The following is a 143,623-nucleotide window of genomic DNA, read 5'->3' on the forward strand; positions in this document are numbered from 1 at the left end:
CCTTGGGGGAAAGGTGGACAAAAATAAAATATTTAACAAGTAGGTTTATGTGACATACATGCAAATACTGTAAACAGTGCCAAGCTATTTTGCACCCTTGGCACAGCTAAGGGCTTCCTCCAACCACTCCAAATTGCTAATATCAGTTTTCAAAAACAGATGTCTGGTATAAATGATCAAATTCTTCAAAATATAAAATAAAAATCAAATATTACCAGAAATTTGTAAGATATACCAAAAACTAATCTGAATAAAACTGTGCCCCTCAAAGGTCAGTATTCTGCACCCCTCTGAAGTCTGTACCCTAGGCAGTCGGCCTAATGACAGCACCAGCCCTGACTGTAAGCCATACATTCTGGGCTTCATTTGTGTTCACACCCCCTGCAGACTAAATCTCTGCTGCACAAGAAGTTAACTGAAAGTAAGGTAAAGGTACCCCTGCCCGTACGGGCCAGTCTTGCCAGACTCTAGGGTTGTGCGCTCACCTCACTCTATAGGCTGGGAGCAGACACTTCCGGGTCACGTGGCCAGCGTGACAAGCTGCATCTGGCGAGCCAGCGCAGCACACGGAACACTGTTTACCTTCCCGCTGGTAAGCGGTCGCTATTTATCTACTTGCACCCGGGGGTGCTTTCGAACGGCTAGGTTGGCAGGCGCTGGGACCGAACGACGGGAGCGCACCCCGCTGCGGGGATTCGAACCGCTGACCATGCGATTGGCAAGTCCTAGGCGCTGAGGTTTTACCCACAGCGCCACCCGCGTCCCTTCTAACTGAAAGTAGACTTCCATAAGATTGCACCTCTGTGCATTGCAACCTCTGCCATCCTATCTTGCTACTACAGAATTATACAGCTTTCTTTTGCTCAAATATATTCGGCTCACTGACTCACACACACAGCTTGCAATCCAGCTCACAGATTAGATACAATCACAGTTTACAAGTGTAATTGGCGTCATAGGACACAGAATATCCCTTCTTGCTGGTGTTAAACTTTAGCCACCAATTTAAGCTACTACGTATCTTCAAGTTGATATGGTACTGTGTTTATCTGTATCTATCAGACTTACATACTGTACTACCTTTTGTCCAAAATCTCAGGGGGGTTGCAAGCATAAAGACAAGTGAAAATCATACAAAATGTAAAAGTTAAACACGTCTGTTTATTCAATGGGTTAGCTTAAAAGGGTTGTACAAACAGATATTCGGCTGGCCCTTAAAGTTATGCAGTGTTGGCACCAGTTTAACCTTCAGAGAGAGGCATTTCCATAACTGAAATGCTATTGGGATGACAGGCATAGGATCACTCTTTACTTAACTATGTGGCTTAAAAAAAACAATGAATGTTTGCACTATTACACAAGTTCGATGCTGCCTGTTTTAGATTCTGCCGGGAGGTTTTCAAACATCCATGCTGTATGGTTATAAACAGAAGCTCTGTGTCTTTTTAAGATGCAGAAATCAATAAATGAATATTTCCCTCTGTATAGTGATGCAGTGATGGAGAGAACGTTTCTTCTATTGACAGATGCCCATCATACTACTAACTGAAGGCACAGAGCCTTTGCTCAGAAAAAAAGAGGGCTGGCAAGCTTATATCCCACGAGGGAAGTGAAGGCAGGTACCCCCAAATATCATAGGGTATGGCTGTGATCTTCTGCACATGGATTTAACTTAGCAGTCCCATTTGTCTCAATTGCAAAAGAAAATGTGATCGCAATTCTCGGTGTGTAATGCAGCATGGGAAAAACCAGCAGAAAAGAAAAGTAATTACATTTGAAGTAATTACATTCAATTGATGAAACAGAAGAATAGTAGTTACCATCAATCAGATGACTTACTTGGGGGAAATTGTGAATAAAGTCCAAACTAGTATCTGAGTTTTGTCAGGCTTGATCTGATGTATCTTGAGACAACCCTGTACAAATAAAATGTTTCTTGTGCAGTCCTTCCACGACTATGAGTGACGTAAATGTTCAGATAATGCTGCAGCATCTTGAGTCATCCATGTTCACATATCATAGCTTATTTAGATGGCAGCTTACCCACTAAGCTGCAAGTGAGAATAATCCTAGGTAACTATTGTAGGTAAGGCTGGGAGTGGGGAATGTTTTCAACACTGACCAAATGGTGAAATGCCCTCCTGTAGCTGTTCTGGCATCTTTGGGAGGGTGGGGAATGCTGCCAACTCACTTGCAGGTGAAATTAGCTGGGAAATTGGTTTCTGGATACAGTAAAGCTGTGCTTCCTCCTTCCACTGTTGGAGGCAGTATATCTCTGAATATCAGTTACTGGAAACCACAGGAGGGGCGAATGCTATGGCACTCAGGTCCTGCTATGGGCTTCCCATTGATTTCTAGCTGGACACTGTGTGAACAGAATGCTGGGCTGGAGGGACACAGATCCTGATCTGGTCCTGGTCTGATCCACTGTTCTCATGTTATGTGCTGTTACAGAGATAAGGCAAAAATGGGATTGATTTATTTTTTAAGTGCAAGGTTGATGTGAATGATTTTGGGGCTAGGTAGGGAGTGTCAATGTTGTTATTGGGAGTACAGTGGTACCTCAGGTTACATACACTTCAGGTTACATACGCTTCAGGTTACAGACTCCGCTAACCCAGAAATAGTACCTCGGGTTAATAACTTTGTTTCAGGATGAGAACAGAAATCGTGCTTCAGTGGTGCGGCAGCAGCAGGAGGCCCTATTAGCTAAAGTGGTGCTTCAGGTTAAGAACCGTTTCAGGTTAAAAACGGACCTCCGGAACGAATTAAGTACTTAACCCGAGGTACCACTGTATTGTTTTGTTTATTGTTTGTAATTTTTTTATTACTGTTAAGCGGTTTGGATTCCCCTCCCCCATACGTTGTATGGAATATATGATCCTCCCCTCCCCCCCATGGTTGAATATGTTGTGTGTGTGTGTGTGTGTGTGTGTGTGTGTGTGTGTGTGTGTGTGTGTGTATTCAGTGTAAGTTGCTTGGAGACTCTTTGGGTGACAAGCATCTAATAAGTTTAATAAATAAATATGTACTGAGCAGGGAATGTGTGCATTCAAATTATATCAGCTGTACATAAGATGGTACATCTGTAGAGATCCTAAGTCTCCATATCTCTCTCTTCCAGCAAAACTAATCCCTGTACTTCTCAGTGCTTGGGGAAGTGAGGCATGATTAACAATACAGTACTAAGTATACGTGTGTAATATTTGGGGAATTTTTGCTCCTGCTCGTATAGTGCCATTTGGACAAAAAAGGTTTGTTTCCAACAAGGTGTCCTCTGGCAGATTAAAGTTTAGGCATTAACAGCCTCACCATTGTATTGATGCTCTAGTTCTCCTTCTGTATGCACGTCACTGATAAGCCTGATCAATAGAAACTCTTGAGTCTCTTATGAGCATTCCACTTTTAACCATTCATTTCAGCCTACGGAATTATGCTGTGCAAATTAGCTTGACTAAAGTGATAATTGTCTGTTCTATTACTGCTCATGACACAATGCCAGTCATGAGAAGTGCAAACTGAACAAGCCAGCACCAATACATTTTGTTGCCTGAGGCAAAGGACAAGCTGGTGCCTCCCCACCAATCCATGTATGAAAACTGGAATCTTACATCAACTCTGGCAGTGGGATAAATGCCCTCCACAGCAGGCTAGCTTAGAGGATACAGGACAGGACAGAATACAGGAGAAGGCTCATACAGCTCTGTCTTCAAACACCTCGCCACTACTCCCTGACACACACCCTCCTCCATGTTTGCTACTTGATTTGGCTGCCTTCCGGTAGGGCAGGCCTGAAAGCTCACTTTGGACTCTGGTGGAGACAACCAAGGGAGGAGACAGAAGAGGGAATGGAGAGGCAAAAGTAACAGAAGTATTGCATTAATATGGAGGAGTGAAGGTCAAAGGTAAGGACGAAATGGGAACTATGAAAAATAGCATGGTGCAAAGTCACTGAGAGCTTTAAAGATAAGGGATGCACGCATTTGTGCTGAATTCATAAATGGGCAAGGATTTAACAATATATGTAATGAGCCACATAAATAGACTTTTTAAAGCAACTACTCTGTATTTAAAAATACTGCCAGTCTTAATGTGCTACCACTAGATATTTCATACAATGACATAACTGTAGTATGACAACCAGTTAGGATATGCACTGCAACAGCCTAACATAAAAGCATTGACATAAGAAGCTGAGATGATTCCTTATGCTAATCTGAACAATCATTTCTATGATATGAAATTCTATTAACGGCACATATGACAATAGCTTACAACAAACATTTTGGGGAAACTTGCTTTCCAGCGCTATCAGAAACTGAAGTTGGGGCAGAATTTCATGACCCACTTAAAAGCTGGATAAGAGCTGATGTCACAAATGTTACACCTGCGTACACAGGTCTGCTCTGACTTCTTAGGCTTTCCAACATGGGCCTATTTCAGGACTCATTTTGTGCCATGAATCTAATGCATATTCTAATATGCTCAGAACTGAATCTATATTGCTTTTTCCTAAGAAATACTAAGTACCGTAATTGTTACTGATGTTCAAACATTGACTCAGTAAAACTAGCACTTAACTGTTTCACATCAGGAATTTCTGAAGGCTTGCCATATATAAAAAATGCTTTATTGATTTTTTTTTAAGGAAAGAAAATACATCTCCTTGCCTCACCTGCCATTTAAACTAATCAAGATTTTGATTTGATAGTCAGGCCTCTTAATTATCACTGTTAATTACTTCATGACTCATGACTGAATCCCAAAGCAACTCCCATTTCTGAACATTTTAATTGTAATGTTGAATAACTGCTTGTGTGCTTGCACTCTTAATGGTGCTACTTGATAGTTCTGCTCCTTTTCAGTTTTACTGCTTGATTGTCATCTATATGATACCATGCACTTATATTGTGATTACTCATATCTGCCTCTTGTTTTCCACCACTGCAACCTTTACTGCCAAATATCCAGTACAGTACTTCGTTTAAGATGCTTCCTAGACTGAGCAACCTAAATCATGCTTACTGGTACTGCTACCTCTCAGCCTACTCCTATGGACCCCTGTGCCCATAGCTGTCAACTTTCCCCCTTTTTAAAGGGAAATTCCCTTATTCCGAATAGGATTCCTCGCAAGAAAAGGGAACAGCTATGCCTGTGCCAATAAGCAAAAATCAGATGTAAGAATTGTAGCATTAATGCTACTTTTAAACCAATGTGCTGCAGTGACAGAGCAGTGTCCTACAGTATTGGTAACCTCAGCTATTAGTATTTGTGGTGTAACAGAAGTAAGCTTGTTGTTACATGAAGATGGCATAGCCAGGGGTGTGGCTGTCAGAAAAGTGGGACAGGATCAAGGACAACTCACACGTGACATTAAAAGTCACTGAGACACAACAGAGGCAACACTTCAGAGGTCAACACCTAGAAACACCCCCCCCCCCAGTAATCTAGCTGATTGTGGGTAAAAGCCTCAACTGGCCCTGTTTTTGCAAATGCCTTCAAAGCAGCAAAATCTATCTGACTTTTCCTTTTAAAGCCCTGAAGGGCTACTGGTTTACTAGCTAGTTGGGATATATCACCAATGGATGGACATTCTGTTGGCATTATTTCAGGACAAAGGAGAACTTTAACAAGATACTGCAATATATTCTCATCCCCTCACAGGAGTGTTGCTGTTTGGGGCCCCAGCCAGCCAAGCCCACTGACAGAAGCCATTCCATTTTCCCTCCACCACCCAAGTCAGTAATTTTTCTTCTCTAACCCAAACTCCACATTCTGTAGCTACTGAACATGGTCAGTCCCCAGCCCTCATTGGGTTGGTTCTTTTTCTTTTATTTTTGCAGGGTGCCCTCTTAGGGTTTGGTGTTTTATTTTTGTTTTATATTTCTGAAACTACAGTGCTATTCTTACCCCCCCCCCTCTTGTTTCTCAAGAGGCTGTGCTTGGCTCATTTTCTCACCACCTGAATATGCTAACAAGAGGGAGTGATAGAGGATTTGGGGAGGGAACTGTTTGATCTTGCCTTCAGCTCATGCCTTCCCTGTCCTTTATCCCTCTGCTTCAGCCTACTTCCCTGGATTCCAATCTTACCTCAAGCCTAGCTAACCGTGATGATTACCTTTCCTCTGAAAACTAATGCGTACATTAGCATTAGCAATTCAAGCCCATCCCAATCTGGTTTTCACAGTCTGGCTATGGCACTGACTGTGTTTATGACCCAGACTGATTATCTCCACCTAGAGTCTGATAAGAGGCACTGCACCCTCTTAATCCTCTTCCATCTTTACTGTGACCTTTGATACAGTTTACCATGAGATGTTGACGATGCGATGCTCTGATTTGGCAAGGAGGACCTATAGTTTGGTGATGGGTCATTGCTCATCAGGTGGTTCCCTGTGACATTCTCCAGAATGTCATTGTCTCTGCCCACGGAATGAGGCACGTGTCTCCCGGTACCTCATTATAGGGCAGGGAGGGAAAACTGGATCCTACCAGCAAGCCACATCTTTATCTACTCCACCCCATGTCCCACAGGCCAAGTTTGACAGGTGGGTGGGGCCCTCTACCTGTCAGTCACCTGAAGTCACAATGACTTGTTTTTGTCCACATGGTTTGAAATTGAATTGTATGGCTCAGGGCACAATGCTTTGCAAGCTTCAGTGATTACCGTACTTTGTATATTGAGCATGCAAAGTGCAGAGCTTTGCAGGCACTAAGGATCAGGTGATCTTGGGTGTTTGCAAAGCCCTGTGCACAGCACTTTTGCACGCCTCAACGATCAGCTGGTCATCAACACTTTCCAAACAAGGTGTGTGCAGCTTTGTGGGTGCCACTAATCAGCTGGTGGTTGGTGTCTGCAACCTCCCACCCTTTCGGCTCAGTTGTAGGGGGCAGGAGGGTGTAGCTTGGTCAAAACAGGCTCCCAGGCAAATGAGGAGGGCAGGCCATTATGAGGCCCACTGTTGTTCTAGGGCCAGCCTTGATAGTGATGACTTTCCAAACTTTGGGTGATTTAGCACTGATCAGTAAGAAACCCATATCAGTGTGCTTGCTTATTTATCGAAGATAAAACAGTTTAAGCATAAAAAGTGGCTTTTGAGGTTTAGCATGCCCTTCCAAAAATATAGAGTAAAAAATAATAATAAGACCTTATGCAGGCCACCCACTCACATTGCCCAGATCAGCATGTAGTTATAGGGAGAAGGCTGAAGATGGGGGGTGACCTTATACGGAGATGTGGGGCAGAGCTTTAAGGATCCAGCTTAGCTGGTGGGGAGGAGAGTGAGAGAAATAATCAGAAAGGGGACGAGTTCACATTCAACCCACTGGCTTTCTTGCTTTCATCATAACTGAGAGAGAGCAAGATTAGGGGACTAAGGAAGTTGGAAAGAAGTCATAGACCTATGGGGTGCTCTGTGGTCAGAATCAAGAATCAGAGCATTACAGCACAAGATAAGAAGGGGGCATTTTGTGGCAAGTCTAGCTAAGAGAGGCCCACAAAGATGTGCAGTTCCTCTGGTGATACAGTGGGTAAAGCAGGGTTGGGGGAGGGGCAGAGAGGGTGTAATGAAGACTAGGAATCCACTAATGCAGCTGTCGTTCCTCACAGTGGAAATCACTGCATCCCTGCCTTGCAAAAATATATAGTTGCAACGGCACTGGGCAAGGGCTCTGGTAAAGATGTTTATTATAAATGGTGTGTGTGAACATTGCTGATAAACGATAATGCCTTTAATTTTCTTTTTCTTCTAGACACCATATATGTGACAGAGAAAGCTGATAAAAAGCATAGGTGTGCTGACCCCTAAGGCAGCATAGATTTTGCCTGTATGTAGGCTGCTTCAGGAGCCTTTTTAGTTGAAGAGTGGGGGGACAGGTACTCTAAATATTTGTTTTGTTTGTTAGGAAGCTATCTCACACCTTTCTGCTATATTGTGTCACAAACACCCAGCACCTAATAGCCAGTTGGCACCTAACGCAGAAAGTCCTTAGTGCGGCATGCCCAAGTATGCTGTGTTATGTATCACAGTTCATATGGACTTGGGCTGCTGTCACTAGCATGAAGGCCTGGGAACCAGAAGCCAAGATCACACTGGAGCATCCCACAGCTGCGACCATCCCACAGGACCACCCTGGGGGGTGGGGGTAGATAGGTGCTGTTGCCCCTCTGCAATATGTGCTCATCGTCTCTGCCATTCATTTAAAGCTGTGGGTGTTTGACCTGTGCACCTCTTCTCATGGTTAGCAGAGAGGAAGCCTCTCCCATATTACTCACTACAGTTATTTCCAGGGTTGCCTGGGTTTTACACTGCCCCACCCACCAAGGCTGAGAGACGTCATCCATTTCATGGCCTTGCCACTGGAGGTCCTTGCAGCTTATAGTCCTGCTAGTTCTCCTTCTTCTCTCTCATTATTGCTAGCAGGACAGCAAACTCACACACTGGGATGCCGTAGGGTGAAGGGAGAGAGAGAGAAACTACTCTCTAGCCACTTTCTCCACACCACTCTACCCAGCAGTGGGTTGAGCCAGATAAAGCCCAGAAGGTCAGTTTCATGGAAGCAGACAGAGCAAAATAAAAACATCTATGGTTGGTGGCAACCATGATGTGAACATGAAGGAGGAGCTTGTTTTGCGTGCTTCCCTGCCCTCTCAGTCCATGTCTTTATTGCCTCCTCGTGGTGAGAGCTGGTACTCAGCAGAAGAGAATGAACTAATTTAGAAAATACAAAATAAGAAAACAAAATACATAGTAAAATAAAAACAAGAACAAACCAATAACCCCCCTGGCAAAGGCACATTTAAAAGGCCATACATAGATTTGTTTAAGCAGCCAAAAAACCCATCGGGATGATGGATTGAATCCTGATACTGTACTTTCAGAGAAGAAGCGCAGGAAAGCCTTGCAGCTAGGGGGATGTGTAAATACTTTTATTGCTCTTTGGGGAAGAGGGTGGTTAAAAGGCGTTGGGAATTGGAATGATTGACTGGGGTGGGTGACAGTTTCATGTTTCTGCATGCCATCCACTCCTCTTTCATGACGTTTTGATGATGATGTGCGTGGTGTATTATGGGAAATCTGGGAAAGTTTCAAAAGTCTGTGCAGCTCCATGCTCTTGGTTCTTTCTCTTTTTGCATTTGAACCTTTGTTGCAACAAATAATGACCAGGTCTACTGACTGCTGATTGGCTTCTGTAACTTGGCTGGAGACTCCTTCTTTGCTGACTGGAAGGACCCGTGGGGAGTGGCACCCCGACGAGCTGGGTTGCGGAGTAAGTCCTGTACCCCCATTATAGGGAAATGTTTTCACCTTGCGCCTAAAGATATGTAAGGAAGGCACCAGGCAGGCCTATTTGGGGAGTGCATTCCACAAATAAGGACCCACTACAGAAAAGGCCCATTCTCATATTGTCACCTTCTGGACTTCTTGTGGAGAAGGCACCCAAATAAGGGCCTCAGATGATGATTGCAGGGTCCAGATTGGTTCATATGAGGAGAGGCAACCCTTGAGGAATTGTGGTCCTGGGCCATTTAAGGGGTGATGAACATTATTTTCAGACAAAGCACTATATTGCCTCATGGGGAACCTTCCATGGGTCCCTCTCATGACCTCATAGTTACTAGATCCAAACATGGAACATAATATATTTTGCTGGGTTGTACAACAAGCTGTATGAAAAATCCATACAGAACTCCCCTTTATTTTATATATGGTTCTATAACATAATATTAAAAAGTGAGGGAGTTGGTAGAATATAGAAAGGATTATCCAGGTGTAGGAAACATATTGATTAGGACCAGGCTGCTTCAGTACTCAAGGGTCAACAAATCTTCTGTTGGTTTTTGTTCTAATTATCTTTTCTCAGGCCTTCTGTTTCATGCCCTGTGAACCTGATACTACTGATTCATTTTAATGTAATGTTCCTATGGAAACATGCTGTTGCCTTTCTGTTTCCTTAGTAAATGCTTGCATAGTGAGTGTCCCAAGCATTGGACTATAAAGATCTGCGGTATTTTTAGATGCTGAACTCACATTTCAGTGAACATGGCGTATCTCTATGTGGCAACAGTTCACAAACAACACTGCTAGAATGTGATGTTTGTGGGTGTAAGAAGGATATTACTGAGGTGAATTATTATTATTATTATTATTATTATTATTATTATTATTATTATTATTTATTTTATTGTTTATACCCCATGAATCTGGCTGGTTTGCCCCAGCCACTCTGGGTGGATTTGCAGAAGCATACACCTTTCAACAAATTATTGGAATGTATTTCATGTTTTATGTACATCTACAAGTGTTTCTCTTGTGCAATAAATCTCAATCTTTAGTGACTATGAAGCCTGCCTCTATGTGTGAAGTGGGTAAGTAAACATTGGCGAAGGAGTAGTGAATCATTCAACTGTCTTTGCTGTACTATTCCCAATCCAGTTGGTGTTGTTATAGTAATCTGCCAACATGACTCCCAAGGATATTCCTTTTATAGCTCAGAGGCACCTCTGTCATTCCCTTTAACAGAAAACTTAGTCAATGCCCACTGGGCCCAACATCAGCACCCAGCATACCCAAGAAGCTATTGGGATACACCTGCCACAGCACCTTGCTTCGACTCCCATAACTACCCCACCTCAGCATTGTGGTGTTTCACACCACTGCAACCACTGTGCACCTTGCTGGTGGCCCTGAAGATCCTGGATAACTTGTCATCTGCTCTACTCCCATGGCCCTGCTATTAATAAGCCCAGGCAACGTGTCGGTCCTCTGGTCAGAAGGCACTGCAGGAACAGTGGGCTCTTTAGGATTGCTGGTGATGATGAGTTTCTCTGGGAGCCCTGTTCCTCCCAGAAGACCTCAGGCTCAGGATGGTAGATGCCAGCAGAAATGGAGTCCAATGGGACTTCCAAGAAATGAGAGGATAGCATGTTCACAGAAGTGTTTTGTTTTTTTAGAAACCAATAACAACCAAGAGTGGGCACCCCCCCCAAAAAAAAGCTGCCCAGTGAGGACTGATCATGCTCAGTGGTCACTGTGAGCTGCAGAATGTTGAGTGTCCGTTGGGGGCAGGGGAAACCGAAGGTGGTAGGGGGAGAGGGACTTGGCCTGTTTGCATGCCTTACAGATTATAGCTGCCAGGCAGTCTTGCAAAAATGTCACTGTCAAATGGCAGACTAAACTGATGGAATATGGCAAGACTGAGGGGGAAGATCAGAAACTAGGAAGACCAAGTATTTTTAAAATATTGGAATACTTTTTTATATATGTAAAAGACCACTACAGCCAGCTGAAATCATTGGCAGGAGTACAGTGACACTTGTAAAGTGAAATGAACTTTGGTTACTATGATTGCATAATAGATTGATAACGGTAAAAAGATTCAGGGGGAAAGGAATAAATCTTTAGAAATGGAAACCATGGAGGGAGGGGAAGAGATATGAAGGTTCAAAGGAACCTTTTTTATTTTTATGTTTTGGAATGGATATGGTCAGTGGGTTTTTTCTTTAAAAATGTTTAGGGGTACTCTCATTTTGACTAAAGAAAATCACCATTTTATACAGTAGTTCAAATCAGGAAAAATAAATACAGTATATGGGCAAAAGTACAAAGATTCACAAAATGTTTAGGGGTATGCGTACCCCTGCATACCCCCCAGAATAAACCCCACTGGATATGGTTATTGTGTATAACTTTATGTAAAAATAATTTTATTTTATTTTATTTTTAAAAAGAGAATTCTAGTCAGCCTTATGGTATTGTGAGTCATACCAGTTGGGTATGGTTTAGTAATTCCGTTCATGTTCAATAAAAAGCGGTGTACAAGGGGAAAAACCACACCCACCAAAACCTGAGGGATAAAAGTTCAAAAAAGAACCCACAACTTCACAACCAGATTCTTTTCTGGTGCTGTTTCAGATTTTTCATAAAAGTTGAACTATCTGTGTTAGGAGAAAATATGTGACTGGAAGGAGGGGTCGGCATAGGAGACTTTCAAAAAGATAATGATGTTGTGTGGAGCCCTGTGAAAACCCCCATAATGAACCATAAAGATGTCACTCTGCTTGGAAGCACCCCTGGATTATTGACAATAAAATAAGATGCCACTGAACTTATAACCAGGCCTTTAAAACAGAGAAGTTTTATGGACCATATAAATAAAATACAAATTTCCTACAAATATTTGGAAACTTGTTCTGGTGGAAAGTGGCTTACATACAACTTTCAATTCCACAGACAGTTGGGATGTTCTGAGAACTGTGTAACATTATCTGCCGACGATTTGAATGTGGCCTCTGAGAAACATGATATTCCTGAGTGCAGGAGACTACAAACGCCACCCGAGAATAGCACTATGAGCAATATGTTACATGACATGCTATGGCTGCGTGCAATGACATCAGGATTGATTGAGACAAATAGTAGCTATGGTTTATATTCAGGTCACATCTATTTTAACGCTCAGGCATCTATCAGTGGTTTTCAGGCCATGTCACAACATACAAGGCCAGGACATCTGGACATAAGCCAGGATATAAAGGCAGGCAGGTGTGAAGTGTATTCCTGCACTATTTTACTTTTTCACAAGGTAAATAAAAGGAACAGGAGAAGGAGTTAATAATACCCATATGCTCTAATTCTGTAAGTGGGAATAAGTGCCATTTAGCTCAGTTGTGACTGACCTTCAAGCCGATATGTCTAGGATCACACTGTTAATCAGATACAGTACTTTGTTTTGTAACCCATTCAGTCCTACTCAGAGTAGACACACGGAAATGAATAGACCAACATTACTTATATCCATGATTTCCATTGGCTACAACAATAATGCTGGGAACTCTTTCTGATAATGAAATATAATTGAACAGAAAGGATGACTTATTAATGAGAGAAGGATACGCGCTGGGAAAGAAAGGGGCTCTTTCTCTGGTTTATAAATTTATATCCCAGTCATATAGAAGGCAGAGTTTTCACAATAGAGCCTGGGAACCTCTCTGATGCAACATAGTAATAATAATAATAATAATAATAATAATAATAATAATAATAATAATTTATTATTTATACCCCGCCCATCTGGCTGGGCCTCCCCAGCCACTCTGGGCGGCTTCCATAAAAACCAAAAATACAGTAAAATATCACATGTTAAAAACTTCCCTGAACAGGGCTGCCTTAAGATGTCTTCTGAATGTCAGGTAGTTGTTTATCGCTTTGACATCTGCTGGAAGGGCGTTCCACAGGGCGGGCGCCACTACCGAGAAGGCCCTCTGCCTGGTTCCCTGTAGCTTTGCTTCTCGCAATGAGGGAACCGCCAGAAGGCCCTCGGTGCTGGACCTCAGCGTCTGGGCAGAATGATGGGGGTGGAGACGCTCCTTCAGGTATACAGGACCGAGGCCGTTTAGGGCTTTAAAGGTCAGCACCAACACTTTGAATTGTGCTCAGAAACGTACTGGGAGCCAATGTAGGTCTTTCAAGACCGGTGTTATATGGTCCCGGCGGCCATATAACATAATCAGATATAGATAGCTGGGCATCTGATGAGGCCCATGGCTGACACCCAGAGCCACCTCTTCCTTGCTGTTTCTGCCTATTCACTGCTGTCTCCAAGGCTTTAGTGGGGCTGAGCCAAGCAGTGATATCAACAAGTAGGACTAGCACCTTCCTGTGCCCTGCCCTCTCCTTCTGGGCAGTGGTATGGATTGGGCCCAGAGGGAGACAGTAATGACAATGGCAAGAAGGGGGGACAGACTCAGGGATGGGAGGCAGCTGAGGACAGCTTGCCCAAGGCTGCCGCCTCAAAACTGTGGAGCTGCTACTGGTGGTGCAAAGGATGGCACTCACGTTATGCTGGCATTAGCCCTGACATAACAGCCGCTGGGATGTTGGATCGTAACAGGATTAGCCTGCCATAGCCATGTTCTTCTGATGGAGAGGTTCCTTGCCATATATAACTATCAATATATATTTTTTTCTAGCAGGGAGAGCTTCACTGAGGTGTCAAGTGACATGCAAAACAGGTGTGAGGAGACAGTTGTAGGCTATTATATCAGCATGAAAGATCTTGTGATGCATGTGGGCTGCTGTATCCCATCCCGTTCATGTTCTGGCAAGGGATCTCTTCAAAAGGAAAGTGAAAAAAGACAGAAATACACATGACGTCAATGTTAGCTTTCACAGTGACTTTGGTTTATTCTATCCTGTAAACCACAGACTTTCCCATTATCATTATGTTTATACTCCACCTTTCCTCCCAGGGGCTCAGGGTGGAGCACACAGTTCACTCCCTTCTCCGTTTTATCCTCACAACAACCTTGTGAGGTAGATTAGGCTGAGAGAGTGTGACTGCCCCAAGGTCACCTAGTGTCACGAGAACAATTCTGTTCCTTTAATACCCAATCAACTGCTGAAGATATTTAGCATGTAAGTCATATGACCTCAATAATGATACTTATCCTTTTTATTTCACTTACCCTAAGTGCTCACATGCAACCTCTACAGCAGCTTTATAAGGTGTTTGGTTCATTTCGCCAATACAGTATAACAGGAGGCGAGAATGAGGGAGATAACACTTGTCTAAGTGCCTAGAAAGCATGAGTCTGACCAGATTTCCATTTGCCTTGATGCTTTCCCTGGAAAACCCACTGGTTACCACTGAATCAGAGCTAATGTTTGCTCTGATTCAGCAGTAAACAGCAGGTTTTCCCTGGCGGGAAGTGGCAGGGCAAGCCGATGTGTGGATGAGCCCTAAGGCTACCTATGACATTAAATCAGGGGCTTTCAGCTCACCATTGTGCTTTTACCCAATTACCAAGCATTGCATTAGAATGCAGTCTCAGGGCCCTTAGGGACTGCTTTATTGCAAGTGTCTTTAACACAATAGCACAGCATTAATAATAGATTTATTTTGCTTTCTTTTTTGTTCTGTGATGCTTCTCCAATGCTTACCACACCATTGCTATCCGGTTATAACCAGTGCTTTTTATTTTCTAGGAAAAACAGTGCCGGTGCTCAACAGAGGTTCATGGTGATCTGCCTTCCACCACCGCCATCCCTTTTCACAGGGGTGCATCACGGAGCCCCTCAAAATGTCCGCCACCTGATGAGCCAGACAGCCAGACACCTGTCCTGTCCCTTCCCCTCATAGCGGCTAAGCCACACTGTACCTGCACTGCCGCCCAGCCATGCATGCGCACGCTCACAAGATTGTTTTTTTGGGGAAGGCGCCAGTACTGTGTCCCACTGAGTAACCACCAGAAAAAGGACTATAACACAACAAAAGCAGCAACCCCTTCTACACACAAAAACACCATAAGATTTGTGGCATGAAAAGTTATATGATTTCAGCAGGAAGTTACAAGCTATTCACTGATGGGAAATGAAGCAGTATTACTGCTGCAAAGCCTCTGCAGATGCAAACGGTATTGAAATCAGGAACAAATTGTTGTGAATGTGAGGCATCTGATCATATCCTGCATTTTAATCAAGGCTTATATTTTGATCAGATTCCTGTATTCTAAAAATGAGCTTAAATTCACAAATGTTTCTTTCGAGGCAGGAAACCAGCAGGCAGCTGGCAAGCTCTTGGGCAGAGGGCTTTATTGCGGTCATAAAAAGGCTGAGAGCAAAAGGTCACTGACCCTACATATTACAGAATATAATTAAGCTGTAATAAAAGCTGCTAAAATAAGAGTTGGTAAATAGTAGGACTTATCGTGCCTCCCAGAGCCACATCTTCCTAAGGTTAAAAGGGCAAGAGCTAATAACAGCAGCCGTTTCAGCAGGGAAAGGGGGGCTACTCTCTGAAGTGGCTTTTGGAAAGTGTTTTTAAGTTTCTTCTCTTTGAAAAGACTTTTCCTTTTCTACTAAAAATCTATATATGTTCTGTATTAAATATATTGGCTTAAATGTAATTATGCAAAGGATTTAGAAAGTAAGAAATGTTAGATTCTTATGTTAGATTCTTATTTCATAGAATCATAGAGTTGGAAGAGACCACAAGGGCCATCGAGTCCAACCCCCTGCCAAGCAGGAAACACCATCAGAGCACTCCTGACATATGGTTGTCAAGCCTCTGTTTAAAGACCTCCAAAGAAGGAGCTCTTTCATAGATGGTGTGTGAAAAGGTGAACAAAAGATCTGTTCAGATAAAATTAGAACCATTAGCCATCTGGTTTGCAGTGAATAGGGCAGCAGGGGGCAAAGGTTATCTGGTAATTAAGGTGCCTTGTCGAGGTTAATGGCTACTTGTTTGCCATTTATAAATAGAAGAAAATATAGCTCTCTGTCTCCCATAAAAGGTAATAGGAAATGGGTGTATCTTTTATGATTGGTTCTAGCAAACAGCCAATAGGAATTTCAACCAGGCTGATTGGACAGAGGCAGCCAAAGGAGGAGCAAGGGGGCTGGGCTGAGGAAATATAAGTGCTGGCCATAATGGCAGGAGGGCAGGCCAGAGCTTTGGTAACCATATACCACTGTGCCTCTTATTTATTTGTCCGACAAATAAATTATTATTTTAATTTCTCTATTGCTGCATTGAATATTTCATTCCAGCTAAGCGTTAACCACAAGCAGGGTGCTACAAATGAACAATAAAAAAGACGTTGAGGGGCACTCAAGCTCTTCTGACTGCAACCCTTCCACCTGGCTGCTGATAAAGAGTTAGGGCTGGGGGTTCACTCGATTGGCACAACTCAGAGACCAGCTTCCACTCAACTGTTATCCTCCATGAACTATTTCCATTCAACCTGGTCATTATAAGAACTATGTAAGTTTAAGAATTAATACTTACTCAGTTTGCATAACTTTTCTCTTCGAACCTCATTCCTTTTCCCTTTCGTGTCTCTCTTACTAGACTGTAAGTCTGAAGAAAGGGGTTGCCTTGGTTTTTTAATCACAGTACAGCACTAAGTAAATTTTAGTCACTTCATAAATAAGATACCATAATAATCATAATATTTACTTACTGCAGAAATCCTGATCCTCCCCACCTCCCTACGCAGGGTCATGAGAATGTACCAAATCCACTTTATTTATGCAGCCTCAATTTGGTGGAATGCAAAATACTGACAGTCTGGCAGCTGCCTATGACACTCAGGGACAAAATATTTTGGTTTTAAGCCCTGTAAAAATGTGGCTTTCTCACAACAAAGGCATGACTAAAAGATCTTTGAATCCCATGCTGCAGTTGAGGAATTATTCTCTCCCCATCTTCCAGTTTCAGTGGAAAGCAGACCAAATTCTCTTTGATAAAGCAAAGTGAATGTCAAAAGTTAAGCCCACAGCAGGTCCTGAAGTTTTGATCTAATAGATGTCAGGCAAAGATTCAGCTGGCGCACCGCTACCCACACCTGGCCGAGGGGAAGAACTACAGGGAAGTAAATTAGCCCACCCAGACCCAGTGATTTGTCAGTTTTTTTATTTATCAGCAAGGCCTAGCACTTTATTTCTTGCCATTACTAGTTGCCTCTGCTCCTCTCCTCTTGTTCTCAAGAAAGCAAGTTCAGGCATAAGGCTCTAACCTACATCTTCTGACCCACAGATGCATCTTCTCTGTAATCTCATTTTCACCCTTGACCATATCTTTGACTTCCTTCTTATCTAAAGGTCCAATCTACTGCCTAGTCTTACTACTAATGTATTTTTTTTAAAAAAAAAACATGTTGCTGCTCTTTATGTTTTTAGCAATGTGACCAGTTTCTGCTTGCATTTCTTTTGCTGAAGTGTGTTCTTTTTTCCCATTTGGACTTGGGAGTCCTATATCACCACCCACAGCAATTTTGTGGAGCAGTGTGGCCCTGTTGGGATTTCTGTTTTTTTGGACTCTTATGCCCTTTTTGCACCACCACCTTCAGAATGCCCTTCCTATGTCCCATTGCTTCTTTCCATTTTACTATGTTTTATTCCATTTTACTACGCTTCCTACTGTATATTTATGCTCTCCTCTTAACACCCAACACTCCAGCTTGCCCACCTAGGCTTGGAGACTGCTGGCATTAGCATATAAACATAGGTTATCTCTCCAAATGTCTTCCACACATTTAACCTTACGGTGCTTTGGGTATCATACGAAGATGAAACCTCCTTCATGTGACACCTGCCATGCTTCTCCAGGTTAAGATTATCTTGGTCCTAGTGTATATGGCCTAGATCATAACAGCTAGATCATAATACATCCTTCTCCTACTGCTGAATTGTTGGATAACTGCTCCGTGTAGTGTGGGTTCTGCTCCCTTTGACACAGTAATGTTGCTAGGCAGACATCTAAATGATGACTGCCTTTTATTCAGACCCAGGGACCTGCTCACACCATGAAATCATAATCTGTAGCCCTCCCTGCTTGTTAGTGGTAAAGTGGGTGACAACCAGAGAAGGATGTTTTCAACTGAGTTTCCTTCCATGGGGTGCCTTTCCAGAGACTTGTCTGGCACCATCTTTGCTTTCTTTTAGGTACAGCACAGAACCTAGTTTACCCTCCCAGGCTTTCAAGATATTTTAGGCATTTTAAAATATTGCTGATTGTGCTGCTTTATCTGCTGGCTGTTTTTATTGGGTGGTTGTTTTTTGCTTTTGTTATATTAACACTGTCATTGTGGAAGAATGTTTCTTAAATGAATTTCCATGGTAGGGTTCAGATCTGAATCATTTGCCGTACAAGTGCTCTCCTTAGTGTGTTACTAGCATGTTTAAGGTGCCGTTTCAATCTTGCAACAGTTGCTTCATTTAAGCACCCTGACAAAAGACTCCTTCTCTTTGAATGAATATTTTTCCTCCAACAATAACTGCCAACACTTGCTACATGTTATATAGGTTGTGGGGGGGAACCTCCCTAAACCATAGAAATTAATACAGTGGTACCTCGGGTTAAGTACTTAATTCGTTCCGGAGGTCTGTTCTTAACCTGAAACTGTTCTTAACCTGAAGCACCACTTTAGCTTATGGGGCCTCCCGCTGTTGCCGGAGCCCGATTTCTGTTCTTATCCTGAAGCAAAGTTCTTAACCTGAAGCACTATTTCTGGGTTAGGGGAGTCTGTAACCTGAAGCGTATGTAACCCGAGGTACCACTGTACAACCATACCTTGGAAGTCGAACGGAATCCGTTCCGGAAGTTCATTTGACTTCCAAAACCAAAGCACGGCTTCTGATTGGCTGCAGGAAGCTCCTGCAGCCTATTGGAAGCCACGGAAGCCATGCCAGACATTTGGCTTCCAAAAATCGTTCGAAAATCAGAACACTCACTTCCGGGTTTCAATCATTCAGAAGCCAGTTGGTTTGGGAGCCAAGGCGTTTGAGATCCAAGGTACAACTGTAAATAGTAGGATTCTGACTAATTGGGACATGAAGAGAGAAATACAAGCTGGAGAGGAATTCCTACTCTAGCCTATGCCAAACAACCTGGCTAAGCAAGGGCCATTAAGAAACAATAGAGGGTCATTGAGGGCCACTGGCAATGCAAGAAAACTGTCCTTCCCTGCTGCCCTAAGGTGTGAACAGAGACAGGAGATTTGGAAGGTTGCCAGCATAACTGGACATGATGTCAGTGGAAGAGTTTGGGGCCTTTATGTAAATATGGCTTGCAACCATATCGCAAGAAGGGGCCATGAGAATTCAGTGGTGAGGAAAATAAAGTATTTGTATGCTCAGATGGATTCTTCTTCCAGTGCCAAGGCTGGCACGGAAAACTCACTCTTGTGTGTATTTTATAAGTTTTGATGCCAAGTCCTGGCCCAGATTCTACCCCTCCCCCCAAATCAGTTTTGAAATGAGCACTTTGGAAAGTGTAGGTACTGGGGAGATCCTTGCGGATAACTGCACTGCTGCAAGAGAAGCCCAGAGACAGATATGAAGGGATTCCAGCACACTTGTGAGGCAAAGGCTAGCAGTGGAAAATATTTTTTAGCCTTGGGACCACATTCTTCTGTTCAATCTTCTGAGCACTGAATGTCAGTAGTGGGCGTGGCCAGGGCCAAAAGTGGGTGGAGCAAGAAATGTGTAGGAGGAAGCTAGTTTCCATACATCCCCCTTTCTAAGCCTCCATCCAGACAAACAAGAAACTTTCCAGCCAGGCCCCAAACACCTGGGAGTGCAAAGCAGGGTTAGTGAAGGGTGTGGCCTGGGTCAGATAAAGAGGCTGGAGGCCCTATTCCTCCCTCCCTCTCCAGTAGACAAACTGTGAGTGTTTTATGCTGAAGGGATGGCGCCGTCTGGGAGAAGCACATTCGGAGTCTGAGTGCTGGCGAGTTCGGAGGAAGGTGCGAACTATGCTCCAATCAGCGACCAGTCAATGGATTGGTTGGTTGTAAGTTGCCTTGGGTTGCCCTGGGCAAGATAACACGACTAACAAATAAAATAAAATAAAATACCGACTAATAAGCTGCCATGTATTGAGTTAGATAGACCACTGGGTCCATCTAGTTCAGTCCTGTCTACACTGAACTCCTCTGGTTTCAGGCAGAGGCGACACCAGGGATCGAACTCGGCGCAAACGAACCTTTTGCATACAAACCCCAAGCCCCCACCACTGAGCTACGGTGTCCCGGCGCGCCCGACCCCGCGCAGCCAGTGACGATCGGAGCGTGCGCAAGAGCTGCTTGGGGGAGGGGCTTTCGGAGTGTCCCACCCCTTCCCGCCTGCCTTATCCTGGCTCCCTCCCACAGCAGCCGCTAGGGGGGCGGAGCCACAGAGCTTATAGACTACGTACGTGCGTGCGTTGCGTGTGAGAGCAGGACTGCGCGCGCACCGCGGGAACCCGCAGAAATGGGAATCTCGCGAGACGCTTTCCCGCCTCCCCTTCCTCTGGACGGGACAGGATCTTTCGAGATCTCTCTCTCTCTTTCTCTCCCCGGCTGCCTCTTGTAGCGCCCGCCCTCCTGCCCTCCCTTCCCCCTCCTCGCGAGGAGGCAGCCACAGCCGCGCGCGCCGCTGCCGCCGCCACTCATTTAAAACTGCCCGAGCGGCCGCTCTGTGAAGCGAACCGAGAGGCGGAGAAGGAAGACGGGACCTGCCCCTGTCCCTGGCCTGCCTAGCCGGCCTTCGCGGCGAGCTTCCTCCCTTCCTTCGGGGGCCCCTCAGGCCGCCTTGCTCCGTCTCCGCCGCCGCCTTCGCCCCCTTTCGCCGCCTTCGCCCCCCTCAGGCTCAGCATGTCGGTGGTGGGCATCGACGTGGGCTTCCAGAGCTGCTATGTGGCCGTGGCCCGAGCGGGAGGCATCGAGACCATCGCCAACGAGTACAGCGACCGCTGCACCCCGTGAGTAACGGCGGGCAGGGAGGGCGGGCGAGTGTCGGGGGGACGGACGACGACGACGAATGGGGAGAAGGGCTTCCTGGGGGCGGGGGGGAGAGGCTCCGGGGAGGGAAGCAGCGCAGTTGCGGCTAACTTGTCACGCCGGATCATCCCAAGGAGCCAAGTATGCGGGGCCTGGAGGAAAGGGCCGGCTCTCATCCAGATTCCCCCTTGCCTTCCCCTCCCCGCCCTCCTTTGTTGAGGTGGGAGAGTCTTTGCACAGGGTCTTTGCGACACCTTTTTACCCCCTCAAAAAAATGGGAAGAAAGCGGAGGCTGAAGGTTTAGTCTATGAGTAAGACGAGCCCCTGCGCCGAGGAGGAGGAAGTGCCTTTCTCTTCCCCACCCCTCTCCTTCCCCACGTGCGTGCGCTCGGGGGAAAGATGGTGCATTAATGGTTGGAGGCGACCAGCCGGGGGAAGCTGCGCTACCGCTTTGCGCAGAGGGGGCCAACCGGGAGGAAGCGGGATCTCGTGCTCTGCGTTCATGGGGTTGCAAAATGCAGCCCATGTGGAAGCGTCATTCGTTGTTTGTTTCGGGAATATAGTTCTGTGTTGCTCCCATACTGTCCTTTGCTATTCTTGTGTGTCTGCTTTAAATGCCTGAAACAATCTGTGAGTTGATAATTGACCTCCTTTCGGATTTGTAAATTTACACCATAAGGATGGCTTTCTCAAATGGTATGTATATCTCTGCATGGTGCTGATTTGTGGGTCCTTCTGGTGTCAGCTGTGACAGCAGAAGTAAAAATTTCTGCCTATGTATTTGGGTGAAGAGCTGAGAGGCTTGTGTTAAAAACCACAAGTAAAGCTCTCCGCAAAAAGGTGAGGCAGCAAAACACATGCATTATTGGGCAATAAAATTGCAAATGTTGTTGAAGCCAGCACTTCTCAGCTGGTATGAATTCTGAGGTTGCTTGTTTGGTTGCCTTCTCTTGTTGTATTTTTGGGATAGTTTTCTTATGCACCACACACAGTATGACATTTGTATTGTGCTTTTTTATTGAAAACTCACCAAAGTGTCACATAGTTGTGGCAAGCTTGATTTTCAGAGTGGTCCCAATAAAGGCGTGTCCCATTATGGTATTTTAATCGACCAATATGGCTACCTTTCTTTTTATTGTCTGGTGAGCTTTGATATCTCACCACCAACCATGGTCAAGAATGCCTGTGTTCCTTTGGGAGGAAGGGTAAGATATAAATTGATGCAGAATTCAGTAACCAGGTTGTTCACTGGGGCAAGACAGTTTGAGCATATTACACCAATCATGCCCTGACTTTACTGGCTGCCAGTGAGTTTCTGGGCCCAATTCAAAATGCTGGTTTTGACCTATAGAACCATAAATGGCTCAGGACAACAATACCTCAAAGACTGCCTCTCCCCATATGAATGGGTCTGGATCCAGTGGTCATCTGGGGCATTCTTCGTTTGCCTCCCCCATGAGAAGTCCATTGGGCTCCCCTTTTGAGGAATGCTCTGCCAGGGGAAGTTTTCCTGGTGCCTTCATTATACAACTTTAGGTGCCAGGCAAGAACATTCTTCTTCAACCAGGCCTTTTGCTGACATCCTATATCCTTTTAAAGGTGTGAAGGGGAAGGCATTGCTGGCAGCATTCGAAATGCCCATTGTTCTAGGTGCATTTTGCGACAAGGAATTTCATTAATGTGAGAAGTTTCTGAGCTCTGGGTGCAGTACTGCGCCTAAGATTTCAGATTAAAACTGCCACTGCTGGAACAAAAGAAGGACCTTTTTCTGCCTCCCCACTTCCAGCTACTCTCTGAGGACTAGAGAAGGGACCCTCATAAGAATATTAGGGAGGTAGGCAGGGGAAGTATGGTTTTGGTTTTTGCAGTTTTCAGATGAGGACTAGACCATGTGAAAAATGAATATAAGATTTTAGTTGCAGTTCATTCATTATTAGCTTTGTATTCTTGTTATATAAAAAGTGCCCCTAGACATTCTGTTGTGGCACCCATAACCTAGGTTAAGTTGCCATTTAGCTTTCATATCTCAGTTTCTAACACTGGTTGCTGGTTTGTTTTGTTTTTATGTATTTTATGTTTTTAAACAGGTCAGTATTAACCCTATATTGCAGATATTATTTGTGAGTGAGTTAGTGAGAATTGACTTGCCTACCTAGTAAGCCTGCAACTGAGGTGAATTTTGAAATTGTGACCGTGACTCACATCAGCTCTTGGTACCAACGTTTTAGAACTTGCTAAAAAATGGTTTTTTTTATCCCATGGGAGGCCAGTTGTACATGGAAACTAAACTTTCAGAATGTCAAATAGATTGTCTTAACTACAGTACTTAGTGAACTAGGAACAGGTATACAGGCAACTCCCTGTTGGCGCGGGGATTATGTTCCGAGTCACTACGTGTGTCAGCCAGTGTTTGAAATTAGCCAGGTAGCTCTCGGCCACTTGCTACCAAGTGAAGATGCCTGGGTGCTACGATGGCACATGACCTGACATCTCCACCATCTGGAGGTGCATGCCTAGGGATCATTGGAACTTGACAGTTTTCACACACTCATACCACATCCTGTAAAATTCTATCAGTTATAGTTATCTGCACAATCATAATAAATTTCAGGAACCAAAATGCTTTTTCTGTGCAGCCTGAGAGGGAGTAGTGAACAACATTATAGGTACAGTAATTTTTGTAGCTTGTCTTCACTTACCCCACCCCACTACCCTGCTCACAGTTGTGAAGAACATTCATACATTATAAATGGTCAGTGTCATCATTAAGAAAAAGAGGTAGGAATAAGCCAATATTTATGTGTACTGTCCCTGGATAAAGTGACTTTTCAAGTTTTAAAAGTTCTTAACCTAGCTCAAGGTTGTCATCTCAACTAGCCAGATGTTTAACTGATAATCAGTCAGTCCATCATTTGAAAATGCCCCCAAATGGCAACTAGACATTCCATTTTGGCAACTGTAACTTGGTTTAAGGAGCCATTCAGCCCCTAGCTTTTATATCTATATATCTGAGTTTTTAACGCTGCACCTGAGCCTCAAGTGACAGCAAAGGATGCAGGAGTACCCCAAGCTACGTACCCACTCCTTCAAGAGCAGGTGACCTCAAATCAGTCTGGTCTAGGGAACCACCTGCTAACAGTGCCTCAGTCTTACTGGGATTGAGCTTCAGTTTGTTGGTCTCATTGTAGTGGAAATGATGTATCAAGGAACCTAAGAACTTTAAAAGTCTTGTATTCATTTACTTATTTCTGAGACTTTTATCCTATCATTCAGTGTCTGATATTTATTCTGAGGGTGGCATACAAAATAAATACAAGTAAGTTGCTATTAAGCCTTTCTAAAACTGGTTTTTGCAATTAAATTTGCACTTTCTGGTAATCTTTTGAATTCCTAACACTTAAATTGTGGTGAGGAATGGCCTAAATTTCAAGCAAAACAAGGAGAAAGACAATCCAAGTGCAATTTGCTTGAAACAAACTATTCTTAAAGTAGGGAAGAAATGTTAACATCTGATAAGTTGTGATTTATGAACAGTTGAGAGCAATATAGTGTTACCTTAGTTTCTGGGTGATGTCAATGCTTTTTATGGTTTCTGTTTTTATTGCCTTTTATAGTGCACTTGAGGGCACTGCTAATGTTGCATAGTTTATTTGAGTTTGCTACCAAGATGGAGATTGCTGTCTGCCTGGAATTGCTGCTACCAAAATGATGGCACTACGGCGCTATTTTCAAGAGCTAATTTGTGTTTAGGCACAATTTTATTCTAGGATCTCCTTTTGTGAGATACTGTATCCGTCTCAGTACACTGCTTAAAGGGGTTTGGATGTGTCTCATTGTGTCCACATCATACTCTCTGACCACAGTTTGCATGGTGGTCTCTGCAATTAGGGCTGTTGTTGTGTGTTACTAGACCCTTAGTAGGCTAGTAAAAAAATGCTGTTTTTTATGGGCTTTTTGATTTGTGCACGACCGCCTATATGCGCAGTGCCAGGAAATAATTAAATGATTTGATTCAAACCTTAAAATGGTGGAAGAGAGCTGGAGAGTTCTCATGGTGCATGAGGAGATCCCTTCCCGGAGCCCAAAGAGGACATCAGTGAGGACAGAGGAAGCCCCCAAAAGGAGGCACAGTGGGGCTTTGTTTACAGCCTCCCCTCCTAACTGCTGATGTGTGGGGTCGTGCAGCAGCATGGCCTCCCGCTGGCCCCGGAGCTTCAATTCCAGTTGTGGATATTTTTGGATACAGTGCAGTGGTGCCCCGCAAGACGAAAAACTCGCTAGGCGAAAGGGTTTTCCGTTTTTGCGTTGCTTCGCTAGACGAATTTCCCTATGGGCTTGCTTCGCAAGACGAAAACGTCTTGCGCTTTTTTAAAAAAAGCCGCTTGAAGGGGTGCAGTTGCGACGGACCGTGCTTCGCAAGACGAAAAACATCGCAAGACGAAAAGACTCGCGGAACGAATTCTTTTCATCTTGCGAGGCACCACTGTATTTTTGGTATGGATTGAAGAGAGACAGGGTTTTTAAAGGGTGTTTAGAGGGTGCTCCCCACACAATTTCACTTATGTGTTTGGGGGCCTGGAATATAACCTCCACTAAGTGGGGTGTCGTCTGTATTTGTCTAGAAGGAACCTTTACTCAACCTGTCCAGATGCAAGACTGGTGCATGTTTAATGTCATCATGGCCTTTGCTGTTAGTCTGACATTGTAGGTTTACCCTGAGAAACAGGTTGGTAGAGGAACTCATCTCTTTTGTAAATACTAGCATTAGTTTGTAAAACTTGCCATGTACAGGAAAGTATACATTTTGAATATGTTAGTAAATATATAGTGATGAAGTAAAAATGGTTAGAAACATATTAACTAAAGTAATGTCATCAATATCAGAAAAAAATTGCATGGGCTCAAAATGCATGTTTACAGAACAGACCTTCTGTTTTACATCTAAAGGTTTTTTTCAACAATTATTGAGTCATGCAAGTTATAAATAAAAAGTGCTTTGTTTGCCTGGAACACGTGGGCAGTTCTGGCAAGTGAGGTGTATTCATAGCAATAAGTTGCATGGTTGTCATTAAAACTGATGACAAAACACCCTGACAGTTGTGCATAGGTTAGTTCTAAGGGGACATAAAATCTAATCTCATCAGATAGTGATTTATCCATGACAATTGAGTTATTGTCAGCTCTTCCACCCACAGCCCACCTCCTACTGATCTAGTACAGAACACTGGATTTGTGTGTCCTGCTGTATGCATTAAGCCAGATATAATTTGGGACAGGCCCATGAAATCCCAAGCCACTCCAGATATAGTGGGCTTGGCATGTATGTTGAAGTCCTCCAAGGCCAAAAGCCCCCAAGGCTTGGCCAGGGAGACTCTTATGCAGCAACATAGGTGGTATCCTTAACAGAATCTCAGTCCTGTTAACATATCCTTGCCTGACACATCCACTGCCATATTCTGTTTTGTATTACCTGTATAATTACTGTACATGTCCTTGTAATGGCTTGATATTCATTTCCCTTTGAAATGAATTCCCAATTCAGTGGACCTAACTACAGTGGTGCCCCGCAAGACGAATGCCTTGCAAGACGGAAAACTCGCTAGACGAAAGAGTTTTCCGTTTTGGAGGTGCTTCGCAAAACGAATTTCCTATGGGCTTGCTTCGCAAGACGACAATGTCTTGCGAGTTCCTGCTGGTTTTTTTGCCCCCCCTTTTTCTAAGCCGCTAAGCCTCTTATCAGCTGATCCGATAAGCTGATAAGCCGCTAATAGCGCTAATCCGCTAATCCGTCAATGGGCTTGCATCGCAAGACGAAAAAACCGCTAGACGAAGAGAATCACAGAACGGATTCTTTTCGTCTTGCGAGGCACCACTGTAACTTGATTTTGACTTTAAGAGCCAATCACTAAAATAGCATAAAAAGCAATATAAATAAGTATGGTATCATTGTTCAAGAATATGCAGATATTGTTCTAAATGTTTACCCATGAAAAGTGTTGCACCCTGAGAATCACTCAATTGAACGATATAAATAAATGTCCTTTATTTTGAATATTTGTATCATAATAAAGCTGTATCTAGTTTAAGGAGGGGTGAGTGGATTTACTACTTCTGTAGCATCGAACATAGTATTATATTAAAATGCAGTGTGCCAGTATCAAGCATATGTGTAAAATCAGGGTTTTATTGCCTTATTCTGATTGATATATTTTAGAGGGCCATTAATCTGTGTACTTGATAGTTTAGAAACAACAGGCAGCACAGTCTTGCTATTTTGCAAAGTTATTTTTCAGTATTCTTGCGATTTCAATTTTTGAAATAGTCGAATGAAGCAACTTCTTTCTACACAGGAACCAATAGTGCTGATATTAACTTGGCTTCACCAGATGGGGCTTTTCTGCCCCTGTTACTTCAGCACTCCCCCAATCTTCAGGAATAGATTTTTGGGTAACCCTTGGGAATGGTGTGGGGGAATCCACCCTTGTGCAAACAGAAGGGGAACTTAGGATCCAAACTGATGATGCAATGAATAATCGTTATAATATGCTTGCTTTAGCAGTAAAAGTTAATCCCTGAGATAAAGGAGACAATAACAGCTTAGAAGAAAGTTGTGGGTGGATTGTGTTAATATTTTAATTCAGAATAAAGGCATTCATAACAAGTAGATGTCAAGGAAATAAACAACTATCTGATTTTTAGAAGACATCTGAAGGCAGCCCTGTATCGGGTTTTTATTTTGATGTTGTAGTATGTTTCGAAATATGCTGTGAGCTGCCCAGGGTGGCTGAGGAAACACAGCCAGATGGGTAGGGTATAAATAATAAAAATATTATTAGTGGCTGTATTCCATAGAAGTGATCTATTGGTGGCAATTTTAACTTTACCTAGCTGATAGAAAACCTCTTACAAAAGATCTAGTATTAAAGCAGATATTTGTAAATGGATCCCTTTGATTATAATGTTTTCACATCAGGATAAATTGATTTCAACCTGTGTCTTATAACTGAACATGTTCTTCTCATTGTAGGTCATGTATCTCCTTTGGACCCAAGAATCGTTCAATTGGAGCTGCAGCTAAAAGCCAAGTAAGGATTATTATTTTTTTTATTTGGCAACAATTAATAGAAACACCAATATAATAACTAGGATAGTAGTAAAAAAACCCACACACACAAAAATACTGAAAGCAGAATTTCATAATGCAGTTTTATTAAATATTTTCTGCTAGCTGTATTTTAATGTGTGTGTATGCTGTATGCACTCTGTACTGTATAGCTGTGTTGCATATCATGATAAACTGGCTGGGGCTGATGGAAGTTGGAGCCTAAAATACCTGGAGGACACCAGGTGGGTGAAGACTGTTTTACAAGATAAATTAAAGAATGTGCCTGCTCTTGTTAGGGCAGTGCTAGGGGCCAGAGTTGCTCTGGGGCTTAAGGAGTTATTGAGCCCTTTCCCCACTGAGAAACACTAGTTGTGGCACTAACTTTTGGCAGATGATTTGGGCTGCTTTCTGAGCTAAAGCAGGAGAATGAGATCTCTGTGCTCACCAGTGCTGGAGCATAGTGCCCAGTTCTGTAATCAAACTGTACTAGAGAATTCAAATAGAATAAATCTCATTATTTTACTGATAGAAAGCTAATTGTAAATGTAAATTTCCTGAGGAGCATGTTAATAGAATTATCAGGAATATGCACAGCTGTCAACTTTTCCCTTTTCTTGCGAGGAATCCTATTCAGAATAAGGGAATTTCCCTTTAAAAAAGGGAAACGTTGACAGCTATGAATGTGTAATGGTAGTATCTTTTATATGCCACTTCCAGTAGATTTTCAAATGGTTATTGCTGGCTTCTGATTGCTTTTGTGATATCTCCCCCCCCCAAATGTACTTGTTGCTTTATATATAACACGGAAGAACAAATTAGCTATAAAGTATGATTCAACAGGAAGTATTAGAAATCTTCTATGTTACAAGATGAAACTAAACTTTTTTGGTTTTTTTTATAGGTAATTTCAAATGCAAAGAATACTGTACAAGGTTTTAAAAGATTTCATGGCCGTGCATTTTCGGATCCCTTTGTTCAAGATGAAAAAGCAAAGCTTGCTTATGAACTTGTCCAGCTTCCCTCACACTCAGCTGGCATCAAGGTGAGTTGGTATGTATGTGTGCATTCAAACACACATACAAATATGCACATTATAGTGCCCCCTCCCCGCGGTGATGTTTGATAGAAGTAAAAACAGTAGAATCCTTTTGGAAAATATCAAAAAACAGATATGGATGTGGTTAACTTCCTTTAGATGTTATTCTGGTCAACACTAGAAATGCTTAGGGCTTTCTGGAATGTTGCAACATTAAAATGTGTTTGCTTTGTTTTATATTTCCACTAAGGTTATGTATATGGAAGAAGAACGAAATTTCACCATAGAGCAGATGACAGGAATGCTGCTTACTAAACTAAAAGAAACTGCAGAGAACGCGCTTAAGAAACCTGTAGTTGACTGTGTTGTATCTGTAAGTAGACAATATTTGCCTTAGTTTCTCTATGGATCTTTTGTAAATGGAAAGAGTATAATGGAATTTCAATCAAATTGAATGGGCACTTTGTCCCTCTGAATTTGGTTAACATGAAAATCTCCTGACTAGATTTTAATTCCTGTTATTTTAGGAATCTTTAGTTTTCTCTAAGTTGCAACCAGATTTCTTTGTGCTACTTAAAAGTACAATTAGGCAAATATTTGATCTAGCAAACCATTGTTTAAGTTATCACATCTCGTCTAACATTATTGATAAGAGTTCATCTGAGACGGTCATCAATGTTGGACAAGATGACTCATCTTCATTACGTAATAGTAGGGGAAGGAGAGGTGCCATTTACAAGTTTACAATTTGTCTGCAGATATGGCAGGGGCAGTTGAATTGCAGCTGGAGCTTCTGGGAAAGGCAAAGGAATAAAAATGCATTTTGTCCTTTCAAAGCTATGTGGAGGTCTGCAGGCTCTCTGCTTTTCTGGTGTTAGGAGCAAGGGCAGAGCCAAAGCTAGCCTTTAATTTTCTAATTTAGAGCTGGAAGGGGGATGTTATGCTATGGAATTCACATACCCCACGTTTAAGTTTGGAATTTCAGAAGTGCAGCATGTAGTCAAGTACAAAACTTACATGGAAGGAGGGTCCTTGTCCAAATGTTTGGCTTCCAAGAGCTGCCAAACTCTGTGAACCTCTGCTTAATATTGCAGCTTCCATCAATATTATTCTGGAAACCAGCCTGTGTGATTTCACCCTGTAGTAAAGAAGTGGGTTTGTTTGGGGTTTTTTAAAGTTAAGAATTGGTATGTTAATGTTCAAAGAGATGACTAGTGTTTTACTAATGAAAACGTATTATTATTTATTAAATTTGTATACTGTTCTTCATCTGAAGATCACAGGACAGTTAATAACATAAAAATACAAACAGAACAGAAAATACAGAATAAAACAAAGAAACCAATAACCCCCTCCCACAAACACATTATAATGTGTTACTGTAAACTGCAGTTTAGTTTAAAAATATGTACCCCAGAATTTGAAAAACTTTTTGTTAGACTTTGTTTTGGAAAATTAGTTTCTGTAAAAATATGCTTTTGTCTCTCTTTCAGGTTCCTTGTTTCTATACAGATGCAGAGCGGAGATCTGTGATGGATGCTACACAAATTGCTGGACTCAACTGCTTGCGATTAATTAATGAAACTACAGCAGGTGACTACTTAATTGTAATAAATACAGTGTGATGGCTGTTCCCATAAAGCTGAAATCATTCAGGTTCTTTTGTATTAGGTTTGAAGGGTTCACCTGCTTTATTGTTGGTGTTGAAGGGTGAAATCATTTCCAGGCACTGGCTGAAAACTTTAATTTTTTACTTGGGGCTGGCTCACACATGAATGAACACCACTTGCTTACTCGACTTTTTATGGCTATTTCTGTAGAAGGGCTTTGAGTTGGCACTGGGTGAAATGAAAGTTCTGTCTGGTAATAAAGCTTTGATGGCTTATTCATACATGGTCATCACTTGATGACAGTCAATGCAAGGTGAGCATTCGTATGTGAACTTGTTCTCTGGATGCCCCAGAAGCATGTAAGACATGCTTAGATTAAAAGGTTTGAGGAAAACAAATGCTTCTGTTTTGTAGTTTTATTTGGAACTTTGCAAAGCAATTAATATTAAGACTTGTTTGATAAAAATAAAGAAGCATCCAGAATCCCAAGAAAATCTTTATGGAAGCATCTAATGAGTTTATAGGGTAAGGATGGGGAACCTGTTTCCCTCCAGATGTTTCTGGACTACAACTCCCCATCATCCATGACGATTGACCATACTTGCTGGGGTTTATGGGAGTTATAGTACAACAGTATCTGGAGGGCCACGCGTTCTCCACCTCTGTTATACAGTATAGCATTTGTGCTTTGATAGCTTAGCTTTCTAATAATTTGCAGCCATATAAAGTTTTATTTTATTGTTGCAGCTACATAATTGGGAAAAATCATTTCGTTTAAAAATAATGTATCTAGCTAGGAATGAAAATGTATTTCACTCATAGTGAACTGAACTCTCTCTAGTTGCTCTGGCATATGGGATCTATAAACAAGATCTGCCTTCATTAGAAGAGAAGCCAAGAAACGTCGTGTTTGTTGACATAGGCCATTCGGCATATCAAGTTTCAGTATGTGCATTCAACAAGGGAAAATTAAAGGTAAGTAAAGCTATGCACTTATTTTAATAATGGAATATATTGATTTTCTGGTATACAAAATGTTAGAGTCAAGAAGCATTGCTATGTCAAAATAACAAACTGGGTCATTAAATACATGTAATGTTCTAGTAGTTGCTGCTCTGTCATCACTTCTGCAAAAGAACACAAAGGTGTGATGGATCAGGCCAGTATTCCATCTAGTCCAGTATCTTTTTCTCATAGTGTTCAAGCAGATACCTATGGAAAGCACAACAGCACTTTCCCCTCCTGCAGTTTCCAACAACTGGGATTCAGAAACATATGGTCTCCAGCAGTGGCATGTATTCTACTTAAAAGAAAACTCATGAAAGGTGTTAAGTTTTTTTGTGGGGTTTTTTGGTAGATAATGCATTCTCCACAGATTAAGTCAGTCCAGTTTTTTCACTGCGCCTCTTACGGTATCTCATCTTTCTTGTAAAGATGTCTGGATTGACTCCAGTGTCAGAAATGCACTGTTTGCACAGGCAGTCATAAAGTACTCCTCTTAAAAGCGGCAGTGAGAGAGGGTTCAGCAGCTGGTGTTCAAGCTAAACTTTCTTCTCCCTGCCCGCAGTTATTACCAGAGCACTACTCAATAACCGTATTGTAATCCAGCGGTTTTCAACCTTTTTGAGTCCACAGCTCCCTTGACCAACTACATTGTTTCTGTGGCACCCCTGTGGGGCTCACGAGCCCAGTTATGTCACCCCTTGCTTGCAGAGTTGGAAGCTTCGCACCCTTTTTTCAAACACCTTCCCTTGTGGCGTCTTCCCTCAGCACCCCGACCATCATTCAAAGCACCCCAGGGTGCCACGGCACACTGGTTGAAAACCACTGATCTAAACCATTTGTGAGGGTCACCTGAGAAGTGGTGGATAAATAACAAATATGTAATGTCCCATTGCTGTTCAAACCTGTCATATTCTTATTCCAAAAAAAATTTCATCAAAAAATATGTAACACACTTTGCACACAACAATGTGTAGGCAACTGCTTCATTGCCTTGTCAGAACAACTCAGTAGCGGTTCATATATAGAAGGCTATATATTCCTTCAGGGGTTCACCCATAAAAAAAATAACAGCTGATTGGATGCCTAACTTCTGTGCCTTCAGTGACTCACACATTTAGTTTAGCTATCATTTCAAAGAATGTTGGTTTTGAAAGGTCTCTGAGTCTGGGTGAAACTTGGATGCCTTCCCTGAAGGGGTTCTATGAAATAATGGTAGCCACATTAAATGTATGAATGGCAACTTAGAGTTGTATGCAGTGAAGCCATCATTTTTTGAACAAGGGCTTCCACTTGCACAACGAAACTTCTTCATCACTTCTCCTCCCGTGCCCTCAAAATCTGTTCTGGGGGTTCCCCCAACTAACTGAACCAGATTTGGTGGGGAGGAGAGGGAGGGGAAATTCCATTGTGAAATTGGAAGTCCTTGTGTGAGTGGGTTGACTTGGCTGAATATGACTTTGTGGTTGGCCAGGTTGCATGCTGACACAGACGACATGGAAGTGGATAGGCTGGTGTAAAGCTTTCAATGTGCTGGTAATTTTCTCTCACACCTGAGCGTCCTGTTAGTGGTCTGTAAATAGTAGGGATGTTGTATAACTGTTTACAACGTTCTGTGTTACAATAAGCAATAACAATCATTGTGATAATTTCTAAACCAGGCACTGATTTGAGTGAAATGCCAGTTTGAGCTAATCAAATCATTAGTGATTTAGAATATTGAAAAGTAATCGTATTTAACTGAGATACTTTATGCCTTCTCTTCTAAAGGTTCTTGCAACAGCATTTGACACAGTACTTGGTGGCAGGAAATTTGATGAAGTATTAGTAAATTATTTTTGTGAAGAATTTGGGAAAAAATATAAACTAGACATAAAGTCCAAAATTCGTGCACTGTTGAGATTATCTCAGGAATGTGAGAAACTGAAGAAGTTGATGAGTGCAAATGCTTCTGATCTGCCACTGAACATAGAATGCTTCATGAACGATATCGATGTCTCTGGAACTATGAACAGGTAACTTATTTTAATTCAGTGTATTCATTTTTTTAATCATATGAATTCTGAATGTCTCTGAATGTCTTTCATAGCTAAACCCAATGAAATTGCTACTAGCCAGATGGGCAGGGTATAAATACATTATTATTATTAGTAGTAGTAGTAGTCGTAGTAGTATTTATTTATTTACATATAGCAAGATGTGACCCCCCCCCCCCGGCCCAACAATGTACTTGGGGATATCACTAATTCAGTGCTTAGATTACCTAAAGCAATAGAAACTCATTCCATATTACAGATTTAAGATAATAGAAAGAGGAATGTTGGCCAGAACCTGTTTTCATCATGGTCGAATATGTTGGATGCAGCTCTCTAACCCTTTACTAGAACTGGGGCTGAAGCCTGGAATAGGTGAAGTAGTAATAATCTCAAAAGAGGAGGTGGTTGCTGAATGCAGACTTAGAGAGATTTTTTTTTCAAGAATAACAAAATTTATAATTGACAAGTGCAAATATGAAAGAAAATCTGTGTAAAACGAGCTTAACACTACAGAATTTTCTGTAAAGTATATGCTGGGTATGATGATAAATGTTAAAGGTGTGGATCACCAAAGGGAGATATGAACCACATTTTGTGGTTGTGGCCAGTGATAGACACTTTTGGGGGAGGAACTGATGAATCTCACACATGAACCTGTGATATACACTTGGACCTTTTGACAATTTGCTTCCATTATTTAGGTAATAATCTTAAGCAGAAGAGTTAGTTTGGAGCTAAATGATTAATTAGTATAAATTGATTCATGTGGTGTGTGTGTGTGTGTGTGTGTGTGTATATATATATATATATATGTATATATGTGTATATATATATATATATATATATATATATATATATAGTGAATTATATATTTGTAGTGTTACAATTTAGTAGAATCCTGTACAATAAAAATAAATATAAATATAGGATAATAAAATAAAATAAAAATAAAATAAATATAGGATAATATCCAATGCTGGTAATAGTAAGAAAGAGTGTTATTGGAATCAATAGATTTAAGTAACTTAAGATAATTGATTTCAGTAAGTGGGTGTACTTGAATATGTCATACCATACTGTCCCAAATATAAGCCGCACTTTCCCCCCAAATTCCGACCGTGAGAAGTTAAAGTGCAGCTTATATTTGCAACCTTGCGGTACGCAACCAGGAGTGTGACCCCCCCCCCAATGCAGCCAGGAGCAGCGAGGAAGGGACTGGCTTATATTTGGGGTTTCTTTTTCTTTTTCTTTTCTCCCCTCCAATTTTAAAGGCGCGGCTTATATTTGGGCCAGTACAGTAATCAATCACCAATAACTGTAAAATTCTTAACATTGCTGCTACTTCTAAATACACGTGGTGTCTGTACCCCTTTAAGTGCAACTTTGTAAATTTTGGAGAGGCAGGATTTAAGAGGCTGCAGGAAACAACTATATTTTATTTTCTGCTTTGTTTTAAAGTATATTTTCATATTTTAACTCACCCACAGGAGCAAATTCTTAGAGATGTGTGATGACCTCTTGGCTAGAGTTGAACCACCACTTCGCAGTGTTTTGGAGCAAGCTAGTAAGTGCCACTTTAGCTCAAAGATTAAAATAAACAGGAAAGGATTACACAAAGTAGTATAATATATGGAGGATTGGTACATTGAGTGTTCTATAATAAAAGCAGTAATCTTTGTTTTAGATGTCTTGTTAGCTTTTTGCTAGGCTGGCTTTGTATCCTCAAGGTAATGTTGTGGTTAACTCATTTTAGAAAACTAATAATACATATATTAAGTTTTTTTTTTGTTTATAAGATTCTTTTATGTTAGAACAAGAGTTAAACTTAATATAGACCAATTGTTCTTCCTCTGAACTGTTGGAACAATAACTCTCTTAGCCATGAAGTCCACTTTCATTGGCAACTGCTGCCCAGTTTACAGTATGTGAACAGAGACTTTCTTGGTGCTAATGAGTGGATCTAGCTGGGGTGTTTCAGAGGTGTTCATCTTCCACTAGGGAACCTATTTTCTTTGGAGAGACAGTAAAGTAAAGTTAACTTGATTTGTGTGTATCAAGTATACCTGCAATTCCAAAATGCACTTGTAACTCACATTTCATCTGGTCAGATTCTTCCAGCTCAAATGAGTTCAGACTTTGAATGTCTCAAATTTTTTGAATGTCTCAAGTGTCTTTTCTCTTTACAGAGTTAAAGAAGGAGGATATCTATGCAGTAGAAATAGTAGGAGGGTCTACAAGAATACCTGCTATAAAAGAGCGTGTCAGTAAATTTTTTGGTAAAGAGGTCAGTACAACTCTGAATGCTGATGAAGCTGTCACCCGAGGCGCTGCCCTGCAGGTAGGAGCAACTGTTGGAATATTGTAGACCTTTATTCAGTGTTGCTTTGATCCTAGTTTCTTGAATGTTGAGACCTCTGGGTATAGGGCGGTATATAAATAATAGTAATAATAATAATAATTAATGTTGGAAGAAATATTCATTTAATTGAAATGTAATACATTTATTTCCTACCTCATCAAGTGTGTTGTGTTGTGCGTGTGGTTTGTTTTTAAAGGATGTGCTGCTCAGGACACACTACATGCTTTTTTGCAGCTGAAATCAGGCAACTTTTTTGGATTTTCTTAAAATCCAATGTATCTCAACAGTTAGACTACGTTTTTGGGAATGCAATACAAATAGAATCTACTTGAAAGTTATTTTGAAATCCTAGCTTAAAGAGGTCCACTGAACCACAATAGCAGATAGACATTGTCAAATCAAATTATATGGGGGGGGGGGTTAATAAACCATCAGTGCTTTTATATTACAGCTGACCTGTGCTTTAATATTGCACAACTTATTTTAATGTTTTTTCCCCTTTGCAGTGTGCTATTCTATCCCCAGCTTTTAAAGTGAGAGAGTTTTCTATCACAGATTTAGTGCCATATCCTATATCTTTGAAATGGAATTCCCCAGCAGAAGAAGGACTAAGGTAAATATTTAACACTTTAAAGTGCTTCTGAAAGACTAGCTACTACTGTCATACCTAATTTTATACTATATTATGTAGATGTGCATATGGAATATTTGAATACAAAAACTTCAATCTCAGTTGTTTGGCTTATAATGAAACCTGCAATAAATTTATTATAAATTGCTATGATTGTTGTAGGATATAACACATACGTTTTCTGGGTCCACTAAACATAACTGCCCCTGTCTGAAATGGCAGGGTAGCATGTTCTTAAATAGATTATATAAAGATGTACACTCAAAATAACCTCCCTTCCTATAGTGATTGTGAAGTCTTCCCAAAGAATCATGCTGCACCATTTTCCAAGGTCCTGACATTCTACAGAAAAGAACCTTTCACGCTGGAAGCTTACTATAGTTGTCCTAAGGAATTGCCTTACCCAAATCCTGCCATAGGTATGTATGCATAAGAAAGTAATGTTGACTTTGTAATATCACTGGAGTGAGAACCTAATTGCCAGTTTCCCTCTAATTAATTCTGTTGGTGAGATTCTTTTAATATTACTGCAGCTTCCATTGTGCTTAGGATTTGAATGTGTAAAAACGGGGTAAAACGGGGTAAAACGGTGTAAATATTAATTTGGTGTAAAGATGCCTACTAAATGGAAAGGTAAAAGCTATGTAAAGATGAGTTTTGGAACCAGTTTTGTACTCTGTTGGGGATGGGTAGGTGTTGAGTGCATGCCAAAATCAAGCTTCTCACTCAAATCACAAAATGTTTTGCTACTATTAAAATAGAACCACATGCTTGCTGTTAAGAACCACCTTAAAATTACTGAATTTGCTTATAATAAACTTACTGTCTTATTTTCCTGTTTAGCTCAATTTTTAGTTCAGAAGGTAATTCCCCAGAAGGATGGAACCAGTTCAAAAGTTAAAGTTAAAGTCCGAGTAAACATCCATGGCATTTTCAGTGTTTCAAGTGCATCACTTGTAGAAGTTCATAAATCCGAAGAAAGTGAAGAGCCTATGGAAACAGATCAGCATGCAAAAGAGGAAGAGGTAACTTCTGTTTATTGTCATATGCCCTTGTTAGCCTAGCTTTTAGCAGTACAGTCGTACCTCCGCTTATGTATCCCTCCGCTTACATAAACTTTGGGATACGTAAGCGGCAACCCCAGATTTTTGCCGCACGCGCAGAAGCAGTCCCTCCAGTTGCGGAAACCTCGGGATCCAACCAGAGCTCCAGAACGGATCCTGTCCGCATCTGGAGGTACCACTGTCTCTTACCACTGATACGTGTTGTCCAGAATAATGAACTTTGCAAACACAGGATTTGAAACATTCCTTTAACAAGGAACGCTGAAGTTGCTGACAATTAACTTTGACTGCGTCTTCACATGTTCAGTGAAATAGACTATGCAGCTGTCCCAACAACATAAATGCATTTAGGTAAATATATAGGAAACTAGAATGTACCCACAGGGATGAGGAACCTGTGGCCCTCCAGATGTTGCTGGACTGCAGCTCTAATCATCTCGTAACCATTGGCGCTGATGGGAATTGGAGTCCAGTAAAGGCCCATGTTCTCCCCATCCCTGATGTACATTTAAAAAAAAAAAACAAACAAACCCTCAAGTTACTTGTAAATAGTCTTTAAAAGCCAGAAGAACATATTGTCAAACGTATTGTGCTCTTGCTGAACATTACTGTTAGGGGTATGTGCTGTCTCTGAACTTTAAAGTGCTTAGAGAATTTGCTGAGAGAGGACTTTGACAAGAGAGAGAGCCTTTGCAGTATGAGAAGTGAGTTCCTCCCTTTGCTCTGAAATGGAGAGCTTTTCTGCCTTCCTTTAGTAGTGGAAGTGTAGAAAGAAATGCACTACAAGGACATGAAAGAAATTCAGTTGGCTTTCTGTCAGTCACATTTAGTAAGATCTGTTTCCTTGATCTATATTCAAAGCTTTATTCACTAATTTCAGAAGATGCAAGTAGACCAGGAAGAACAACAGAAGGAGCAACAGAAGACTGAGGAACACCAGCAACAAGCACAAGCTGAAAACAAGACTGAGGCTGAAGAAATGGAGGTAAAAATTGTGTGTTAAACTAAAATGTGTTGACCAATAACCTCCCTATCTTTGTGAGAAAGTTAGAACATATGCTAGACTAAACAGGCATTTTCTCTGTTTACATATTACTTCAATTATAAAAATACTTAACAGGACACAGGTAGCCAGAGGGACTTGAATAACAGTGATTTGTTTTAGTGTTGAGTTCTTAGTGAGAATGCTGGTGCCCAACATAAAAAAGCTTCAATAAAAAGAACTTGAAACAAATGTCTAGAAGCCACAATTGATTTGTCACGGTTTCTTTTTCTGTTTTGAATTCTGTTTTAATGCAGACAACTCAAACTGGATCAAAAGAGAAGAAAACAGATCAACCTCCTCAGGCTAAAAAAGCTAAAGTAAAGACTACGACCGTTGACCTTCCTATTGAGAATCAGTTGGTGTGGCAGATAGGAAAGGATATGTTGAACTTATTTATTGAGAATGAGGTAAGCACTAATGTCAGTGGAGAAAAGTTTTTTACAAATTACTGGTGGTTGATGCTGAGGTGAGGGGATCATGTAATAAATCACAAGGGCACAAAGTAACCTTATTTAAATTGAAATGAAAATGTAATAAGTATGTTTCTGACAGGGCAAAATGATCATGCAAGATAAACTGGAGAAGGAACGGAATGATGCCAAGAATGCTGTAGAGGAATACGTTTATGAAATGAGAGACAAACTCTGTGGCGTGTATGAGAAATTTGTTAGTGAAGAGGTAAGTGCTTCTAAAAACAAGTGCCATGAAAGTAGGATCTGACCTGTTCATCCAGTATCAACATTGGTGGCTTACACAGTCCACTAATCAGAGAACTTTCTCTATAAATCATTGATGGGCAACCTCTGCCATATTGGCTTAGTTTTCCCCAGCATAGGTCCTAATTTGGCCTATGAGATGGTTCCACCAAGTTATGCCTACCTGCTACATACAGGATGTTATGTGAGCTGAAGATTCATGTCACTTTAGTTAAGCTGAAATGCATTGTTCGTTAAAAAAAAGTACCCACAATTTGCTTTATTTACATTTTTTTCCTAGGATCGTAATAGTTTCACTCTCAAGTTGGAAGACACAGAAAACTGGCTATATGAAGAGGGTGAAGACCAGTCAAAACAGGTTTACATTGATAAATTGACAGAATTGAAAGTAAGTGGGACTTCAGAAACTGTCGACTTAGCTGAAACCTGACACACAAGGGTCTATCTGCAATACATGAATGCTGCTTGTGCATTGTAATTACCGTGGGAAAACATTCTGGCGGCTGGGGTGGAGAGTGAACTAGCTGTGCTAGGATTATACAGGCTCATCCAGGTTGGCCAGATTGTATACAGCATCCCTCCCAACATTTTAGGAGGGCAGTTCAGGGTACCCCTTCCTCGCCTGCTCCCACTCCACCTACCTTTCTCCAGTCATCATCCTCCACAGCACCCATCCTGTGCCATGTTGGCAGAAGCAGTGCAGGCCTGGCCGACCTTTCGGCAGGCCACACCCAGCCTGCACTGCATCTCTTGATACGACGCAGATCCAAGCACCCATCTTGGGATTGGGAACAGAAGCCAGGGCGGCTTCTGCCAATCCGTCATGTGCCAAATAAATCGGGACACTTGAGGGGTCTGATACAGTAAACCTGCAACTTACACACATTTAACTTGTGTGCATTCAGCTTTGTGTGCATGGTGAAAGACACAAGGTTGGATTCAGTGAGTGGAGTTCTGGGGAAAATGACATTAGCGATCCCACCCACAATTGAACCCAATGTGTTTTGTCTATATGCAATTTTTGCTTTAGGCACGATCTGTAGAACATAATCCCTGGGTAAGTTGCAGGCTTACTGTATAATTGTTAACTTTAACATGTAAATTATACACTTGTAAAGCAATCACAACAAGCATCTTGAATCACCAGCTTTCCTTACAAGATATTATATTTTGAGCTTTTTTTTCTATGTTGTTACTACAGTTCTCTGCAGTCAAGACATAAGCTGCTTTTAAAATTAATATGCTGTGTCTGTCTTCAGTCCATGTGTAACTCATCTTACAATTGTGGTTCAGATCAATAACTGTCTTGGTAAACTTCTCTTCAGGCTGTGGGACAGCCTATTCAGGTACGATTTCAAGAATCTGAAGAAAGACCAAAAGCCTTTGAAGAACTTGGAAAACAAATCCAACTCTACATGAAAGCTGTTCTTGCTTTTAAAGCTAAGGTATCTTTATCTTTTATATGACGTTAGTATTTCAAAATTGTCTTAAATATTTTCAGTAGTGAACTTTAAGGCAGAAATCCTTTTTCCTTTTCAGGGCCGTATACGATAAATTTTCAGGTGATGGCTATGCTTGGAAATTGTAGTCTCTTCCTCTAGCAAACAAGCAGATTTTACTGCTTATCCTCCCTCTTAACTTGATTTGTTTTAATCAGTACAGCATGATATAGTACTCTTTGTTTAGTAGACCACCAGGATTCATTCATTCAGATTATTTTGTCAGACTGAGGCTAAAGTTTTTTTTATGATTTACCAAAAGGAGGAAGTGTAGAATAGCATTACTCTACAAAGTCACATTTCACTACTTAAAATTTTAGGATGAACAGTACGACCACTTAGATCCTGCTGAAGTGGCCAAAGTGGAGAAGAGTGCAAATGATGCAATGGAATGGATGAACAACAAACTCAATCTTCAGAACAAGCGAAGCCTGTCTTTGGACCCTGTTATCACAGCTAAGGAAATTGAAGCAAAAACAAAAGTAAGTAATAATTTTGAAACTGCAGGGGAATGATGAAGTTAAGAACCTAGGGAGCTGCCGCCTTCTATGAAATCAGATCATTGGTCCCATTTAGCTCAGAACTGTCTGTACACAGATTCTCTCAAGCATTTTGGACAGCAGTATTTCCCAACTTTACCTGGAGAAGCTGGGGCATTTGATATGCAAAGCAGGTTCTTTACCACTGAGCTACAGTCACTCTCCATAAATTGAGTTAAACTAGTGTTGCACAGTGCCTTTAATTAGTATATTGATATTCTTGAATTTTCTACAACTGAGAGAATTGCAGAAATTATTGTACATTCTGATTCAGTTGGTCCATTCACATATATTTTTTCAACTGTTTTCTTAACCTTATGTTATGGTTCATTTATCGACCACTTTTTGTCCCAAAGGCCTCCAAAGCGGTGAACAATGTATTAATCCATATCCTGCCCACTGCAAACATACAGCTGCTCCAGCTTCTCCCCTAGGAGCAAGCCAACACACAACTATGTTATTATTTAACAAATTCATAAACTGCTTCAGAGCATGAAGTCATCAGTGTAAAAGATAAAAATGGAATAAAGCACAAAACCACAAGCTCTAAAAGCATTAAAAAGTATAACGATCTAAAAACAAAAAAACTATCTCTGCAGACATACAATTAATAATCTGTAAAAGAAACCACTCACCCACATGGCTCCTTCACACTTCTCCCACCCCAAAGGAGGCACCCAAAGCTGGTGGTGACCAGCTGCCAATTGTGACCTCCAAAAACTAGGTTTCCCTGCCTTCCCGCTCCCCACCCCAAAATGTATTGCTGTGGAAAGTTGTTAGGTGTCACCGGCAATTTGCTGGCAAAACCTTCCAGCCACTTCAGGCTGTTTTCCCCCAGGTACTATAGAAAGAAGCTAGGGAAGCTAATGTTGGTCTCTAGCTGCCAGCCATGGTCCTGCTACTGCTACATTTTGGAGAGCAACCTTAACATAACTTTACTTAATTTCCTGGTGTGATGTGTTCTGGTTCTTTCATTTTAGGAACTGATCAGTATGTGTAATCCTATAATCAACAAACCTAAACCCAAGGTGGAACTTCCAAAAGAGGATCAAAAGCCAGCAGAACAGAATGGTCCAGTAGAAGGCCAGGGGGATGGCTTCGGAGCGTCACAGACTACAGAACAGAGTACTGATTCAACAGCCCAAACATCTACAGAAAAGAAACTTCCTGAAATGGACATTGATTGAATCGCAGTTCCTTGTTTATATTAGAAACTACAATAAAGCTTTAAGTTTGTCAACTTTATTATGTTCTGAGTATAAACGGGGAGCCAAGTGAGAGCTGCAGCTTCTCACACAACTCTTTTTAGATCAGATTGGTCAGTATAAAGCATCTTGACTCTTGGGTAGCTTAATTAAACGGTCAGATAGGTTCTTTCTTTTGCCACGACTTTAAAAGCCCACCAGTAACCACTTAGATTTGCAGTCACAGGTGATCATTTTAAAAGCGTGAGGATAACAGGAAGATAATTTTGTTCTAATCTGCCACTAGGTTTCTATTGTGAATTGCAGCAGCTGCATTTATAAGTATTGATAGACAAGTTCCAGAAGTGTTTGCAGTTCTGGTTTTATTGCACAAGAGTAATATAGCAAAATACAAGTTTGTGATCTGTCTACAATTACAGAGGCAATAATGGCATGTTTCCTAGCTGGAAGTATAATTCATTTCACATTGTGCCATTGATAAGTTATGTGAGGTATATGGCGCCATGGATCAGATTACATGTTTGTGCTAAATTCAAAGAATTGAAAAGGCTGGAGTGTTTTTTCCAGTTCATGTCCGCACTCCATTATTGATGTCCTGGGCATTGTATCAGATTGTTTATCTGATATGCAGAGTAGCAAATATATACCTAAACCTGCTATTAGATATGCAAAAATGTATACTCATGGTAAAGTCGCCCCAGCTATATGAAATGCTGTATAAATTTCTGTCTCTAGTTGAAGTAGTTGCTTATGCGGGGGGAAAGAGGATACTGCTTGCTGTCCACACTTCTGGATAATTCTGATTGTTAACCCTGAAGAGGATATTTGCTTCCTTCATTTTGGAAGTGCTTAGCTTTATCTTCTGGGCAAAACAAGAAGTCTGACAGTTTCTCTCATGTGCTCCTCTACACTTTGGCTGTTTTGCTTCTAGTATTGATAATTGTCATATAAACTTGTATGTGTTGAAATAGGAATGGATACATCCATACACATTGCAAGAAATAAATGCACTGGATTGTACTGGATTTTTTAAAACCCATTTATTGGTGAAAGACACAGCTTGGATTCAGAAATCTGCCAACAAAAGGGGGTGAGCGGAAGCCCACTTTTCTGTTCCCCTGAAGTTCGGAGAATCCTGATAAGTGGTGTAAGGGGGTATTGCAGAAAAGTGAGCAGGTGCAGGGTCCTTTGGTCCTCTAGGAGGGGGAGATAATTTTGGGAAGCTGTAGGGACTGGCAACAGGAGGCAGGGGAAGGAATGTCAGCTTCTGCTTGCTTCCCTCTATTGCCAAATCTCTCTTTTTTTAATCTCAAGAAATCTATGAGTTGAGTCCAGTCTTTTTGCAAATAGCTTCTTGTAAAGCAAGAAAACACTACCACACAACTGAGGTGGATTGTTTTAAGAAAGTAACGTTCTTTCATCAGTTAAGTCATACCTTAAAATCACACATGGATCAAACAATCGGTTCCGTTAGTTTAGACTAAACTGGTACTCTGCTACAGCAAAGTATTATGTGCTAGTATCAAAGTGGTTCTTTAACATGCAGAAGTCCATTTTTTACCTCTGGAAATATCCAACTTTTAGTTAAAACAAAAATCATTGATTATGGGCTAAGAGAAGACTCCAGAGATCACCTTGAGTCTAAATGACAACTCAAAATATTATTGCTGTTTTTTTCTACCTGTTCATCAACTGCTGCCTGTAATTGACTGGGCAACCCTTCTACTGAAATAAAAGCTTTAGGTCTATGATGCCCCATTGTTTTGTCAGCTTTTATTTCATCGGGGGGGGGGGAATAGTGCAAGTTTCCTTAAATCTGAAAAAAAATTGCTTTTCACTGTGCATGAAATGATGAAATCATACTGCTGTACATCTATACAAATATTTAATCTTACCATATTTATGTATGGGCTTGTATGTAATGTTAGAGCTAAATAGGGTGTGTTCTTCCCAAGTGTTTCAGAAATTTGGAAAGGGTGAGAGGTAGAACCAAACTGGAATGAAGGGGAATATTTAATGTGGGGAAAGACAGCATATGCAAGGGAAGAAAAAGGTGAGAGTATAAACATACAAGGTGCTGGTAAAAGGAATGGGAAGTCATGGGGAATAGCTGATATACAAGGTTGCAGCAATAGAATAAAGCATCTTAAAGTGTAAAGGTTTGCTTAGGAACAGTATGCTGCTTTCAGCAAGTTGCTTAAGGCAAAAGGAGCAAAAAAAGGGGGGTTTCCTCTTTATTTCAGAAATGTTTTTAGGTGCAGGGTTAATATTTGTTCATCAGTGATCCAAAGCAGTCATTCCAATAAAATTCTGGTGGTGAGAATCCTGAGGGCATGAGGTTTACAGTAACCCAATGGCAAAAGTTTCCTGCAGTCAGCTGCTTCTCCTATGGAGAAATAGTACTAACTGAAATTACATCTATTTTCACAGATCCTTTTGCAATGAAGTCCAACTCATTCTTCCCACCTTTTCAGTAGTATTCATTTCATTACAACTACTGTATGCATCTGGTGTTTTGATACCCTTATAATCATCTGTGGAGAAAAATGTTACTCCTGAACAACAAAAACTATGATGCAGTTGTATCCTGCACTAGATAACCTGACCAATATTATACGTCCCATTTTGCATAGAGAGAAACAGGACAGATGTGTGAATGTTGTACCATGTTTTATACTAGCCTTCTAAAGATGTGTGTGCGTTGAGGCTGATACATGCCTAATGCTCTGAGTACACCTATTACATTATAAGCAGACTATTCCCACTGAAATTAATAGACCTGTTAGTCATGTCCATTAATATCATTGAATATTCTCTGAGTATGGCTAATGGACAGAAGCCACTGAAATCAGTGGACCATTTCAATAGATCTATAATATCAGCATATCTTTCCAAGGACAGTCTCAGAATTACAGAAGCTGTCCCTGTTTCTGATGTGATCCCAGAATGTCGGTGTTTTCCTTTTTCCTCCTTCACATCTCGGGAGAACAATTAAAAGTGTTTAGGTGCAAAACTAGGTCCTGTTTATCCTGAAAATAAAATCCCTGTACCAAATTAAATTGTGAAGCTGGCATACAAAGCCCTTCTAATAATTTTGAAGGAAAAGGTTACCAATCCACTTTAAATTCTTTCATTGCAATGCTTCAGCAGCCAGCCATTTCTCTGGAAACACGGAGTATTTATTCCTTTACTGTAAATGGAGTCTTACACTGTCTTTACTCAGAAATAAGTGCCACTGTTTTCAATGGAGCTTATTCACAGGTAACTGGGTCAAGACCAGGCAGCCTTACACTGCACTCTGAAGCATATTTACTTAGAACTAAGTCACACTAAGTTCAATCAGATTTACTTTCTGGCCAGTCTCACAGTTTCTATTATTACTATTAATAATAATTACAGTATATCTCACCTACTCCCCTGTCAGGGACTCAAGGCAGCTTACTGCTAAAACTTTAACATCTTCCACAAATGAATGGAATGAAACAAACACGGATCCCTTCCCTCGCACATTTTTTTCTTTACAACAACCCGGTGAGGTAGGTGAGGCAGAGCCACCAATATAAATGTGTATATGACGTCTTATGTGGTGCAGGTGATCAAACGCACGAGAAGCTTCCTGATGGAGAATAGGTAAAGGGACCCCTGACCATTAGATCCAGTCGTGACCGACTTGGGTTGTGGCGCTCATCTCGCTTTATTGGCCAAGGGAGCCGGCGTACAGCTTCCGGGTCATGTGGCCAGCATGACTAAGCCGCTTCTGGCGAACCAGAGCAGCGCACAGAAACGCAGTTTACCTTTCCGCCGGAGCTGTACCTATTTATCTACTTGCACTTTGACGTGCTTTCGAACTGCTAGGTTGGCAGGAGCAGGGACCGAGCAAAGGGAGCTCACCCTGTCACGGGGATTCGAACCACCGACCTTCTGATCGGCAAGCCCTAGGCTCTGTAGTTTAACCCGCAGCGCCATAGGATGTCCCTATTTTCATCAGAGAAATGTTGGGAGGGTATGTGGTATCGCCCTGCGATTAATAACAGTTTAGACTGCAGTTCTAACCCCACTTGCTTGTAGGGTGTAAATCGTACCGAATTCAAAGGGAATGACTTAAGCACCACTTAAAGGTGCTTACGATCGCACCTTTCAGCAAATTCAACTGTTTTGTTGGCGAAACGCAACGTCACAGACCCGGATCTCCATGTCGCGCCGTAATCACACACTGCTGCTAAGAGGCAGCAGAGCCAAACTACACACCCAAAAAGATACACAGGTTATTTACGACAAGTTAAACTGATTTCGGCAAAAAATGGCGTCTTGCCAAACACGTTTGCAATCAACCCACGTTCCAAAACGGCCAAAAAGTTCTCACTGGGGTCAGGAGGGCGATCCCTCTCCACTCCCCCCGGCCAGCCGGACACGAACGCGGCTGCCGCTCCATTAACTTCCAACCCCTCCAAGAACGTTAAGATGGAGACCTCCAGTCAAACCGGAAGCCGAAGGGCGCACATGACCCGTAGGCTGCCAACCGTGCGGCTTCTCTACCCTTCTCTCCCCCCCCTCTCTTCTTGCCGCTCTAGGAGTCGCACCCGGAAGCCGAGGGCAGGCGACTTAGGTGAGGGAGGGGCCGCTTCGGCTGGTGAGTGACGGGTCGGGGCCGGGGTCTCCGCGCGCGCCTGCCTGCGGGGCGAGCGACGCCCCTGCTGTGCTCCTGGCGGCGCCTTCTGGGGGCTTCTGGCGAGGCTGGAGCGGCCACGGGAGCTGGCAGGGGGATTTGCCTATAGGAGAGGCACGCTGGCGCGGCTCCGGCGTTTCCTTGTGCACCGGCGGGGTCTGCCACGCCCAGGTTTCGAGACTCTTCGGGTCTGGCCGGAAGCTAAGCGCAGTCTGTATTAGGAAACTAATCTGGAGTAAATGGTAGCCTGGTTGGGGGAGGGAATGCACACCCCCCAACAGTGAAGTCTAATGATTTGCACACCTGCTTCTTTTGTCCCCAGCTACTATAGCTGAAAGTCCTACATGCTGGCATTTTGAGTGTCACTGACACCGCCCCTTTCGCTGCATTTGTGCTATTTTTGTTTACTTCTCCCTTAATGCTTTAAGGACACGGGGCATCTAGCTCTTGAGAGCCATTGCAGTCAAGGGAACACTTTGCAGGATTATGCGAGAGTAGGGTTTGGCGATATATTGTCCCAAACCAGTTAGTAGTCAACATTGTGATAAGCGTTTCATAATATATCCCGAATCACAATGTTTTGTGTGTGCTATGTAAAAAATCACGATGTGGGAAAAACTGAAGCTGGTCATCGCTTCTCTCCTGATTCCTGCTACCCCTGTTGCTGTTCCATAAAATAACAGTCTTATCAATATGGTAAAGGTAGTTAAAAATGTATCAGTTTTAGGCTGCTAAGTAGTAGCAGTTTCCAGGACATGACTCCACTGGCCTCTACTTATTTTCATCATTTCAGACATTATGATAAATCAGTATATCGCATGGTTGATATAGCACAATGTTGAAAACCAGGTACAGTGGTACCTCGCAAGACGAATGCCTCGCAAGACAAAAAACTCGCTAGACGAAAGGTTTTTTCGTCCGCGATTTCCCTATGGGCTTGCTTCGCAAGACGAAAACGTCTTGCGACTTTGTTAAGCCGTTTAAACCGTGCTTCGCAAGACGAAAAATTCGCTAGACGGCAAAACTCGCGGAACGAATTAATTTCGTCTTGCGAGGCACCACTGTATCGCCCAGCCCTACGCAGTAGCTAAGGGAAGCTAAGGGTTTTTAGACACTGTGTAGGCATTTGTCAGGAATGCCTTGTTCTCCATTTTCTTCTGACATGGAGCAGGAGTTTGTAGATTTTTGTTGTTGCCTTCTGTTACACCACTATGACTTTGATTTTTGTCTCCACATTAAGAGTTATATCCAGTGATGTCATCCCATTTGGGCAAGGACTTCTGCTTGCACAACAGAGCAACACCCCTCATGTGCTCCTCAAATCTGTTTTGGGGTTTGCCTCAATCCTCCAGATCGTATTTTTTGGGTAGGGGCAAGAGGAAGGAAAGGGACAGCAAGGCTTGTTGCACATGCCAAAGTCATTGTGCAATTGGAACAACTTCATTGGATACAATCCCATCTTTTAACATAGTATATGCTCTGGAACGTGCTGTAGAGTTAAAAACTAGTCAGATTTATAGTGCACTTTTATATGTGCCTGCTCAGAAATAAGTCCCTTGAACTGCAATGGGAATTACTCCTACTAAATGGGTTTGCTGGTTTAGTAGGGTGGAGCCTTTCTAAATTCAGTAAACCCTGTTGTGGGACTGAAAGCACCCACCAGGAATTTTATATTTTAGCAGAGTAGAAGTAATGTTAGAATCATAGAATTGTATAGTTGGAAGGGACCATGAGTGTCAAATAGTCCAACCCCCTGAAATTCAGGATTCTTACCTTTTATTTCTTTTTCTGCAGAAAACAAGCACTAAGCATCATTGACCCTCTGGAGACCACTTAAGACACCAATGCCATTGTCTTCAGCAAGAAGTTGTATTCCTGTTGCCCTAGATATTCAGTGGATAAACAAGTTTGATGATCAGGCCTTACTGATGTGACTAACTAGAAAGGTACCAATTTCTTACGACATTCCTCTGCTAAAATGAAAATCAGCAACGTTACACATTGGAGTTGCTTGTGTATTATTGTGTGTAGCTTAAGAAATAATTATTTTGATGGAAGAAAATGCATTTTTAATGCACCTTTAAGAAAAGATTGCTGTGCTGTCACCAGTGCGCATTTCACTTTATCAAGTATGAGGGGATATGTAAGCCCCAAGGAACTTACAAATTTAAAATCTGACACAAGAGTCACAACAGAGGAAGAGAGAAGTAGGGGCAGGTATAAACAGGGAAGTAATAGGAGGGTATTTAAGTTACATGTGCTTAAACTTAGAAAACCATTGCTTTCTAGTCTTGCTTTCTTCCTCCCTACTATTGTTGTAATGGACACGGGTGGTGCTTTGGTTTAAACCACTGAGCCTCTTGGGCTTGCTGATTGGAAGGTCAGTGGTTCGAATCCCTGCGACGGAGTGAGGTCCCGTTGCTCTGTCCCAACTCCTGCTAACCTAGCAGTTCGAAAGCACATCAGAGTGCAAGTAGATAAATAGGTACCACTCCAGCGGGAAGGTAAACAGCGTTTCCATGTGCTCTGGCACTTGTCATGGTCCTCCGTGCGCCAGAAGCGGCTTAGTCATGCTGGCCACATGACCCGGAAAACTGTCTGTGGACAAATGCCGGCTCCCTCAGCCTGAAAGCGAGATGAGCGCCACAACCCCATAGTCACCTTTGACTGGACTTAACCGTCCAGGGGTCCTTTACCTTTACCTTTTTACCTTATTGTTGTTCCACCACTTATTTCATGCCATTAGGTTCAGTATACAGGAGAGAGGAGAAAAGACAGTAGGAAGGCAGTTGAAGTTCAGAAGAGGTAACTGGCCACAGTGGTCCAGGAGGGAGGATTCCACTCATGAGACCTGTCAGTGGAAGCCCACAGAAGGACTTCTACTTGTGCACCCCTTCATGCCCCCCCCCCGATTTTGATTCTTGGGTGGGGTGAGAACCCTCCCCCCCCCACACAAAAAATGTGTGCTGGTGGAGGTGAGGGGGGTTGTTCATTTGGCAAGCTGAATGCTTGCACTGATGGAACATTCGACATGAAGTTCAATTCCTCACATGGAAAGTGAATTTTGAGAAAGAGGTTGCTTGACCAATTAGCTGAAGGGAGAACATCTAAGCTGGCTATATAGTAGTCCAACAGGCTAAAGCTCACAGTAAAACAACTGTGTAACAGGAGGAAAACATCTTTGTCAGCATACAGCATCCATAAATTTTAAAGAGCCATCCCTAATTTTGTGGAAGCAGTGAAGTTTTACAGGGCTGACTGCAGCATGCCTTAGCACAGGGTTGGGGAGCCTTCAGCCCTCAGCCAGTCTTGACCCAGCATGGGTTCCAGTTTTGTCCCTAAGACAATTTTTGTGAACCATGCCCACCTATCAATCAGATGACATCACCTTAATGGGTGGGTGACATCTGCTGCTGGGCAGGTTTGATGGGTACAGTGCAGAAATCCCTATTTAACCCCCTTGCCCATTCAGTCCTGCTTTGTTGGTTACATGTGCTCGTTTCCTATGGCCAATCCCTTCAGAAGCCAGGATTATCGGTGACGGCTCATTCTTTCTCAGTTCCGATCACCCTCAGATTGCCCTAAGCATGATCTGAATTAATGCTGCAATAGACCATTCTTGTTACAGAAGTCTGCTTAATTTATACTGGGGATATGTTCATTCACAGGAACTGTAAATGTCTTCAGAGGACAAAGAAGCTCAGGAAGATGAGCTACTTGCTTTGGCAAGTATCTATGATGAAGATGAATTCAAGAGAGCGCAGTCTGTACAAGGAGGAGAAACTAGAATCTCTGTGGAATTGCCACCAGGCTTCACCATATGTATGAGTGGTGAGTCCATTTCCGTGGATACTTACCTTCTTTGAGTTTATTGCAATACTATTGTATGTTCCAAGTGCTTTATTCAAGAAGTAGGGGCTGATTTGCACAGTGGCCTGATATGTTCATTCTTCACATGGTATTGCACAGGACCAAGCCTTGGGATCACCTGCTCTCCCTACCTCCACCCCCATACTGGCAAATATATGGTGTGAGCAGATGGCTATGCCACATCCATGGATATATGATAGATGGGGGCAAGTATGTGTAATACAGGTTAGATCATGCAACACATTTTGTTGGTATAGGTCATGGGTAGGCAAACTAAGGCCCAAACGCCTTCTAAATCTGGCCCGAGGATGGTCCAGGAATCAGCGTGTTTTTACATTAGTAGAATGTGTCCTTTTATTTAAAATGCATCTCTGGGTTATTTGTGGGGCATAGGAATTCGTTCATTCCCCTCCCCCCCCCAAATATAGTCCAGTCCCCCACAAGGTCTGAGGGACAGTGGACTGGCCCCCTGCTGAAAAAAATTGCTGACCCCTGGTATAGGTTGTGTGAGTGTTACATGTTGGGCCTGAAGGTGAACCAGCCCTAAAACATTTAGCTAACTGTAAATTCTATAAGGGGTAGGTGCATTGAATGTTTGCCAAGAAAGCTGCTCAGGTTATGTGAGATCCCAGTCTGCTTGTATCACACATAATCACAGAGCTTTGTCTTCAAAATAAAATGGCCTCTGTAGAGTGGGATTATTTGGGGACGAAATCAATATTGGGCTAAGGCAGTTGCTCCATCAGGGCAAGCATTTTGACCTGCCAGACGGATCAATCCTCCTCCTGCGCACTGTTCTAGGGATTCTCCTGAAATCCCCTTCCCCATTTCAGGTTTTTTGGGAGGGGGAATGGAGGGGAAGCCCCATTGCACAAGCAGAAGTCCTTGCAGAAGGCTTCCGTTGATAGAACTCCCTAGTTTTTGACTGAATATGGTTGTGCTGATGTGATGCCAGCACAGAATGAGATGTTGCATTGACACAATATTGTGTTTCACCCTGCCTGTATGTTAGCTGGCATAGCAACTTAGAGGACTGAAGCTTACTTACACCTAAAGAACTGAACCTCACACTTCTTTTTAAAAAATTATGTGCTTTTCTATTAATTTTTCATTTGTGTAGTATCTTTCATCAGAGCTTCTTAGAAGAGTTCTTGAAATATTAATTGGTAGAAAGAGAGCTGTTGAAGCAACCCTCCTGTCTAATATTGCGTATAAGCATTGGAAATGATGCTTATGTTTATAAAACAGCTGCCACTGACAGAACCATGCTTTTTTAAGATTGTGAGCTCAACAACATTTTCCTACCGTTCTCTTCATTTTGCAATGTTCTTTTTACAGAGCAAAAGAGGGAGGAACAATTTCCTAATAAGATATAGTAGACACTGAACTTAAGATCCTAGTTTAAAGTTTTCCATTACCTTATTTTGAAAGCTTTGTGGATTACTAGATATGGTTGGTATCATGTTGTTCCCTTCTGAAATATTTTATGCATACATTTATTTAGTTTGAAATCATGTGCACAACTAAATTGTCCCACCAGTATGAATGCACCTAACTGTATGGGATGACAGTGTTACTTAGGCTGAATTTGCTTGTCTGGCTTTTCTGTTTTGTTCAGGAGCATCTAAACCAGGCTTCCTCAAACTCTGCCCTCCAGATGTTTTTTTGGCCTACAACTCCCATGATCCCTAGCTAGCAGGACCAATGGTCAGGGATGATGGGAATTGTAGTCTCAAAACATCTGGAGAGCCGAGTTTGAGAAAGCCTGATCTAAACCATTCTCCCTTTGGGGAATTCAGAGAAAGGAATGGGCTTTTTCCCTAAGCCTGGAGTAGCCAACATGGAGCCCTCCATCCCCCTCAGCCAGCGCTGCCAGTTGTCAGGGATGATAATGTCCACAACATCCACAGGGTACCACATTAGCTACCCCTGCTCTAATCACAGTGGTAGAAGAATTAAGAGGCTTCAACTATTGCTTAGAGCAGGGATGGGGAACAGAAAGCCAGATCTGGGAGTGGCCAGCCCAACACCTGACACCATACAATGTTAGGTGAGTCAAACTTCAAGCTGAGGTTGCAAAGAAAAAAATCTTCCTTTGCATCCCTGGCTTGAATTCTTTCTGGGGCTTCAAATATTTTATTGTCAACAATAAGGTGGGTATGGTTTGGCCAAAACAACCTGCTGGGCTTAATTTGGCCCACAAGACATGAGTTTCCCTGTCACTGGTTTAGAGACATGTTATTTAGCTAAGGCCTGGTTCAGACATTGCAACAATTGCAGGCTCACATCCTCAGACATAGTTTCTTGCGATGTCTGCATTGGGCCAATGACTGTTACTTCTAACTACAGTTTGCCTCAGAACCTCTATTGGAAGCTAGAACTTACCGAGTGGGTATCTCATTCTTTGGAGACAAAACATGGGTTAGTGATAACCATGATTTTTGCTTAACATCACAGCAAGCAATGGTTACTGTGAACCAGGAAGTGGAAGAGAGAATTTAAAAACATGTTGGAAGGAGGGACCATGCAATCCAAACACCTCTCAGTAGAGTCTGTGTGAACTAGTTTTATAACAGAAATATTTCAGATGAAGGGAAACTTTATGAAACCATATCAAACAATTCTGTTAGGTAGTAGCACAGCTTGTTGCCTCTTCCTGACACTCAGATTTTTATTTTTTTAGGCAACCTGACAGAGAATCTCCAGAACAGCAAGTTTGAATGCAGAGTTTGTTTTTTGCCTCCGATTGTGCTGCATTTTGAATTCCCACCAGACTACCCGTCAACTTCCCCACCTGTCTTCACCCTCAGTAGCAAGTGGCTTTCTCAGGCACAGGTTTGATACAGATCTTTAACAATTCATGTAGTTCACCAGAATGGTAATATTTCTTGTTAATGATTAATATCGTGGTTGGTTATTAATCTGGATGCAGCAACAAAAAACTACTTAGAAGAAGCTTAAGAGCTAGCTAGGAAGAATAATGTATTAATACTTCTTAGATGTATCACTGTCATACCTAAAGTCAGATGGTGTGAGTTTAAAATGTTTTTAATTGTTCTTAAAGCTGCTCTAAATCCTTCATGTCCAATGAACTTCGGCATGATTAGCATTGCTTCTTCTTTTGAAAAATCCTACCATAAATGGTGGTTTTCCTTTTTCCTTCTACATCATCTACCGTATTTTTCGCTCTATTGGACGCACCGGACCACAGGACGCACCTAGTTTTTAGAGGGGGAAATCAAGGAAAAAAATATTATCCCTCCCCCCAGCCACAAAGAGCAACGGACAGGCTGTGCGCAGCCTGTCTGCTTCTCCCAGAGCTTCTTGGGGCTGCGGGGGAAGCCCGGGTTCCCCCACCAGCCCCAAAGAGCAAAGAAGCCAAGACAGCGCACGGGATCCATAGCCGCGCAACCTCTCCAGCCAGGAGCTAAACCTCTCCAGCGCGGCTAAAGAAGAAGACAAGGCAGTCCAGGGCAGGCACCCACTGCCCTGGCTTCCTCTTTAGCCTTGCACAGCATCTTTAGTCTTGTGCAACGGGATGGATTGCGCCCGCTGTCCACCGGGGCTGGACTAGATGACTCCTGGGGTTCCCTTCCAACCTTGCAATTCTATGACCTCGGAAGGTGTTTGGGGTCTCCACCACTGGAGGCTTTTAAGCAGCGGTTGGGGGACCATCTGCCTGGCGTTCTTTAGCTGTGATTCCTACATTGTGAGGGGGCTGGGCTAGATGACCCTCAGGTGGCCCTCCCAACTCTATACAGTCCTACAGTTCTGCAGCAGGAGATCCACAGCCACTTAGAATCATAGAATCATAGAATTGGAATAGACCACAAGGGCCATCGAGTCCAACCCCCTGCCAAGCAGGAAACACCATCAGAGCACTTCACACAATGCCCACTCCCAATTTTCATCTGAGAGACATGTGGCTTCAGTGTCTAGGTAGGTACCCCCCTACTTGCCACACTTCCCCCACCTCACTTAAGCTGAGGGAATTCCTGCCCAGAGAAGCTCCCAGGTGAGGCAAGGGTTAAGATCTACCTCTGGTAGATCTCTTGCGGCTGGAGAGGCACGCAAGGCTAAAGAGGAAGCCAGGGCAGTGAACGGGATGGATCGCGCTCGCTGCCCTGGCTTCCTCCCACCACCCACCACCCCCGGAGAGGCGCGCAAGTCCAAAGGGGAAGCCAGGCAGCGAACGGGATGGATCGCGCTCGCTGCCCTGGCTTCCCCTTTAGACATGCGAAGCCTCCCACCCCCCCCCCACCCCCGGAGAGGCGCGCAAGTCTAAAGGGGAAGCCAGGCAGCGAGCGCGATCCATCCCGTTCGCTGCCTGGCTTCCTCCCACCCCCCCCCCACCCCCGGAGAGGCGCGCAAGTCTAAAGGGGAAGCCAGGCAGCGAACGGGATGGATCGCGCTCGCTGCCCTGGCTTCCCCTTTAGACATGCGAAGCCTCCCACCCCCCCCCCACCCCCGGAGAGGCGCGCAAGTCTAAAGGGGAAGCCAGGCAGCGAGCGCGATCCATCCCGTTCGCTGCCTGGCTTCCTCCCACCCACCCCCCACCCCCGGAGAGGCGCGCAAGTCTAAAGGGGAAGCCAGGCAGCGAACGGGATGGATCGCGCTCGCTGCCCTGGCTTCCCCTTTAGACATGCGAAGCCTCCCACCCCCCCCACCCCCGGAGAGGCGCGCAAGTCTAAAGGGGAAGCCAGGCAGCGAGCGCGATCCATCCCGTTCGCTGCCTGGCTTCCTCCCACCCACCCCCCACCCCCGGAGAGGCGCGCAAGTCTAAAGGGGAAGCCAGGCAGCGAACGGGATGGATCGCGCTCGCTGCCCTGGCTTCCCCTTTAGACATGCGAAGCCTCCCACCCCCACCCCCACCCCCGGAGAGGCGCGCAAGTCTAAAGGGGAAGCCAGGCAGCGAGCGCGATCCATCCCGTTCGCTGCCTGGCTTCCTCCCCACCCCCACCCCCGGAGAGGCGCGCAAGTCTAAAGGGGAAGCCAGGCAGCGAACGGGATGGATCGCGCTCGCTGCCCTGGCTCCTCTTTAGCCTTGCGAAGCCTCCCACCCCCACCACCCCCGCTGGAGAGGCGCGCAAGTCTAAAGAGGAAGCCAGGGCAGCGAACGGGATGCATCGCGCTCGCTGCCCTGGCTTCCTCTTTAGCCTTGCGAAGCCTCCCCCCGGCTGGAGAGGTTGTGCAAGGCTTTTCTAGAGGAGGGAGAAGGGACTGACTGGCGGCGTCAGTCCCTTCTCCCTCTTGGGGAAAAGCCCGCAAGAGCCGCGCGAAGCTTGTGTGGGGCTCTTGAGGGCTTTTCCTGCCTGCCTCCTCCCTGCATTCGCTCTATAGGACGCACAGACTTTTCCCCTTAGTTTTTAAGACGGGAAAAGTGCGTCCTATGGTGCGAAAAATACGGTATATATGTGCACCCATAATATTCTGCACACAAAGGGTTGTTGTGTGATGTGGGACATGCAGTATGAACACTGCACATGATGAGCAACTGTGCTCTCCTAAAAATGGTGTGAGTACAGCAAAGTCCCCAGCCTTCTAGTTATCCAAACTCACTTTGTGCCCCATGCTTAGTTCCAAGTAAATAGTAATCCAGTTTATCAGAACACTGGATTTTCCAAAGGTTTTCTTACTCTATGTTTAGGACCCAAGTCAGGAAATAAAGGGGTTTCAACACTTGACATCAATAACACTAAAAATGCTTCATGAAAGTGAGAGTTAGATGCTGTTGCCTTACATTAAAGAAATAGCTTTTATTTTAGAACTATAGTTGTTTATGAAAGAGTGAGAGAGGTATGTACATTTTGGTTTAGTTTATTCTATCATGAGAAAAGTGTGTGGGTGATATCCAATGTAAGTCATGATCAGAGTAGACATTGAAATCAGTGGAACTTAGCTCCATTAATTATTGCAGTAACAATAGTGGATTGCCAAATGAGACTGCTTTCTTCTTTACTAGAAGTCTTGCCAAATTATTTCTAGCTTTCCAGCTTACATTTTACCAATGTAATGTGCTAGTGGAATGAAGTTTTATGTTTTAACATTGTACACTGCCCTGGTATTTATTACATCTGGCATTTTATAAATAAAATATAAATACAAAGGACACTTAATTGCTTCTGGAATTGCACGTATTTTACACCCTGTGCTGTGGCTGCTGTCAGGGAGACCTCTAAATTCTTACTATATTATTAAGGCTGTAGCGCTAAGCTAGGAGCTTCTGTTCAACAGAATGCTCCATTGCACTACATTGAGTTCCAACCCCAGGAAGGAATTCAGCATGGTGCTACGGTAATCATTCTGTCAGCGCAAGCATTTCAGCTTTCCAGATAGAACAATCTGCTGTCTCCTCCCCCTCTTTGCTATTCTGGGGGTTCTTCTGACTCCCACCCCCCAGCTAATCAGGGGTGGGGGAGAGAGAAAAGCCTTGTTTCACTGGTGGAATTCCTTGTGTGGGCTTCTGCTAGTGGGACCCGTTACTTGAATCCAACCCCTAATCTTGAAATGGTATGCTTTTTTAAAAGATAAAGTACGATGCAGATCTCAGGAAGTGTAGAAGATGCTCTCGCGTCCCTGCCGTTTGTTTTTCTTCTAGCTCTCTGCGCTTTGTAAGCATTTGGACAACTTATGGGAAGAAAACAGAGGCTGTGTGATCCTGTTTGCCTGGATGCAGTTTCTCAAGGAAGAAACACTTACATATCTGAACATCAGCTCGCCCTATGAGCCAAAGATATGTGACCAAGGACAAGAGCAAAGCAGGAAAGGCAAAGAGGATGGGGCAGGCGCCGCAGCCGCGCATGAAGAAGCCCTCGATGCAAGAGCCGTGCAGGATGTTGAGTCTCTGTCCAGCCTGATTAGAGAGATTCTGGACTTTGATCAGGCCCAAAGGCAAAAGTCCTTCAACAGTAAAATGTACACGTGCAATGTCTGCTTTTCTGAAAAGCTGGGAAGTGAATGTATGTACTTTATGGAATGCAGGCATGTGTACTGCAGGGCTTGCTTGAAGGACTACTTTGAAATTAAAATCAAAGATGGTGAGGTCCACTACTTGAATTGTCCAGAACCGAAATGTCCTTCCGTTGCTACTCCTGGGCAGGTAACAACAATCATTTCTATGGCAATCCATTAAAAAAAAAAAGAGTTTGATTTTTTTGTTTTTAAGTGCAGCACTGTTCTCAGCCCCACAATAGATAGGCGTTAACCCAAAGAGGAAAGCCTGGACTTCAATGCAAAAGATTTGTGGCTGTAAAGGACTAGGATGATAGTTTTGTGAAATAGATTTGCACTTAGACTAAGCACAAACTTAAATCCATGTTTCTAGTTTTCTGCAATGAGTTATTAGGTAGATGGCCACGGTAATTTGGAATGGGTGTGCTACCTGGAGCTTTTTGCGAATCTTTGATGCTGTCTGGAATTTGACTTGGTCTGGTACTGGAATAACTGGAACACATGTAGATATGCTGTCTTGGGCACTGATTGCTCTCTCCTATGATCTGCTAGCTGAAGCGCCTGTGAAAAGGCAACAGGTCTAACTAGAAAGTAGCTGATGAATACCTCAGCAGTGTGTCTTTTCTTCTCTTAGCAAAGCCATGACTGAATCTTGCTAGGCAAATAAAGCCATTGCAGGCTCCTTCTTTTTCCGATAGTTGAAACTCATCAACACTCTGAGTTGTATCCAATGGCAGTCAAACTCAGCATAGACCCATTGAAATGAACGGGTTCATTCATTCATGGGTTCATTCATTTCCGTGGATCTACTCTTGACTAGAATGTAGTTGGATCCAACCCTAAATTTTATTGATCACCTTCATTTTAGGTAAAAGAGTTGGTGGAAGAGGAACTCTTTGCACGTTACGACCGCCTGCTGCTTCAGTCGAGCTTGGATATGATGGCTGATGTGGTATATTGCCCACGACCATGTTGCCAAACACCTGTAATGCAGGAACCATCTGGCACGATGGGCATCTGTTCCAGGTGCAATTATGCCTTCTGTACGTTGTGTAAGATGACTTACCATGGCGTCTCCCGGTGTAAAGTCACTGCAGGTGAATTGAACTCAACAAAAGTAGTCTTTTAACTGTGAAATGTTTGGATGTTAAATGTATGTACTGTTCGCCTTTTGAGGTAGACACTTTTTTGATGATATTATTTCCATAGGATCATTTAAGTGGAGTTCTCTGAAGGATGTAGTTTATTCTGTTGTCTTCTGCGTAACATGTTCGTCCCACTGTTTCTGCTGTCTCTCCATTCCACTGGCCTCTTCACCCCATTAGAAGAAGAAGTACTGCCTCTAGTTTTGAGATTCTGTTGTGTACAGTCAGATGTGCACCAGAGTGGGGTGGGGAAACACTTTCTGGCCTGAAGGCTCCATTTCCAACCCTCCAAAGGCCACATGACAGTGGCTGACAGGGCTAGAGGCAGAAGAAGGTGGAGCAAGAAATGTACATTTTACCTTCGTACAGTAGAGCAACTTTCTACACACACCACACACTCCTCTTTATCTTCTACCCAGGTAAGCCAGGAGCATTTTCAGACACACTCGATCCAGGTAAAAACAGTCGGGGTGCAAAACAGGGCCATTGAAGGGCATTGCCTGGAGAAAGAGGGCGAAGCTTGGGGAGAGCCCTGATAGCCAGACAGAGAGGGCTGAAGGGCTGTAATCAACTCCTCAATTAGCTCAGTGCTCTTAATAAGCCCTGAACTAATTATGTACATCAATAGTTTTGGAAATCAGTTTCGGTGGTGGAATTGATTCAGAACCCGTTGATTGCCCATGATTCAGCTGCTTCACAACCCCTGTTGATTGTTCCATATGGGATAAGCTGACCGGTAATGGCATTTGTTTTGTTTGAGAAGTGGAGTTGGGCACGTTTGTGAAGTTCGGTTTTGGCAGACTTGACCAGCGCCTTCTGTTCATTCTATTGTTACCCTCAGAGAAGTTAGCAGACCTACGCAAGGAGTACCTTGAAGCAGACGAGGCCACACAGAAGTTTTTAGAGCAGCGCTACGGGAAAAGGGTGATTCAAAAGACACTGGAGGAAATGGACAGCAAAGAGTGGCTGGAAAAGAATTCCAAATCTTGTCCTTGCTGTGGGACTCCTATAGAGGTGAGAACAGGGCAGAGGGGGAAATGCTTCAGAGAATCAAAGGCATTTGTTTTAAGGATACTAACACAGATTCTTATAGGCAAGTAACTTAGAACCTTGAATGTTTCCTTCTTTAGCACCCATGCACAGTCTGTTTTGTGGGGGAAAGACTAAACCAAAGCCAGATTTCCCTTGAAGCTTTGGTATTGGGGTTCAAAAGCTGGAACACACACACACTTAGAAAATTGGCTTTTGTAGTTTTTAAGGAACATGATGTACCCAGGAAGGCAGAAGGAGAGGAAGGGTGTCCCCTTCTATTGGCATTAGGACAAGGGCACTTGGAAGTGTAACTCTGAAGGGAAACTATAATTCCCATTATGCGGGAAGCCGTGCACTTCAAATGTGTGTTGGATGTGTTTTAAACATGTGGTGTAGATCTGCCCTAAGGCCTGAATTCAGACTTAGTCATGTTTAGAGTAGGCCCATTAGAATCAGTGGGGGTTAGGCTAGTTATGACTAATTTGAATCCCACTGATTTCTGTGGGTCTACTCTAAGCATGCCCAAGTCTGGATTCAACCTAGACAAATTTAAACAGCATAAGCATCAAATAGACCCTGCTTTGTCAGATGCATGGTGTGTTCTTCTAAGTTGTGTGTATGTGTACATCTGGGGCAAGAAGAATTGCAAGCTGTTTGTGCATGTGTTTTTCTCTCTGTGCAATATACTAACACAGCCACCCCCTGTGGAAAGATCTTAAACTGAAATCCTGTGTGATTGTGTGTGAGAGAGCAGAGTTAATTTTCCCTAGAAGGGAATCAGCAAGTTTCATATTATTGAATGTGCTGTGATTACAGCACAGATGACTGGGGCATAAGACATAATTGATACTTGAAGTTTTTTGCCTTTGTGTCTTTCTTTCTCTCCACTGTCAGAAGTTGGATGGCTGCAACAAGATGACATGCACTGCTTGTACACAGTACTTCTGTTGGCTTTGTATGGGTTCTCTGCCAAGAGGAAATCCATATATGCACTTTAATGATCCAGCATCTCCCTGTTTTAATCGGTATGTATACTTCTGTAATACTGAAACTGTAAAGTTACATCAACTGCATTTGGGGCCAGTTTATTTGGATCAGCAGGAGCTGAAACCTAGAAGGATTTCAGCGCAGATTATTACCTAGTCAGCCTTCTCTCTGACATGCTCTCTTTTGGTGACCAGGCTTTATATACGAGTTTTGTTTGTGCTGAGAACATGCTGCCTGAAATGTTGGAATCCAAAGATGTGCTTTTTCAGCACATCTGTATGAATGGGTCCTTCAGTAAGAGCTGAAGGAAGCTGAACCTCAGAGTGCATGTCTTGTTATGTATAGGTCCGTTTGGATGGTTTCCTGATTCAAGAGTTGCTTTCTTGTCTGTTTCAGGCTATTTCGAGGTGGGGAAGATGATGGCAACTTCTGGGAGGAGGAGGGCTAGTCAGTACCCAGATTCCAAAGTGAAAGAAATCAAAGAAAAATGAAGTTGTGCCACCCATGATGTGTTCAAGATTGTACTTAAACATTGGCACTTGAGAAGAGTATACATACGCACTGAAAGAGTATGAATATAGAACTTTTTTTTTTTTTTGGGTCATCACTAAAAGTCTTCAAACTGGGGCTGGGGAACCATTTCCAGCAAAGGGGGCTGGAATTTACCCCACAGGCCGCTGCCCGCCTGTCACTCAACTGGCACCAAGTGTGGTGCAGGTGGGTGTGGCTAGGGGAGAAATGGCCCGTAGGCCAGAGGTACTCTATACCCACTTTAAATTCACAGGCTGATTTGAAATCCTACGTAATTTTCAGATCCTTGCACCTTGAAAAAATAGAGCAAACTCACTAGAATGCCATTTCTTGCAAATGTCTCTGCTGCCACTGAAACAAGTGGAAAGTGATTATTATTGTTATTTACCCATACTAAGGAGAAAGTGGCATTATAAATGTGCATTGCTATAAAATCAGGGATTCCTTAATGGTTCTTATGCTAGAACAACAACTCAATCATGCTAGAATCTATTCCAGCAGGAGTGGAGATCCTCTCTGGCTTATGAACCTGAGAGCATGATTTCTTTGATTTTTACCTTTCATTCATCACCTCCTGAAGCACTTTCCAACACTGAGGTTATTTGAACTTTTGGGACTCTTCCCATATTCATTTCTGAAGCTGGCCTTCCACACAGCAGATAAATATTTGCCGTCCTACTAGCTCACCCTACTGAAGGTCAACAGGTGCTATAAAATAGCTTCATATATATATTAAAATTACATACAAATTCACTTTCACCATCACACCTGCCTCTAGATAATCTAGTCTACGGCTAAATGATGCACTGGCACAATTAAGTCCTCAAACTATTGCCAGCATGCTAGTTTTAGGATTGTGTGAGAGAGGCGGCAGCTTCTGCCTGACAACCAGGTTGGCCTCAAGAACTTGCAAAATAGGGAGCAAGTGTCCTTGTCTCTGGAGAAGGCTTTGCAGTTAGTCAAGGAGGTGTTTATTTCTGCTGCAGAAAGAGATGTATACCCTGGAAATGCACTAAAAATCTGCATTATCCCAAAAGATGGAATTAAAGAAGAAACGGTTCCATTGTGAAGAGACTAAATCAGTGCACTGTACATTTAAAGAATTTTGGTGTGCAACCTTAATTTTCACGCAAGCTATATACTGCTAGTATGATATTTGATGTAATAGAAAAGGAACCAAAACAGAAAACAAAAACTACCGTATTTTTCGCTCTATAGGACACACTTTTTCCCCTTCAAAAATGAAGGGGAAATGTGTGTGCGTCCTATGGAGCGAAGACGCCATAGCCCCGCGACCCTCTCCCGGCTGGGGAGGTGACGCACGGCTATGGCAGGAGCCTCTCCGCTGCGCCTTTCCGCTGCTCCCTGACCTGCTCTTTGGGGCTGGTGGTGGGCTTCCCCCCCGCCAGCCCCAAAGAGCAGGTCGAAAGGAACCTGAAGCCTGGAGAGCGAGAGGGGACAGTGCACACCGACCGCTCTCGCTCTCCAGGCTTCCAAGGTAGCCGCCTGAACGCACCTTAAACGGCACCTTGTTTTAGAGCAGGAAAACGAGGGGGAAAATTCTCCCCCTCTCTGTGCAGCGCCTCCTGCCGCTTCACTGAAGGGGCGCTGGGCAGAGAGGGGGAGAATTTTTTTTTCTTGTTCTCCCCCCTCTAAAACAAAGTGCGTCCTATTGTCCGGTGCGTCCTATGGTGCGAAAAATACGGTATTTACTATCCTGCATCCCCAGAAGCTGTTGTCTGTCTTCCCCGTGCAGGTGCCCTCCAGCTGTTTTGGATTATTACTCAGTTCTGGCTGGGGCTGATGGGTTTTAGTTCAAAACATTGGAGGCCAGGTTGGGGAAGACTAGTCCAGGCAGTAATAGTAAGTAAGGAGAGTTCAAGAGCAGGCTGGTCACTGGCATGGGCAATGTTTTGGCACCTTGGAGGACTTAGAAGTGGGGGAATTATATAATCATTGTATATGATGCACTACAGAATTGTGGAAACTTTAAAAAATTGTGTTCTCTGGATGACTTACAATTCTTGCTTTCTCTGATTATGTTTCCTTAGTTCCCAGTCAGCCCCCAACAATGTTTCAATCCATCTTTCCAAATCCCACAGAATAAATACAACTTGATTGTTTTGGAAAAATGTACGGATTTTAATGTTAAAAAAATTAGTAGCAAAAGCTCCACATTTTCACGTTCCATTCTTGGTTACAGATCATCTTTTTGTTATGCAAACAGATAACAGGTTCAGATTTCCTTCTCGGTAATCCTTAAGTTATACAGTGCTCTGTTAAGGAGAATAGACAGCCCCTGTTTTCTCATTTGGTCTTTAAAAAGGGGGCAAACTGACAGTTAGCTCTGCAGCTGAACAGTGCTTGGTGTAGCTGCATCCGTTGCTACTACCTCACCGTTCAGAAAATGATATTTTCCAATAACGTGTTTTGCTGTCGACCGTTCCCAAGATACAAAAGCAGGGTGTTTTCAACCAGCTCCATGTGGGTTTAAGGACTGCATAACCAGTTGGTCCAAATCGTAAGAGGCTAGTCACTATATGGCTTCTTGGACTGCCTTTTTTCTCCTCCCATTTCTTTCATACTGTATAGTGGATCCACAAGTTTGTTGTGAACAAGCATCAAACCTGAATTAATTGATACAAAACAGCAGACACTTAGTTCTTATGCAGATATTAGAGGAGTCCCTCAATAAAACTGGCAGTAGCTTCAAAGGAAATATTTCACATTCTGCCTAAACTTACAGTCACTACTAAAATAGCTTGGGGTGGTTACCAGTTGAAATGTTTTCAGTTCATAGTAGTATACTGTACACCCCTTGGAGCTTTAAAAAATATAAGCTGCACTCCTCAACATTTCCAAAAAAGAGTAGCAGCAAGTAAAGGAAAAATAATTAGTGACTCCCCAGTGAGGTAACAACTTTCCAAATAGGAGAATGGACCAAAATAATCTGCATTGCATGTTATCAGAAGATTCTCCTTGTATTTAAGGCTCCCAAAAGATAAAACAGGTGAGCAGTGAGCTGTACTTAGCAACCCAGGGGGAGTTCTTGTAAAGTCCTTTTGAGTGACTATATTTCACTTCCGTGTTTTAACGGCTGTTTACACACAAGGTGACCATCTCTCATCCTCATTACCAAGCTACTGACCTTGAAAGTACTTCACAGTTTTTACTTTAAGTTCCAGTGTGGCATCTTCATCGCATACAAAGACAGTGCGGGGATGTTGCTGAAAGGCAGACACTGTCCACATGTGATTTACTCCTTCCTCAATAGCCTTGTACAAAGCAAATGCCTTATGGGCTCCTGTGATTAGAATCATAACCTGAATTGTAAGACACAAGAGGGAACACGGTTAGGCTTAGGGCTTTTGTCACCTTCCGAGATAAGAAAAATGTTCCTTGCTACTCTCCAATATGTACAGATTTTAGGGTGGAGAAGGAGATGAGAGAGGGACGTGATTTAGAAAACCAACATTTTACAAATAAAGTAAGGGACAAAAGTTAGCGGATACTACCAATATTTGAGAGTGTCTGCCAACAAGGGGCAGAGAGAGCAAAGTAGCAACTAGAGCTATCAACATTGGAATGTTCATCATAGTCAGTGTGACGTTGATTTCCACTCTAAGATTCCAACTCCCATCAGCCCCTGTCAGTATTGCTAATAGGGATGATAGAAGCTGGTAGTTCAGCAACTTCCGGAGGACACAGGTTCCCTATCCCTGAAATTAAGGTACTGTTGTGCTAACCTCTCTGGCATCCATGACCGTACCCACTCCAACTGTAAGTGCCATTGTGGGCACTTTGGAGAGGTCTCCATCAAAGAATCTGGCATTAGCCAATATCGTGTCCATAGCTAAGGTCTTGACTCTGGTTCTGGACACCAGGCTTGAGCCAGGCTCATTGAAGGCAATATGACCATCTGGGCCAATACCTGTAATGGAGACAGTTCATGTTTAGAATCTAGCGAAAAGAAAGGAAACATCAAGAATACAAGAAAGTGATTCAGGATTAGGTGCTTATTGGGCTCAAGAAAACTTAACAGGGAAGTTGCAAGTCGACTTTAGCTCATAAACCATCCTGTGAAAATTTACATGCCCCTGATAAACATTTAGGAAAAGCTTCTCCCATATCCCATTAGTGACCTGACAAAGTCACTAAAAAAAGGAATGGATTTATCTACAGGGTAAGCAGAAATAATGAAACTAGACTGCCACAGCAATCTTCAATTAACTGACACTATCTGCCTCTTCTGTACAATATGTGTATACCACTTGGTATCTTATCCCTTCATGGCTCATCACTCTGGTTGCAGCATAAAATGAACTGCTTTCGCTACAAAGCACATTCTCTGAGGTAGAAACAAAAAGCCAGTGTGGCAATTTGCTGATCTATGAAGGTCATTTCACCACCTGCAAGTCACTGAGGGATGGCCACGCATGTTCAAACCTTGCCCCCTCTCAATGTTCACCTCCAACAAAGAGTTCGATTCCTCCAGCCTCTTTGATTTTTCTTTCAAAAGCCTCACACTCTGCTTCTAGGTTAGCTGCATTTCCATCCAGAATGTGTGTGTTTTCAGAGGAGATGTCGATGTGCTTGAAGAAGTTGTTCCACATGAAGGAGTGGTAGCTTTCTGGGTGATCCCTTGGAAGACCTGACAAGAACACAAGGTTAGCTCAGGGCTATATATTCCTGCATTTCTGTGAAATGAATGCAGCAGCAACAGACCAATGTTCTCCTGTAGTATCCAGCAGGGGGAAAGTTGCATATTTTATTGTTGGTTTTGCAGATGAGTTTCTCTCCAGATGAGTTTCACACTCCACAGATACTATGTCACTACTTGATGACCCACGCTCCTCCTCACCCATTACACAGCAGTCTAAAGTTCACTCTCTATGGACCCATGATAAGAAAGTGTGGCCAAACAGAACAGAACAAATCTTTGGAGCTTGTTTTCTAATTCACAGCAAGCAAGGATCATGGGGAAGTGTCAGAACCTGCAGCATTCAGATTATAGCAGCTTCAAAATGTTCGTCTACATTACACACACTAAATTCTTGCTTCCTCTCCCAAAGGCTAAGTTTAAAAACATGGAGAAGCAATTTAATGAATATTCCTTTTATATATATTTTGGGTGCTTTGTCAGCTTGAATGAAAGCAACAGCAATGTGAAACAAACAGACCCCTGCCCACAAAAAAAACAGACTGCTGAACTAACAATGTTTGGAGATAAGCAGGAATGGATTTTTGAATGAAAGGACCATGAGCCCTGGTACTAAAAACAAATCCCTTTGCTCAGTAGCTACTCCCAGGCACCTGGATCTTTAATTGGATGTGTATTTATGGAACTTTACAGTAGTATCTCTGCTTATGGACAATTTGTTCCGGAGGTCCGTTCTTAAGCTGAAACCGTTCATATCCTGAGGCGTGCTTTTGCTAATGGGGCCTCCCACTCTGTGCGCACCTCTGGCGCGGGATTTCCATTCGCTTCCTGAGGCAAAGTTCACAACCAGGAGCAGCTACTTCCAGGTTAGTGGAGTTTGTAACCCGAAGCGTTTGTAACCAGAGGTACCACTGTATGTCTTTTATACCTACAGTAGCTCAGATTGGTGGATCTTGAGGTTTTAGTAAAACAACAACAACAAAACAGATCCTGCAAGCCCAAAGTCTGCCCTCCCCTGTTTTGCTGTGCTTCATTCTTTGCTACTAGAGTTTGCTATCTGATAGTCCACTATTCGTTTCTGAAAGACAGTTCCTAGGTTTTCAGCATTCATACATTATCTCAGTAATCCTCACAACCATCCTTGCAAGGTGGGCCGTTATTATTGTCCTCGTATTGCAGATAGGGGAAAAAGGGCTGAGAGAGAGTGACTTGCTGCTAAGTGGCAAGATGCGAACCAGCCATTTCCTGGTTCATAAGCTTGGTTCTTGCTTCCTGAATCACTGCAATACTGTATAGAAATAAACCCTTATTGAGTTGATCACAGTAAATAAATGCTGTGGGCAAAGAATAGCAATTATTTCTCCCCCCTGCAGTTCTCAACAAAAAGGTGACTCACCCACATACTCATCCATATTGAAAGTTTTCACATACTTAATAATAATAATAATAATAAATTTTATTTATATCCCGCCCTCCCCAGCTGAGCCGGGCTCAGGGCGGCTAACAACAATCAAATAAACAATCAAATAATGACACATTCTAAAAAATTTCATTATAAAATTAGTTAAAATCACATTGGTGGCAACCGATTAAACAAAATTCTGTGCAGGTTGCCAGAGGAGGGGGTCAGGCTGCGCCCTGACTAAAGGCCTGGCGGAACAACTCTGTCTTGCAGGCCCTGCGGAAAGATGTCAAGTCCCGCAGGGCCCTGGTCTCTTGTGTCAGAGCATTCCACCAGGTTGGAGCTGCAGCCGAGAAGGCCCTGGCTCTAGTTGAGGCCAGCCTAACCTCTCTGAGGCCTGGGACCTTGAGGGTGTTATTATTTGTAGACCGTAGGTTTCTCTGTGGGGCATACCAGGAGAGGCGGTCCCGTAGGTACGAGGGTCCTAGGCCGTATAGGGCTTTAAAGGTTAAAACCAGCACCTTAAACCTGATCCTGTACTCCACCGGGAGCCAGTGCAGCTGGTATAGCACCGGATGAATGTGATCCCGCAGCGAAGACCCCGTAAGGAGTCTCGCTGCGGCATTCTGCACCCGCTGGAGTTTCTGGGTCAGTCTCAAGGGCAGCCCCACGTAGAGCGAGTTACAATAATCCAGTCTGGAGGTGACCGTCGCATGGATCACAGTGGCTAGGTCAGGGCGAGAGAGATAAGGGGCCAACTGCTTAGCTTGGCGGAGATGGAAAAATGCCGCCTTTGTTATAGCTGTAATCTGCGCCTCCATAGAGAGGGAGGTATCGAAGATTACACCCAAACTCTTAACAGACGGTGCTGGCACTAATTGCACCCCCGCAAGAGATGGGAGTTGCCCCCTCGATCCCATATCGTCCCGCCCCAGCCAGAGGACCTCTGTCTTCGAAGGATTTAACTTCAACCGGCTCCCACGTAACCATCCAGCCACAGCTTCCAGACATCTGGTCAGTGTGTCTGGGGCCGAGTTAGGATGGCCATCCATCAAGAGATAGAGTTGGGTGTCATCAGCATACTGATGGCAACCCAGCCCAAAACTCCGGACAAGCTGGGCGAGGGGGCGCATAAAGATGTTAAAAAGCATCGGGGAGAGAATCGCACCCTGAGGCACTCCACACACCAAGGAGTGACGCGATGACAATTCCCCCCCAAGCGCCACCCTCTGTCCCCGATCAGAGAGAAACGAGCGCAGCCATTGAAGGACTGTGCCCTGGATCCCCACGTCGGCAAGGCGGTGGTCCAGGAGTTCGTGATCGACCATGTCAAAGGCTGCTGACAGATCTAGAAGAATCAGCAGCCCCGACCCGCCTCGATCCAGCTGCCTGCGGAGATCATCTGTTAGGGCGACCAGAGCCGTCTCGGTCCCATGACCAGCACGGAAGCCGGACTGGAATGGATCCAAAGCAGATGTTTCATCCAGAAACCTACCAAGCTGTTCAGCAACCGCTCTCTCAATCACCTTACCCAGGAATGGAAGATTCGAGACCGGGCGGTAATTGGATAGATCTAAGGGATCTAACGATGTTTTCTTTAAGAGCGGACGCACCACCGCCTCCTTCAGGTCCCCTGGGAATATCCCGGTGCCAAGGGACAAATTGATGATATCCCCCAGGGGGGCCCGCACCTCGTCTGGACACGCTCTAATTAGCCATGACGGGCACGGGTCAAGAGGACAGGTGGTGGGCTTTCCAGCTTGGAGGAATCTGTCCACATCGGCTGGAGATATCCGGTCAAAGTGGTCCAATACTGGACCCGAGGACAGTCGAGGGGCCTCCAGTTCCTTTATTGTATCCAAATTGGCAGGGAGGTCATGGCGGAGCAACAGGACCTTCTCCGCAAAAAAGCTCGCAAATGCCTCACAGCTGTGTGTCAGATTGTTATTTAAATTTGGCTGTCCTTCAACGGACGTTAGAGACCGAATTATGCTAAATAATTGCGCCGGGCGAGAGCTAGCGGATGCAATGGAGGCCGAGAAGTAAGACTTCTTAGCGGCCTTCACTGCCATCTCATAGGTTTTCATAAAAACCCTATAAGATGTTCTTGAGGCTCCGTCACGGGCACCCCGCCATACTCGCTCTAGCCGTCTGAGGTCCCGCTTCATTTTCCGAAGCTCCTCGGTAAACCAGGGGGCCCGGTTTCTGCGGGGTCGCAGAGGGCGCTTAGGTGCGATCTCATCGATGGCTGCCAGGAGCTGGGTATTCCAGCCCTCAACAAGCTCAGTCAATGAGTCGCCAGGGGGAGCAAGGTCCCGCAAGGCCTGACGGAATCTATCAGGGTTCATCAGCCTCCGCGGGCGAGCCCAAATTGGCTCGCCACCTAAGCGGGGTGGGGGTGGAAAATCAATCCTGGCTTTCAGTGCGTAGTGATCAGACCATGGCACCTTCATCGAGGGAGACATGATCACATCTATACCGGCGCCAAAGATCAAATCCAGCGTGTGGCCTGCTTGATGTGTGGGGCCCGAAACAAACTGGGAGAGCCCTAGTGTCGCCATGGAAGACACCAGGTCCAGAGCCTGTGAGGAGGGAGTGGCATCAGCATGGATGTTGAAGTCCCCCAGTACCAATAGGTTGGGGAACTCCAAGGCCCAGCCGGCCACCGCCTCCAACAGGCCTGACAGGGTGGCTGCTGGTGCGCTAGGTGGCCGGTACACCAGCCAGACAGCCAAGCTCACCTCGGAGCCCCACACTAGGCCAACACATTCAATGCCGGGGATCGATGGCGATGGCAGAGCCCTGAAAGAACAATCTTCTCGGATTAATAATGCCACCCCTCCCCCCCGGCCCACAGTCCGCGACTGGTGGAGGACGGAGAAACCTGGGGGCGCCATCTCTCGTAAGGTAACAGTTTCCCCTTCGCGCACCCAGGTCTCCGTCACACAAGCCAGATCTCCATTCTTGCAATATTCTATCAGTTTTTTGTAGCATCCTAACGGAGTACTTCCTGGAGATTAAAAAAAAAAGCCTTGCACAGTCAGGGAGATCTAAATCTGGACCACAGAAATGGTAAGCAGCATGCATTTGACTAGAAATCACTGTGTGTGCTACTACAGAACAACAGCTCAGATGCCTGTGGGGCTGCTCAGTTCTAGCTCCACCTGATTCATTCTAATCAGTACTTCCATCAAGGTCTCCAAGACCATATTGGCACCCCAGCTCCAAAACACATTTTCTTGAAAGTGTTTTCTGTCAATAGTACTGGAAGAGTCTCTTAAGTGCTGGCACGCAGAGAAAATGATTTCAATCTGTGCACATACAGTGGGGTAGTACATGAATCAGGAATTTGGGGACGGTGTATGACGCAACACAAATAAGCCAATTAAGTGACAGAATCTTCATCACATGATCTAACAGAGTCCATAGTCTGTACATTCCAAGGAAGATGCTATCCCCACCATCATTGCACCCCATCTTCCATTTCTACATAGCCCACAGGATTTTGAGGCTGATTTGGAGTTATGTAAAACTGGGAATAATATGTGTAGCATGTGAGGGTAGTGGAGCAGTCGCACAACTGAAAAGTGTTTAAAAAAGAAGTTTCCATGGATCTTGAATTAAAAGTAGTTTCCCAAAATAGAGATGCCCTCAGAATAGTCACTTCTCATAAGGAATGGCAAATACCCTGTATAAAGAAGAATGTCTATTATATAGGCTGAGTCCTCCAGCTGACTAATAGCAAAGTAAATTAGGGGAGGAAAACTGAGGTAAGAGCCCTTCCATCACAAAGCCAGGCTTGTCACTTACCAGTGGGAAGTCCAAGGGTGAAATATTTGCTTGGACCAGGACTAAACTGGATGATCCGATTCCTAATGTACTTTGCTGCCCATTCACTGGCTTGAGCATAGTTCTCTAGAATGATGAGTTTCATGCTAACCTGCAAATTTGAAAGAAAGGTTTGATTAACTGATTGCTAATAGGTGGCAAGCTATCATCAGCAGCATCACCACCTACCATTCCCTCCTAAAGCCAACAGCACTTCTTCTGCTTGGATGCATTTGGCCTGCTAGCCTAAAACTGCTCCCAGGTAAAAACAGTAATAAGGGTATTTTTAGGAACGAAAATTCAGCTTATACAGAGTCTAAGGAGGGCAAACGAGATCAGCTTGGAACAGTGATCCTGAAGGATCAGACACAAAAGTGGTTTCTCTCCTGCAGGTCAACAACAGTACACTGTGAGAGGCAGTAGCTCACTGGCTGAGGAAATATATGCAAAAGGTCCCTGGTTCAACCCCGGCATCTCCAGTAACGGCACTCAAGTAACAGGGATGGACAAACCTCTGGTTCAGATCCTGCAGAGCTGCCATTGCCAGTACACATGACAGCATAGCATGTACTGCAAGAGCAGCAGTGGATGAATCTACTCAGCTGATGCTCTTCTTTCATCAAAGCCTTGGGTTATTCCATTTCATGCCTCACTCCACTCACTTCCTCCCCTTTTCCTCTGAAGTCTAGACTCTAGTCCTGTGATGCCTCAGACACCTGCACTTCTTCCTTGTTGCCAAGTGTTTATACAACATCTACACTCATCTTTTAGCTCCGATTTCTGCCTCTCCTCCTCCTGGTGTTTCTCCCCTGCTACTGTAACATACACATTTGGCACAAGTTGGGTGGGTTGTAAGCCAGCGCACAGGGTTTGCTCTTTTCAGATTCATTTGTGTACTATGTCCAGTGTTGAGTAGATTAGATCAACAGAAGAGAAGTGGAGGCAGAAGAGGGCATGAAAGAAACAATGTTCATGCAAAGTTCACTGGTAAAAAAAATCCCATAGGGCATAGACTGTGATGGTCCAAGAAAAGCTTTGCAGAAGAAGTAGGTTTTGAAACAACAACAACAATAGCAATTATTATTTGTTTGTACCTCGCCCATTTGACTGGGTTGCCCCACTCACTCTGGGCGGCGTCCAGCATATATAAAAACATAATAAATAGCACCAGAGGGGTGATCTGAAAGGGAAAAGTGGTTTGCTAGATGATGAAAGGATCTCCAAATAACCCAATGAGAAGGGCAAGTGAAACAAAGGTGTTCCAAACTTTAATAAAGAGCCTGCTAAATCAGGCCATCCTGTTTTCACAGTGGCTAACTGGATGCCAGTGGGAAGCCTGAAAGCCAAACCCAAATACAAAAGCACCCTCCCTATTTGTGATTCTCAGCAACTAGTATTCAGAGGCATAGGCCTCCAACTGTGGAGATAGAACATACCCAGCGTGAACAGTAGGCACCATGAACAAAGACCCGGACCTGGATATTTTCCCAGTACAATTCCCACCTGATGTTGTGAGTGTGTTTATATAACACACACATTCATATACCCTCCAGTGCACTGAGCAGAAGGCAGTAAGCAACAGGTTGCACGGGCACTTTTAGATCCACTAAGCAACAAAAGCAGCTAACAATACCTAGGGAAGAGTGCATATCTGTCCCCCACATTATATCGATTGATCAGAAACACGGCCAAGTCTTAGTTCCTGATTCATAGCCATCAACCCAGGTTACGTGTAAGCGTGTCAAACTTAGAAAGCCCTCTTTCCCCTTTCTCTCTTCAACCCCCCCACCCCGATCGCGAGGCGGATGAGCAGTTTAAAAGGAATGTTGCTAGGAGGCATAGCGGAAGCCACTGCAGGAGGGAAGTAACCTTTAACTCCTACCTGCATGCCATAGGCTCAGAGATCAGAGACCAAACCGCGGGAAAGGGAACTTTATTTTAGAGCACTAGATGGAGAAGAGACGAGGAGGAGGGAGACAGACAGACAGACAGACAGACAGACAAACACACGCAAAAGGACCCCTCTGTACCAGCCACGCAAGGCAGCCCAGGTCCTGCAACAGGTACCGATCTTCCGGTGCGGAACACGCCTCGACACGTCATTCAGCGCGTCCACACATGCAGGAACAGGCAACACCCCGGATTCGCATCCTGGATCGCTGCCCGCACCGAACGCCGGGCATATTTCCTCCCACTTACCGTTCCGCTACAGCCCCGACTTCTCCAGTTTACTCCTGACCCGCCTCCTCGTTGAGCCTAGGCGGTCATGTGAACGGCGGTGGGTCACGTGGAGAGAAGAGCCGAGCAAAGAGCAGAAGCTCCGCCCCCGGCCCCCTCCCTTTCGATCGCTCGGCTGCGGCCGCCGTGCAAACAGGAACTGCTGAGCTTCGCACTTCTTCCTCCCTTCCGCTTAGTTCAGCTCTTCTTGGGGGGGGGGGGGGAGCCGAAGGCACTTCTGCTTTGCAAGCGGGGCCAGGCTGGCGACGAAACGGTGTAGTGTGTCAAGCGCTCTGCTCCGATGTGCCAGCCAGCCACGACCTTTCCCAGGATACTCCATTCTGTTTGCCCTCCCATCCCACTTTTCTAAGTTTTCATTGTTTATTTCCTCGAAGGTGTTGGAAACTGCTTAGAGGTTTTCATCAGTTGAGGCTGGTTTCTAAATCTTGTCAGATAATACTAATGAAACAAATTCCTTCCCCAGTTTTTTTCCTCACAAGAACCCAGTGAGGTAAGTAGGTTAGGTTGAGAGGCAGTAACTTGCCCAAGGCCACCCAGTGCATTTCATGACGGGGTGGGGATTTGAACCCTGGTGTCCCAAGGCGCTAGTCTAGCCCTTTAACCACTGATTACTATTGCTGTATCTGATAGAAGCTCAGACTGTTTGTTCATAATTAAATCTTTGGTCCAAAGGAGTTTTACAAGCTTATATGAATTCTGAAAACCTACTGAGTCTGTCCATCCTCGTCATCAATATGAAACAGACACACTTAGTGCAGCAGTTTCTGTAATTTGGCACAGTCAAGATTGTTAAACAGTCTTAATGGGGTGCAAACAGCTCTTGACAGTATCTACAACCAGTCTGGACTTTGCCTTTGTAAGCGGTTGGTACAAAGTAGACAAACTTCAATGGCCAGCATAGGAATGGGTTACCAGGCAGACCGCAGTGGATTCTTCCAGCAATAGCTCTTGGAGAAAGCAGATCAGTCACAGGAGCAGAGGAAGCTACTTTATCTGTGTCAAAGCATTGGGCCATCCAGCTCAGCTTTGTACTAAACTGATTGACAGTGTAGAGTTTTAGACAGGAAGCTTTCCCAGCCCTACCTGGAGATGCTAGGGACTGAATCTGAGTCTTAGACATCCCAAGCAGATGTTCTGACACTGTACAATGGACTCGCTCTCATATAAAAGCTACCACCTGCAAGGGAAACTTGATTTTTAACACTGCTCTTTTGTGCGAATGCATTTCTGTGCAAAAGAGCCGTTTTAATTGTAAAAATAGAAATACCATAAATGTGCCTTCAGCAGTTGGTTGTGGGGAAAGGCAGACTGTAGCCTTTCCTTTGGGCTGATGGAAACAAAATGGAAGTAGGGGGCATGGAGGGAGACAGCACCCAGACAAACATCACCACAGGCAGGGAGTTTCTTCATCACAGAAACTCAGTTCCGGCTCCTCTCAGGTGGGCACTTCCTACTGTAATTCCTGTGCCATTCATTGAATTTTAATAGGCTTCTGAGGAAAATAAAGTAAGATGCTGCCATCACATTTCCTTATGAAATAAAACTTCTTATACAGTTTTATATGGATAAATATGCAAAGTTCTATTCTGGTGATGTTTTATAAAGGAGTCACATGTCATTCTGGAATGACCAGCACCACCTGAAATGTAGGAATATATGCAAGGAGACTTTAAATGATGAGGAAGATGTCTGGGTGTTGGTAGGCTACTTCAAGGCCCTACTGTAAATACATTCAACCCTATTATGATACTTTAATACACCTTCAGTTTGTTCACCTCTGCAGGAAAATTAGGGAGGATGAAAAAGGCATTTAATAGGTTATACTGATTACCTCAATGAAGAAAAAGCTGCAAGTCACATACACATAGGGACTGTGATCTTATCAAGTCAACATTACAATAATAGGGTGCCCTTCTTGGGTTTGGGCTTATTAATCAAGGAGCTTTTTTTGTCCTTACCGTTAATATCCTGAAGGAGTGCTTCTTCCTATACAGTGGTACCTCAGGTTACATATGCTTCAGGTTACATACGCTTCAGGTTACAGACTCCGCTAACCCAGAAATAGTGCTTCAGGATAAGAACAGAAATCGTGCTCCAGAGGCGCAGCAGCAGTGGGAAGCCCCATTAGCTAAAGTGGTGCTTCAGGTTAAGAACGGACCTCCGGAATGAATTAAGTACTTAACCCGAGGTACCACTGTACTGTACTGTCCTGCTCATGCATTTAAGATCTTCAACTAAGGCCCTTCTCCCAAGTGCTGTCTCTTTGTGTATTGCGTTATACTTGCATGAAGGAGACAGCCATTTCCTGGTGGCACTCTAATTTTGGAAAACCCTCCTTAGACTTGACTGGCATTGACATTACAATATTTTTGAAAGCAGGTCAAGTCTTTCTTGTTTGCCAAGTCATTTTAAAGGGGCTACATTTTGTTTTTAGCTATTGTATTTTGATCCTTGTTTTATGATGGCTTATGTTTTGGTTTTGGGATGGTTTCTCTTTTGCTTTTATGGTATTTTATGATTGATGTTATAACTGTATGCCAGCCTTCCTTTGCTCTGCAAGCTATCATATACTTGCTAAGCAAACAATAAAGATAAAATTCAGTTAAATAAAACATAGAAATAGGAAGGTACAGACTAACGGTACTTTGGAAGCTGTTTTACATGTGATGTTCCTAACTGCAGGAAATAACAGACACAATATAATTCTCTTCATAGCAGTTTCAGATGACAACATCCAGGCATTTTGCTCTTATCAAGTCAGAAACCCATTTGTTACTAATTGCTGAAAATTAGTAGGTATTAAATCATGTTTATCATCAGGTTTGGTTATACAGCTCCTGGATAATTCATACCATATTTGGAAAGCAAATGACTAGAGACAGCCTTTATTCAAGAGATGTTTCCAACTTCATAGTTTCTTTCATCCCTGATGTTCCAACAAGGCAGCCTTTTACCAACTTTCTTTCAAATTACCAAAGCATCAAGAAAAAGAGCTCCAATGGGGTCAGATTTTTCAAAACTAATTTTAAATCCTATGATCCAGACAAGCTAAGCGCAGCTACATTCTATTGGTTACACTGAGGGAGCTGAAAAGTTGCATATGGTTGCAATCCTGTACACATTTATTTGGGAGTAAGTATCATTGAATTCACTAGACTTTGCAGTTAACATGCATAGGAAGGGGCCGTAAATCTCCTATTAGTATCAACAGGACTAAAAAACACATGACTTTGGCTGTATTGAATCTGCCATATCTGATTACTAAATAGCTGAAGAGGAACCTAGCCAAAGTTAACCATTTTTAGGTCCTGCTGATTTCTATTTATTGTCATTGATCTCTTTATACAATGAATTGTGAATAAAGAAGATGAATAATTCCTTCAGAAGATGCAACAACTGGAGCAGGTACTGAGTGTGCATCCTAGTACACTGGTACCTCGGTTTAAGAACAGTCCTGCTTACGAACGATTTGGTTTACGAACTCTGCAAAACCGGAAGTAGTGTTCCGGTTTGCGAACTTTACCTCGGTCTACAAACGGAAACCGAATGGTGGAAGTGCACTGGCGGCGGGAGGCCTCATTAGGGAAAGCGTGCCTCTGTTTAAGAATGGTTTCAGTTTAAGAACGGACTTCTAAAACGATTAAGTTCATAAACCAAGGTACCACTGTATAACCAATATTCCCCTGGAGGTGTGCATTGCAGAGGACGATCAGAAGTGGACCCCTTGACTTTCTGCAACGCTTGTCATCCTTCCATTGAAGAACCCATGATATGTTTGGGAGGAACCCCCGAGTTCCCTAGAACACAATTGAAAAGGCATGGCTAAAAATAACCACAGAGGTGTATGCTGTATGTCAGTGTCACTAATTTATTAGACAGCCATTTAATATAGTGAACAACAGGTTCCAATGTCTTTGACTTCATTAGTGTTTTCATTTGTTCTCTCTCTCATGCTCCCCTTTTCCAGTTTTCTTGGTATGAAAAGTGACAAATCAAAGGTCTAATTCCTCATCTATCAGCTAGTTTAGCTGACCACTTGGCAAGGTAGAATCAACAGCTAGCAAGTGAACATTTAGAGTGCATTGGATTGGCAAAGGCTGTTTTATTAGGATCAACGAAAATATTATTTATTCTTTTCATAGTTCTTTTTAATAAAACAGCAGCAACTTATAAAAAAGCCAACAACTAGCAGGTGAAGAGGAATCTGAAAATATCTGAAATATTTTATACTAGAATACTTGAATCTGATTTGTAAAGTACTGTAAATGCTTTTAATAACATTTTCAATTTGGTTTGTATTTCAGTACCTATGGCATTTTATGATGTTTCAGTATGGGGGGGGAGAGTTTTACTTTCACAGAAAACAATGACTTAAATTTCTTAACAAATTTCCACTTGTACAAACCCCAGAACAAAATTGTTGATATGGGTGAAGAAAGCTGGAATGACCCACACTGAAGGCTTCGCTTTTATGTTACCTTCTGAGTACAGTGGTACCTCAGGTTACATACGCTTCAGGTTACACACTGCACTAAGCCAGAAATAATGCTTCAGGTTAAGAACTTTGCTTCAGGATAAGAACAGAAATCGTGCTCCGGCGGCACGGCGGCAGCAGAAGGCCCCATTAGCTAAAGTGGTGCTTCAGGTTAAGAACAGTTTCAGGTTAAGAACGGACCTCTGGAACGAATTAAGTACTTAACCCGAGGTACCACTGTATGCTCTTGCAGAAGGGATGGCAAACTGTGAGCTGGGAGCACACCAACCTGGATTGCAGCAGCTCCTGTGATCTAAAGGAGGAGCGGATGTGATATCAGAGATTCAGAATGGTACCTCACTCCCACCTAGAACTTTTTAAATTGCGCTATGAGCTCCCACGGCCTGACTTTATATAAACAGGAAACCTGGAGGGATTCACAGGATCAAACGAAGTCAAGCCAGGCTCTGAACTGGCTATGTGCACCGTAATTACAATGTATTGTGTAATTGTCAGTCTGAGCTGCCTAATGATTGTTGATGCTGATTGTCCTTAGGATAACCTTAGCTCCCGTTCTCCATCTGTAAAATGGGCAACCGTTTTCTAGATGCTTAATGCCTTGGCCATACAATATGGGACTTGAGCAAGCAGGCTGGGGTGGCTTGTCTTACTCTCTTATCTGTCCTTCGGGCGAGTTAACTGGTTTTTGGATTCTGGCACAGTCCGAATGATGTGGTTATAAATTATAATCACTGGGTGAGGTGTCTGTTCAGATGATGGCACTGCTTGGTGGCAGGGCGCTGGCAAGCAAATGTGGCTGCCATGCACCTCAGTTAAAGGGCCTGTTTCCTGCAAGCTCCATCACTGGGGCCATCACTTGAACCCAGGGCCGGATTTAGGTTTGATGAGGCCCTAAGCTACTGAAGGTAGTGGGACCCTTTATATGTCCAGCTGTCCTTTGTCAACAACAAATTGTTGCTTTTTTGTGTTGAATATATGCTATATGGTAATTTATGTACCTAATAGGTACTGTTGCTGTATGTAGGTTTTATTTTATTTGTTTTTTATCTTATATTTTGGAAATGTACATCCAGTTTTTCCTCCCTTTAATTTTTTTTGGGGGCCCCCAAGAGAGTGGGGCCCTAAGCGATAGCTTGTTTAGCTTATAGGTAAATCCGGCACTGCTTGGACCCAAGGAAGGGTGTCGTCGTTATTACTGTCCGCATTTCAAGATCAGCGGCGAAACACTCTCCTCACGCCTCATGGCGATGATAAAACGAGCTCAAGGGAGGAACACTGGCATCCGATCAGTTCACGGGATGCGAAAAGCCGCGAGAGATTTTGCGCGGTCCTTGCGGTCCAAATGAAACCAGGAGGAGAAACGAAGCCGCCAGGGATTCTTGTGTGGAAGGTTCGCGCCGCGGCCTGGGGAAAGAGCGGGCGCGAGGGCCGTCGGAGGCGCTGCTGCGCCGGGGATGGCGAGGGGGCAGCAGCACGAGAGCGGCTGCCTGGAGGAGGAGGAGGAGGAGTGTGACGGAGGAAGGGGAGGAGGACGGCGACCAGAAGGGGTTGGCGCTTCAGCAGGCAGCGGCAGCAGCAGCAAGTGACCTAGCTGGCTGGCTGCCGCCCTCCTCCTCCTCCTCGGCCAAGACCAGCCCCGGCAGCGCCCATTCGGGGACGGGAGTTCGCGTGAACCGTCCCCAGTGGGGCCCCCGCCTGGTCTCTCTCCCTCTCTCTGCGCCCGGCACTCCAGGCTAATTCTCTCCCGCCTCACTCAGCACGCTCGCTTCTTGCCCAGCGCCATGGCGGCGGCGGCGGCAACAGCAGCAGCAGCAGGCGAGCCTAGCAGCGGCGGCGGCCGATACCAGCAGGTGAGGAATGCGCTGGGCAAGACGGAGTACGGCAGCGCCGAGGCTTCTTAGGCCGCGGGAAGCGAAACGAAGAAGGAGCTTGTGGGGAACTGGGGGGGGGGGAGGCTGGTTGTCTACGATCCACATTGAAGACGTGGAAGCCGAGTCCGGAAGGAGCGGGGGAATCGCTCTCTGCTCTCCCCCCCCCGTCACGGGCCTAATCTTGCTTTTTTCCCTATCTGCTCCAGAACAGCCCCCCCCCTCTCCAGCTGCTGCTGCTGCTGCTGCTGCTTGGGCCCTTTATTTGCGGGGCCGTTTCATTTGTTTTCCCACCCCCTTGCTTCGGATCGCCCACCCCGGTTCCCCCTCCCCTTGCTTCTGAAGGCCAGAAGCGGAAGCCGCCCCGATGAGAAGACGGCGGGGAGACCCTTTGGCTCCCGGGCTCCTCGGGGATACGAGGCCCTAAGTTAAGCCTCCCTTCGCTTTGCTGGGGAGGGACGGTGCTTTTAAGATCAACGAGTTGCCCGGCTGCCTTCTCATTCCCACCCTCGACAGTCGGGTCATTAAAGGCAGAGTAGCAGGGGGTATAAGTGCCCCCCCCCGGCCTTTCAGTGTGTACTTGCTTATTATACGGGGATTTTAACCATCCTCGATTGCCAATGATGTGGAGATGGCTTGGTAGTTATCCCGAATTAATTGACATCGAGTACAATGAAAAGATCCTGAAAGCAATTCGATCCTGGCGTTTGTCACCTCCACCCCCCGCTCGCCAATCCCGAGTTTTCCAATGTAAGCAGTGAAAATCCAGCAGCACCAGTTTGCGGGCGTTTGTTGTTTTTAGGTTAAGGGGCGTTATGCATTCCTATGATCCTTAAATGTTCACAATGTTGAGATGTAAACACAGCCTCCCAGCCCACCTTGTGCCAGGGTTTTCCAAACTTGGGCCTCCAGCTGGTTTTGAACTACAGTTCCCGTCATCTCTGACCACTGGTCTTGCTAGCAAGGGATCATGGGAGTCGTAGTCCAAAAACAGCTGAAGCCCCAGGTTTGGGAAACCCCAAAACACTCTTGAATGCCAGCATTTGGGATTGTGTTTTCTAATTCCAAGATCTCTTCTGTCCAAAACTCTGAAGACAATACTGAACTAGTTTGACCAGTGGAATCAGTACACAGTAGCTTCCTATTTTGATTAAATTTGCAAAAGCAAAAGTTGACATTTGCAGAAAAGAATTGGTGGTGGGGTGGCATTCCGTGGATAGTTATACATTTGCAGCATATTTCCTCTTCATGGGAATTACAGAATTTCCAGTGCTTCAGTAAATTTAGTGCTCTGAAAAGGCCCAAACTGTCCCTGGGATGCCTTTGTTTATGCTTTCCTGAGTGCAGTTGGTGGGAGCCAAGAAGAAATGATAGTTGTTAGTCTTTGTTTGCAACCTAAATATATGGAAGCAGGGAGATTTCAATAAGTGGGTATCTTCCCACTAACAACCACATATAAAAATAACGATGCGGCTTTTTGTTTTTACTTTACTCTTGTTTTAATCGGTTGGTTTTATGTTTTGAGTTGACCCTTTCCCTCTTTATTCCTGGACTGAAAATTTCAAGGCAACAAATGGTTTATTAGTGCCTTTTTGAGGACATTTTTTGGGGGCTGAACAAATAATTACTCATAATTTGCTTACTCAGCAGTTTCAGATCCCTATTGAAGGGAGTCTTGCAAGCAAAGCTAGATTTCTCAGGTTAGAAGGAGGGAATTTATTTTATTTGGAATTAATGCTTATACATGTAGTTTAGCATACAGTATGCTAGGCCTAAAAATGACACTGTCTTCCTTGCAGCGACATAAAATTTAGATGTGTCTGATGAGTGATTTATGATTAGCTCTAGAAGACATGCATTTCTGTGATAGCACATGGCCTTTTAACACTCTTAGTTGTGTGGTATTTTGTTAGAGCACATGATTGTTGGCACTAGATGACATTGTTGGAAAGAGAGATAAGCGCTCTTCCCTCCTAATATGAGCTCTAGCTGTGTTAGCACCCTATGCTCAAAATTATGGAATTTTTCAGATTTAATTAATGTATTCTACTTTTTATTTCATTTCTGCAAATTCTGTAAACAGGCCCCACACCCCATATGTTCAGCCATGTTTCACCAGATGAGGATTTGAGTTTGAATTTATAAATTTAATTTGTTAGGATTCTGAGAACAGTCTCCAGACTACATATTGCCCACCACCAGCATAAATGATGGTCCTAACATTACACTTTGTGAGGGAAACATATTAAAATTTTCAGGACAGAATATTAGTTACTAACAATAATTAGTATCAGTGAACGTGAACATTCTGGACTACTTTGTTTTTTAGTTACTTGCATATTCTGTTCAAGGAACTTGGCAATATACATGGAGTTTCCTCTTAATTTTTTCTTACAATAACTCTGTGATGTAGGTTATGCTGAGAGCTAGTTACTGATCTAAGGTCACCAAGTGAGTGTTATGGTTGTATGGGAATTTGAACCTATGTCCAATTCCCAGCAATGTCTACTACATTACACTAGATCTTCTACCAAATCATGCAGCACCTCATAGTATATATTTCAGATTTTGATTTTGTATAGCTGTTTCTTCGACTTCCCTGTTGTACCTCAGATTTGGGCCTCTCAAGTGGAAATAAGATGTTTGACTTATCTGCAGCTTATACAGTTCATACTGTATTGTTGTTAAAAAAGATCCAAGAGGTTATGCATTACATATAGTTTTATTGTTAAAAATGATCCAACAGGTTATACATTTCATATTCTGTGGCTGTTAAAAAAGCTCTACAATTTGTACAATCAATAACAGTAAAATTGATTAGGTGTTATCTTCTTTCATTAGTGGTACTTAGCAAAGCTTAAAAAAATAGGACTGCTTATCCTGTAGTTGTTTTCCTACCATGCTTACCTGTCGAATTTATTACAATTTTTAAAATGTAAAATGTACCCTGTTGGGTTGAACGCTACTAAAATTTCTGGAGAAATTAATGTGAATAAGGACTTGCTGCTGGTGCGTGAAAAGCCCAAGTAAATGTGATATAGGGTACAATCCTATGGTCCCTCACAGGGTGTCCTGAGGGTGAGCAATGGGATTTTGGAAATCTCCTCTGTGGGAAGAGTAGAAGGCCTATTCATTGCAACTGTAGAAAACTGCAGCTGTCTCTCTCCAGTGGCGGAAAGGACAAAAAGGAGACATGTTGGGGATGGATCAGAGGAGGTTTTGGATCTTTATTTTCTCTCCTGTGGTATGCAATGGGATGAAAAAACTTGAATAAAGAAAGCTGTTGACAGTAGGTGTGGGGGGTAAAATATCATGTGCCCTTCACAGCATCAGCCTGGCAAGGTTTGGGATTTGGCAGTTCACCCAGCCTTGATTGCCCCTCCCCAGACCAGGTAGGATTATTCTGAAAACTTAAACATATTATAGAATTAGCCACACTGAATTCAGTTATTTTATAAAAACATGCAGTGTGATGATGGTAAGTTTCCATTTTAACCTTTTAATGTTGCACAGTCAAATTTCCATGGTGTTTTAAAAGATCATACAATCAAAATTACCAACCACCAGAGCCTTGATAAAAGCTTGCATTGAAAAGAGAGAGAGAGAGAAATGAAGGAAAAGGAAAGAGAGGACAAAACACAAATGCGATTTTGTAAATGTGTGGCCCTCCAGAGGTTGTTGGACTCCAACTCCCAACAGCACCAGCTAGCATGACCAATCGTCAGGAATGATGGGAACTGTAGTCCAACAACTGGAGAGCCGCAGGTTCCCCCATCCCTGGAATTAAACATCAGTGTTCACAATTCAGATTTCAGTATCAACCAGTTCTACAGAATTTTGTGATTCCAGAATATAGTGTACTACAAGCAGAGTAGAGCAATTAGATCTCATTTGATTGCAAGATGACCAAGTCCTGCCAAAATGATGTACTCGCAAAGAAGACACATGCTGTTCTTACACCACAATCCTATGAATGCTTGTGGCCCATGTGAAGTAGGTACGCATAGGATTGTCGTTCAAAATGTAGCAGATATTTAATATGTTAATATCCTAGTAGGAATGACCTTTTAAACTGGGGTGGGGTGGGGGTATTTTTTTTTTTTTACTATGTTACATATATTTGTGTTTTTATATTGTAAACTGCCCTGTGATCCTCAGATGAAAGGTGGTATAGAAATTAAAATAACAACAATAACAATGGTTATATATCCAATTTGATTTGTCAATGATAAGTTCAAGTTGGAGCAAGTGTAAAGAACTAGAATGAGTGCAGGACTGATGTGAGGCCCACATCCTCAGGCTGAGGCAGCATAGAAGGGTGTGCTGAGATATCCTCACAGAGTAGACTGACTCATGAGGTGTCCGAATCTGAGGTCTCTTCAGGCAACACTGGGATCCTGAACATGGCAGTGGGCTGCCCACTGGAAGCCATCACTCTTCTGCCACTCACTTGCTTGGATGTAATTCCTTATTGTCAGTGACTGGCATAGTACACATTTAAACTTCATAACAGTTTTAGTACATATAAAAGCAACTGATCTTTACAGATCATTTGGAAGGTAATAATGTGGAATGATTTAAAATAGTGTAGAGGCAACATCTGGGGATGAGGTACCTAGATGTTTCAAAATGGCTGAATAAATGTATGTTGAAAAATGAAAGGCATCGGCTAGAAAATGACAAAAGATGCTGGTAGGACTGGTGAAATGAGGCTTTTACCGTGTGGGTGTGACCCTGCATTTATTTCAGCATTGAACAAATGACAATCTAGGTGACTTCTGCCTCTGTTTGATGTGTGTGTCTTCCTGTTGTGTCATTTAATAATCCTTAATTGGCAGCATCATGTATATGGCCTCACCTACAGGAGGTAGCGTCCATAAACTGGAGCAAATCACCTTGCTCTTCAGCAGGTATGTTTCTAAATGTAGTCATATACAGCTATGACATAAAGTGAAGAGGCACATTGATGAGGATATATGGTTCAGAAAGCTAGAGCCAATAAAGAAATGACTGGCATTAATCCTCAGATGTAATAATACATTACGTTCCTATGGACTGAGATACATGGGTTGTATTTTACATGCTTTGTTGTGAAGTGCTAATGGTGTATTTTAAACATGCCTAGTAGAGATCTTTGAGAACTCCCCTATGTTGCCATAGCAACAGGATGAGATTTGAGGAGTGGTATCTCTGCAATCTAGAGGCTCTCATGATTTGTCATTCTGGGACCAATAATTAATTTTTGTACACAAGTTAAGGCAATAGAATTCAGAAGTAGAAGCCTATGTTTAATATTCCAACTTTCTTTGATAGTTTTGGTATGAAGGCTTGCATTGTTCTAGATATGTACATAAGCAGTTGTAAGGTAATGCCTGTATTGATTCTGCTGTTGCATGTGCATAAGAGGTTTGTTGTGTTAAAACTCTTGAGGAATAATGGATTAGCTTTTACTAGAAGGAATGAAAGAAAAACATAGGTTAGGAAATATTGACCATTCTTCTAATTTAATTGAAGTTTAAATGCCAGTTGTTTGTGTTTTGTTTTGTTTTCCCTTTCTACATTGCTTTGTGAATGTGAATATAAAAATTGTAATGGCCTGACCTTTTTCTTTTCAAATAAAGAAGCATCCTAATGGCTAGTGAACCAAGTATCCATTTTCCATTCAAATAGAATAAACCAATCACAGGCTTGTTTACACATTCTAATCTGAGTAATTTGAATAAGAGTAAGAGGCGCAAATACCTAATGAAAAGGGCACATCATTTTAAAATGTCATGAATAGTATCAGAATTAAGGAGTACCTAGCAAAAAAATGTACTCAGAAATTTACGCATTTTCATATTGAGCTAGAAGGATTATAGAGCAGTCCTAAGAACAAGGTGAGTGGAAAGTGAAGTTGCAGATATTCCAGCACCTCCCAGGCCCTGGTGACTTGTCCTGGCCAAGGAATGAGATTGGGTGGGTGTTCTCTTCATTCTGGTAGTTTTTCTTCTTGTTGTTAATTCGCTGCATTGGTTTATTTTATATTGAGATTTTTGTATTGGTTCTTTGTTTGCTTGTGGGGGTACTATACCAAGTCCAGATTGGTATAGTTGATGGGCCTGGATCTTGCAGCCTCTTGGAGAAGCAGAGGGCCTTCAGATTCATTTGACTCCTGACGTCCTCTACTGCTGGACTGCCTTGTTTCAGGGCCTGCTTCTGGCAGAAGTACTGCCAGTGGTAAATTTATGCCTGCAGAGCTTCTGTGAATGGAGGTGCCTCCCTTTGATGGTGCTCCTCCCCACTGGCCGATGGGTCACTTTGAACCAATCCTAACCCCTTAGATTCAGCAGATGGGGTTTAGGAATGGTCTGTTTTGCTCTATCCCCATGTTTTAAAGGAAGCGTAATTAACTACTGGCCCATGTGCCTGATCTGACCCATCATAATGCTTTTGACAGCCTTCCTGCCCTGAATACAATTTTCTGTGGGTGCTCAACAGCAAAGCACCCTTCCCTTTTATGATGTTATTTTAACTACCATTGGGAACAGAAAAGAGCACTCCAGAAACAGGAAGGAACTCTTCCAGCCTTTCTCAACCTTGGGTCCCCAGATGTTGTTGAACTACAACTCCCATCATCCCTAGCTAGCAAGGCCAGAGCTCAGGGATGATAGGAGTTGTAGTCCAACATCATCTGGGGACCCAAGGTTGAAAAACACTGCGCGGCTGTTCCAATGTTTCATGGCCCTTTTGTTATCACCTGCACTTGGGAAACATTATAGCAAATTGGAGTGCTGCTTCCTTTTTTTGGAGCACTCTGAGCTGCTCTCAGTGATGGCGAAGAAGAGAGGATGAGCAGGGTTTGAGAAAGAACCCATGCAAAGATAAAGCAGATGGAAAAAGAAGAGTGTGCAACAAATGAAAAAAGCAGGACTAATGTGAGATAAGAAAAGAAAGGTAAGGAGGAGCATTTAAAAGTAGCAAGTCAAACTGAATGCTGCCTGGAGCCAATGAATAAAATATTACAATGAGGAAATGTGATCATAGTGACATGGGCATTACCTTAACCAGGTGGTCAGATTTTGATCAGAAGTTAATGGAGAAAGATGGAAAGGGAAGACCTGATAGTAGAATATATTGCAGTAGTATAGATCAGAAGTGGATTCTAGTCATGCCATTATTAACTGACAGAAATAACAAGAACAAAGAGAGAGCCAGTTTCGTTTTTGAATCTCTTGTAATTGGGCACTTTTACATACAAATTATGCTGTTGGAGGAGAGTGCTGTGCTGATATTTTGCCACAATCTCCGCTGGCATGCGATTCTGGAAAGGGTTGCCTTGACCCTTGGGCAGAAAAGGTTAGCCACCTCCATTTTAAAGTAAACCCACTTCACCAGTTGCAAAAACACAAAACAGTCACTATCCTGGTTACCCCAAACTTTGAGCAGGCCTTATTTTCTACCTTTCTGTGTTCCTCACCATCCAGTTGCTAATTCTCAAAAAATAAAACCGTATTGCAAGTGACAACTGGCCAGTTTTATGCTATTAGAGCAGCATTTGTTCATGTAAAAGTGTATGATATGATCTTCCTACTATGTGAATCTTTACTGTGCTAATAAGCACTTAGCTGATTTTAGATGGCTGGCATTTTTGAAAAAGAGGCTGTGTGCTTTGTCCATTAAGAGGAGGATCATTTTCATGTTGCTGGCAAGATGTAATGTTGAGTCTTGGAATTTATAGCTTGCCTCTTAATAGAACAACTGGATAGGAAGGAAGGAAGGGGCCTGTAAGGAGAGCCCATGTAACTTTCTGGACTTTGAAAAATGTATTGCATCTAAATTACCTAGACTTTGGTGCATTATAAATATCGTGGCAAAATAACAAAATTGCAGTGTATTAACAGAATAATTCAACACCACTATTATTTTACTCTCATTTTCTCCGTGTGTGTGTGTGTGTGTGCGTATGCACACATATAACTATCAGCATCGGTGGAATTTGCTTGAATAAAAAAGTAAAAAAAACTTCTTTTACTCTGCATAACAGAATTGTCAGCATGTTTTCTTGGTTGTTAATCTCCACCTTTCCTCCTTCATTCTGTCATTCTTTCTATCTGATATTATTATGTCACCTTTTCAATGGTTTCCCAGGGTTGACCCTTAAATCTTAAATGATCTCCCCACCCCCACCCCGTTCGCCTCCAGCATGCCTTTCCTTCTTGCATCTAGAATGCAAAAGCGGCAGTTTTCCCATTTCTCTAGGGGAATTACCTTAACCATGTCTGTGGCATTTCTTCTTTCATTGCGTGCACGGCCTCAGATTTCATTCTCACTTCTTTCACAGGTTCTTCTGACTGTTTCTTCCTGTTCACAGAAATATATTCAAAGTAATCACTTCTCATTTATCTAATGGCTGTCCATTTTTTTGCAAATGTATACAACATGTAGCTGCTCCAGTACCATAACTCCTGTCCCTCATAGCTATCTATCAGAGCCATAGACTAAAGTTAATGATTGCAACTGGTGGTCTGCAAGCCAAGTCCTGGTCTGCCATTTCCCATCTGCAACCACCTTCCCCTCTCACCCCTCCCTTATTTTTCTGCCACACCATCGTTGCTCTTTTTGGGTGGTGCAGGAAGTAGAGATGATTTCCAGCTTAGCAGCAGTCTTCCATGTTCTTCTGGGTTAACTGGAAGCTGAGAGGGGGAAGGAAACACCATCCCTAGGCTTGCAGTTTGAGAGGCATGGCCTTCCACTTCAGCCTAGTCATTCCACAATTCTTGCTGCAAACAATTGCTTTATGCCAGGAATGGTTGACTCAGACTGCTCTCTGCTCCTGTGGTGTCACAGGCTTTGGTGTGCACCTTGAGAAGGAAGGGAGGCAACCAAACCCATCCCTCCTTCACCACTGTCACCAAGCAGTTCCTATTTTTCTTTAATTGGGCCAGTATACTTCCTTTATTGAGAAGAGTCATATGGCACTTAAGTGTGAGGTGAATAACAAGTTCTCAACCGAAGTAAACTGTTCTTTTACCTCAGAGTTTTTGTAAAGCATCAGACAAATAATTTTTTGGAAAACTATTTTAGAGAAAAGAAAACTAGTTTAGCATTTTGCTTAGTAACCTATAAGAGCATATAAAAAGAAACACATAAACACATCCAACTATTCTAGAGACTGTTTTTCTAACCAAGCCAATACTTAACAATTTACAGTGGTGCCTCGCAAGACGAAAAGAATCCGTTCCGTGATTCTCTTCGTCTAGCGGTTTTTTCGTCTTGCGAAGCAAGCCCATTGACAGAGTAGAGGATTAGCGCTATTAGCGCTTTTAGCGGCTTATCAGCTTATTGGATCAGCTGATAAGCGGCTTAGCGGCTCAGAAAAAGGGGGGGAACCCCGCAGGAACTCGCAAGACGTTTTCGTCTTGCAAAGCAAGCCCATAGGAGATTTGTTTTACGAAGCACCTCCAAAACGGAAAACTCTTTTGTCTAGCGAGTTTTCCGTCTTGTGAGGCATTCGTCTTGCGGGGCACCACTGTATACTCTATAGTTGAGTTTCTAGGTCTCTTGGCATCCTTTAAAGCTATCTAGGTCTCTTCGCTCTTTCTCTTCAATTCTTCAACCACAGCTCTTCAGCTCTCTCCCTTACTATTCTGTAGTTTTACTTATATACATCATTTTCTGTCCCCTCCTAACCTTTTAACCAAATCAGAAGGAGAATTGAGTCCTAGTTATATTTCTGTTTCTCCTTAATTGCTTACTCGCTAAATGTTGGGTCCTTTGTTAAATACTGCAGTCAATATAGGCTGTACAGTGGTGCCTTGGGTTACATACGCTTCAGGTTACATACGCTTCAGGTTACAGACTCCGCTAACCCAGAAATATTGCTTCAGGTTAAGAACTTTGCTTCAGGTTGAGAACAGAAATTGTGCTCCAGTGTTGCAGCAGCAGCAGGAGGCCCCATTAGCTAAAGTGGTGCTTCAGGTTAAGAACAGTTTCAGGTTAAGTACAGACCTCCGGAACGAATTAAGTGCTTAACCCGAGGTACAGTGGTGCCCCGCAAGACGAATGCTTCGCAAGACGAAAAACTCACTAGACGAAAGAGTTTTCCGTTTTTTGACTCGTTCCGCAAGACGAATTTCCCTGTGGGCTTGCTTTGCAAGATGAAATGTCTTGCGAGTTCGTTTCCTTTTTCTTAAAGCCGCTAAGCCGCTAATAGCCGTGCTTCGCAAGACGAAAAAACCGCAAGACGAAGAGACTCGCGGAACGGATTAATTTCGTCTTGCGAGGCACCACTGTACCACTGTAGTTAGAACAGACAACGCTTCCCTGAGTTAGAATGTAACAGGGAGCTGTGGAAAGTTCTAAAATGAAAGTGGAAGCTTTTGTTCTCCTCCTTCCATATATGGAGGAAGAGGGGAGAGAGTGCCCAGGATTAAAGTTCACACAGGCTCTTCATCATAACAGAAATTATATCTGAATCAGCAGTTAAAACCTGCACTTGGGCACTCAGGAAGTTGCCTTCTGCTGAGTCAGAGCTGGTCAGCCTAGCTCAGTATTGTCAACACTGACTGCTAGTGGTTATCCAGTGTTTCAGGCCAGGAGTCTTCTTTCCCACACCTACCTGGAGATGTCAGGCATAGAACATGGGATGTTTTTCATGCAAAGCATGTGCTCAGCCACTGAGCTACAGCTTTTCCTCTAAGGGCCCCTTCAGTGTAAAAGAGAACATTCCCTCCTGAATGTAAAATAGAGAACTATGGGGAGAAATTACACACTATTCGTTGCCTTCTATGGTTGTGGACATATAATCCAGGAGATACGGTATTGTAACTCCCCAGATCCATAGAGGCAATATTTATTTATTTAAACAAATCTGTGGATGACCTTTTACTCCAGCTATCTGAGTTCGTCAGTGTTGTAGAATATTTGTGACCCTTGCCAACCAAACAGCATGGGCATTTACTCTCTATCTCATGGAGAAACATTGTTTTGCCATTGCTTTTTAACAATTCTGGATACCTACAGCTCCATTCTATGCATGTTACTAAGTCCCAGTTTATTCAGTGGAAGTTAACTTTCAAATAAATATGCATAGGGTTGTAAACTTAGACTTCAAGTATATGATCTTGCTCAGGATCCTTGCGAATGTACAAAAAGAACTAACCATACTTCTTTTTGTAAGTACCTTGGTCACAATTCTGTTGCACAAAGATGCATGATCTGTTTGGTCAAATGTTCTGGATTATGCTCCCATGTTATATAAAGACTCCGTTGAGTTGCAAATCAGTACATGTAATTGCTACAGTAGCCAGAAAGTATGCATTCTTGTTTAGGAAAAGTATAATTTTAAACTGGAAACTTGACTCAGTTATATAAATTTTCTGGGAGGGGAACTGGCGAGTTAAATCGTGATTTAAATCATTGATTAAATGTTCTTAATTTATGAAACATCTATACACCATTTAAAACATTTTAAAGTATGTTTATTAATAGGAAGAATACTCTGTTGGCATCTAATTTCTGCAGCCACAGTTGAAATTAATCTGACTTCTTTTTATCTATGCCTTTAAGATAAAATATGTGCACTCTTCATCTTGTCCTTGCCATGTTAAAACCAAAAATGTCTCTGTTTAGTTGCAGAATGAGGAGGAGCCTTGTGAGAACCTGCAGATTGTAAATGATTTCCCACCACCTTACAGCAGCATTTCTGGGGAGAACGCAGGTATTTATTTATTTTTTAAATGCTCACTGATTTTCATTAGTTGATTATCATTGCTAATGGTTGGAAGGATAGCAAAGTTATGTGCAGGCAACATAAATTCATGGGAAAATAATGTGATTTCATAAACCACCTTTCTTGGCTCAACTTACATTCCTGAGTGCTCTGTCTTAGCATAGAGAGGAAGGTAGCATTTCATTCTGTTGCCAATTTATATTATACTGCATTTGTGGCTGTAAAACTTGATGCTAATGGTGTGTGTATCAGGAAAGGGAGAGGGAGAGTTTTTTTGCAGCTGGGTGACTGGTCTGCTCTACGTAGTGTTGTGGACCCAAAAATTCTGTTGCCACCTCTGAACATACTTTGAAACCATGGATAATTATTCCTTGCTGCTTGCAGAGTGCATCTTTCTCCAAGTCTTCATTATATCTGTGAGGATTCTGCAGACATGCTTCGGTTGTGCTCAGCTGTTATGACAGGCTATGATCATCCTGCAAAGTTCCAAGCCATCTGGGTTTCAAATTGGCACCTGGGAATATATTTGCATGCAGTGTAGAATTAATAAGATGAATCAAAACACCATAATCTACTTCTAAGTGACACTCATTATATGATTATGTTCATCATTTACATCAGCCTCGCCTTGACAACCTTGCATTTTGGAAAGCAAATTAACACTGATTTGTCTGACGAGGTTGTGCACAAGGAATCCTGCTTTATCCATTTCTATGCCTGAATAAAATACCATAGAGCAGGGGTGGCTGATCAGTGACTTTCCAGATGCTGTTGGACTACAACTCCCATCTGCCCCAGCCAACCTAGCGAGGGGTCAGGAATGATGGCAGCTGTAGTCTAGTGCCATCTGAAAGGCCACAAATTAGCCACATTATGTGCCATAAAGCTGGGTTGCTGCCATACACACGATACTTGCACTATAATCATTTCATCTATCTTTATTTTTTTATTATCAGGAAGAAATATTAGGTTGTAATTTTTAGTATGTAGGTATTCTAATAATTAACCTATCTCTCTCCTATCTATTTCCCCGCAGTGTATTTTGATTATAAAGATGAGGCTGGGTTTCCTAATCCTCCGTCTTACAATGTAGCCACAACCCTGCCTACTTACGATGAAGCAGAGAGAACCAAGGCAGAAGCTACCATACCTTTAGTTCCTGGGAGGGTAAGTGTGATGATTTTGTGTCATGTGCCTTTAGTTATGGTATCTCAACCATGCGATTTTCAAGGAAGAGTAAGCATTGACGGTAGCTGCACTTTAGCTTTCTTTTGGGGGAAAGTATTGTAAACCTAATGCCGGTAAATTAGTTTGTCTGACATTTGCTACCCACCTTGAATTATTTCTGTCTTAGGAGGAGGACTTTGTGGCACGGGATGACTTTGACGATACTGACCAGCTGAGGATAGGAAATGACGGCATTTTCATGCTGACTTTCTTCAGTAAGTACACTAAAAAACACACACCTGAATCTTTGTGACAGAACTGTTAACATGATTGAACTAGCATTTTACTTTCTTTTTTCAAAGAGGTGGTTCGTCCATATAGTAGACTGTCTCACCTGAATATTGATTTTCCATGTTGATTGTGTGCTACATGCCTGCTTGGGGTGTGGTTGCTGTCCTTGCTAGTGCAGATGGGCAACTTTTATGACAAGCCAGCCGTTTCTGGGCAGAGAAGGGATTTGTCGTTACTTGGGATGCATTTTATATTGGAAAGTTAGGAATGAAACTTTCAGAAAAATGGAAGGGTGGAGTGACCATTTCTGCTTAAAAACATATGAAGTGCATTGCTGGTTCAGATCAAAGATCTCTCTAGTTCAGCACCCTGTTTTCCAGTGAGATGCCTCCATGAAGCCCACAATTGGAACAAATTGAAATCAATTGTGATTGCTGTATTCTCCCTATTTTTTTTCTTAGTGGCATTCCTTTTCAACTGGATTGGATTCTTTCTCTCTTTCTGCCTGACTACCTCAGCAGCAGGAAGATATGGGGCTATTTCTGGATTTGGTCTGTCTCTCATTAAGTGGATCTTGATTGTCAGGGTAAGTTGAGGAGTGGAAAAAGAAGGCTGCATCAATAGGCGAGTGATCTGTGTATGATAGGCATTGCAACAAATAATTCCCCAGTGAGTCCTCCCTTTGTGAAAGTCCTAAAGACAAAACATGTACAAAGCATATGAATATGTCTTTATTACATGAAGAAAATGCATCTTCATTGAGTTACTAACCCTGTGTAAGCATTCTGAAATTCTGAACACCATGATCTTTGAAACCACCAAACATGATTTTTGAAATGGAAATTATGCAGATTTGCACAGTGTGCTTGTTTCAGCTAATTTGCATAGCTTCAGATTACCAAAAGGCAGCTCCATTGAGGAGTAATTGAAAAAAAAAGATATCTGCAATACTTCGCTGTGTAATTATGTGAGGTGAATGTTGTCTCAAAGGGCATGGATACTAAAATCACTCGTGTTTGGTGTAATGGATTCCCACAAATAGCTGGAACAGATTGGTTGATGTAGAGGAGCGAACAAATTCTGTGATGTGAACTTTCCATTTTTGATGTATGTAAAACTGTAAGGAGAGACTAAATGTCCTTCGGAGTACTGGCTACAGTATGCCAAAATGACCTGCCCATTTTATTGATTAGATTTTATTCAAAACTGCAATAAAAGTTACTGGCACGGTTTGAGAACCAGTTAAAAATGTGTGTGTGTGTGTAGGTTTCTTGAATCACAGCATGGCTTAATAAAGCCAGACTTGCCTGTTGTTGGATAGATAAAACTACCGTATTTTTCACTCTATAGGACGCACTTTTTCCCCTTCAAAAATGAAGGAGAAATGTGTGTGCGTCCTATGGAGCGAAGACGCCATAGCCCCGCGACCCTCTCCCGGCTGGAGAGGTGACGCGCGGCTATGGCAGGAACCTCTACAGCCCCGTGTCACCTCTCCAGCCAGGAGAGCGCGCGCGTGGGGCTAAAGCAGCCCCCCGCGACCCTCTCCCGGCTGCAGAGGTGACGCGCGGCTATGGCAGGAGCCTCTACAGCCCCGCGTCACCTCTGCAGCCGGGAGAGCGCGCGCGGGGCTAAAGAAGCCATAGCCCCGCGACCCTCTCCCGGCTGGACAGGTGACGCACGGATATGGCAGGAGCCTCTATAGCCGCGTGTCACCTCCCCAGCCGGGAGAGCGCGCGCGGGGCTAAAGAAGCCATAGCCCCGCGACCCTCTCCCGGCTGGAGAGGTGACGCACGGATATGGCAGGAGCCTCTCCGCTGAGCCTTTCCGCTGCTCCCTGACCTGCTCTTTGGGGCTGGTGGTGGGCTTCCCCCCCGCCAGCCCCAAAGAGCAGGTCGAAAGGAACCTGAAGCCTGGAGAGTGAGAGGGGTCAGTGCACACCGACCCCTCTCGCTCTCCAGGCTTCCAAGGTAGCCGCCTGAACGCACCTTAAACGGCACCTTGTTTTAGAGCGGGAAAACAAGAGGGGGAAAGTTCTCCCCCTCTCTGTGCAGCACCTCCTGCCGCTTCACTGAAGGGGCGCTGGGCAGAGAGGGGGAGAATTTTTTTTTCTTGTTCTCCCCCCTCTAAAACAAAGTGCGTCCTATTGTCCGGTGCGTCCTATGGTGCGAAAAATACGGTACATGTGTATAACGTAGCTGTTTGTTAAGTGGTGCTTATTTAGAATTTCACTGGCCTTGTACCTTTTAATTTCTGAAGTGGAGATAGAAGAGAAAATGCCTATGTAGAAGCAATGATTTGAGTGGCTGAAAGGATTTACTGTCTGCAAAGCTTATATTCCCCGCTGGAAGTTATTGGTGTTGCAGTGAAGTCACCCAACACATTCTGTATGCAGTTCATGGACTGGTTTGTGTCAGGGTGGCGATAGTTTGAGGATGTGCAAGAAAAAAATGTGATTGAATTGATTTTTGATTTTAGAAGCCAGAGAACTCATGTTTGGTCCTTAATTGTACAGTCTTTTGTATTTCAGTAGTTGCATTTTGCACATGCAGGAGCTTTCTGTTTTTGGCCATTAAGCACAGTATTGTGGATTCTTGATTTACAGCCGCTCTTATGGATCTCAGGCAAAGAAGCTCTTTCACAGCACCTGCCACCTTAGAATTCCTCATCCAGAACAGGTTCTGAGATGAGCTTTCCTACTGGCCAAAAGGACACTGTCTTGTCTGGATTAAGTCTGACCTTGTTAGCATACATCCCAGACCATATCTGGAGAGTTACCTCTTCACATAGAGATTTTTCGGATCATGTCCTTTCACCATGCAGTATTAATTTTTGCAGAGATTTAGGAGCTTAACCCTGAGTTACTGGTGGAATGTGTGTATAATTTTACAAAATTTACATACTGCTTAATTATTATACTAAACAGTTTACAGAAGAAATGTGTGCAATAACAGTAATTTATCCAGCAATAACTGCTGCTAGTAACAAAATGCCAGTGCAAAAATCCTGCAACTACATACTGATTGACCTTATTCTCCCCCCACTTTTTTTTTTTAGTTCTCCACCTATTTTCCTGGTTACTTTGATGGTCAGTACTGGTTGTGGTGGGTGTTCCTTGTGTTAGGTAAGTGTTAAACGTTCATTTCAGTTTTTACCTTAGGAATTGTGCATGAACCTGCTCATATCTAGTTGTTATTCCTTTCTTGTAATAATGATTGTAGTGTATTTTTAATGTTGATTTCAGAAAGGGGCTTTTCTGCCAGTCTTTTAGGTTAGTTCCTATGCTGGCCACTTGAGAGAACTTTGGCAGATTTTTGAGATGTTCCTTTCAAGGAATCCTGCCATCTAGTGGACATTTCATTCTTTGCAATAAGAAACCCACAACCTTGTTTGACTGTGGAAAATGACAGGTACAGTGCTGTATCTGTCTCTCCTCACCCCTGAAGGATAATAGCAACTCTGGGAGTCGTGGTAATCGGGGGGGGGGGGAATAATGTAGTGCTCAGATCCTGCTTGCAAACTTCCCATAGGCATCTGGGCACTATGAGGACAGATGGGCCTTTCGTTTGATCCAGCAGGGCTTTTGTTCAGTTCTTAAAACAACACAGGAGGAAAGAATTAAATACCCTCTGTGATCAAATTGGCATCCACACCTGACTTTTTGAAATAAAGAAGAAAAAAAGTGGGAAATTTCTTCCACAGGTCTGTTGGGTCACAGTTTAGCCCTCATTGACTTGGAAAAAACATTAGTGATGTTAACTATTTAGGAAGAGCGGCTTTTTCAAAACGGAGTAAATCTGTCAGTGGTGGGTCAGATCCTCTCGGGAAGCTGGCAGGATGTATTTATAACAGGCTTAGAAAAATGAACACCACAGATTTAGAAACGAGTTCATGATGATAGCTGTGTGGTTAAATAATAGTGTGAAGAAAACCATAAAAGGCAAGAAAGCTTCCCTTAAAAAGAAGAAGTCTTGCCAAAATGAGAACAAAAATTATTCCTAATTCCAGCAAATAAATGTGTCAGGCAAGAAAAGGGGGGAAATGGGGAGAAAGTTGGTAAAGGCATGAAAACAAATATTTCTTCAACTACATCAGGAACAAGGAACTAGCCAGGGAAGCAATAGGAACTTTGGACAACAGAGTTGTGAAAGGAAAATTAAAGGGGGACACAGAGATGCTCCCATGGGTACAAACATGAGCCTCAGGTTCACTTCCCCTTCCCCACTATGCATGATGTGGTGAGATTTAAAACTTCCTTTTCTGATTTGTAAGAAACTGTTGTTTGTCATTGCATTAAAACCTGGGTTGTTTGTGACTCATTAACAAAGCATGGTTTGAACAAACCACCCTTTGCCAGGTTTGGATGCACTTTCTTCTAAACAGGGCATGGAAACTTTCAGTATATTCTCTCACTCAAAACAGTGTGTGGAGCATGCAAGGTTCATAACCATAAGCCATAGTAGGTCCAGATAGTGTGAACCCAAGAACTTTTGCTCAAAATTGAAACTGCTGAATTTTCAATGACAGTATACCACGTCATTAAACTCAGCCTCCTGATGAGAGGAATGAAAGGTACATTAGCCAAAGATGTACAAATGTGCTTCTGATCATGGCCACCTGATCCTTATCAGAGGATTGGAAGGTAACCAATATGATATCCCCTTCCTCAAAAAAAAGAAGGGACTGAGAGGGAAGGGGAACTGAAGAAATAACAGACCCTGTCATGCTAACCTTTTTTCTAAAGTTGGTTAAAAGTCATTTTGAAGCTGGAATTATTAAGCAAATAAAAGAACAAGTTTTTCAGTCAGCATGGCTTCTATAAAGGGAAGTCCAGTTTAGCAACTTTTTCAATTCTTTGAGAGTATCAACAAACATATAAGTGGTTCAGAAGATATATGGTTGGACATCCAAAAACATTTTGAGAAAGTCCTTCACTGCAGGTTCCTGGGTAAGTGTAGCAGTGATTGGATAAGAGAATGGGTAATCCTGTGGACCAATAACTGGTTAAACGAGAGGGAACCAACTGTAGGAATGAACCTTGCCTTTCAGAAGAATGGAAGATGTGTATGTGAAATATAACTCTGTTATTTTTTGTTAGGGTTTCTCCTGTTCCTCAGAGGATTTATCAATTATGCAAAGGTTCGGAAGATGCCAGATACATTTTCCACTCTTCCCAGGACTAGAGTTCTCTTTATTTACTAAAGGTAATTCTCTGGGGAATCTACTTTAATTCTTTGTGTTTCTTTGCTTGATTTAAAAAGCAGGACATCCCACACCCTATATACCGTCTTCAGTGTCGTTCACCAAATAGGAGTGGCTGATTTATTTTATTTGTAGAGCACCATTTGCTGTTATGATCCTAGACACGTTTTGAAGTCCCATTGATTTCAGTAGAAGTCACTTCCTCCAACTTCTAATGTGCACTAATTGGTAAATTGGTATTAAATTATACCAATTTAATACCAGTTATACCAATTTAATATTAAATTATACTAAATTATACCAATTTGAAAGGACACATATGATAACATTTCTTTCATTTCCCTTTTCCTGGAATCTGGGTAGTGTCTTACAGGAAACCCTTGAGTTTATTTATTTTATTACATTTATATATCACCTTTTCTTCCAAGTTGCTCAAGTTGCTTTACATGGTTCTCCTCCGCATTTCAACCACACAACAAACCTGTGAGGTATTTTAGGCTGAGAGATATGAACTGGCCCAAGGTCTCCCAGTGGGCATCATGGGTGAGTGGGGATTCGAGCCCTGGTCTCCCAGATCAAGAATTGCTAGAGCGGTAGCCTTTTTAGAGTCTAGGATCTTAAATGGTGGAGCAAAACCCAAGGAAGGCATGGGATACAGTGGATTCTAGTCCATGAACGCTTATGCCACAATAGATTCCAGATTATTTGTATTCACTATGACTCATCACTGTACTTTGGATTGTCCACCATTTGGTAGCCAAGCCCAAAACCAAAAGTCTCATATGGATGCATTTTGGCTTGCCTGCTGCTGAAAGTGGCCATGAGGTGATTGATAATATCATCATTTATCAGTTTTCGACCCGTAAGTAGTAGCAGTTGCCAGGACATTGTCCTATTTGCCTCTGCGTAGTTCTTTCCTTATTTCAGATATTGTGATATATCACAATGTTTAACTGGTGATATATCGTGATATTGAAAACCAGTTATTGCCCTGCCCTAGACCAGTGTTTCCCAACCACTGTTCCGCGGCACACTAGTGTGCCGCGAGATGTTGCCTGGTGTGCCGCGGGAAAAATTAAAAAATTCGATTTTTTTTTTTAAAAAAGTCAATTTTTCGATTGGGGCGCCGTCACTAGATGACCCCTGGGGTTCCCTCCCTCCCTCCCGCTCTGCGCCTCCCTCCTCCTCCTCCTCCTCCTCCTCCTCCGGGGAGGCCCTTCCTGGCTCTCGGCCAAGGCTTGGCGGCTGCCACTCACTCACTCGCTCGCCTACCCGTCCCTCCATCCCTGCACCCGGCCTCTCCCCCTCCGCCCCCGGCGCGGGGGCTGCCGGGATCCGTAGTCCCCTCACCCTTGGGCTCCGCGCCCGCGCGGGGTGCGCGAACTACGTTTCCCAGCGTGGCCTGGCGGGCCGGGCGTTTTGTTTGAAGCGCTCTTCTCCCGGCCTTGGAATGAGCGCAGCGGCGGCAGCCGGGCGGGCAGGGGCTCTTCCGCGCAGACCCCGCGCAGCCTGCCTGTGCCCCCGCAGAGATCGGGCGGCAGGATGGAGCCCGGGGATCCCCGCGGAGGCGGAGCGGCGGAGGCGGAGGCTGCCCCCCAGGTAGGGCTGCGTCGGGGGGGGGGTTATTTTTGCAATGCTGCATCCGCGCCGGAGGGGACGCATCGGACCGCGGGGAGACCCCTTGGCGGGCGTGCAAGGCAATGCATGCGTTCAGGCGTTGCATGGAGTGCAGTGCAATGCAATGGCAACGCGGCGCCCTGCATGCATGCATGCAACTTCCACCGGCGCTCCGGACTTGGCAGGTGAGGGGGGTCCCCAGTGGGCGGCAGAGAGAGCCGGGAGGGCGAAGGGGAGCCGGGGGGGAGCAGCGCTGCTCCCCGAGCCGAGCCCGGGGGGAAACTTCGGCGTCGTTGCGCCGGGTGTTGGAAGCGGAGGCTGGCGGGGGCCCCTCACCTGCAAAACCTGGTCGCCTCTCATATATTTCATGCATTGCATTCATCGCCCGCTTTCTCCTCCAAGGAGCTCCCGGGGGCGCGCGTGGTTCTCCCCGTGTTATCCTCGCAACAACAGCCCTGCGAGGTGGGTCAGGCGAGTGGCCCAAGGGAGCACCCAGGGATTGTCCTGGCCAGGTGGGGTGATTTGAACCCTGCTCTCTGCCCGGTCTTCGTCCTCATTTAGCCCCCACATGTGCATGACTGTGCATGACTGAGGTTTCCCCCCCTTGTCTTGGCTATGGTGTGAGTCTGTGCTGTTAATTAATGGGGTTCTGCCTTCAGAGAAGATGAGCCAGCCCTCAAGGAGGTGATTATGTAATTTGCTAGCAATTCATGTCCCTCCCGGCGTGACGCTGCGCGCTGACGTCACGGGGCTGTAATGGTGGTGTGCCTCGAGATTTTTTTCATGAAACAAGTGTGCCTTTGCCCAAAAAAGGTTGGGAAACACTGCCCTAGACACCACAAAATTTGACGTGGGAATCTCTGTATGCACCTGCCAAGCAGATGTTGAGTGCTGGGTTAGAAGGGCCTAGAAGCTGAGAAAAGAGTACTGTACTTAGTTCAAAATATTTGAAAGACATGCCCTTGCCATTCCATAGAAACTGTTACCCTGGAGAAACCTGGAGATATTCTGTCCAGGACAGTAGTGGAAAAATGAAAGTTTCAACTGGATGTTATTAAGCATGCATCCTATAAAACGGAACCTTAGCTTTCCCTTTCCACTTTTCTTTTTAGCTGGCCAGCAACCGCACAAGCTGTAAAAGGTTTGCCTTTCCTTCCAGTAGTTAATGAGATACATGGCTAGACCACACACAGAAAGAAGATTTCTTTAGCAGTGGTGGGACACTTAAAAACACCAAACCCAACCACCATCATGACATGGGCCATGTAAGAAACGCAGTTGGCACCCACCACATTAGAACATTTGAGCTGGAAAAAGCTATTTAAAAGAGAAATGCTCTGTGGTTAGGGTTTCTTTACTTCCTTAGTAAGGTTTGTGGTGTCCTCTGTAGTCCTTTTGGATCTGAAATTCACACTGAATTACAAACTTCCCTGCTCCTATGTTTTTTTTTCTCAGTTCCAATGTTAGAAACACCATTAACTAGTAGGCCACTCTTGTTCTTTTGCTCTTGCTGGAACCATTAAATATAATTTTTATCTGAATGTAGCTTTTTCATGCGACTTTTTTTTTGGGGGGGAGAGGGGGAATCGTTATCTTCTTAGCCTAACCTACCTCACGGGGCTGTTGTAAGTACAGAATAAAATTGGGAGAGCCATGTACAGATCTTTTTGCTCCTTCAAGGAAAGGGGGAATTGAAAGGTAATAAGAAATAATACGTTGAAGCTGCTTGGTTCTTTATAACAAATTTCACAGGACTAGAAAGATGACTAGTTATTTGAAGTGCAGTATAATCCTGGGCATGTTTACCCTGAAGTAAGTCTGCCTCAGTTCCATGGAGCTTACTTGAAAGTAATCTTAAGTAGAATGGGAGGCTTGACCTTGTGCTCTTGGGGGAGGCCGTTGGCTGGTGCATATGCAACCATAGTTAAGGGCTTAGGAGCCAGCCACAGGATTGCATGCTTCCTATGTCTAGTCTGTCCTTGTTCATACACAAAATCACCCAGCCTCTCTTAATTCTTGCTTAACAGCACAAAGCAGTGTATTCTAATAACTCCTTCCCCCCATATACCCCTCCCCACCTTTTTCCCTGACAGGGACTCAAGGTGGCTTACAGATAAAAAGAAAACTAAAAACATAGAAATAATAATAATTTAAAAACAATTAAACATTGATAGAATTAAAACTCTTTCATTCTCTCTCTATACACACACACACACACACACACAAAATCTTATTAAAACCATACAAATAATTATAATAAAACAGCACTGTACCAGCCCTCTCATTAGGAGCAGTCCGTTCCCAAAAGCCTGTTGGCAAAAGCCAATTTCCTTATTTTTTTGTTTCATATCCATAAGATCAGCAGGGCTTTCAGATTCCTGTCTATCGGAAATAAATGTACTGCTACTGTAATTTGTGAACAAAACACCAGATCAGCACTTTGTCCTTGTTTTTACCATTTACACTCTTGGAGGTTCTTCTTCATCTTCTTCTTCTTCTTCTTCTTCTTCTTCTTCTTCTTCTTCTTCTTCTTCTTCTTCTTCTTCTTTCTTCTTTCTTCTTAAATTCCCTGAGAACTTTAAAAGGCCTGTGGCCCTGATGACAAGAAAATGTTGTTTCTTGTAATAGTTGGTTACTCTGCCCACATCCTCCTACAGCCTAAGCAAGAACACTGCTAAGAGGTGTGCTTAGCATTAATTTGTATAAAAGTTACCCAGCCTAGCGCAGGAGGGGGAACAGTGAGCAGCCACGTATGAACAACAGTGCCGCCCTTTGCCTGTGAATGGTTCCTTTTGGAGCTACTTAAACTGGATGGTAAAATCCAGCATATCGTTACCAATCTTAATCTTTTGAAAAGGTATAAAAATTGCTTGATAATGGAAATTTACTGATTCTCCCCCCCCCCCTTATGCTAGGGATACCATATGTCTGGGAAAAACCTCTTTTTTTGGGGGGGGGGCCAACATGCCCATCTGAGTGGACTTTTACATTTCAAAGGAAATGTTGGGGGGGGGGGTTGTTTGGACTCGTAGTTGGAGGGCAGCTTGGGCTGCTCTGCAGGCCGCGGCTGCTGCCAGCCCAAGCCGGGGAAAGAGGCATGTGGGCACAGTGACCACGCCCACCTTCACCCACCAACTTCTTTCCCCAGCTCGGACTGGCAGCAGCTTGGCCTGTCCTCTTTTTTGCTCTTCAGCCCTAATTATGTAGCTCTTAGAGACACAAACTCTGACACACACACACACACACACACACACACACACACACACACACACACGGGTGTCTGCTTTTGATGTGGTCCAGATTCTGGGTGATTCTGCTAGTTTAAAGTATTTTAATTCTAAACTTAAACTCATGTAATCAAGAAGATTTCTCTCCCCCCCTCCATCCCCGGGTTAGGTTTTTTTTTGTGTGGGTGGGAGGAATAGGGTTGGAATTTATTGTACCTCTGTTCCTGTGCCATACCAGAAATAAAGTTTGACCGTGTACATTTTGTTCATCAGTCACAGAGGCACAGGAATGAGGTCAGAATTAAATGTAACAGGCAAGGTGGGAACTAGAAACAAAGGATTCAAAAACTAGTGAACAGTTGTGCATTTGCGTATGAAAAACATATTCTAAGATTGTAAACATCCTTCTCTTAGCTAAAATAGTAACTGTGCTTTTGCTCTTTTCAGACTGATGTTTTCTGGCAACATTTTCCTGCATTGATGAGTTCTCCCTTAAGTGGACACCTGCAGGAAATAAATCAAGACTCTCAACACAGAAGGAAAAAAAATAATCACCCGCTTTAAAATGAATGAAGTACTGTTGGAAAAAAGAAGCATTTCTTTCTATTTGTTTCTAGATGTAAAATTTTAATAGTTTAATGCAGAACTCCTGTAATCATTGAATCATTAGTGGCTAATGTTTGAAACGGCTCTTGCAATCAAGTCTGTGATGTTACTAATAATGCCTTATATAGTATTTGTAGTTCTTTAAATAGCATGAGCTATTGCCCTGCAGCCAGAAGGGGTCAGTCTTGCTTTTTGTTCTCCTTAAAATTGAACTTTGAATATGTTTTCTTAGTGTAAGATAAGTAATAATGCTGGCCATTGTGAAGGGGTGTTCTTGGAACTTTAGAAATTTGTTTTGACTGTATTTCTGCACATAGTATGTATCTGTTGTTAAAATAAAATGAAAACAACCTGGAAATAAAATCTACATGTACCATGTGGATGTTTTTAAGGCATAGTAGTGAAAGAGCATTAAGAAGCTGGTACAAGTATTAACTCTTGGTAGTATGTATTCAGTATTTCTTACTGTTGTACTGCACACTTTTTGGGTAGGAACTCTCATAGTATATGTTGGTGGTATCAAATTCAAAGAATTTGATAATGTGGTGTATAAAATGCGAAAGCACCTAAAATAATTTGATAATGCAGTGCATAAAATCAGAAAGCACATCGCCATTTTTGTTGACTTTAGAACTTGAAATGGTTCCTAACATAGCTGTACTTCTTGCTTTTCTAATTTCTGGTGCATTCAAATATAGATTAATGTGCACTTGTGTGATTTCTGCAAAGCAGTAATTCAGAGTTTTATTATGTTAAAACTGTAAATATAGCAGAATGTTAATAAATGTCACTTATATTACTAGGGCTTTCTTTTTTGCTGTACATCAGTGTTTACATGGGTGCCTATTTTTTTTCTTCAGTGTAAATTCCCCGTAAATTCATGGCAACTGAGTTACATAGACATGATGGTAGCAGCCAAATAATAACTATTTTGCTATGATTTTCTTACTAAGTGGGGCATTCCACTCTGCTGTCTTTGAAGTCACTCCATTCTTAGTTATTTGTGTTTCATTGCCCTAAACACTTTGACTTCCTTTGTGGATCCCTCTATTTGGGAACATTGGGCCGTTCTAGGGAGAAGTTGCCAAAGAAGACACAAACTTTTCCTGACTAACCCCAGGCAAGTTTGTGTGTGTGTTGCTGAATCAAATCTGGAGCAAAATCAGGTGCCAGCTTTTAATATTACAATATTGGTGGATGCATAGAGTTTATTTTCCATAAACCTGTTGCTTCCATTGCCATTAATTCGGAAACTTGAAAGCATGTTGGTAGTTTTCTCAGTCCTCAAAATGTCAGTCCTTATGTAGCCAAAATGGCACCATCCAACCAGGGTGGGGGTATAAAATATGAGCATCTGGAATTATGAACAGGAGCATTCCACACTGCAACTTTTTGTTCAGGTCCCCCTTGTTTCAATCTTACTTCCACAGTTCAGCACAAGAGTGCTGTTATGTAGCCAAAACTGCACCACCCACACACAAGAGGAGCATTTCAACAGGATTATGGGACACCCACTGTGCTTCTTCCCCCCCCTTCCTTTTTTACATATAAATGCTTGTGAATACCACAATTTAGAAGCTTTTTTCCATTTTGTTCTAAGGCATATCAGTCTATGATACGGCAATGTCACCTAAACTCTGCCTCCGTATCTGCTGACATGGAAAATCTGTTCTCCCTATTGACCTGTGACAAAGTGTTAAACTTGCAGCACAGTGGCAGATTGTACATTCTGGATGATGCAATATGTACAGGAGACTTGGTGATGAAAGTTTTATAACTGGGGTGGCATAGCTTCATGGCTCACTCTGTATTGTTATCCTTCGTTCTGCAGTGCTCTAAACCTTTTGCTTTACTATTGGAACAAGGAGCTTAATGAGTTCCAACCTTTCATAGTGGCCTATTTAGATCAGGATTATTTCCTTCCCACCAAAACACCAGTTAAATATTCTGACCCTTGTAAGAACTTTTAATTTATTATATTTAAATTTTTTTTTATTAAAAGAAAATAATCCTCCGCAGTGTATAGCTTCCAGCATTCTTAATTGTAAAATGATTCTGAGTATTCACTGTTGTCACCTTCAATAGATATTCATTGTTTTTGCTAAAGAGGTGTCACATTCTCTCTTCCTCTGGTCATTTCCTAAAAGGTTTAAGGAAGCATACTTGGTAATGGGTAATTTGACTGTCCTGGCAGGGCACTTGGTGAACACAAATCCTTTCATTTGCAAAGAGAAGCCAATCATTTACAACTTCAGCTTTGAAAAAAACGTGCATGCATTTCGAATTTTAAAAATAAACCCTACAGTGGTGCCACTAAGTGCCCTGACAATTTAGGTACACCTTACTGCAACTGAGCTGTTGTGCAGTTTGTATCAGTGAAACTTACTCATCCTCACTTGGCTCCAGGGAAGCAGACTAATTTTTAATGTAGTCACTACCTCAAGGAGAACTGCCTCTCTCATTTATTTGGTGCGTGGCAGTTTTCATTTTTTTTTTTTATAAAATTTTTATTGGGTTTTCACATTTTAATAGACATACAAACATAAAAAGACACAATAAAACACGTATGATTTCATAGACTTACTTTCATTCCCTTCTTTCCTTGACTTCCCCACACCCCCCTTTCCACCTTCCAATTTCCTTAATTGTCTCAGCAAATTATTTTCTCCCGTCTCTTAAATGTTATTCTTGTCTTTTCTTAAAGTTTATTACTTTTTCTTGGCCCAATTTTGCTTATCAAGCTTTATACATTAAGTACTTTCTCTAGAGTCGGCCTAAATTCTCTCCCACAAATTCCCTCCTTAAAATGTTAAACCAAAAATCATATATTCCCTTTCTAAATCTCAGATTTTCACTACTCTACTCTCCCCTCCCCCCTTCCCCGGTTTCCGTCCCTTCCCAAACCAATGTCCTTAAAGAAAAGAAACCATTTTAGCCCGGATTTCTCACATCCGAGGCCCTTAAGCCCCAGTTGGTCTCTCTCCACCAGTTTTGTTGGCAGTCCATTTTGTTGACCTTCTCTTCTCGAGGGGGTTCTGCCATCCACCCCTCGTATTTCCCTCTTTCCAAGTCAACCAAGAGCAATTTCTGGTCAGGATCAATCAGTCTCCCATACTCCAGCCTAAAGAAGAAGTCCCGATCATAAATGTCTGTTTTTTTATAATCCAATATTCGAGTTATTCCAGGGGCTTCTTCCTTTATCTTTCTCTCCTTCTGCAGATTTGTAATCCACTGGTCATCTTCTTTACTTCCCTTGTTTCCAAAGGTTACAGGCTCTTGGTTGGTTTTTTCCGCTTGCATTTCCTCTCCTCTCTCTTCTTCTTTTTCCCCCAGCTCCAAGATTATCTTTTCTTCTGCAGCTGCAGAGTTTTTTTCCATCCACTTTGTGTCATCGACAGAGTTGTTTAGTTCAAGATTGAAGGTCATCAATTGTTCAGTCATAAGAGTACTGTGCTCTTGTAGAGTTCCCACAAGACAAAACATTCTTTTTATCTCCGCCCATACTTTTCCTTCTGCAGCCATTGCAATGTCTTTAGTTCCCTCCAGGGGGATTTCCATCAATTCCTTTCCAACAGTCCGTTACTTTGTTGTTCACAGTCACCTTATTTCCAATCAGTTCACTTTTAATATAGCGCTTTTAATCCAAAAAGATATTATTAACACAGTTCCAATCTTTAATCTCCCGTTTGACAGCTCCTTTGGCAGCTGTCAAACTCCTTGTTCTTTTCCTCGGGCTCACACACAGGGCACTTCCCGGGTCTAGGGGGGGGGGTCAACCCAAAAAGAAGACCTCTGAAATTCCTCTCTTTTCCTCTCCAGCGCAAATACTTCCTAATCCAATTTATGAAAGTTATCTATTTAAACACCAGCGTCTTTTCCGACCTAGTGATCTCTCTTTGCTTTAGGTCCTTTAGTGGGGGGGGGGAGTGTGGACTTCCTTTTTAACACGTCCCCCCGATCGTACTTAAATTCAAGAATAAAGTCTTTTAGTGCCGAAATTTCCTTCTACTCACGGGTTACATTTTCCAGTCCAATTTCAGGAAGAAAGATAGCGCTCTTCGGTCCTGGCTCGCGGCTTCGCTCCGCCGAGGTAGCGATGGACTCTCAGCACCACGCCGCTCCCCAGTCCACTCCGCAGCCTTTAAAAAGGCTCTTCGCGGGTCGGGGAGGGCGCTTAAGGTGCCCACCGAGTCACGAAGTCCGCAGGCTTCCGCGCCTGCGGTTTTTAAGGGTCCCCGTGTCGCCGGCACGGCAAGACCCGTCCTCGACGGAGCCGATTCCCTCCGGAGCTCGGAGAGAATCCGCCATTACCCGTTCGCGCTATCCCGGAAGTCTCCTGCGTGGCAGTTTTCACCTTAGTAAAATAAAGGACCCCTGACAGTTAAGTCCAGTTGCGAACGACTCAGGAGCCACAGACAGTTTTCCGAGTCATGTGGCCAGCATGATTAAGTCGCTTCTGGTGAACCAGAGCAGTGCACGGAAATGCCGTTTACCTTCCCACCAGAGCGGTACCTATTTATCTACTTGCACTTTGACGTGCTTTTGAACTGCTAGGTGGGCAGGAGCTGGGACTGAACAACGGGAGCTCACCCCATCGCGGGGATTTGAACCGCCAACCTTTCTATTGGCAAGCCCTAGGCTCAGTGGTTAGACCACAGGGCCACCCGTGTCCCATAGTTTTCACCTTCGATTAGCCCTATCCCACGACTGCCTAATCCCGCTCGATGAGTACGAGGCATCAGAGCCCATATCTGAGAATTGCCTAGTTATGCTACTTTTATGGTGACCAGCTCAAAGTTACATGTTACAATCCTATCCAGAGACAAACCTGCCATGCAATTACATCATTAACTATCTTTTAATAGAAGGTGCCCTTGTTTTTATTGTGCTGCTTGTGTGGATGAAGAGAGAGACTGCTGACTTGGCAAATCTGTTCTCTGTATATTCACTCTATTAGCAGTCAGACTGCCCAGATATTAAAAACATTTTGAGGTGGAGTGTGCTAGGGGTGGGTTCACAGGGTGCGCTTTATGGATAACACTTATTACTCCTCTTACAATAACACAGAGCATATTAAGGAACGAGGAAATGTCATTAAGTTCATCCTGAGTGATCTTTAGTGAAAGGCATTTTTAAATGCTGCCATTCTTTGGTCCAGAAACAAACACAGCAACGTAATTCAGGTTTTGCTTCATAGAAGTTTGCAAAATGGGGTGGTACCCAAATATCTCAATTGACATCATTAAAAATATGCATTATTTCTTGTAGGAGAGGGAAGCAGTAGTGACCTTACTGTGGGTCTGCCACAGATCTCCAAGCCAGGTAGAAGACTTGGAAAATGCCTTCCTAGAGCAGATTACTAAACAATAAAAAAGAAAGGATATAGTCATGCAGTAACTGGCAGTATCTAAGCTTGCTGGTTTTAGATAGTAGGGTTGGTGCTGAGTGAGTCTCAGAGGCTTCCATTCATATAGGCCAGAAGAGGTAAACCCTTGGCCTTCCAGGTGTTTCTTCCATTAGTCCCAGTAAACATGGTCAATGGCCCGGAATGATGGGAGTTGGAGTTGAGCAATGGCTGGAGGGCCAAATATTCCCCATGCCTTAGCAAAGTGTTTCATAAACAGGCTTGGCTATTTCAAAACATTGCCCTTATGGAGAGACAATGGCTTGTATCATCCTGCTGTAGGGTTAACAGAGTTCCAATTATTCCCAATTCCAAGGAAGCAGGGAGCTTATAATGCAATCCTATATAATGCAATCAGAACTGAGTTCAACATGTGGCAGGTATGTAGCCTTAGTTACATTTGCTCCTGTGGGCAAGCAGCCAGATGCTGTGGTTGGCCAATTCATGAATAGCCATAGGACCACAGAACTGTAGAGTTTCAAGGGATCCGCAGGGTCATCTAGTTCAACCCCTTGCAATGGAGGAATCACAGCTAAAGAATCCCTGACAGAAGGCCACCCAACCTCTTTAAAAAATCCAAGGAGGGAGTGTCCACAACCTCCCAGGGTAGCCTGTTAAACAGGCTCTTACCATCAGAAAGTTCTTCCCAATGTTTAGTCAGAATCTCCTTTCTTGTACTTGTAGGTTTGAGTCCTACCTTCTGGAGCAGCAGAAAACAAGCAGACTCCATCTTCTATGTGACGGCCCTTCTTAAATTGTGGTGCCCAGAACTGGACACAGTATTCCAGGTGGGGGTCTGACCAAAGCACAACAGAGTGGTACTATGACTTCCCTTCAACTGAACACTAATATTTTTAGGGACAGAGGGGAAAATAATGTGAGCATTTTAAAGTGAGCCTGCTTAATATGCATTTCCTGAACCAGCGTATATTATGTGACAGGCACATGAAAAGGTTTTTCATGCTGACTTTTCAAAAAAGCCAACCCAACAACAGCTGCAAACTAGTGTGTGAATGTGGGGAGCTGAACTCAAGACTGGAAAAATGAGAAAATAAACACAAATTGACAGATTTAGTCCATCCCTGCCTGCTTTTTGCCAGAAGCGGCTTAGTCATGCTGGCCACATGACCCGGAAGCTGTCTGCAGACAAAAGCCGGCTCCCTCAGCCTATAGAGCGAGATGAGCGCACTACCTCAGAGTCATCCGTGACTGGACCTAACGGTCAGGGGTACCTTTACCTTTACCTGCTTTTAACAGGCAACTAGCATAAATCTAGGATCTGGGAGAAATGCAGCATCCTGATTTTCTGCTGGTTTTCTGGCAATGAAAAACAACTGCAACTCTTTGGGCTTTTGGAGAATACATGCCTCTCCTTCAGACTCCAGGTGTTTACCTCAACGAACACTGGCGTGGAGTCTGCTTGGCTATGCCAAATGAAAAGAAGCGCCAAGTCTTAACAACATGAGGAACACAAAAGTGCATGCTGTCATAATAACCTATGTGCCGCTCAAGCAATATTGACAGCAGAAACGGGGCAGAGGGAATAGCTGCAGATGTACAGCGGACAAAGGAACGTTTTGTGTGTTACTCTGAAAGTGTTCAAATAGGCCTGCCGGAAGCTCCAGGAACAGAGTATCAGCACCTTATCTCCCACTGTGTTTATTTGCACCTAGCAATCAGCCACATGTTTACCTTGCCTTGATGGTGCAAAGTTTAGAATTTCATTTGGGTCACCGTGGGGCAACTTGGCTTGTCCTCTAGCGCTTCCACATGAGGTGAGGCGGGGTAGGTTGGGGGGAGGGAGGGAAGGATGTTTTTGTGTAACTGGAGAGGCGTGGCTTTCTCATGAACTTTCTGTTTACCATTTCCCTGGATCTGCTTGGCTTGAATGGTTTACGTAGGAAAGTGCAGAAAGACACTATGATTGACTGTGCACAGCACCTAGAACAAAATGCAAGCTACCTGCATTTGCTGGGCAAGGCCTGCTGTGCTTCTTTGCCATGTTGGCACCAGAACATAAGAAGGGCCCTTCTGGATCAGGCCAGAGGCCCTTCTAATTCAGTATCCTGTTCTCATAGTGGCCAACCAGACAGTGGTGTAGTGTGGTATTGGTGGGAGGAACAGCGGCGGTTGCGCCAGGTGCAAAATTGTTAGGGGCACAAAATTCCAACACCCAGTGCTGCATTATATAGCGGCATGTGTTCGTCGCTGGGCTCTGTTGAAAATGGCTTCTCCATGCGAACCAGGAAGTGACCTTTCCAGACAACAGAACCACTCTTCTTTTCTTATCTCTGCTGCTGCAATCTCCTGGGTGATGCAGACACCATTAGGCAGTTGAATGCACATGCGTATTCCACCCATTCCCCCCCTCCATGCACCCCCAGGCTCTGGCAACCCACACCACACCACTGCAACCAGATGCCTGTGGGAAACCCACAAGTGGGACCTGAGCAGAAGAGTACTCTCCTCTCTGTGGTTTCCAGCAACTGGTATTCAGAACCATTGCTACTTCTGACTGTGGAAATAGAGTACAGTTGTACCTTGGAAGTTGAATGAATCCATTCCGGAAGTCCTTTCGACTTCCAAAACATTCAAAAACCAAAGTGTGGTTTCTGATTGGCTGCAGGAAGCTCCTGCAGCCAATCGGAAGCCACGGAAGCGCCGTTGGATGTTTGGCTTCCAAAAATAGTTTGCAAACCGGAACAGTCACTTCCTGGTTTATGACGTTCGGGATCCAAAACATTTGGGAATGAAGCTGTTTGAAAACCAAGGTACGAATGTATAGTCTTCATGGCTAGTACCTCTGTCTCCATCTCGTTACCAATGGAACCCAAAGAGCTATTTTAAATGTGCAGAGGAGCTTGGGATTTGTCAGTAAGTTTTTTTAAAAAAATCTCCCTTCCTTTGAGCATCTCATTTTCTGTTTCTCTCCCCCTCTAAGTCAAATCACTGGGTTTTTGTGGGGGTGGGAACACCCTAGATTTCAAAATCCAAGGAAGTGGGTTGATCAGCCAATTTAGGCCTCACTGCTGGTCCCATCACTTCCTTTCTGTAGTGCAGTAGTGACATAGGAGGAAAGGTACCTATACTTAATAACTATCCTGAGATCCTGACTGAGCATTCTAGCATTCGATTGGGAGCAAACAAAGGTTCCCCCCCCCCCCGTGCAGTGGCAGCTAGGCAGGGATGAAACTAGGCTTTATTTCACCAGGGTCAAAGACCCAGTATGGCAAACCCACCCCCATGTATTTGCGTACATACACACACAGGCTTCAGTGGCGCCCCTCTGGAAGCTTCACCCGGGGCAAAAAACCTGGCTAGCCCCACCGTACCAAAAGCTCTGCACTAGGACTGGTAAAGTGGCAGGTAGGGAGACCAACAGTAGGTGGAGTCAGAAGCAATGGCAGGCAGATCCAGCCCCACCCCTGATTGTCTGGCTGAGGTTACTGGGGAGCTGCCATGTCAGCCTAATGGACCAGTCTCAACTGTGTCTGTGTGTGGATGTTACTTGAAAATGGGCCCAGGCAGCAACCACTATCCTTGAATATAGACTTATGCCATCTGGAAAATCCTGTTTTTCCTTCCTTCCTTCCTTCCTTCCTTCCTTCCTTCCTTCCTTCCTTCCTTCCTTCCTTCCTTCCTTCCTTCCTTCCTTTTCCTCTTACCAAGATCAGGTTGGAGGACAGTTAATCTCACTATTTTCAGAAGAGACAGATTTGGGTAACAGCTGTGTTTTATGTTTCAGCCATTGCTTCTTTACCTCTGAATCCTAGGCATAACCTGATACCTGCAGCTCCAGATGGCTTACTTATGAGTAGGCATGTATAAGGTTGCACTGTATGTTGATGCTTGGATGGTTCTCAGTATCCCAGAGTCCTGGGTTTTTGTTTTTGTTTTGCTTAACTGTTGCTTTGTAATGAATTCTGACCTTAACTTTCTCCCATATCATTGACCTTGGCTTGACAAAATAACTTTGGCTCAGCTGTGGATAGATATTGACCAACTCTAGATTATCTCTTGCTGTGGACATAACTTCCTGTTCTGACGCTGCTGAGCTGTCAACATGCCATTCCATGCTGTTTCTACTGGTGTTTGATAACCTTGGGATTTCTAGCTTTGTTTTTCTCCTTTCTTCTATCACCGACTAAAAGCCTGTTTTTCGCTATGACTATTCTGGCGGTACTCCTCCCCACACGGTACTCCTCCCCTTTGTGAAATGCCCTCCCTGGTGAGGTGTACCAGTCTCCCTCACTATTAACTCGTAGGAGAAATTAAAAACCATTCCTGTTTGCCAGTGCATTTTATGGTTGAAAATTCTGTCCCTGGCAACCCTGAAATTATTAGTTTGGCAACAGCTGGTTGCTTTTAGGAGTTTTCATTGCTTTTATGAATTTTTTTAAAAACTATTTTAGAAGTTTTTAATTGTGCTGTTTTAGTACTGACATATCTGCTGTCCTGGGCTCTTTTGGAGGGACGTGTGGGATATAAATTTGATAATGACTAAATAACATATTTTTTTAGGTTCCAGTGACCCAGGCCTGCAAATCAGCCTGATCCCTGTATGCCTGAAGGAGCGTCTCTACCCCCATCGTTCAACCCAAACACTGAAGTCCAGCTCCAAGGGCCTTCTGGCAGTTCCCTCACTGCAAGAAGTGAGGTTACAGGGAACCAGGCAGACACCCTTCTCAGTAGTGGCATCTGCCCTGCGGAATGCCCTCCCATCCGATCTCAAGGCAATAAACAACTATCTGACTTTTAGAAGACATATTGAAAGACCTACATTGGCTCCCAGTACGTTTCCGAGCGCATTTCAAAGTGTTGGTGCAGACCTTTAAAGCCCTAAATGCCTTCGGTCCAGTATACCTGAAGGAGTGTCTCCACCCACATTGTTCAGCCCAGACACTGAGGTCCAGCAATGAGGGCCTTCTGGCAGTTCCCTCACTGAAAGAAGCCAAGTTACAGGGAACCAGGCAGAGGGCCTTTTCGGTAGTGGTGCCTGCCCTGTGGAATGCTCTCCCATCAGATGTCAAAGGAATAAACAACTACCTGAAGTTTAGAAGACATCTGAAGGCAGCCCTGTTTAGTGAAGATTTTTTGGTTTTTTTTTAAATGACTGATGTTTTAATGTATTTTTAATCTCCTGTTGGAAGCCGCCCAGAGTGGCTGGGGAAATCCAGCCGGATGGGTGGGGTATAAGTAATAAATTATTATAATATTATTATTATTATTATCTGAAGGCAGCCCTGTACAATGAAGTTTTTAATGTTTGATGTTTTACTGTTGTTTTATAATTTGTTGGAAGTCACCCAGAGTGGCTGGGGCAACTCAGTCAGATGGGTAGGGTATAAATAAATCATCATCATCATCATCATCCAGCAAAAGAGAATCACCCACATTAGCAGTCCTTTATTTTCAGAATTTTGAAGCCTAATGAACTGGGTGGACGTGCGTTTCGATGCACATGGGGAGCTGCATTCTGGGCTGTCAACTGTTCTGTGTTAGTAGTTTGACCACAATTACAGCTGGATATACCAGCTTGGTATACCTCCAGGACTGGACTCACCCTACCCATACACGCCAGCTGCTGGGGAACAACAGCTGCCTTGCCTGTGGGCTTCCGTCCAGCATCTGGTTGGCCACCCTGGAGGCAGGATGCTGGACCAGGTAGGCCTTGGGCCTGATCCAACACAAGAGCTCTACTTGTGTATATCAACTCTGTATACTTTGCATGTTATTTAGCTGTGAAAATAAGTTGAGAGGCTCCTCCAACATCAGTGACAGCTGGCCGAGACAGCTGGCCATATCGTTGTCATGTTATTTATGCCTGTGTGTGGATATTGTTCAAGCTGGGGTTGGAGAAGCGGAAGAACCTCTGGTTTCACTGCTGAGGTCAGGAAGGAGGGGTCTGAGGCGAGGGAAAGGGCCTCTGCTCTCCAGATGTATGTGCCTGAAGCCTGCATGTGTTCCCTCTCTTCGGAAATGAACTAATGAGAATGTGTTTTGGAAACAGCAGTTCCGCTCAGGAGAGCGGAGTGCTGTGCCTTGTATATTCCCCTTTGCAAGAGGGCTAGCATGAATTCAGAGCTGCGCTTCTCACCGTGTGGGGCAGGGTCACCTGAAAGAGGCACAGGGGAGCAAGAAGAGAACAGCAAACTGAAGCAGCATATTAATGCAGCGGGGAGGAAATATTTATAGATATATATCCTGATGCAAAGAAATAAAGAAATGGGCAAAGAGACAGGACCTGTCTGGTGAGAATCAGGAATGTTGGGAGAAAGGCTGCTGAAGGCTGGGGTGCTGGTGGATGGGATCAGGCAGAGTGAAAACCTTGGCTAGGGTAGGATGAGGCCAGAAGGAAGGAGAAACTAGGAGAGGGATAGAGTCAGATAAAGGAGGTGGCGAGGCAACTCAAATCAGCTCCTCTGAACTATTAGTGTTGTAATGGGCTTCCAAGAATTCGATGTGAATAAGGAAAGAAGAAGAAGAAGAAGAAGAAGAAGAAGAAGAAGAAGAAGAGGAGGAGGAGGAGGAGGAGGAGGAGGAGGAGGAGGAGTTTGGATTTGATATCCCGCCTTTTACCCCCTTTCACTCAAAGCGGCTAACATTCTCCTTTCCCTTCCTCCCCCACAACAAACACTCTGTGAGGTGAGTGGGGCTGAGAGACTTCAGAGAAGTGTGACTGGCCCAAGGTCACCCAGCAGCTGCATGTGGAGGAGCGGAGACACGAACCCGGTTCCCCAGATTACGAGACTACCACTCTTAACCACTACACCACACTGGCTGCCTGTTTTGCACCCAGCACCAAATCATGAAAGGTCAATTGCATAGGTGGTGGTCGTATCAGGCACTCAAGGCATGCAGGCACTTGGGTTACAGTTAGCGCCCTACCTGAGTCCTTTTATAACAAAAAGTTCCTCCTGGTGGCTTCAGGGCTGAGCATTCATCTTGATGTACTTGCATAAAGCTCATGGGGAGCTTAGACTGTGTCTGGTTTTTATTGAACCTTCCTTCTGAAGAGTTTATATGACATTGATCCTGATCTGCTTGTGCAGTGGCAGGGAGGCAAGGTGAGGCAGCTGCCTCAGGGGACAGGATCCACTGCTGTCATACACCCCAATGTAGATCTTGGTTCCCCCATTCTTCCTGGTGTAGATCTTCACTCACTCATGGTGGGAGGGGAGTGCCATTTTGTATTTCACCTCAGGTGCAGTGGTGATAGGTCTCATTGTCAATCATTTGTCCATCCCATACTTCTCAGTGCATTGTCCCCTCACTTTCTTAACTGCCCAAAAAACCAAACTACAGGGTGACAGAGCAATTTAATCCACTTGAATTCCACCAAGATAAATTTCTGGTGTGCCTTTGAATCCCTCCCACAAAATGCTGAGAAGTATGGAGTCTCTTGCTCTGCTGTCCCATCAGTGTTTCTGCTGTGAGAAAGCCAGAAAACCATTGTGAGGGCGCAGAAGGTATGAATGTGTTGGTGGGGGAACAAAACTGCACCAAAAAGACAATCTTCAGATGACTCCTGTTACTCAGCCAAGTGCACCCCAAGGACCAGGCTGTTTCTGGAAATATCATCTGTATCATCTGCTGGCCTCCCATGCAGTTTGGTTTTTAGTAAACACCTAATTTTGAGCCTTACAACTCTTTCCCAAGGGTGAAACCCATTTCGGCAAGCTGCGAATATGCAGAGCCTTCTCTTAAAATGGGCTATAAGCACAGCCCCCCCCCCGTTGTTGCTGAAGCTCTGTGCACCAAAAGCAACAAAAGTGCACACAACTGACCGTTTGAAACCCAACAACAACAAAGCACAAAAAACCAGAAGCAGCACACAATCTATAATTAAAGACTCGGCGGCTGTAATGGGAATGGATTTCTGAACTCAAGGCAAATCCCTTCTGGCACTTCCTGTGCCTAATAACCATCAACAGAAAAATCAAACAAATCCAATTGGCTCCAGCTGCTAAATCTATAACTAGCAAAAGATTGCAGCAGAGGCAAGAAAGGAAAGCAAACCCAAGCAACATCACTACACACACACACACACACACACACACACACACACACACAGTTGAATGTGTGTCAAAAGCTGGAAAACAGCTCATTGGCCGGGGCAGTGATTAGGAACCTTGCCTCAGCTGGCCCTGTCTAAGTACTGTGACTATGAAGAGGCCAAAGCCCTACCATTAGGCAGAGTGACAGGGCAGCCTCAGGCAGTTGAAATGGGGTGTCTTGAAATGGAAGCAAATTGGTAGTTATTTAGTTTAATATTGTAATAATAATAATAATAATAATAATAATAATAATAATAATAATAATAATAATAATAATTCTATATCACCTTTCATTCGAGGATCAGAGGGTGCTTTACAAAATAAAAACACAATAATAAATACCATAGTAGCAAACAGAAACAATGCTCCCCCACACAGTTTAAAAGACCATAGATTAATTAGCCAAAGGCCTAGGAGAAGAGCAATGTTTTTGCCTGTCACCTAAAGACATGCAACGAAGGTGCCAGGTGAGCTGCCCTGAGGGTAGCATTCCACAAACAGAGCCACCACAGAAATGGCCGGTTCTCATGTTGCCACCCTCCAGACCTCTGGCGGATGAGGCACATGAGGAAGGGCCTCAGATGAAGATCATGGGATCTGAGTCGGTTCATATGGGGAGTGGCAGTCCTTGAGACATTACGGTCCTGGGCTGTTTAAAGCTTTATAGCTCAAAACCAGCACTTTGAATTGGGTCCAGAAACTAATTGTCTGTGCAGTTGGCCCAGGATCGGTGTAATATTCTCAAATTATCTTGCCCCAGTGAGCAACCTGGCTGCTGAATTCTGCACCAGCTGAAGTTTCTGAGCCGTCTTCAGAGCGAGCTCCATGGATAACACATTGCAGTAATCTAACCCAGAGGTTAGCAGAGCATGGACGACAGAAGTCAGGCTAACGTAACCACTGCCACAATCTAACAGAAGGCAACAATTTGACTGCCACAGATACTATGGATGTTGCCTTGGTGGGAAGGGGTTCCGTTCGCTTTTCTATCTCAGGCTACAAAATATCTTGGTCTGGCCCGGCCAGCAATGAGTATAGCACTGTAGCTGACTTTAAAACCCTTCTAATGTCTGGTTAGAACATCATACTTTTGAGCTATCTTTAGGGGGTTAAAATGAGCTGCAGTTCCTCAGGGCTCCATTTCAGAACCCATTTTGAATGCTCGGTTCAACCTCAGAACACATGAAGCAATTACAGGAAAGAGAGTTCCTCTGAGCATTTGGCAAATGTCATTTGCAGTGATCTTCACTCCCTCAGCTGAGTAACGACAGCCAAAATCTGAACCTCTCGCCCATTTGGGGACAGCTGTTACAGTTCAGAAGCTACAGTTTCCTGGCTCGAGTCTTAGCACTTTTCATTTTAAGATGTTAAGCGCTGGCCAAAACAGTTAAAAACCAGGCCAAAATGGTCAGGGGCCAAAAGGACTCGTCTTCAGGATGTCTCTCCCTTCACCTGGGCCTGCCAGCTCTCCTTGTGGCAAAAGGATTGCCTATCCTCTTCCTTTGGCTGGGGAACAGATAGCCATTGTAGACCAAGGGAGTTGGATCAGGGGGTCAGTCAACACAGCTGGCCATGTGTCAGGGCTCACACCCCAGCAGGATGGGGTCTTCTATGTAGAGCAGGGGTAGGCAACCTAAGGCCCGTGGGCTGTATCTGCCCCAGTCGCCTTCTCAATCCGGCCCACGGACAGTCCAGGAATCAGCGTGTTTTTACATGAGTAGAATGTGTGCTTTTATTTAAAATGCATCTCTGGGTTATTTGTGGGGCATAGGAATTTGTTCATATTTCCCCCCAAAATATAGTCTGGCCCACCACATGGTCTGAGGGACGGTGGACCGGCCCACAGTTGAAAAAGGTTGCTGACCCCTGATGTAGAGCCTTGTGGACCTGCTTTTCCTCACCATTGCTCATCTGCCCCCCCCCCTTGCTGGCTAATTCAATTGCTGTTCCATTGGTTAAAAATCAAGTTCTAGCTTGCTACTCTTTATTGTCTGAGATTCTTCAAACCTCACTCTGTCTTATAGTGTGGAGAAGTAGCAGTGCCATTTGGGCTCTTTGCTGTTTTATTGTTTCGGTGTGGGAGAGAAGGGGGTGGCTATTGGTTTCTTTTGTCTTTGTTATCAGTGTTGTGCTTTTATCTTGCATTTCCATTCTGCGAACTGCCCTGAGATCAAGAGATGAAGGGCAGCATGCAAATTTAATTTTTGAAAAATATTGTTTTATAATTTCAGCTTGTATACAGCCTTGAGACAGATTATATTAGGTGGTACATAGTCCACCTTATTTTAAACAGTGCCAAAATGTGATGATGCTTGCCAGAGCTCCAAGGCAGTGGCGTAGCGTGGGTTGTCAGCACCCGGGGCAAGGCAAGTAATTTGCGCCCCCTAACCCGTGGATTTGTGCCCCCTAACCCTAACCCCCAGATGTTGCGCCCGGTGCGGCCGGCCCCCCCTGCACCCCCCACGCTACGCCACTGCTCCAAGGAGAGGTGATTCCATAGAAAGGGGACTGCCGCAGAGAAAGCTCTCCCCCTGATCACTGCTACCTTGAGATGGCCACACAACCAAGAGAACAATGGATTCCCCCTCCCTTATTAGGGTTGGTACACATAGTGGACTCAGGGCACCTTAGTAGTTGGTTCCACAGTCATAACATTTAACGTCACTTACCGTATCTTTTTTTGCTAATCTGCCACTATTTGCTGATCAGAAGTTGACAACTATAATCTATCAAGTGTTTATTATGGCTGATTGACCAGTTAACACGGTACAAAATATAAAAACCACAGCCTCAGGGGAGCTAAATATTAACTCTGGCAAGTTAGGAACTAACATTCATAGCAGGTCCGAGAGATAGGATAATGTTCAAATATTTTGCCACCTGTTTGGTAATAGATCTATTAATCCCCTCAAGGAAAATAGGTCTTGAAAGGCTGCCCAGAATCCTCTGCTCCTAGTAGGATCAGCTATGTGTTCTCTAACCACTTGATAAAATCTGCACCAGATGAATGTATGGGATCTTGGAATAGTTGTGAAGACAACACCTATCCCTGAGGAGATACGATTCTAGAATGTTCTGGTACTAGCAGAGAAGCAGTGGCAGCTTGGTTGGGCCTGGGCATTGGCATCAAACAAACATTGCTACAGTCAACAAGATTAGCAGAGCGCTGGCTTTAATCAACAGGTCTGGGAAACTGAGGGCCAAACTACACAACATTCTATATGCCCTTTAAAAAAATCCAAATAGCATTAGTTGGCAGATGAGTAAAAAAAAAGACAGAAAAGAACAGGATCAGGGCAAGCATGGAGATGGGATATAACCTTGTGCTTCCTCATTACTGTGATCCTGAGGAAAATGTCTTTTCTGAAGCTGTTGTCCCCCTGCTCCCACCCAAAAAGCAAATACCATCTACAGAAGCAGCATTTCCCTCAGGATTTGACTCTTTTCTCTCCCTTACTGTAGCAAGGGAGGGAAAAGAGTCAAATCTCCTCTTTCTGTCTGTCCCAGACTTGTTACTTCTCACCCACCTACACAACGGATACAACTGGCATTTTTAAAATTAAAAAACAAAAACACCTGCATGTTACAAAAGCACGTGATATCAGTATAATGTGTAGTTTGGCCTTCTGACAATTCCTCAGCTCATTTGTGTTGTTTCTGGACTTGCATACATTGAAATTAAAGGGGACAAGTCTGTACATTTGTGAAGCTGCAGTCAGATGAGCAAAGCTTCCAAGCTGTAGTTCTGAGACCTACAGGTCACATACGGAGCTACTGGGCTAAGCAGGCTTAGAAATTGTGCTGTTATAATTGTGCTGTTATCTGACTTTACAGCAAAGCATTTGGAATCAGACCCCCAGGGAACATGAAAGCGATCTATTCTAACCAGCCACACCGAGGCCAGATCATCTATACCTAAACATTCTCTAGGGTGGCTTTTTCCAACCTGGTGACCTCCAGATATTTTGTACTACAATTCTCACCAGCCCCTGGGGCCCATGGGGATTATAGACAGGGCTTTCTTTCAGCCGGAACTTGCTGGAACTCAATCCTGACACCTTTCAGATGGACGTCATTGCCATTCTAAGAGAACGAGGGAGGTGTTCATTGTGCGTTCTGGTGCCTCTTTTTTCTAGAAATATAGCACTGATTATATCCCATAATATCTCAAGGGCGCCAAGTTGGTGAAGGCTGCTTTACGGCTTAGAATATGTTGAGTAAGGAACCTCAGCTGGATCTAATCTTGCAGTGGTAACAGGCAGCAACAGAGAGTGCTGTTATTTGACCCCAGTCCTTCTCATAGCTGGAAAGATGTCTGTGGAAAAACAAAACAAAACACATACAGTTGGAATAGCTATGTTGAAAGCCTTTGGGCTAATTGCAGAGCATCTCTCTGAAGAGAAACATATCTGTGTTTCAGCTTGGAGGCCGTGGTTGCTCACTTCTACCAGTAAGTTCTTGTATATGGAAAGCTCATTTCCGTTGCAAGTTGAAACCTCTGTAGGTGTACCTGCCTTTCTTTTATAAATATGTTGTCAGAAATCTTAGGCAATATAGAATACATATGCAAGGTTTGCATGGAGTACCTAGTAAAATGAGGGCAATTGCACCTCCATTTTATCCCAAGATTCTGGTGCACACACCTCCCTGAATCAGGAAGGGCTACGCTGAACGGGGAGGGAGGGGGGTCTCATTAATTTGGCATGAGATGCTATGCAGGTTTACACAGAACCCTCTGGCAAGGTAGGATAAACAGCTTCCCAGAACCAACTTGCTTAAGTCTAATTAAAGCATGAAGGGGTTAATGCCATAGAGTAAGCTGTCTTTCCAGCCATAGCTAGGTCACTTCCCCTCACCCTGGAGGAAGGTAATCAAGCCTATTGTTGTACCCCAGTCTACCTGAGATGCTCAGCATGTAAAGAGGTCTGCGGTAGTTGCTCCAAGCTCTAACCACATGGTTAGAGACCACATGGCTCTAACAAGCCTTTCTTGAGTTCCTATACCAATACTTTAGGAACCTTCACTCCTGAAACTAAGTTTTATTGCCTGCACAGTACATGACCTTGATATACTTGGAGGAAAGATGGGATATAAATGTAACATATAAAATAAATAAGTATAAATAACCAAATGGAAGATGGAAACATAGTAAACCCCTGTCGAAAATGTGTCTGATTTCAGTTCTGCTGCATTTTAGCACTATTGGATAAATATCAAACATCTGGAGATACAAACAGCATTCTAGGTGCAAGGATGTCAGTTTTCCTTTTTAAGCATGAGCTCTGCGCCCTTCACAGCTGCATGGGAAGCAGACAGTCAGCAGCTGAAAAAAGCCTCACCTCTTGAATTTCTGCCTGCTAAGCAACAGTTAAATGTTCAGGAGCTCTACCAGAAAAAAAGAGAGCTGATACTAATTGCTCATTGGTGGGTACAGAAAGCAAAGGGCATGCTTTCCATCCAGAAAAAGATCACAGTTTCAATCTCAATTTAAAGGATCTCAGAGAAATGGGGTTCTCTTTGTCTGAGAGCTGCTGCCTCAGGAGTAGACTTTATTGGACTGGATGGCACATAGTGTCTCTGATTGCCATGAAGAGGGTGCCTTTTCGGGGGTTGGGGTGGAAGCAACCTCTGCCTCCCACCTTAGCCCTAGCTAGTCAGAGTAGACCAGCTTTTGCCAGTGTTGCATCCTTCAGATGATGCTAATGATTAGCATCATTGGTGATGCTAATCATATATTATTTCAGACTGGTTTTCCAATTCTGTGGTATGGCATGCTATGGCTGTTCCCAAGAGCAAGTTACGCAAGTGTTTGGTGATGTTCACAAGCAGGACGTGGTGTTTTTTTGCCCTGTTTATTAAAAATCTAGCCCAATTGTGAACCTTCACAAGTATCCTCAAGGGAGCTTTAAAACATTACCTTCCTTATCCCTATTCCTTCCTTCCTTCCTTCCTTCCTTCCTTCCTTCCTTCCTTCCTTCCTTCCTTCCTTCCTTCCTTCCTTCCCCTGAGAATAGTTTCATAGCTACCGTCTCTTTTGGTGGGGGTGGAGCAGAATGCTGTGATCTTGAGCAGCTCACAATAGTGTAACATGGGGCAGAACAGGTCCTATTGAAGTCCACAGCTTGGCATTGCATTGTGTTTTAAAATTGCCATGTTTGTTGCAGAAGTTGAGGGGCAGATAGAGGAAATGTCCCATGCAAAGTTTACACACACACACACACACACACACACACACACACACACTTGAACAAATGGTGCTATTTACAGGTACAGTGTATTCTTCTGGCAGTCAGGCCTTGTTGTGTCTGTTAAAGGGCCAAAAGAAAGACTGGCTGTGCCTGTGATAAAGTTAATGATTTCCTGATGTTAGCATTGTAAAGAGCAGTAAAGGGGGGGGGGATCATGTACAGTCTTGTGCTACAAAACACACTGTACTTTGCTCAGATCTGCTGTTTAGGTTTACCAAATGTTGCAGGCCTTTACATGCGAGTATTGTTTGCATTACGTGGAAATGGATCAAACCTTATTTAAAAATGAAAAATTTGCCATCTTCTGCAAGCACGGAGAGCGTTCACTAAAGTGAACAGGCGGTGGGCAGGGGGTTGTGTTGCATCTGCAAAGAGGGTTCCTCAGATGGTGCCAGGAGAATAAAGTCACATCCTCTTTTCTTGCATGGATTGACACTTGGAGATGAGGTTGACTGAGGCACGTGTTCTTTCTGAGTGTATAAAACTAGTGTTGCCCTCCAGATGTTGATGGACTACAACTCTCATCATCCCTGACTGTTGGCCAGGATGGCTGGGGCTGATGCTGTCCATTTGGAGTCCAACAACATCTGGAAGACCACAGTTTAGTCATCTCATCATAAAAGGTTTAAACCCCCCCCCCAAACTTACAAACCCTGCCTTTCTCTTAATCTCCAATGCAATGTGGCTTCTGCTAGCGATGCCTTCCTCACATAGTTATATTGAATGGTAGACTAAAGATGAAGAGGTTAAATGCGTAATGATTAAGTGGGCACAAGATGTAGGACATAATATACAAGTGGAAGACTGGGGAAAACTATAGAAAGTGAATTTAAAATTCACTGATTGTATATTGTTAAAAGAGAATTATATGAAAATGATTTATTGGTGGTACATTACACCTGCAAAAATGTATAGAACAGGCTCCAATAAGTGTTGGAAGTGTAAAGAAAAAGAAGGCATGTTTTTTTCATATGTGGTGGAATTGTAAAATAATTAAAAAATACTGGGAAATGATTTATAATGAAATGAAAAAAATGTTAAAGATAACCTTTGTTAAAAGACCAGAAGCTTTTTTACTAGGCATTTCAGGTCAAGATTTGCCAAAAGAGAAAAAGAAACTTTTTATGTATGCTATGACTGTGGCTAAGGGACGCGGATGGCACTGTGGGTTAAACCACAGAGCCTAGGACTTGCCAATCAGAAGGTCGGCGGTTCAAATCCCTGTGACAGGGTGAGCTCCCGTTGCTTGGTCCCTGCTCCTGCCAACCTAGCAGTTTGAAAGCACGTCAAAGTGCAAGTAGATGAATAGGTACTGTTCTGGTGGGAAGGTAAATGGTGTTTCTGTGCGCTGCTCTGGTTCACCAGAAGCGGCTTAGTCATGCTGGCCACATGACCCGGAAGCTGTACGCCGGCTCCCTCGGCCAATAAAGCGATATGAGTGCCGCAACCCCAGAGTCATCCTTGACTGGACCTAATGGTCAGGGGTCCCTTTACCTTTACCTTTATGACTGCGGCTAGGATGGAAAAGCGATGAAATACCAACGAAAGAAGAATGGCAAGAAAAACTGATGGAATACACTGAAATGGCGAAGCTAACTGAAAGACCTAGAGATACAGATAATAGAGAATTTAAAAAGGACTGGAACATTTGTGTTGTACTTACAGAAACAATGTAAAGAAATGGACTCAGTAACTGGATTTGAGTAAACACTTACAATTAACAAAAGCAAATATAGAAATTACAGAAATGATGATAAAATGATAAGAACATAACAATATTGAATTTAAAGAATATAATAGTAAACGTAAAAGGTAAAGGTACCCCTGCCCGTACGGGCCAGTCTTGACAGACTCTGGGGTTGTGCGCTCATCTCACTCTATAGGCCGGGAGCCAGCGCTGTCCGCAGACACTTCCGGGTCACGTGGCCAGCGTGACGAAGCTGCTCTGGCGAGCCAGAGCCACACACGGAAATGCCGTTTACCTTCCCGCTAGTAAGCGGTCCCTATTTATCTACTTGCACCCGGGGGTGCTTTCAAACTGCTAGGTTGGCAGGCGCTGGGACCGAGCAACGGGAGCACACCCCGCCACGGGGATTCGAACCGCCGACCATGCGATCGGCAAGTCCTAGGCGCTGAGGTTTTACCCACAGCGCCACCCGCGTCCCTAAAGAATATAATATTAAGATATAATAAAGCAAGCAGGAGAAGTTACTATGCAAAAAACCAGAAGGGGAAGTTGAGGGAAGTCATGTAGGGGGGTGGAATCCGGGAAATGAATTTGTTGTTAGTTGATATGATGTTATTATGATAAAAATGTGAAACTTAATAAAAATTATTTTAAAATATATATATTGAGATATAAAGGTGTTGTTGTTAAAATTTGCATACTGCCCTATAACCTTGTTCTAAGTGGGGCTGCCCTTGAAGCTGACCCAGAAACTCCAGTGGGTGCAGAATGCCGTGTTGAGGCTCCTTACGGTGTCCTTGCCGTGGGATCTCATTCATCCAGTGCTTTACCAGCTGCACTGGCTCCTGGTGGAGTACAGGGTCAGGTTTAAGGTGCTGGTTTTGACCTTTAAAGCCCTATGCAGCCTAGGACCCTTGTACTTATGGGACCGCCTCTCCTGGTATACCCCACAGAGGACCTTAAGGTCCATAAATAACAACACTTTGGAGGTCCCAAGTCTCAAGGAGGTTAGATTGGTTTCAACTAGGGCCAGGGCCTTTTTAGCACTGGCCCCAACGTGGTAGAACACTCTGTCACAAGAGACTAGGGCCCTGAGGGATTTGACATATTTCCGCAGGCAGGGACGCGGACTTAGAAAAAATATTGGGGGGGCCCGGGAAAGCTCATGAATAATAAATAAGCTCATGAATATGCAAATAAAGTGGCTCCGGCCCTAAATATTTTTTTTTTTAATAAAATTTTTTATTAGTTTTATAAAATTTTAAAGAACAAACAAACACTTAAAAAGACAAACATACACGTATAATTTCATAACATATTTTCATAAACCTCTTTTCTGGGACTTCCCCATACCCCCCCTTTCTGCATCCCAATGTCCATAATTTTATAGCAACTCCCAATTGTTACTTTCCAACCTCTGTCATCTTAATCATCTCTGTATTCTGACCTTATATCACTGTATCCCTTTGTTCCTAAGAACCACAACACTCTAACATTCATTGAGTTTATAATAGTCCTTAAGATAACTTTTGAATTTTCTCCATTCTTCTTCCGCCGTCTCTTTTCCTTGGTCACGAATTCTGCCTGTCATCTCGGCCAATGTCATATAGTCCATCACTTTCATCTGCCATTCTTCCAGAGTGGGTAGATCTTGTGTCTTCCAATATTTTGCGATAAGTATTCTTGCTGCTGTTGTAGCGTACATAAAAAATATTCTGTCCCTCTTTGACACCAGTTGGCCGACAATGCCCAAGAGAAAGGCCTCTGGTTTTTTAGGAAAAGTACATTTAAGTACCTTTTTCATTTCATTATAGATCATTTCCCAGAAAGCCTTAATCTTCGGGCATGTCCACCAAAGGTGATAGAAGGTACCTTCAGTCTCTTTACATTTCCAACATTTGTTATCGGGCAAATGATAAATTTTTGCCAGCTTGACTGGGGTCATGTACCACCTGTATACCATTTTCATAATGTTTTCCTTTAAGGCATTACATGCCGTGAATTTGATACCGGTGTTCCATAACCATTCCCAGTCATCTGACATGATGTTGTGACCAACATCCTGTGCCCACTTAATCATAGCTGATTTGACTGTTTCCTCCTGTGTATTCCATTTCAGCAACAAGTTATACATTCTAGATAAATTCTTAGTACTGGGTTCTAACAATTCAGTTTCTAGTTTTGATTTTTCCATCTGGAAGCCGATTTTCCTGTCCTGTTTGAAAAATTCCATTATTTGATGGTATTGAAACCAATTTTGTACCTTATGCTTCAGTTTCTCGTAACTTTGTAATTTAAACTTATCTCCATCTTGTTCCAAGATTTCCCAATACTTCGGCCATCCGACCTCCATATTGAGTTTCTTCACTGCCTTGGCCTCCACTGGTGAGACCCATCTAGGGGTTTTGTTTTCCAACAGATCTTTGTATCTTATCCAAACATTAAACAATGCTTTTCTGACAATGTGATTCTTAAAGGCACTATTGACTTTATCATACCATAGATATGCATGCCAACCAAAAGCATTATTAAAACCTTCCAGATCTAAGATATCTGTATTTTCGAGGAACATCCATTCTTTCAGCCAGCAAAATGCTGCTGCCTCATAATACAATTTCAAGTCCGGCAGGGCAAAACCCCCTCTTTCTTTAGCATCTGTCAATATTTTAAATTTGATTCTGGGCTTTTTGCTTAAATTTATTTTAAATTTGATTCTGGGCTTTTTTTTGGCAAAAAAGGCAAAAAGGCTCCGGCCCTAAATAGGGCAAGCCACGCCCCCCCAGCCAGCCGATTGGCTGGCTGGGAGGTGTGGCCAGTCGGGATTCCCCTGTTCTCGCGGGATTTCCGGCTGGGGCTCTCCGATTAGGGCGCGCGGCTGGCTGGCTGGCGAAGGAGCAGGTGGGGAGGAGGCGGGGGACGGCGGCGGCGCTCTGCTGGAAGGGCGCCCGCCCGAGATTATTGGGGGGGCTGAGCCCCCCCCAAATTTTTTTTGAGGGGGCTCGAGCCCCCTCAAGCCCCATGGAGTCGGCGCCTATGTCCGCAGGACCTGCAAGATGGAGCTGTTCTGCTTGGCCTTCGGCTTAGACTCACTCTGACCCCTTATATGGGATTTGGTAAAAAAAAATTCCCTTGCCTTTTTTGCTGGCCCATGTAGGACCAGCATGGATAGCTGGCTTGGGTGAATATCTGATGTTTCCTCCCTTTATTATGGTCTTGATTTATGGGCCACTACTAAAATGAGGCTGCATTTTAAGCTGTATTTTAACCCATATTTTAATTAACTGGTTGTTGTTGTTGCTGCTGCTGTTTTCCTATTAAATTTTATTGTAATTCATATTTAGTGAAGGGGAGGGCGGGGTATGTATAAATAAATAAATAAATAAATAAATAAATAAATAAATAAATAACAGTAGTTCTCACAACACAAAGTTACAATATTAAAAAACAAAACAAATAATAAAAACAATTATAACATTTAACAATACTGTACTAATTTATATGAACTAAGTCCCTAAACAATCCCCCAGCCCACAAATAGAAATACAAAAATCTAAATTAACACATAACAAATACAAAAATCCAAATTAAAACCTAACATTTAAAAACAATTTAAAGCAACGCCACCCCCACATAAGAGGAGTCCTGCTGGGGCAAGTCACAGGTTGGTCAACCCTGAGTTTCTGCTTCATGGAGTGGTCTACCTACTGATTTTGGGAAGACCACAGAGAGGGCATGAAAGCAATAGCCATGGCCTGCACACTGCCTCTGAACTTGGACATCTTCATTCATGGCAGGCTTCCTCAAACTTGGCCCTCCAGATGTTTTGAGACTACAATTCCCATCATCCCTGACCACTGGTCCTGCTAGCTAGGGCTCATGGGAATTGTAGGCCCAATCCATCTGGAGGGCTGAGTTTGAGGAAGCCTGATTTAGGGCTTGTGGCTCAGTGTCCTTTAAGCCTCCATTAAGTTGCCTATTTCTCTTTTCAAAGCCATCTAAACGAGTGGCCATCATAATCCACATCACATTTTGTGGCAGTAAATCCCATCAATTAAGTATGTACAGTATGGGAATCGATATCATTTATGAAGGCTATGTGGAGGCTCTGTATTCAGAGGCATTATGGCACAGAATACCATGGATTCCTTGGAAGCAGCATGAAAAATTATGTACATTAAGCAATTGTGCATATAGTTGTTTCTTCTGTGTGTATGATGAAGGGCAAGGAGCTGTGTGGGGTGCTGAAATCTCCCTCTTACTGGTTTCTGAAAGTCCTGCTTGTCTTTCCTCTGTTTCTGAGATATCACCAGATTCTTCTTGTATGCTTACAGTCCTTTCATTGGATTGAAGCACTAGAAACTTGCATTTTAAAAAATGAAGTTGAAATTCTCAGGATGTTGAATTGTGTTCTGTGTATTGAATCCTGTGCTTCTGTAACACTATTGCAGAAACACACCAGATGTGATAGCCCTATATGCAATCTATTTCTCTTAACTGCTCAGCCATCCATCAGATATCATTATAGGAATACCTGTTGCCTTAGATTCTGTGTTACTGAAGGGTGTTGACAACAAAGGTAGCTCAGCTCTCATAGACTGAGAAACCATTATTTTGATTATTGCCTTGCAGAGTCTGTTTGGTAAGCTTTGTATGCATTGAAAGAAAGCATACAAAGGGATGACATATAGCCTAGACTTGCTTTCATAACCCACTGTAAAAGGGTGGCACGCTACAGAATAAAAATGTTATCTTATCTTCTGTTTGTTTCAGAATGATCCGAGAACTGCTTTAGGTTACACCCAGCAATTTAGCTTCTAGACCAAATGCTCCTGTTGTCTTTCTCCAGGTACCATTGAATACTAGAAGGTTAGAAAAATTGGCCCTGCATCGTACATTTCTAGAAAGCATACTAGCTCTTTGCAGCTTGGCAAGTCCATCCTGCTGTTAAAAAATGAGAATATTTTCTTACAGCTTCCTTTTTATCCCATAACAATTAGCACACAGCCTGCATTCCCCAGTCTTCCTGGGTCAAACATAACATAAAGGGAATCCCTTGCAAAACACTTTATGCCATCTTCATTAGGCACCTATGGAGACCATATTCTCTTTGACCATTCAAGGGTGAGAACCACAAGTCAAGTCCTTCCATGCCTTCAATTAATTGGTCATAATGTCAGCTGGGAGGAGAAAAAAGAGTGCTCTCATTTGTTTGGTGCATTACTGTGCACCATCACAGTTCTGTGATGATCCAGTAATTTTTCTTTATGTGTTAAGCCAACTTGAGGCAACCTGTAATGGTTGTCACACACTATTTCCTTACAAAATAGCATGCAAAAAAGACCTTTGTGTGAAAATCATCACTGAGTTGAGGGTCCTCTGCTTTCAGATGACGAGAAATGAGTCTACACAACCTTACAACCACAGGGAGCATTCAAGCATTTCTACAGAAAGTCCATTTTTGTGGCAACGACATAGGCATTCTGTGGTTGCTTGGACACAGCATGGAAGGCAGAAACCACATCAAATGCTCCCTCGAAAGGTGAGTGATGTACTTTCACATTGACCATGCAAAGTGACTGGGCATATTTGCCAACTAGGTTGTTATCATTAATGTGTTTCAGAAGTTTCTAAAACCTCTCAGGGACAGGTGCATGGAAGGTTTCATGGTAACCACAAATGAAGAAAGTACCTACATCTGAGGACAGCAATGGGATGCACTTTTCAATGCCGAGAGACACTTGGAAACTAGAATTCCTATTGCGTTAGAATTAATTGATGTCCTTTGAACTGAATGAAATCCAGTATATTTGTATTCCTGCAATGGAGGAACAGCCTTAGCAGGGAATGGCTGGGTTCCTAGTAAAAGGTGAGTTGTCACTGTGTCATCATTTCTCAAAAATCAAAACTGGCATGCAAATTTTACACTCAAGGAACACATCTGAAATGGCTCAAACTATGCTAGTATTTGGGCCAATCTAGCTAAAGTTAGTCATGACTAAATTTCATTGTAACCAAGGCATTGCATACGTTGGTAATCCTATCACTTTCTATGGAAGGGCATCGCAACCCAGCTATGAGGTTTCACTGCTAGCACAGAGATAATTGGTGTAATACAGTGGTACCTCAGGTTAAGAACTTAATTTGTTCTGGAGGTCTGTTCTTAACCTAAAACTGTTCTTAACCTGAAGCACCACTTTAGCTAATGGGGCCTCCTGCTGCTGCTATGCCACCAGAGCATGATTTCTGTGCTCATCCTGAAGCAAAGTTCTTAACCCGAGGTACTATTTCTGGGTTAGCGGAGTCTGTAACCTGAAGCGTATGTAACCTGAAGTGTCTGTAACCCGAGGTACCACTGTATAGAGATAAGAACATAAGTCCTGCAGGATCAGACCAAAGGCCCATCTACTCCAGCATTCTACTCCAACAGTGGCAAAGGATGCTCATGAGAAGTCCACAAGCAGGTTATGTGCACAGATTCATTGCTCAATCAACATATAGCCATCATTGCTAGTAGCCATTGATGGCCTCATCCTCAATGAATTCATCTAATGTTCTTTTAAAACCACCTAAGTTGGTGCCTGTATCTATGCACAGTGTGCAAGAGCATCTTTTATCCATCCTGAAACCTCCAATATTCAGTTGTGTTGGATGACCCTGAGTTCTAATATCATGGGACGTGGGGGGGGGGGGAACTTTCCTGTGCATAATTTGATAGGCCCCTGTTTTATACACTGTGATGGGACAGTGTGGGTGTATGAAACAAGTGCACTTGTCCTTACCTTCCCCATTGCTGGTAGGGCATAATGCCTGAAGTACGTGTGTGTCCCCTTCCGTTAGGCAAAGTTGGACAATGGTCTCAGGTAGATGCTGAGGTCCACTACTTTAGAGCCCCTTCCCTGTGCCCTTCTGTTGGAGGACAGAACTGGCTGTTTCACATGGGCTATCCTGCACCCCCATAACCAGTGTAAGGTTAACTGCTGTAAGGCTTAGGTACCTCCAGTGCTGCTCTGATGTGGATCAGCTGTCATATCTTTGTGGAACCACCACCAATCCTATCCTTGCCCAATGGACGTAAGTTGAGGATAGGATTGCATTGTGAGTTATTCATTAACACTTTTTTTTATAGAGAGATGGTTAAATGTCTTCCCTGACAGAGCACTATAGCATTGCTGAGTGCAAGCAATATAATTACTGTAAAAGAAGGGATGAATGATTACATCCCTGTCAAAACCAAAGATGAAAGAAAGAAAATCACGTTCTTTTTTGTGTGTGTCACATTGTGAGGAGATTTATTTACCCTTCTGAAATACTGATATGACAGTTAGATAAAGTTAGCTTGCTTGTTTTGTGTTTTGAGACTACAAACTTTATGAATTGGAAGCTAACAATTAGAATAATGATCTTATGGGCCTGTTTGTTTTGTCCTGCAATCTTGATCATCCCTGTGGTCTTGCACATTAGATATGTACCCGCCACAGCACACAGATGACTACATGCTCTATATCTAGCTGTTTGAACTGGCAGCGATATTTTCAAATAACACAAGGAGGAAATTTGTGAATGGGACCCGTAGAACATTCTTTTCTCATGTGGTTGCTCAACAGTTCTGCTTTCAAGTGGGAGGTTGGATTCGTGACAGCTTTCAATGGGGTGGGGAGGGGGGGGGGAGAGAAAGATTGTGCAATGTTGTGCAAGCCTTTGTGAACTCAAATGTCCTACCAAAACAAATTTCAAAGGACTGCATTCATAACAAAAATGGCTTTAGATCTAACAGGTACATTCACACTGGCTCCTGCGCTCCAGTTTACTGCCTCTCATTTCAAAGATGGGCCAACTCTGTTAATAAATCATTCAAGAACTGCAGCCGTAGGAATGTAAAGCCTGGGATATTGTGCCACACCTTCCAATGTTACCAATCTTAACACCCAAGAGGGTCTGTAGGGAAGGAGGAGGTTTTGTGGGTCTTGGGGGGCTGGAGCTACTTAACCATTAATGTGCGCACCTTGAATTGGGCCCAGAAATGAACTGGTGACTGGGGAAGCTGTTTTAACACAGGGATTATAAGCGATCTAAAAGGAATCCCAGGCAGTAACCTGTCTGTTATATTTTGGATCAATTGAAGTTTCTGAGTCGTCCTCAGCTGCCCTAAATAAAAGTTCAGCATGAACTTTGCCTAAGTGTATTATGTGAAATGGCAAGCTGCACATATAGGTACATAGCCTGCTTGAATCCCATGGAGGCCAGCCATGAGCAGAATTACACCCTTGGTGTAGTGCAGTCAGAAAGTATCCCACTCCCACTCCGACGTGCAGGGTTAAACTAAATGAGATGCCATTGGCACAATTAGCAATTGCATGGGTGGTTTTCCAAAAGTAAATAGCAGACACGGCCCCACCAGTCCTGATCAGGATTTTGTGATCCTTCTTTGCCTCTCGCGGTGGACTTGATCCAGACTGGGGATCCACACCAGCTGCTACTTGCAGACGTTAAGTGCCTGTTTGTGCCATTGACAGTTTTTCTTTCAATAGCACCACCCCATAGCAGGGGATGGACGATTTAAGCCCCCTCCCTTCCTCCAGGATCCAGATTTTGATCACACACATACACCTGCTATTAACTTTTTAAAAGCCTTTTAATTCTATTTGCTTTAATTCTATTTATTATTTATTTTACTCTGAACGTTTCTGCGCCATCTATTTCTCCGAGGAGACCCAAGGCAGCTGACAGTAATAAAAGCAGAGCCTGTAACATAAGTTAACAATATCCAATCTGTCTAACAAATTCCAGCAGCACAAAAATAACACAGAACTGAGCCAGCAAAATTACATAATTTAATTTGTTTCAATTCAATTAAAAAATAAATCGCTTGTTGTGTGAAAGGCGTCTCATGGCATTTGGTTTTGGGCTTTTTAGAAACCTGAAGGGAATGAGCTGAAACCTGAAGAAAGACAACTATAGCTACGAACAAAATAGCGGAAAGGCAGCCCCAAACTCTTCCCAGAAGGGGAAAAGACAACAAAGAAAAGAAACTCAGTTTAAAACAGGGGCATCTACTTAAAAAATGGGGGTGGTAACTAGGGACCACTGGTGTGAATGTGATGTCACTGCTAAAGAATTTCTCTTCAGAACTGGAAAAAGAAATTCCGCTTAGAGTTACGGATGTTCCCCCCTTCATTGTTTTTGTTCTCATTCTGTTGTCGTCGTTTTCCTCCAGCGCACACATGCCTGGATCCATCTGCGTTCATTTCCATGTGCCTCCTTTTTCCTGAGTACGGTCTGCTGAGGAAGAAGTATCTAAATAATTGCTCCCACGGAGCAGGAATGAGCAAGTAGTGCCCATTTTGGATTTATTTGGTTTTCAAAACTCGCTTGCTGTTGACTCATAGCTGAGATTCTGGCAAAGTAAGGTGACACGAAGCCCACACGGACATGTCATTCACAACTGGGTTTTGCTCGTCTTCTTGTTTTGGCAGCCCGCATTGTCCTTGCTTGTTGTGTAGCAGAGATATTTATCAGACAAGAACAATTCATTACCCAATCCCTATATCCAGCTGCCGGAGATCTAGAGGAAGGAGTGCTTTATGGCCACAAACTTCCTGAATTTACTATGAATTACCTCATGCATATTTGAAACAATAAGCATGTACAGCCAAGAATATTTGGCTGGGTGCATTAGGATGTTCCAGGAGAGGAAAATGAACTTCCTGCAAGATGCCTCCTTCCCTCTTTTTAAGATTTGTGTTCCTTTGTGTTTGAAGCAATTTGTGCCACTACCCAAAGGAGCGTTTGGCAATTCTAATGCCAGACTAAGGTATCTTCAGTAGTTGGTTTTATGCAGAAGGAGAACCGAAGGAGGGCCAACTGAAAACACCTGTGTGAGGCTGCCCGTGGCAGGGATGTCAAGAGGGTTTCCTGGGCATGGCACACTTTGTGTGGCTTGGGCCTCCTGTCTCCTCTCCTCAGGCAATTTATTGACAGGAACTGCTGCTCTTATGTACATATATTAATTTAACACAGCCTGCCTCACAAGTCTGTTTCAAATATAAAGGGGAGAAAATGTATACGAGCTTGAGTTCCTGGTTGGAAAATCAAGATACAGTGGTACCTCAGGTTACATACGCTTCTGGTTACATACGCTTCAGGTTACAAACTCCGCTAACCCAGAAATATTACCTCAGAATTTTGCTTCAGGATGAGAACAGAAATTGTGCTCCGGCAGCGCGGCAGCAGCGGGAGGCCCCATTAGCTAAAGTGGTGCTTCAGGTTAAGAACAGTTTCAGGTTAAGAATGGACCTCCGGAACGAATTAAGTACTTAACCCGAGGTACCACTGTACAGATATATGCCACATACTGCATAGTTAAACTATGGAATAAACTCCCACACGAGGCAGTGAGAGAAACCAAGTTGGGTGGCTTTAAAAGAGAGTTGGACAGGTTCATGGAGGACCAATCTATCAATGACTAACAGCCATAATGGCTATGTTCTGCCTTCATTATTAGCAGTATGCCTCTTAATACCATTTCCTGGGGATCACAGCTGAAGAGAGAGCTGTTGCACTCACATCCTGTTTGCCAGCTTCCCAAAGGCATCACTGTGAGAACGGGATGCTGGTCTAGGTAGGCCTTTGGCCTGATTCAGCCAGTCTCTTCTTATGTTTGTATGTTAAGCTGAAGGGACTTTAAACAGCCATTTGCAATATAGTTGGAGCCTCCTCTTCATGAAAAGCATGATAATACTTCCTGTCAGTACTGTCAGCCACAAATTCTGAAACTGAACACCACTCTGGCACCCATAGCAACTGTTCAGGTGCACACCTAACGTGGCTTGAAGCTGCATCCCACACAAACACCTTTCAAGCATTTTCCAAATACCAAATATTTCCAAATACCATATAAAACCATCATAGATTTTTGCAAGGCAGATTGCTGAGGTTCCTCTTTCCAAACCCTCCAAGTTGGTGCCCATCACTACATATTCTGGGAGTGGGTTCCAGAGCTTGACTATGAACTGTGAAGAAGTACTTTCATTTGTCTGTTCTGAATCTTCCAATATTCTGTTTCATTGGATGGTTCCAGGTTCTAGGATTATGGGAGAGCAATCCACTTCTTCCATACCATGCAAAAAACATATACATTTCTCTCATGCCCCCTTTCTCACGTCCCATGCTTTATTTTCCTAAACAAAAAATATCAACATGTTGGAATATGTTATTATGGGAGTTGCTGCACCCCCTGAACCTTGTTCATTTTGGTTGCTCTTTGTGAAACCTTTTCCAAAAGCGCAATATCCTTTCTTTAGCTGAGGGAGCCAGAACAATACAGAGTCGCACCATAAATTATGCCATTGCAAGTTCTGTTTTCAACCCCTTTCCTAATTATCCCTAACATGGAATTTCACAGCTGATCTGGGCATTTGAATTTTTTTGCCTGTGCCTGATTTGTTGTCTTATTCCCCCCCCCCATGAAATAATGTAAGGCAGAGATAGAATTATAGAATTATAGAATTATAGAATCATAGAGTTGGAAGAGACCACAAGGGCCATCGAGTCCAACCCCCTGCCAAGCAGGAAACACCATCAGAGCACTCCTGACATATGGTTGTCAAGCCTCTGCTTAAAGACCTCCAAAGTAGGAGACTCCACCACACTCCTTGGCAGCAAATTCCACTGTCGAACAGCTCTTACTGTCAGGAAGTTCTTCCTAATGTTTAGGTGGAATCTTCTTTCTTGTAGTTTGGATCCATTGCTCCGTGTCCGCTTCTCTGGAGCAGCAGAAAACAACCTTTCTCCCTCCTCTATGTGACATCCTTTTATATATTTGAACATGGCTATCATATCACCCCTTAACCTCCTCTTCTCCAGGCTAAACATGCCCAGCTCCCTTAGCCGTTCCTCATAAGGCATCGTTTCCAGGCCTTTGACCATTTTGGTTGCCCTCCTCTGGACACGTTCCAGTTTGTCAGTGTCCTTCTTGAATTGTGGTGCCCAGAACTGGACACAGTACTCCAGGTGTGGTCTGACCAGAGCAGAACCTTTTTGAGTCCATGGCTCCCTTGACTAACTACATTCTTTCTGCGGCACTCCTGTGGGGCTCAGGAGCCCAGTTATGTCACCCCTTGTCTGCAGAGCTGGCAGCCTCTCACCCTTTTTTGAACACCCTCCCTTGTGGAATGTTCCCTCAGCCTCCTCTCCTCTCTCCTCTTCCTTGGGAGTCCTCTGGGCAGCCACAGCTGCCACCCCTGGTCTCTGAGCTGCCCCTCTGCCCCAAAGAGAGGTGCCTCCTCACACTGCCCCACAGGGACCTGGGAAACACAGCCCAAGAGGACCATTTTCCTGGGAAGCTTGTAGCCAGGGCTGCTGCAACAAAAAGCTGTGCAAGCCTTTGGGAGGCAGAGAGGCAAGAGGGCATAGTGGAGGGAGGGAAGGAAAGAGGGACAGAGGCCAGTGTTGCACCCCTGACCATCATTCAAGGCACCCCAGGGTGCCAGGGCACACTGGTTGAAAACCACCAATGTAAGGATATATTTAAAATATTGCATTGTAACCATAGGAGAACACTGATCACCTTAATGCATTTGAAGCAAAACAAACCCCCAAACAGCAAACCACGTGTCACATAACAAGGAACCGAAGATTGGATTTTAAACCTGTAATGGTGGCATATCGGTTAAGGTAAGGTTACCAGACGTCCCTGTTTCCCGGGGACAGTCTCCAGATTTATACATCAGACCTCATACAAAATCCATTGAACCTGAAAAGTGTCCCTGGATTCATTGGAAAAAATCTGGTAACCTTAGGTTAAGGATGAAACAGCTTCAGAGAGTTCATCTAGAATGTTAAAACCTGAGTTCTTGGTGAAAGAAAGGACATTGCAAGATCGCCATAGGCTGTTCTTTCTTTATAATGTCCTGGAAAAAAATAGCTACCATATTACACATCATATGGCATGTGACCGACTACATTTACACATGGCAACATGCCAACCATTATCCTTCAGAATAATAACTTAGCAAATGTAGCATTTAGACAGCGTCTCAACAATATGACAGTTGAAATCTGTCCCAACAGAAAATTGCTGTTCCAGGTTTAAATTTAAAAACAGTCCAGCATGAGTCATTCTTGTGGTGGCCAGATTCACTCCTCATTCATCTAGGCATTATCTCTTTTACAGCAAACTGAACAAAAGAATAAAACCATAAAACAAATGCATATTCTCCTCCTAACCAACAGAATGTTCCTCAGCCATTTCTCTCTCTCTATATCGCTTAATGCCAAACTAGGTTTCTAAGTGGTTTACAAGTATAAAAACCAATTATATATGCCTTAAAATATGAACACCCACAAATAAACTGCACACTAGAACAGTGGTTCTCAAACTTTCCCCCTCCCAACCCCCTGAAAATGAGGGCCTTTGTGGATCACGGTGATTTTTCTCCCTGCTATAGCGATGGTAATGTGCTATGTTAGATGCCATATGACTTTTACTTGTATTTTTATTTCTTCTTGTATTTCTTCTATATTGTATTTTATTGTACAGTAACTTGAATTCAATGAAATACGAATTGTAATATAGTTAAATGCAATATAAGAAATAAAAGAGGTAATAAGTAACAAGAGGTAACAAGAGGTAAAATAAAAGAGGTAACAAGTAAAAATCAATATCAACATTTAATGGCGTGGATGTGTCATCTCCCATCTTCAGCCACAAATCCACAAACACACTGTGGACCCCTGAATGGAGCTTGCAGACCACTGGTGATCTACAGATCAGAGTTTGGGAACCCTTGCAACAGAACCATCTTATTAAAATATTGTTATGCATGTGCTGGAAACTGAGGGGTACAAATCTGTGTGTGAAACAAGCAAGCAGTAAAATAGAATCAGGTCACTGAGTCTGCAACATTTCTTACCTTTCGCCTGTGTGTGAAAGTGGATAGATAAAAGCATCCATGTATTTACATTGGGTTGGAGCCAGTGAAGCTGCCCTGTTAGCACAAGGACTTCCGCCTGCTCAATGGGTCTCCCTCTCCCTCTTCTGTCCTCGTGTGCCTCCTGCATCCCTCCAAATCTCCTCCAGAACAAATTGGGAGAGGGGTGCAAGGCGAGGGAAAGGAATTCCCATTGTGCAGGCAGAAGTCCTTGTGCTAATGAGAAGACTTCATTGCACACAACCCATTTTGTCTCTGTTGCTATCACTTGATGACTGTAAAATCAAGTGATGGTGATTTGCATGTTGGAAAGAGCCACCTTCTATCACAGACAGAATTTCCATGCACAATACTTTTTCAGCGGTGTTGGCTTGATTTAATATCGGTATGCCACTGCTCCTGTCTTGCTCCCATACTGTCTAACATACAGTATGGCACTCACAGTGTTCAACACATCTTAGTGCTGATCCACTCAGTCCCAATTCTGTGCAAATTAAAACTATAGTATGTGAAGTTCTGTAGCACCTTAGAGTGGCAGAGACTGGCTCGTTGGCCCAAACTGGTACTATGAGTCTACTCTGAACAATCTCCCAGATTGACTTTCTCAGGTATCTCATGTATCTCATGTATGCCAGAGTTCACACTGCTCCAAGAGTGGCCTTATTTTTCCCTTCCTTCTTGGAAACTCTCCAGAGTCCAAGTTGGCTATGACCAGGAAGTGCTGATAGGACTTTTGGCGTTCAGTGGCTGTGGATAACCTTTGAGGAACCTTGAACTGGAAGGCATATCAGTTTGGATTGATACCTACCACAATACCCTAGGCTCAACTTGTAAATATAGAAATAATGTGCCATTTCCCATTTCTCTACAGTGGTTTATGATGTCATAAACTGGGCTCCTCCAGGGAGGGCATTCCACAGCTGCAGCACAACATCCAAGAAAAGTTTGACTCCAATCCCCCTTCAGCAGACTTCCCTGGTACTTGGGGACCTGAAGCAGAGCTTCTGCAGATGATCTCATCCAACATGATGGGCCATGTGTTATGTTTCCCCCCGTGAGCAGGCAGCATAGGACCGAGTTGGCTTTATGGCACTCAGTCCTAAAACTGGAAGGTTGTCTGCATTTCCAGGTTACAGTACTGCTCCAAGCAAAAGAAAAATTGCATTTCCTTTCTGTTCTCTTGCCTAGAGCTATTACCCAGACCAGGACTTGGCTACAAGAAGCTCTACCTGCACATTGTAACTGCAATATACCCTGAGAGACAAAAGCATTTGCAGAAGCATTAGAGTTCTCTATTTCCCCCTTTCCTCTCCACATGTGAATAATGGATACAAACTGCTGACCGTGGGGAACATGGAAACTGTAAGCAAATATGGAAGCCATTAAGCATTATTTAGCAACATAGACCGCATGCAGCTGTTATGGTGCATTTATGCAAGCTATCGCTGGAATTAAATTAGGATTCTTAAATGGGGGGGGAAGCATTATTTCCGTCTTTCTTTCCATTTTGGCGTGAATAACCACCAGATGGGAAGAACAGCATGCGTCCAGAAGTGTTCACTAATTTTATAGCAATATTTTTCCTACACTAGTTTGACACAGAAATTCTCTCAACCTCAGGGCTGTTTTGTGTTTCTTGTGCATCACCGCCCTCCCCCAAAAATTGATTGCCTGCATTTCTGCACACCGTTGCAGTTGGGTCTGGTGAATGAAATGTCACCCATCACAGAGAGCAAAGGCCTGATTCTGAAACCCCACATAGGCCACAACCTCTCTGGCTGCCTTTGAGCAAGCAACCAGCCACCTGGCTTCAGGTCTGAATGAGCCACTGGCCAATTGCCCCCCAGTGAGGCCCTTCCTGCACTGGTGGGTCCACTGTGGTTCACCCGGCTGCAGTGCTCTGCTTAGAACCAGGCACTGTTCTAATATCCCACCATGTCTCTGATGGAATCTCACTTTAGGGGATTGTGGGAAATGCATATGATGGGGTCCTAGGAACAGCCTGGGTCATGGACTGGCTGGATCCAGAGGAGTGGTAGGAGGCCTCAGCTGGGGAACCCTCAAGGGAAGAAGGCTCATGCCAGGGGATTGGTAGTAGGATGATGACAAGTAGTCAGAGGGAGAAGAGGGAGCAGACTGGGAGGAGGAGGAGGGGTTGGAAGCTGAAAGGTAACAAAGTTTGGTGACAGAAGCAGAGGCAAAAGAGGAGGATGGAGGAGAGAAGTGAGGTGGGCAAGAGGCAGAGATACATCAGACTAGGGAGAAAGCCTGGCTGTCTCCTGCTTCTGCTCCTACCAGCTACCCTTCCCCCTGGTCTCCCAGAACCCAAAGAGGTATGAAGAGGGAGGAGCTAAGACAGACAAGGAGCCTCAGATTGCTGGGGAAGGGACCAGGGGAGGAGGAGACTTAGGGAGCTGTGGGAATGTGGGGACCTTCAGTCCTTGCAACGGTCTCATAGGGGCAGGTTCTACCAGGAAAAGTTGCCGTGTTCTCTAGGCCTGTCCTCCTGAGCTATCTTGTTTCTTTGACTAAAGAGTTAACTTCACTGAAGCCGTGTGAGTTATTGCTGACCTGCTCCTGGCACCTGCTTCTGACAATATGTGACTAAGAGACATCAGGGCTGGTCCAAGACATTATATTACCTGAGGTGAAGGAAAGATGGCTCTCTCACCCCTTCATCTGCAGAATCTTACTTCACAGCAGAACCTTACTTCAATACTAGCAATGGGGAGATTCCTCTTGTTGCATCTGAGGGCATCAGGCTAGTTATGAGGTGGGAGGGCGGCTTAGGACAGGCCATACAATGGTATGGGGAGAGGGCTCAGGTGGAATGACTAATGGGCGCCACCCTACCCCCACCCAAGCATCTGAGCCTCACTCTGCCCAACAGCAGAGCCAATCCCTTATTTCTGAACTGTTAGAAGCAGGCATCTTTCTTGCCAGCTTCTGCGAGATTTCTGTGAAGCCTTGTCAACACAATCAAAACATCAGACTGTTTCACGTGGCTGGTTCATGCGAGGGTTGCTCATTGCTCAGTAAAGGCAGCATCATGTGCCATCTTGTGCCTTTGCAGCTGGAACTCTCCCATCACCCAGCAGTCCATTCAGACATGCTGCTTTTGGGACCATCGGCTGGGTGAGGACTGCAGGGCCTGCTCCCTCCCAGGGCCTTCTCCAACTGGCCCAGGGGGCGTGGCCCAGGCCCTTTCTCCCGGCTATAAAGGGACTCCTGCTGCAGGGAAGCCTCGGACCATCGGCTGGGTGAGGACTGCAGGGCCTGCTCCCTTCCAGGGCCTTTTCCAACTGGCCCAGGGGGCGTGGCCCAGGCCCTTTCTCCCAGCTATAAAGGGACTCCTGCTGCAGGGAAGCCTCGGACCATCGGCTGGGTGAGGACTGCAGGGCCTGCTCCCTTCCAGGGCCTTCTCCAACTGGCCCAGGGGGCGTGGCCCAGGCCCTTTCTCCCGGCTATAAAGGGACTCCTGCTGCAGGGAAGCCTCGGACCATCGGCTGGGTGAGGACTGCAGGGCCTGCTCCCTTCCAGGGCCTTTTCCAACTGGCCCAGGGGGCGTGGCCCAGGCCCTTTCTCCCAGCTATAAAGGGACTCCTGCTGCAGGGAAGCCTCGGACCATCGGCTGGGTGAGGACTGCAGGGCCTGCTCCCTTCCAGGGCCTTTTCCAACTGGCCCAGGGGGCGTGGCC

The 143,623-nt window shown here is 43.6% G+C and overlaps 4 protein-coding genes across 8 annotated transcripts; 3 read left to right on the forward strand and 1 right to left on the reverse strand.

Annotated features, from left to right (window-relative positions):
• The first annotated feature begins 20,727 nt into the window (after positions 1 to 20,727).
• On the forward strand, positions 20,728 to 44,862 carry HSPA4 (heat shock protein family A (Hsp70) member 4). The gene is made up of 19 exons (XM_081179607.1): positions 20,728 to 21,243; positions 28,290 to 28,347; positions 29,269 to 29,409; positions 29,654 to 29,776; positions 30,897 to 30,996; positions 31,855 to 31,988; positions 33,786 to 34,030; positions 35,539 to 35,615; positions 36,238 to 36,389; positions 36,917 to 37,023; positions 37,327 to 37,460; positions 37,885 to 38,066; positions 38,986 to 39,090; positions 39,405 to 39,557; positions 39,703 to 39,828; positions 40,147 to 40,254; positions 41,192 to 41,311; positions 41,686 to 41,847; positions 42,885 to 44,862. The coding sequence occupies exons 1-19, from the start codon at positions 21,137 to 21,139 to the stop codon at positions 43,089 to 43,091; spliced, it is 2,541 nt and encodes an 846-aa protein (XP_081035733.1). The 5' UTR covers positions 20,728 to 21,136; the 3' UTR covers positions 43,092 to 44,862.
• Positions 44,863 to 47,558: 2,696 nt separating this feature from the next.
• RNF14 (ring finger protein 14) lies at positions 47,559 to 62,343 on the forward strand. Of its 4 annotated transcripts, none has more exons than XM_081179787.1 (9): positions 47,559 to 47,715; positions 49,570 to 49,721; positions 51,444 to 51,606; positions 54,329 to 54,480; positions 58,244 to 58,744; positions 59,465 to 59,693; positions 60,583 to 60,755; positions 61,668 to 61,798; positions 62,157 to 62,343. In XM_081179787.1, the coding sequence occupies exons 3-9, from the start codon at positions 51,453 to 51,455 to the stop codon at positions 62,206 to 62,208; spliced, it is 1,392 nt and encodes a 463-aa protein (XP_081035913.1). In that variant the 5' UTR covers positions 47,559 to 47,715; positions 49,570 to 49,721; positions 51,444 to 51,452; the 3' UTR covers positions 62,209 to 62,343. The 4 variants fall into 4 exon arrangements, with proteins under 4 accessions (XP_081035913.1, XP_081035912.1, XP_081035915.1 ...); XM_081179786.1 differs by having other exon boundaries at positions 47,602 to 47,739; XM_081179788.1 differs by lacking the exon at positions 47,559 to 47,715 and adding an exon at positions 47,765 to 47,946.
• Positions 62,344 to 64,409: 2,066 nt separating this feature from the next.
• GNPDA1 (glucosamine-6-phosphate deaminase 1) lies at positions 64,410 to 73,762 on the reverse strand. 2 transcript variants are annotated; one of them, XM_081179897.1, is made up of 6 exons: positions 73,618 to 73,762; positions 72,164 to 72,293; positions 66,760 to 66,942; positions 66,038 to 66,222; positions 65,440 to 65,614; positions 64,410 to 64,918 (listed from the first exon to the last, which is right to left on the reverse strand). In XM_081179897.1, the coding sequence occupies exons 1-6, from the start codon at positions 73,717 to 73,719 to the stop codon at positions 64,821 to 64,823; spliced, it is 873 nt and encodes a 290-aa protein (XP_081036023.1). In that variant the 5' UTR covers positions 73,720 to 73,762; the 3' UTR covers positions 64,410 to 64,820. The 2 variants fall into 2 exon arrangements, with proteins under 2 accessions (XP_081036023.1, XP_081036022.1); XM_081179896.1 differs by lacking the exons at positions 72,164 to 72,293; positions 73,618 to 73,762 and adding an exon at positions 68,348 to 68,387.
• A 6,676-nt stretch (positions 73,763 to 80,438) lies between these two features.
• On the forward strand, positions 80,439 to 105,401 carry NDFIP1 (Nedd4 family interacting protein 1). Its single transcript, XM_081179887.1, has 8 exons — positions 80,439 to 80,764; positions 92,396 to 92,483; positions 93,532 to 93,662; positions 93,850 to 93,937; positions 94,415 to 94,539; positions 97,008 to 97,074; positions 99,049 to 99,154; positions 104,444 to 105,401. Exons 1-7 carry the CDS (start codon positions 80,696 to 80,698, stop codon positions 99,150 to 99,152), a joined length of 672 nt encoding a protein of 223 aa, XP_081036013.1. The 5' UTR covers positions 80,439 to 80,695; the 3' UTR covers positions 99,153 to 99,154; positions 104,444 to 105,401.
• The last annotated feature ends 38,222 nt before the right edge of the window (positions 105,402 to 143,623 follow it).

This window comes from Podarcis bocagei, assembly GCF_964188305.1.
Source record: "Podarcis bocagei genome assembly, chromosome: 2".
Lineage (NCBI taxonomy): Eukaryota > Metazoa > Chordata > Lepidosauria > Squamata > Lacertidae > Podarcis > Podarcis bocagei.

Bases quoted from the DNA above. Each gene is read 5' to 3' on its own strand.
- NDFIP1 (XM_081179887.1), top strand. From the start codon at position 80,696: ATGGCGGCGGCGGCGGCAACAGCAGCAGCAGCAGGCGAGCCTAGCAGC. The intron at 80,765-92,395 runs GTGAGGAATGCG...GTCTCTGTTTAG, and splicing joins GCGGCGGCCGATACCAGCAG to TTGCAGAATGAGGAGGAGCC. The intron at 93,663-93,849 runs GTAAGTGTGATG...TTTCTGTCTTAG, and splicing joins TACCTTTAGTTCCTGGGAGG to GAGGAGGACTTTGTGGCACG.
- HSPA4 (XM_081179607.1), top strand. From the start codon at position 21,137: ATGTCGGTGGTGGGCATCGACGTGGGCTTCCAGAGCTGCTATGTGGCC. The intron at 40,255-41,191 runs GTAAGTGGGACT...ACTTCTCTTCAG, and splicing joins ATAAATTGACAGAATTGAAA to GCTGTGGGACAGCCTATTCA. The intron at 41,848-42,884 runs GTAAGTAATAAT...CTTTCATTTTAG, and splicing joins AAATTGAAGCAAAAACAAAA to GAACTGATCAGTATGTGTAA.
- GNPDA1 (XM_081179897.1), bottom strand. From the start codon at position 73,719: ATGTGTGTGTTATATAAACACACTCACAACATCAGGTGGGAATTGTAC. The intron at 66,223-66,759 runs GTGAACATTGAG...TCTCCATTACAG, and splicing joins AATCGAACTCTTTGTTGGAG to GTATTGGCCCAGATGGTCAT. The intron at 64,919-65,439 runs GTCAGTAGCTTG...CAATTAATTCAG, and splicing joins AACTGTGAAGTACTTTCAAG to GTTTGATGCTTGTTCACAAC.
- RNF14 (XM_081179787.1), top strand. From the start codon at position 51,453: ATGTCTTCAGAGGACAAAGAAGCTCAGGAAGATGAGCTACTTGCTTTG. The intron at 59,694-60,582 runs GTGAATTGAACT...TGTTACCCTCAG, and splicing joins CCGGTGTAAAGTCACTGCAG to AGAAGTTAGCAGACCTACGC. The intron at 61,799-62,156 runs GTATGTATACTT...TGTCTGTTTCAG, and splicing joins GCATCTCCCTGTTTTAATCG to GCTATTTCGAGGTGGGGAAG.